Below are 113817 nucleotides of genomic sequence, written 5' to 3'. Positions count from 1 at the left end.
TAAAGTCTCCTGCACTGGCAACTGTGAGCCCTGGTATGAAAGCATTCACTCAGCCAAATCTTTGTTCTTGTAGTCAAATCTACACAAAGCTAGACTCCCACAATTATCCTTACTGACAGGACTTGTTGACTGAAAGGAGCCCTGAGCAAGAGGCACTGAGAAGAGATGGTAAGTCTGTTCTTACTGATAAACATGCCTAGGTGACCTGAATTCTTTAGCAGCAGACTCAGGAAGGTGTAATCTACTGGCCTTTGCTCTAATCTAACAAGCTATTAATATTTACCCTTTACCTTGGTTTCAATTAACATAAGATCATAGCCCAGGAAATTAGCTGTTTATGCCTTTACCCCTTGAGATACAAGGAAAAGGCTTGAACCACTAAATCAGCCCCAGAGAAAGAAATTCCTTCTCACCTAGGTGCTGGCAGACACCCCGCTGGGGCTGGAAGCAGAATCTTCAAAGAAATTCCCTTTAACTCAGCTAGCCAGATGCTGATACAAATCAAGTACCTTTGCCTTCCTCCCAAACCTGGGTTACTATAGTTACCAACACCAGGGAAGGAAGCAGAAGTGCCCAGAAAGTGCAACAGCACTCTTGCATTTTCTACAATTATTAATCACAAACTTCCAGCTTAACTAGTTAAAGTTAAGAAATGTAGTTAGCACATGAAAACATCTAGAATTTTGTATTGATTCTGAATTAATCCTCTCAGTATCTGCCGGGGAGCTTCACAGCCATGCTTCTTCTGAGACATGAGGTGCCTCCTTAACCTGTGTTCGTAATTCTGTAAAATGCATGCTTGTTAACTGTCTGTGTGGGTCTATAAACTGGAAATCATGTGGGATGGGTAGAACAGTGAGGAACATCCGAAGAGAAACAGTGAACAACAGCGAGGGGGAACATGGAAGGGAAACATCCAAAGAACCTTGGAGAGAGCAGAGAAAGGATAGATGAGACATAATAAAACAACATATGTGAGCTAGTTTATGTTATTCACCCTCAGGTATCTTTTGTCAGTTTTGCCTGCTATAGCGATCCTTCTCAACCCTGAGAGGTTAACCCCAACATCAGCCTTGATAGTTTGGGTGAGCCAAAAGATACATGTCTCACTCGAAGGCAGAGTCACAGGACAAAAATGACTGTACACAGCACTGTGAAATAAAGAATTTTTATTATTTTCTTCATAACCAGTTCCACAGACAGGCACACAGACAGACAGACAGACAGACACGTGCACACACACACACACACACACACACACACACACACACACAATCTAATCCCAACTCAAGCGCTTAGCTTCAGACTTCAGTAGGCTCACACACTGTATACCTGAGTGGAGACCGCGCTGTGAAAAGTGGTACCCAGAGACACGGGTAGAGAATATATGCCATGATGAATTTGAGCTCGAAGATAAAACATTGGAAGGTTATGTCATGGCACCATATCCTTGCCCTTAGGACAGTTTGCCTGTCTTATTTCCTCCCTCACCAGTACTGGGAATGGTGCCTAAGATCTAAGATGCATGCAGAGCTGTTTGTGAAATGCATGAACGAATGAATGAATGAATCACGAGCTGTTGCAAAATTTGAAGCCAAGAAGTAGACTGAACAGATCTATAGAGAAAGATTGTTCTCCGAGTGAGAGAAATGGCGTATGTGGTATCTTCGGCAGGGGCAGAGGGAAGGCAGAGGCAGTGAACCTACTTAGGTGAACACTGCAGTGTCTCTTGGTGTTTCATGACTTTCCTGGGAAGAAGAAGAAAAGAGTGTCCATTCCCAAAGAAGACCAAAGAAAAGATTCCTATGTCTAACCTGGCCAAACAAGTGAATTTGTTAAAGTTGCTGTCAGGAGCATGGGGGACTTGTGTGCAGTGGGACTACGGAACATTGTGCTGCTGCTTCCTTCTGCTGCTGTGGCAACGCACTGAGAGCAGCTTGGAGAGGGACGATTTATTAGGCTTCCGCTTTGAAGTGTCCGTCTGTCACTGAGCCAAGGCAGGAACCCACAGCAGAGACTGTGGAGGAACTTACAGTAGAGAATGTGGAGGAACCTGAAGTAGAGACTGTGGAGGAACGTTGCTTGCTGGCTCCCTCCCGGGCTCATGCTCAGCTGGCTTTCTTATCCATCCCAGCATCTCCTGCCTAGGCATGGGACCACCCACAGTCGGCATGCTCCCCTGATACGCATCAGTCAGTACATTCATAAAATAGGCAGACTTGATTGTAAGATGTGGGGAAGTGGTAAGAAGAAAGTGGACAGTGTTCTGTGAACAGGAACAGGAAAGTCAGAGAGTGAAGTTCAGGAGGAAGAGCAGGACATCTTGTAGAAGGTGAGTGGCGGGGCTGTGTCCCGCCACCCGGCTAGCTTTACCCAAAATAATTACATGGAAACTGTATTCTTTTAAAACACTGCCTGGCCCATTAGATTCAGCCTCTTATTGGCTAATTCTCACATCTTCCTTTAACCCATATTTAGTAATCTGTGTAGCACCACGAGGTGTGGCTTACCAAGAGAGATCTTAACCTGCGTCCATCTCAGAGAGGAGAAGCATGGAGACTCATTATGGCGACTGCCTGAAGCTTCTCCCCAACTCTCCCAGAATTCTGTTCTGTCTATTCCGCCTACCTAATTTTCTGTTCTCTTAAAGGGCCAAGGCAGTTTTCTTTATTAATTAACCAATAAAAGTAACATAGACAGATAACTCTCCTCCATCATTTCCCCTTTTTCTGTTTAAACAAAAAAGAAAGGCTTCAACTTTAACATAGCAAAATTACATATAACAAAACAGTTATCAAGCAAGTATTACAGTTATAATATTTAAATCTATTTTATCTTTTATCATAACTAAGGAAAGCTATAACTATCTATTTATTCTTCAACTCCATCAAAGACTCCAGAAGGATATAATATTACCTAAGTAAACAAGTCATTTGTAACTTTCAAACTCTAGAAATGACAGAGACAACTTGCTGCCTAGACAGTCACCCAAAGTTCCTCTGTACCGTTGGGGCATCCATCTTTGCCCTACAGGCCCATACTGTCCAGCAGACATTTCCATGATGCAGGAAATTCCAAAGACAGTTCAGTCACTTTCTGCTGTGTCCTGCAGAACATCTCGCAGACTCTTTAATGAATCAGGAACCCCAAAAGGCCATCTCACCTTTAGGCAAGTTCAGCAGTCCTCTTTCTGTGGGTTCCTTGTGTCCAGTTTATGCAACAGTCCAGGCAAGAGCAGTTTCTTGCCCAAATGGCTAACAAACTCCATAAGTAGCCTCTTCGATGCCCATCTTCCTCTCGAAGTAGATTGGTGCTGCCAGGAGCAGACGTGTCTCATTGTCATGAAAAACCCTAAGTTATTAAAACATTAAATGCCATATTCTGCAGTCTTTGAAAGATATGAAGAATGCCTATCTATGCACATCTAGAAAATCTAACTAACATGACTACAAGTTTGACTATTGAAAGATATGAAGAATGCCTATTTAACTAAAGTATATCTCTATATATCTAGAAAATCTAACTAACATGACTACAAGCTTGACTATTATCGATGATTATCCATTAACAACCTATATTTCCTAATTATACATTACAGTTTTTAAAATGAACTACACAATCAAAATAGCTTAATCAAGAGCAGAAATACATATACATATAACAAATTGACCTTAAAATCCATACCATTGCAAATTATTCATCTCTATATCATATCCCCCTTTAAATGTAAAAGAACATTTATAAACAATATTTGGGAAAATGGGCGCAGTTTTTTCTCTCCAAACTGCTTCCTGCTGAGTGGGGGCGTTGTTATTTAGGTCTTTCATGGTATAACCTGTCTGCTAGGTTCATCTCAGTCAGCAGTTGAGCGAAGTAATTTTTTGAGGGTGTTCACAGCAACCTTTCAGGAGGGCGTGGTCTATCATACCATATTGGGATAGAAGCAATCCACAGAGTCTCGTCCTCTGTGAAAACAAAAGAAGAAACTCTTTTCCAAAGCATCATGTTTTTAGATCCAAATCCTGAAGTCATACCATTAAGATGTCCATTCTGGTCTAGCCTGGCAGCCCATATAATGAAATGTCTCTCTGTACTTAGCTCATTTACAGTCAAAAATTTCAAAGAAAACACAATAAAATACATAATCCAGACTCTCTGTGAATTTTCCATTTTTACGTGGCTTATTTTTACTCTATCACTTTACTTCTTTTAATCTATAACTATCTGTACTCTGTCTCTCTAAAGACTTTACCCTTTTTTAAGGCATTAACTTTATTCTCTATATTTTTTTCTTCTCTCTCTCAAGCATACATACGTTTATCCAACATTGTGACTCATTTAAAAGTCTTTTATGTCTGAATCTGTCCTATTGTGAATCTAATTTTTTTACTGTCAAGAAACATGTTTGATTTGAGCCTTTACATTGCTAAGTGCTTAAGACTCTGAGCTGTGACATTCCTAGGTCAAAAACAGGTACTGTGGGCTTGCCCCGCCCAGTCCAACATGGCAGAGCAGCTTGTGACTCTGAATCGGTTGCACCTCTGAGCTGCAGAGCCGCTGGGCTGTTCTAGATGTTGGCTCCACCTCTCTCCAATTTCAAAATGGAGGATGTACCATTTTCTACTAGCTCTGGGGCCTCCAGGTAGGAGCCACACTCAGCACTTTAATTCTGAGACTGAGCATGCAGCACAGAAACCCTTTTTATACAAGTTACAGCCAAATCTGAGACACAGAGCACTGCACAGTCTGAAAACATCTCTCTCTGTATGGCGGCAGAAATCTGCCATGTTCTCCCGCTCGCCTAAGCCTGATTCCACCATCTGCTCAGGTGCAGGCAGGGAGCAGGGAGCCATTGGCCCGGTCTCAGAGCACTCTCCTTCCGATCCCAAGTGGGAACACAAATATCCAGGCCCATAAAAGCCACTGAAATGCTTTAAAGCCAGAGTTCGCGCTGGCGGCACAGCACCAGGAAGCTGCGTTTTAAAATGACTCAGCGTTTTCTCTGCCGCTATTGCCGAAACAGGAAATATCTCTATGGCACATTCAGGCAAACAGCAAAAAGCTGTGTTAAACTCTCTCTCTCCTTTATTTAAAGCCCTCTCAGGTTTTTAAGTGGATTTAGTCACCACGTTGGAGCACCAATCTGTTGAAGGTGAGCAGCGGGGCTGTGTCCCGCCACCCGGCTAGCTTTACCCAAAATAATTACACAGAAACTGTATTCTTTTAAAACACTGCCTGGCCCATTAGATTCAGCCTCTTATTGGCTAATTCTCACATCTTCCTTTAACCCATATTTAGTAATCTGTGTAGCACCACGAGGTGTGGCTTACCAAGAGAGATCTTAACCTGCGTCCATCTCAGAGAGGAGAAGCATGGAGACTCACTATGGCGACTGCCTGAAGCTTCTCCCCGACTCTCCCAGAATTCTGTTCTGTCTATTCCGCCTACCTAATTTTCTGTTCTCTTAAAGGGCCAAGGCAGTTTTCTTTATTAATTAACCAATAAAAGTAACATAGACAGATAACTCTCCTCCATCAACATCTGAAGGGACTCCAGCCACCCTGAACCTGGGAAGCAAGGCTCTGACAGGCCTTGCCTGTTCCCCATCCCCTCTGCCGTGATGGAAACCATTAGACTGCATTCCTAAAGCTAGCCACCAAGGACTATTATTTGGCCACTTCCTCCTCCTGAGGTTGGTTACCAAAATCCATCTATCAAAATATTGAAGCATAGCAATCAAACCCTCCCTTTGGCTCACCTAATTAACATGCCCAACTGAAATTAAACACCTCATCCTAACACAGGGTTCCCTTTTATGTTTGTAAACTGCCATTTGCCTATGGGTCATGTCTGTCTCCTCTCTATCAGGAGAGTCATTTGTCCTCCAGGACAAATACCCCTCCCCTCTCCCTCACTTCCTTCCCCTTCTCGCTCATCCTTTATCTCCTGTCTTTGACTCTTATTTCCTGCCCTTTGTATCTCTTGGGAAAATAAATCTTTCTTTTTTGTTTTTTTTTTTTTTTTTTTTTTTTTTTTTTTTTTTTTTTTTTTTTTTTTTTGCACTGAGAGCTTGGTCTTGGGATGTCTTGTGCCAATACCTGTCCCTTCAGTATATGAGTCAGTCAGAGGAAGCAGAGCACTGTGGGAACAGATTAGAGAGATGCCTTAAGTTCAAGAGTGCAAGGCAGGCCCAATGTGAGAGGGCATAAGTTTATTTCAGAAGGGCCAGAATTTGTAGAGTCCCAAGCACTCTGGTGAGTTTGGGTGTTTAACTGTGTGTGTGCGCGCACAGGTACCTTTAGAGTCCAGAAGAGGGCATAGGGCATTGGGTCCCCTGGAGCTGTAGCAACAGGCAGTGCTCACAGTACAGGTGCTGGGAAGTGAATGAGTTTTCTGCAAGATTTGTTAACCTCTGAATAATCTCCCCACTCCCCGAGTTTGACTGTTCTTCCCACTCTTGGAGGGCTGTTTGCTCCTGGTCTTTGTAATTTGCAAAAGTGAGTTCATATCAGTGTGGCTTTGTTATTTTTATTACATCTCATTTGTCCTTCTGGGTACACACATGTAGTGGTCAGTGAAAAACTTTTGGTTCTCTCCTTCCAGTATGTGGGCCCTGGGGATCACACTCGGGTCCTCTGGCTTGACAGCAAGTGCCTTTACCTGCTTAACTATCTCTCCAGTCCCCATGAAGATTTATCTGTATGAATTTGTGTGTAGAGAGGTGTTAAGTTACTTCTCCCAAGGAGACCTGAACATGAAACATCTATTCACCCCAAAGAGGGCACCAACAGCATACTAAAGATACACCCAGATCTAGCTTGGTTCACGGGTGAGGTTTTGCATGAGTAGGGACGAGGAGTTATCAACAGGAATACAGATGACTCAAGGGTGGTGCAGCACCACAAAGCCCATCTCAGGAGTAGGGACGACTCATGAAAGTTGTAACCCTGGAGCTCACTGCACAGCTTTCAGGGAATCGGGGCAGTAAGAGAGTCTTCTCCGTAGTAGCCACTGTGGTGCCCGTGCCACGTATGTGTACCACAGTTTATATATATATAAGCTCGGGGAACGGCCTTGTAAATCTTGTAAGTTTCAAGAGCTCACAGAACTTATGTCTTTCTTTCTGTGCTTTAATGGAGCCATTTAAATTCAAAGGAAGCAGTTATATGACCATAGATGGAGCCAGAACCATCTCCAGTTGGCTTGGGCTTGCTTCTTCCAAAGAAACATCCCTCACAGAGGTACCAGAGTACAAGATGGGAGAGAGCGAGTGTTGTTGGTAGCTTTGGCAAAAGAGAAGAGAATGAGACGAAGGACTGGTGGAAAAGCCAAGTGTGATGGCTCAGCATGTCTGTAATCCCAGCACTTTAGGCTTTTAAGGCCACGTTGGGCTATATAGTGAGTTCCAGTAGCAGATCAGCCTTGGCTTCTGATTAAAACTCTATCTTAAAAAGAAGAAAGGAAAAGTGATGGGGCCACGTTGGAAATAGGTCAGGGAGGGCTTGGGCGTGGGAGGTCCAGACCCTCCCTCCCACTTGTATGGAGGTATTGAGGCAGGGATGTCCTCTAAGAGATGGCTAGTCCAGCTTTTGCAGAGTCTAGAACCTCCTGCTCAAGAAAACAAATCTTTTAACAGTAGCGCTGGCTACTAAAGGGCCCGCTCAGAAGGAAATCGGCTACTTTTCAGCGGCCCCACCCTCCGTAGATTCCCGCTTAGCACCTTCAGACTTTGGTTTGTTCTGAACAGGCATGCGCCTGCTCGTTGGTACCTGTGTGGGCGGGGCTTCTCAAGAATATCTGAGAGAGTCAGTTACGGTTTCTCAGACTTAGTACCTCCCAGTCTGCATAGCGCCATTCCTCCTGTGGGTTCATCAGGGTGGGCACTGTGTCCTTAAATCAGCCGAATCAGTTTGTCCCTCTGGACTTAAATTCCCCAGCCAGTGTCTATAACTGCAAGATAGACCCTCACTGGATAATTTCTGCGAAGCCTCCCTGGAAAACCCAAGATAAGGCATGCTGAGGAGCCTAGAGCCCTAGGAAACCAAGACCAGAAGGGAGAATTGGAGAAGTAACTGAGGGGAGGGACAAGAAGTTGCCGAGAGACAGCTCTGCAGCTAAGAGTGCTTACGGCTCTTGCTGAAGACTGGAGTTCAGTTCCAAAGTCAGGTCGCTCGCAATTGCCCGTAACTCCAGCTCCAGAGGATCCAAGGCCATATTCTTATCTGCACTAGCATCCAGAGACTAAAGGGGCATCGGGAGGTCGAGGCCAGTCAGGACTATAGAGGGCTTTCTAGGTCAGTCTTAGCCACACATGGACCACATATTGAGACTCTACAAAGGAAAAGAGAGCCACAAGAACAGCTCCCAGTTTACAGGTGAGGAATGTGGGTGTGTATGTGTGGGTGTCCGTGTGTAGACATGCACATGAAGGCTTAGACGACACCCTTGGATGTTGTTCTAGTTGCTGTTTCATTGTTGTGAAGAGACACCATAATCAAATATTTAACTGGGGCCTTGCTTACTATTTTAGAAGGCATTTGCCTCTGAGTGTCATGGTGGGAAGCAGACAAGAACAGCAATGGCTGAGAGCTTTACATCCTGTTCCATGGGCAGAAAGCAGGGGTGGAAAATTAAAGAAGGAGAGAGACAGACAAACAGACATAGGTCTGGTGTGAGCTTTTGAAATTTCTTAAGTCCCCAGTGGACACACCTCCTCCAACAAGGCCACACACCCTAGCCCGTCCAAACGTTTTCACTGAGAACTAAACATTCAAGTTGGGCGGTGGTGGTGCACACCTTTAATCCCAGCACTGAGGAGGCAGAGGCAGGTGGCTCTCTGTGAGTTCGAGGCCAGCCTGGTCTACAAGAGCTAGTTCCAGGACAGGCTCCAAAGCTACAGAGAAACCCTGTATTGAAAACAGAGAAACAAAAGCAAACAAACAAAAAATTCAAATGCATGGGACTATTGGAGCCATTCTTTTTAAAAAATTGTTTTTATTGAGCTATGTATTTTTCTTCACTGCCCTCCCCTTTCACCCTCTCCCATGGAGCCATCCTAATTTACACCACAACACATGTCATCCCCAGGGATGCCATCACCTCCTTTGGGACTGGGTCTCACACTGGTCTCATCAGTCGGGCTAGGCTGGCTGGTAATTTTATATAATGAAGTAAATCATCTTCATTTGCTGCTTCAGGGAAAGACACATGTCCTTCAGTGCTCATCCTGAGATTATTGTCTTTACCATGAACTGGGTTCAAGAAATATACCTGAATCTGGCAGTGGTCCCTCATGCCTATAACTTAAGTATTCAGGAAACTGAAACAGGAGAATTGCTATGAGTCTGAAGCCAAGCTTAACTCCATAGTAATTTCTAGGGTAGCCTGCACTACAATTTGAGACTGTTTCAAAACAGACAGACCCTGGAAAGTTATTAACTAAAACTATATGCAAAATGTAAGCTTTTGAAGCTCAGTTGTGATGGGAAGAGGAGGGGTATGCTTTTGTTTGCCGATAATAACTCAGAAAAATTATTTTGTGTGTGTTTGTGTGTGAGAGTCAGAGTATACTATGTTTATGGGTCAGATCAGAGTCGGATCCCCTGGAGCCACCCGACATGGTTGCTTGAACTGAACACAGTCCCTCTTGAAGAGCAAGAAGCACTCTTAATTATTGACCCCCCTACTCAGTCCTGCTGGTAACAGTTTCATAGTGGCTGCTTTCTGCTTGGCTCTGTGCTGTAAGCTGTCTTTAGATGGCAGAGAACTAGACATATTTTAGGAGAGCCTTTAGAAGTTTTATTTTAAAGCTTCAGAAATGATTGGCTAAGCAAATATGAAACGATGAGGAGGAAGCCAGGGGTGGCTTCATTTGTATAGTGCTCACGGTCTGCCCAGAAGGGACACCACAGAGGGGTGCTGATGTGAGCCTGGGGTTCAGGATGCACAGGTTCCAGGAGGAAGTCACATTGGACTAGCCTGGGAATTAAGTAGCATGCATGCCTGTCATCTTAGCTCTTGGGTGGCTAAGACAGGAGGATAGTAAGGCCAGGGTAGCCTGGGGTACATAATAAGGCCCTGTTGTAAAAATGAAAGCTGGGCTTGGTGGGTGGCATATGTCTCTAATTCCAGCCCTGCAGACGCAGGCAAGGCAGACTTCTGTGAGCTCCAGGTTATCCAAGGCTACATCGTGATAGCCTGTCTCAAAATAAGAGAAGTGGGAGGCTAGAGAGATGGATCAGCGGTTAAGAACACTCGATGCTCTTACAGACAACTCTGGTTCCCAGCATCTACACTCTAGTTCCAGGGATCCAGTGCCCACTTCTAGCCTCTACAGGCACCAGAAGTAATACATTTACATATATGCAGACAAAACACTCATACACATAAATTAAATACATGTCTTTATTTAAAAGGAAAAAAAGGAAAAGAGAGCTGGGATGTAGAGTGTTTGCCTAGCAGTCACAAAGCCCTGGGTTCAGTCCCCAACAACGCATTGAACTGGGCATGGTGGTGAACATCTGTAACACTAGCACTCAGGAGGTGGAGGCAGAACGATCAAGAGTTCAAGCCCCGAGGCTGAAGATACAGCTCCATGACAGAGGACTTTCTAGAACAGGCAAACACCCTGATTGGAGAGAGGGGTCCTTATGTCTGTAATCTCAGCATTCGGGAAATTTGGGGCCAACCTGAGTTACAATAGTGAGTTCCCATACAGTCTGAGCTACCTAAAAAGACATTATCTCAAAAGAAGGGGAGAAAGGGGGAAATGTAAAGAAGAAAGGTGTTCAAGGCCAGAAAAAGCGAAGTACAAATAGTAACAAGGAACTTGGTAGGATCTGAAGGTGCAGAGAGGACTGTAGGGGGCAGTAGCGGAGGAAGCATACAGAATGTATAGGGTGTGGAGAATCGCCTGTTTTCTACTCTGCCTGGGAAGGACAGGAGAGGTTGATGGAGATGATGCAACCATGGGGAAAGTCACAGAGGGCCTTGAACGCAGAAGAGCAGTTGAATTTCCATTTCTTATGCATGCTTCTTATTTTTTCAACTGTGTAGACAGAGACTGCTCATTCATTTGCGGGCCACCTGGATGTGAATAAGCACACAGAAGCTATATTAATTACAACACTGTTTGACCAATACTTTATGCATATTTCTAGCTAACGCTTATATCTTAAATTAACCCATTTCTATTAATCTGTGAGTAACCATGAGGTTGTGGCCTACTGGTAGGTTCTGGCTGGAAGCTTGCATCATGCTTCTTTGTCAGCTCCATAGTGTCTTTTTGACTCTGCCTACTTTCTCTCTAGAGCTCTGTTTGGGTTCCTGCCTGGCTTTACTCTATCAAGCCATTGGTCAAAATAGCTCCTTTAATAACCAATGGTAATAAAACATATTCATAGCAAACAAAGGGGAATCGCACATCACATGTGCACACACAAATGAGCTAGAGGTAGATGGTGGGTGTCTTCTTTGATTGCTATTCTAGTTTTACGTCTTTTGCTATGATAAACTGTCCCAACCAAAAACAATGTAGAGGAGGAAAGGGTTTATTTGGTTTGTAATTTTTAGGTTTCAGTCCGTCATTTCAGGGAAGTCAAGACAGGAACTGCAGTGCCCAGTCACATTAGCTCCACTGTCAGAGTAGAGAGAATCAAGTGCTCCGATGCCATCTTCGTGCCTAGGTTGCTCGTGTTTGGCTGACTTTCTCATATAGTCCAGGACTACCTGCCTAAGGAATGGTGCTACCCACATCAACTAACAGTGAAGACAACCCCCTGCAGACATTCCCACAGGCCAACTTCATCTAGACAGTTCCTCAGTTGAGGCTCTCCCCTTAAATGCTTTTAGATCATGGTATGTTGATAATTACAACTAACCAGCACAATCGATTTCTACCATTTAATTTTTTGAGACAGGATCATACTATGTAGCACAAATGACGTTGAACTCACAGAGGTCTGTCTGCCTCTGCCTCCCAAGTGCTAGGATTAAAGGTGTGCGCCACCATGCCTGACTGTTTTTGAGACAGGCTCTCTCACTGAACCTATAGTTCTCTGTTTTTTTTTTCTGGGCTAACTGGCCAGCAATCTCCAAAGATCCTTTATCCTTTTGTCTCTTCTCACTGGGCACTGAGTTTCTCTCTCTCCCTCTCCGTCTCCTTCTCCCTCTCCCTCTCCCTGCTTACCTAACCTATCTCTGTCCCTCTGCTGTACCTGGCTTTGCCCCTGGGTACTGGGTGTCCAAATGCTGGTCTACATGCTTCCATAGCAGCCACTTTACCAACAGGGTTGTCTCCCTGCTCCACATATCCCTCCTAAATCTGTGCCCTTCTCTCCCTATCTTCTACTCCAGTTCAAACTTCATTATCTTCTCCTTCAGTGCAGACCCAAAGTGACCTTCTTAACAACCATACCTAGTTTCCCAACAGTCTTAAAACCATTCCATGAATTTTGAGACAAACTTGTAGACTAGAGAGAATCCAATCTTCTATACCTTAAAGAAGAGAGAAGACAGGAGAAACGATTAGAAAAGAAAGAGGAAGATGTGTTAGGCTCACAGAGAGTCATGGTAAATATGCCTGTTCTCAAATCTTATAGCATCTGTTGCCAAGAAGCACCCAGTTCACAAGATGAAGAGCTCTTAAATACGATTGAGGCGACAAAAGGCCCCGATAAAAAGTGATGTTATTTCTGCCCTAACTGCCTGCCTCTGTGGCTGCCCTTGTTCTCACCCATCCCAAATCATGCTCTACAGGACATTTGTTTCGAGGCCAGAGAAGGCAACAGGAGCCATCCTTGTGTTTTGTTCCTGGGATGCTGTGGAGGATCTTAGCCCTACCTCTGTTGTATTTGGGTAAGTAACACAAATGTGAGACCTGGGGCAGTGGAAGAGGAAGGGGAAGGAATAACTGTTTGCTATGAGCTACAGCTAAGTTACAGGCCATATTGCTATTACAGAAGACCATATGACTCTGTATCTATGACCTCCCCCAGGAAACTATTTGTATTCACTGTGTATGGAGACGGCAAACACATCAGAGAAATGATTCACTAGAGTCTAGTTTGGGAACCCAGTGTCTTTATTGGGGTTGCTTACAGGAGACAGGTAATGTAGAGACAAGCTGTATCACTAAAAAGCACATCTGTCCCTATACTCTAAGCATGGTGGATACTCACAAAAGCTTCATTTCTGGATCTCTTTGCACAATTGTAGACATCTCCACTGAAGAGTCTCCTGTCTCCCAGAAATCCCTTATTGTCTATATAACTTTATAGAAGGACCTCATGATTCCTGAAAATGTAATGACGCTTCTAAGTCCTCCTTCTTTCTCCAGGAAGTAATTTTTTCATCTGGAGGAAGTAGCTACACAAAAGTAATTTTTCTTTAATTCCTACATCACTGTAACATAGTGGTACTGTTGAACCTATTTTTTTTTCAGTAACTCAGGAATGATGCGGGGTGGTGAGGTAATGAAATATAATTCATACTAACAAGGAAAATGACAAAGCCAAAAGCTGTGTTGGGTGGTACTGACTGAAAGAATTCTATTACAGTGGGCAGGGGTTGCTGCAGAGACTTACAGCTAGTCAAAGTGTGGAGAATGAGAGACGATGAACAATGAGCTGTGGTGGCGTACACCTTTAATCCCAGCACTTAGGGAAACAGGCAGGTAGATCTCTGTGAGTTTAAAGCCAGCCTGGTCTACACAAAGAGTTCCAGGATAGCCAGGATTATACAGAAAAACCCTGTCAGAGAGATACGTAAGGAAGGAAGAGAGAGAAAGAGAGAAAGACTGTGGCCCTGGAGCTGGATGGTTTAGCACTTAAGAATATGCTCTTGCAGGGGATGTGGGTTCAGTTCCCAGAACCCATGTCAGGTGGCTCACAACCACCCATGACTCCAGCTCCAGGACACTGGATACTTCTGGCGACTCTCAGTAATAAAACACATGTGCATATACCCACACAGAGATACATACATACACATAGTTAAAAATAATGTCTTGAAAAAAGTAAATTTTTATTAAAAGGGAGAGACTGAGTATTCTGCTGGAGAGGGAACTTCGATATCAACTTTCCAACCCTGGCCCCAAGGTTCAGTGAACATTGTGAAAGAAGGGACAGAAAGACTGCAATAGACAGAGGATGGAGAAGAGTGCTAAGAGATGCTGTCTTCTAGACAAGACTTGGCTGCTGCCTTCATGAACTCATAGTAGGTGTGGGTACCGGCACAAGACCAAAGACAGTCACAGATCTAAACAAGGAAGGTGGAGGAGCAACTGAGGCCACGTCTCTAACTGAGGAGCTAGTGACAGTTGATGGCTGCTGGAGGAGTCTCTTTTCTTTGTCAGGTGGCTACTGGTAGGCTGCCCAGGCTATACTGAATGACTCCACCCCATGTAAATATGGGCAGCGAAAACTGGACTCAGTGGTATAAAATAAATACACAGGCAGACTTGAACTTGGGAGAGAGGAGGTGTTGGGCATGTCCTGGAGGGGAACTGGAGCAGGGCTTGGTGTGGATATGATCAAGCTACATTGTATACTAGTATGAAATTTTATGGAATAAATAAAATAGTATTTTTAAAAGACAATTTAATGGAATTAGGTTTGAAGATATGGCTCAGTTAATAGGCATTTGCCTAACATGCTCGAAACCCAGGTTTTGTTCCCTGAATCACATAAAGCTGTGTGATGGTGCATATCATAATCTCAGTACCTGGGGAATGACTATAATCAGTTTGAGGCCAAGCTAGGCTAGAGATTTTGTTACTGGGAGCTTCTCTCCCATCCCCCAGTTCCTGAATAACCACTCAGAAGTTTAATATTAATTAGAAATTGTTTGGCCTATTAGCTCAGGCTTATTGTTAACTAGCTCTTACAACATAAATGAATCCATTTCTATTATTCTATATTTTACTATGAGGCTTGTGACTTGTTCCTTCACATCTGCTTTTCATACAGCTGTTGATATCGCCCAAACTCTGCCTTCTTTTTCACTTTATCTTTATTTGGATTTCCTAGCTATAAGGAAGCTTTTTTAGTAATCAATGGTAATAAAACATATTTACAACATACAAAGGGAGATCCCACATCATCTCCTCTTTCCTGTCCAATTAAAAAGGAAGGTTTTAATGTAGTAAAATTACATATAACAAAACAGGAATCAAGCAGGAATTACAGTTAAATATTTAGTCTATTTGTATTTGGCAAAATTAAAGAAAATACTCTATTATCTATCTTATCTTTGTGACTTTAAAGTTTTATATCTAATTTATCTTTTGTCATAACTAAGGAAAAATGTAGTTATAACTGTCTAGTCTTCAACTCCATCAAAGACTGCAGAAGGAAATAATATTACCTGAGTAACCAGGAAGTGTATTGTAAATAACTTACAAAACTCTAGAAATGACAGAGATATCTAGCCTGGACAGACAAGTCACCCAAAGTCTTATGTAGAAGGCATCATCCATCTTCAGCCTAGAGACCTAGAGTGTCTAGCAGATTTCTCAGTGAAGCAGGAAATTTGAAGGGTTGTCCTGCCTATTTTAGCAAAATTTGTCAGTCTGCAAATTTTTCTCCTGTGTTTTACAGAATGTCTGGCAGAGTCTTGCATGAAGCAGAAACCCTGAAGGGCTGTCTCATGTAAACGGAGACTGCTCTTTCATTCCCGGCTGCCCAGACCCAAATAATCACACAGAAACTATATGAATTACAACACTGTTTTGCCAATGGCTTAGGCATCTTTCTAACTAGCTCTTATATCTTAAATTAACCCATTTCTTTTAACCTATGTATTGCCACAAGGCTGTGGCTTACCATCAAGGTTCCAGCCTGGCATTTTTCTCCTTGAACAGCTTCATGGTATCTCCTTGACTCTGCCTTCTCTCTCTCTCTCTCTCTCTCTCTCTCTCTCTCTCTCTCTCTCTCTCTCTCTCTCTCTCCATATATATATATATATATATATATATATATATATATATAGTAGCCTGGCTATATTATGCCCTGTAATAGGTCAAAGCAGCTTTATTCATTAGCCAATAAAAGCAACACATATACAGAAGGACATCCCACATCATCCTCTCTTTTGTCTAAATAAAAAGAAAGGTTTTAACTTTAGCATAGTAAAATTACATATAACAAAACAGTTATCAAGCAAGAATTATAGTTACAACATTTCTTTGTGAGTCTAAGCCTTTAATCTAATTTATTTTTTATCACAACTAAGGAAAACTATGTAACTATCTGTCTTTAACTCTTTAAAGACCCCAGAAGGATATAATATTACCTAAGTAAACAGAAAGTACATTGTAAGCAATTTCCAAAACTCTAGAATTGACAGAGACATCTCTCTACCTGGACAGTCACCCAAAGTTCTTCTGTAACATTGAGGCACCCATCCTCAGCCTACAGGCCCATATTATCTGGCAGACTTTCCATGAATCAAGAAATTTGGATATCTATTCTGCCTTGTAATGGCAAAGTTCATCAGTTGCTTTCTTCTGTGTACTGCAGAATGTCTGGCAGTTTCTTCTGTGAAGCAGGAACACTGAAGGACCATCCTGTCTTTGGAAAGTTCAGGAGCCACTTTTCTGTGGGTTCTGCATGTGCAGTTCATACAGCATGCCATAAGCAGTCCAGGCAAGAGCAGTTTCTTGCCCAAATGGCTAGCCTTGTCACATTGAAGACATATTTTTAATGAGTTTCATCAATGTCCATCAACCTCTCTGAAGTAATTGCGCTGCCAGAAGCAGACATGGCTCACTGTTGAGAGAAGTCTGAGTTCTTAAAATCTTTTAAATTCCATATTCTGTTTGTCTTTGAAGTTTTGAAAATTATCTACCTGGCTGAAATATATCTCTTTGTATCTATAAAACCTAACTAAGATGACTACAAGTTTGACTACTATAAATGATTTTCTACTAATCTGTATTTCTTAATTATACATTACATTTTTAAATAAGCTGCACAACACAATACCTTAAACAAGAGCAGAAATACATATACACTGTGTAAAAAATCAACTTTAATTTGTATCAATAGACCAAGATCCACACCAAAGCATAGTATTCATGTCTATATCATGTCCCCCTTTAAATGAAAACAAATATTTATAAACAATAATTTTGGGAATTTGGGTGTTGTTTTCTCCAACCTACTTCCTCCTTTTTTCCAGGCAATATATTTTTAGGGTTCATGGAGACCTCTTGGGAGGTCTTATTCCATCAAACAACATTAGTCTGGAAGGAATCCACAGGTTCTCATCCTCTGAGAAAAAAACAAAAGCAGAACCACTTTTCTAAAGTAACATATCCTTAGACTCAAATTTTAAAGTCAAGATAACTTTAAAATATCTATGTTGGTTTGGCTTACTGGCCCCCAGAACAAAATGTCTCTCTGCAGTCAAAAAATTCAAAGAAAACACAATAATACACATAATCCAGACTATTTGTGCACTTTCAATTTTTACATGGCTTATTTTTTTACTCTATTACTTTTTAATATTTATTTTATTTTCTTCACTCCTGTAATCTATGACTGTCTATACTCTTTTCCTCTCTCTCCCAAGTCTACATATAGTTTTAAAACACACTATGATCTGTTCAGAAGTTTATTTTTGTCTGAATCTGTCTTTATTGTACATCTGTAATCATTTTCTGACCAGGAAATTTTTATTTAAATGCTAAGCGAGCATGGCTAGGACCAACTCTACAGCCCTGCTTGTTGGCTCTGCCCTACCCAACATGGTGGAAGTATATTCATCACCTCTGTGAATCATGCTCACTGCCCCAGCTCCAGGGACAACAGCGGGTCTAAGTCACCATTAAGAAACTAGTAGCATGCTGCTCACAAAACCCATTTAAGTGCAGAACCTCCCAAAAGAACCAGGGTTTGTGCTGCCAGCATGAATCAGGAGGCTATCTCTTAAAGAAGTCATGCTGTTTTTGTTGATAATGATGAATCAGGAAGCCTTCTCTTAAAGGAGCTGTGCCTCTGCTTGCTGCCAGCAAACAGAGCCTATCTGAGAAAATGTAGCCAGCAAAAGGCTGCTCTAGGCTCCCATTTTTGTGGGTCTAGAAGCCCTCTTTTTTTCTCAAACTTTTTTAGGTCTTACATGGATCCATGCCTCAGACGATGGGTGCCATTTTGTAAATGGAGACTGCTCTTTTGTTTTTGGCCACCCAGACCCAAATAATCACACAGAAACTATATTAATTACAACACTGTTTGGCCAATGGCTTAGGCATCTTTCTAACTAGCTCTTGTATCTTAAATTAACCAATTTCTTTTCATCTATGTATTGCCATGAGGCTGTGGCTTACTGGTAAGGTCTGGCCTGACATCTTTCTCCTTCAGTAGCTACATGGCATCTCCTCAACTCTGTCTACTCTCTTGCAGCCTGGCTATATTCTGCCCTGCCATAAGCTAAAGTAGCTTTATTCATTAGCCAATGAAAGCAGTGCATATATAGAAGGACATCCCATATCAGACTCACCTTATTTTGGCAAGTTCATCTGTCATTTTTCTATGGGTCCTGAATATCTAGTTTATATAACATATTGTCAAGCAGCCCAGCAAGAGTAGTTTCTTGCCCAAATGTCTAGCCTTGCCACACTGAAAGTGAACTACATAAACAGATGTCTCTCACTGTTAAGAAAAGTGTATGTCTTTATAACATTTTAAAAGCCATATTTTGCAGGTCTTTGAAGTGTTTAAAGATTACTTATCCATCTGAAATATATCTCTGCATATCCAGAAAACCTAGCATTGTGTTTGACTATTATAGATGACTATTAATTTGTATTTAAATTGTACGTTGCATTTTAAAATGAACTGCATAAACATAACACTGTCAACAAGAGTAGAAATATACATATAGTATAACAAAATTGACCATAAATTTGTATCAATAAACCAAAACCCTTTAGGCAAGAATAGAAACATATAAACAGTATAACAAAATTAACTTTAAATTTGTATCATTATACCAAAATCCATGTCAATGAAAAAATCTGAGATTAATAGTTGTCTTTTTATCCTATATTCCTATATTCACCTAAATATAACAAACATCCATAACCTATAAATAACTCAAGACCATTTATAAACCTCAAAACTCTTGGGAATTTGGACATCATTTTCTCTAAACTTCTTCCTGCTGTCTGTAGGTGAAATATCTTTAGGGTCCTTGATAAAATCTTGAGATGATGACCAAGTCCTGGGAGGACTAGTGGTGACCTTTGTTGATAGATATCACCTGTCAAGTTTCAGGAGGTCTCTCTTGATCAAAGCTGGTCCATATTAACCTGAAATGAATCCATAGCCTCCTATTTCCTATGGATACAAAACCAAAACTGCTTCTCCAAAGCAGTGCATCTTTTTTTATTAAAAATTTCCACCTCCTCCCTGCCTCCCATTTACCTCCCCCTCCCCCCCTCCACTCCCCCTCCCTTTCTGGTCCGAAGAGCAGTAAGGGTTCTCTGCCCTGTGGGAAGTTCAAGGTCCTCCCCCCTCCATCCAGGTCTAGGAAGGTGAGCATCCAAACAGGCTAGCCCCCCCCCCCAAGCCAGTATATTTAGTAGGATCAAAATTCAGTGCCATTGTCCTTGACTTCTCAGCAGCCCTCATTGTCCGCCATGTTCAGGGAGTCCGGTTTTATCCTGTGCTTTTGAAGTCCCAGTCCAGCTGGCCTTGATGAGCTCTGATTAGATCAGCCCCACCATCTCAGTGGTTGGGTGCACCCCTTGCGGTCCTGACTTCCTTGCTCATGTTCTCCCTCCTTCTGCTCCTCATTTGGACCTTGGGAGCTCAGTCCGGTGCTCCAATGTGTGTCTCTGTCTCTATCTCCATCCATCGCCAGATGAAGGTTCTATGGTGATATGCAAGATATTCAGCAGTATGGCTATAGGATCTGGCCATTTCCTGCTCCCTCTCCTCAGCTTCCCAAGGAAACCAGCTGGGGGCATCTCCCTGGACACCTGGGAACCCCTCTAGAGCAGTGCATATTTTAAGTTCTATTTTACAAATATATTTTTCGAGTTCAGTTTTAAAGCTAAGGCATTTATAAATATTTGGGTTTGTGTATTTTGTCAGTCTCTCTTTCAGTCCCATGTCTCTCAGCAGCTGTCTCTTGTCCATCAGCCAGCAAAAAAAAAATCAAAATCAACACAATTGTAGTGTAGCGGCGGTCGGAGGAGTTTGGAAATAACCAAAAATAGTCCTTTTAGAATAAATCAGTTTTAATAAAAGGAGAATAAGGGAACTTACAGAGCCAAGGGTCCAGCGAAGCAGAGTGTAACGCAGGGGAAAAAACAGGGCGTCCCTCCGGGACCCGGTCCTTTTTAAAGGTACCTTTCTCCCCTGGGGCAGCCACGCCCCTGAATGCAGGGATTGGGCCAGCTGCCCCAGCATCTCCCCCTTTTGTCTAAATAAGGCAGATTCAGAAACCAAATACAACTATATACAATGGGAATAGATCATATAAAATTACAAGAAGTAAACAATATTAGGCGAGGAACATATAACAAAAATTTTACTAATCATTCTACTTTGGGAAGTCTAAACAATGTAGAAGGTAGCTACAATTATCTAATCTTCAACCCCATCAAAGATCTGAGAAGGGAAGTAATATTACTAAAGCAACCAGGAAGCACAAACGAGAAACTTCCAAAATGTGCAACAGAAGACAGAGACAATTGACTACCTGGGCAACCACACGAAATCTTGATAGCAATGTTGAGGCAACCAACTTTGGCTGAGGCCTGATAAAACCTGACATACCATTATACAACGGCAAGGAACCTTTAGTAGAACTATCCTTATCCTGTCTTGGCAAGATAAGACAATTCCGTTTTATCCACTTATGGATATTTCGTAGCTTAGTCAGTAATGGAGGTATGGGCTTTTCTTTGCCCAAAGGCCAGTTCTGCCAAGAAGAAGACAAACTCCCAGTGGAGTGTCTTTGGTGCTCAACGTTCTCTCGGGAGTAGAGCATTGTTGCCAGGAGTGATTGTGTCTCATAATTACAAAACTCTAGGTTAGATTAAAGGCCATGTTCTACAGCTCTTCAAAGAGGTCGAAGATTATGCTATCTATACTAAATACAACCTCTATGTGTCTAAAAAACCTGATTATCCCAAATATAAATATGACAAACATATAATTCTCAACACTTATCTAACTGTATGACTAATAGAATAGACAACTGTGCAATAAATGAAGACAATGATTTCCAAATGTAAACAGGGTCATTACATAAATAATATCTGAGGTAGAAATGTACATTGCAATATAGTAAACAATGTCATTACATAAATAATATCAGAGGTAGAGATGTACATTGCAATATGGTATACAATGTCAATATAACAATTATTTCAAACAGAGGTAGTATCATACTCTCTTACAATGTTCAATATATCAATATACAAGAATCAACACTCATATAGTTTTCGAAAAACAATAACTCCCAAAATTCAATTATTCCTTTAGACCACCAGTTAATCCCTCCCCCCCTTTTTTTGAAATAAATATATACATATATATAGTTTATACCCCTGAGTTCATATAAAGCCTTCCTCAACCCCTCAACCCTATACCAGCCACCAATTAGTGTCCCTAAACCTGAGGGTAAACTTTGTTGGGAGGGGGGCGTCGTCATCTAAGATTGCTTCCAGCTGACATAGGGGCGACTTCTCTTCTCAGGGGGTCCTGTGAAAGCAAACGATGGTAAAATACCCAGGGTAACATTTCGTCTAGGAAAAATGTGTCTAGCCTCTGAATATTTTGAGGAAATCCGGCCAGAATGTTGTCAAAAATGTGCACTATTCAAAAGTGTTCTGTGCAGTTGGTACCAAAAAACAGGCCAAATATTAGTGCTACAAAAACATGACATCATAATAACCAGTTGGAGTTGATGTTGCGGGGCCCCGTCTTCATCCTGGAAACTGCAAAGATTACTGAAGAAAAATTTGTTGTTTGTTGCGAGAAAGATAAGCATTATCTACAAAGACACATACAGACATATACGTGCATATCTTCAATGAAAGGTGCATTAAAGACAAACATAGATATGAGGGAAGGCAAAGAAGGCAAATATATTGGTACCATTATTAACATTATTGTTATTATTATTCTGTCTCATAACCTGACTCCTGACCTGAGACAGAAACTCTGAGAAATCTTTTATAAACAAGCTTGGAATAGGAGAGGGACTGGGCCAGAGTCCAACTCCAAGAAACCAGCTCTAAATATTTATAAAGAAATGCATATTGACACACATACAAAAAATTGTTTTTCATAACCACGGAGCTTACCCAATGTTAATGCTGATCCTTGATGGGTTGCAATTGGTTTCCATCCATCAGTATTCAAGATATCCAGGGTCCCTCAGATCCTTTGAAGGTGAGCGTCTTCCTGTGGAGATAAGAAAAGAACCCTGCCCCCGAACTATAGGTCTCTTACCATCAGTATGTTCACTATCCTTGTGCATGAATTGTTATTTTTCTTTTCCAAGGGGCTTCTCCTCTTTAAACCGAACCTTTATTAACTTTGATGGTATCCACGATTTTTCTTCTCCTGTGGAGACAAGAGCAAAACCCCTTTCCCAACGCAGCACATCCCCTGGCTTCCATTGTGAGGTCAACACATCCTTGAAATAAACTGGTTGATTTAATTCAGCAGACTTTTCCATTATCCAATGTCTTTCTGCAGCCGTTTTCCCCTCCCCCCCCCCAGGGCGCCCGGTCGCCCGCCAAACTGTGCAGCTCTTGCAGAGATTCAGCGTTGATATTAAGCTAGCGGATTGTCCTGCCCGACCCTCCCTGTCGACGCCGTTTCTCCAGCCGCTGCGAGCTCTGCGCGCCCTGGTCCAGGACGCCATCTTTGGTTTCCTAAAAACACGTGAACCTAGGTGCACTGCGCCATCTATTGACAGACAAAGGTAATTAAAGGTAATTTTTCATTTCATTGAAATTAAGCATTCAGATTGAAAATGTCTGATAATATCACTATTAAAAGATTCTATAATTTGTTTAATTACACGATGACTGGGGACAACGGCTGGATGGGGCGCGTGTGCACTCCCGGGGCTCCCAACAGCCGGCGGCTGGATGGGGCTCTGGACCGGCATGCGATGATACCGCGGCATGCGATGATACCGCGGGGCAGGAACGAGCTTGCGTTCTCAGCCGAAGCAAACGCGGGCAAACAGCTCCTGGGCGGAGCAAAGTGGCAGGCCGGGCGCAGCAGAGGATGCTGCGGCGTTCAGCCATGGGTGGTCTCCGTATGGAATCGTGGAAATAAAAAAAAAAAAGGTGCGTGCCCCAGCTCAATCCGCTGAATTAGAATTGAGCCGGTTCAGCCCGCCTGCGAATTGCGAGTGGAAATCTGCCGACCGCAGCAGACTGTGGGGTAAGAGTGGTCCCCAGCGGCTACTGCCCCCGGGGTTCTGCCCCATGTGGAGGGCGCCAAGTGTAGTGTAGTGGCGGTTGGAGGAGTTTGGAAATAACCAAAAATAGTCCTTTTAGAATAAATCAGTTTTAATAAAAGGAGAATAAGGGAACTTACAGAGCCAAGGGTCCAGCAAAGCAGAGTGTAACGCGGGGGAAAAAACAGGGCGTCCCTCCGGGACCCGGTCCTTTTTAAAGGTACCTTTCTCCCCTGGGGCAGCCACGCTCCTGAATGCAGGGATTGGGCCAGCTGCCCCAACACACAATACTATACATGATCCAGACTTATTGTGCATTTTCATCTTTATGTGACATTTTTATATTTTTTACTGTCTCTTTAAAGACTTTGTTTTATTTTTTAAAAAATATTTGATTTTTTAAAATCAGTGTCTATCCTCCTCCCTCCCTCCCTTCCTCCCTCCCTCCCTCCCTCCCTCCCTCTCTTTCTCTCTCTCTCCTTCTCTTTCTCTCTCTCCCCACCCCCTTCTTTCTCTCTCCCTCTCTCTTCCCCAAGCCTATGTATAATTTTTAAACACACTGTGACCCATTTAGAGGGGGTTTTTGGTCTGAATCTGTCTTTATTGCAAATCTGTTGTCATTTGTGATCACTCTTTTAAACTGTTAAGCGGGTATGGCTAGAACCAGAGCAGCTGCTTTGGGTGTTGATTCCATTCTGCTTGGCTTTTCAACATGACAGAGTATCCAATGAGCATCATGCTTACCAGTCCCCCCACCCCAGTGCTGCCATCAGAGAGTGAGCAACCAGTCCATACACTTTTTTTTTTTATCTCTATGAGCAAAAGCTAAATCCTCCACACAGTGCAGGATGATTAGCCTCTCCCTACCGAGGCCTGTGTGAGACGACAGAAGCCCACCATGTCACTGTGCTTATGATGGCTGGTGGCCAGCTCCATCTTGCAGGCAGCTATTGGAAGATGATGCATCTCTGTGCTGCTGCTGGCATGAGACTGTCAGAAAAGGAAGCCCAGTGTGGCTCCATTTCTGTAATTTCAGAATCTTTTTTAAAGTTTTCTCAGGCCCTATGGAAATTTGAGAGGCCCACATTGGTACGTCATTTGGGAAGTTTCTGTCCCACCCACCAGTTCCTGAAAAACCATTCAGAGGCCAAATATTAATTAGAAATTGCTTCATATATTACCTCAGGCTTATTATTAACTAACTCTTACAATTTAAATGAACTCATTTCTATACCATATGGTATTGGCATAAAAACAGACAGGTGGATCAATGGAATAGAATCGAAGACCCAGAAGTGTTGACTGAGTTTTCTATCCTGCCCAGTTCCCACAGTTATTAAATCCCAAAGAAATCACACAGAGGTCTGCATTAGTTATAAACTGATTGGTCCATTAGCTCAGGCTTCTTATTAACTCTTATAACTTATATTAGCCCATTATTTTTGTCTATATTAGTCATGTGGCTTGGTACCTTATTCAGCGAGGCAGTCACTTCTTGCTTCTTCTGTGGCTGAGTCATGACTGCAGACTAGGACTTCCTTCTTCCAAGACTTCTCCTGTTCTCATTGACCCACCTCTACTTCCTGTCTTGTTGTCCTGCTTATACTTCTTGCCTGCTCAAGTAATATTATCTCCCTTCTCAGGACTTTGATAGTGTTAAAGATTAGATAGTCATAGTTACTGTACTCTTATGATCTAGCCAAGCCATTTCCTATACAAGACTTAGACTACATAGGGTAGAATGCTTATTAAAACATTTAGCATATGTTCCTTGCTTAATATTGCTTATGCTGGTTATAATTCTAATTATACTTGATATCTATTCCTGTGTATATAGTTTTGTATTGGGTTTGGAACTCTCTTATTTAAACAAAAAGGGAAGGTGCTGTGGGAGCTCCTTCAGCCAATAGTCTTTAAGATACCAGCCCACTTGGGCGTGGTCTCATACTATAAAAAGCAGCCGTAACTTTGCGCTCACTCTATTGCTTCCAGATCCCACTTCCAGCTGTTATACTCAATTCCTGTTTGCTCAGAGGACTGTTGTCTAGGACAGTGACCTATAAGTCTTCCCTTTAAATAAATAACCCTTTTATTATTCATAATTCTGAACTTGTGTGGGATTGTTTTGTGACTTACACCTTCACAGACCTATGGACCCTTGATTTTTGACAAAAAGACAAAATTATACATTGTAAAGAAGAAAGCATCTTTAACAAATGGTGCTGGTCTAACCAGATGTCTGCATGTAGAAGAATTCAAATATATCTATATCCATCACCTGCACAAAACTCAAGTCCAAGTGAATCAAAGATCTCATCAATCCAATCACATTGAACCTGCTAGTAGAAAACTTGGGAAATGGACTTGAACACATTGGCACAGGAGACAGCTTCCTGAACAGGAAGCCAATAGCACTGGCGCCAAGATCAAAAATTAATAAATGGGATCTCATGAAAATGAAGTTTCTTTAAGACAAAGGTCACTGTCAACAGGACAAAACAGCAGTCTACAGAATGGGAAAAGGTCTTCATCAATCTCACTTTTGACAAAGGGCTGATATCCAATACACACACAGACACACAGACACACAGACACACAGACACGCCAAGAAACTAGATATCAACAAAGCAAATAATTCAATTAAAAACAGGATACAGATCTAAACAGGGAATTCTCAACAGAAGAATCTCAAATGGCTAAGAAGCTCTTAAATGTTCAGTAGCCTTAGCCATTGGGAAACAGAAATCAAAGCTACTTTGAGATTCCGTTTTACACCTGTCAGAATGGCAAAGCTCAAAACACAAGTGACAACTCTTGCTGGAAAGGATATGGAGCAAGGGGAACAGTCCTTCACTGCTGGTGGGTATGCAAACTTGTACATCCACTATGGAAATCAATATGGCAGTTCCTTAGAAAATTGGGAATCAATCTACTTCAAGACCCAGCTATGTCACTCCTGGGCATATACCCAAAGGATGCTCCACCACACTGTAAAGACATTTGCTCGACTGTGTTTTTAGCAGCTTTATTTGTCATCGCTAGAAACTGGAAACAACCTAGAAGTGTCAACTGAAGAATAGATAAAGAAAATGTGGTCCATTTACACAATGGAGTACTGCTCAGCTGGTAAAAACAAGGACACCAGGACATTTGAAGGCAAATGGATGGAGTTATAATAGGTCATCTGAGTGAGGTAACCCAGGCAGAAAGACAAACATGGTATGTACTTGCTTGTAAATGGATATTAGCTGTAAAGTAGAGGATAACCATGCTACAATTCATAGACCCATGGAAGCTAAGAAACAAGGAGGCCTTGAGGAAGGATGTTTGAATCTCCCTGGGAAGAGAAAATAGAATAGATTTCAAGGGTATACTCAGGCTGGGTGGGGATGGGAAGAGGGGGGACCAGGTAGGGGAGGGTGGAAGGAGAGAATACTAGGAGAGACAACTGGAATCTGGGGGGACATCTCTGAGATGAGCTAGAAACCCGGTGCAGTGGAAACTCCCAGAAATCTAAGAGGAAGACCCTAGCAAAGTAGCAAAGACTCGTAGCAATGGGGAATATAAAGCCTGAACCGGCCATCTCCTGTAACCAGGCAAGACTTCCTGTGGAGGGACTGGGACATCAATCCAGCCACAAAACCTTTGACCTGTAATTAGTCCTGCATACAAAATGTGCTGGGGGTAAAGGTGGCACAGAAATTGTGGGAATGGCCATGCCATGGGAGATCCCACCTCTGACACTGCCTGGAGGGCCAGAACCCCGAGACCTAGGATAGAACCAAACATGACTGACAAAAATGTCAATATAATGATGCCTAATGATATTCTGTTTTGCTCAAAGATTGGTGCCTAGCCCAGTTGCTATCAGAGAGGCTTCACCCAGCAACTGGTGGAAACAGATTTATAGATGCACAGCCAAACATTAGGTGAAGTTCAGGGAATTCGGTGGAAGAGTAGGAGGAAGAATTGTGGAGCCAGAAGGGTCAAGGACACCATGCAAAAATCCACAGAATCACAGGAGCTCACAGAGACTGAACTTCCAACCAGGGGACCTATATGGGGCTGACTTAGGCCCTCTGCACATATGTTACAGTTGTGGGAATTCTAACAGTAAGAGTAGGGGCTGTCTCTGACTCTGTTGCCCCACCATAAATCACATGACTCAGGCTATCTGATGTGACCAATGCTGCATATTAATAAAGACTGATTTACCAAGAAGGACTTTTCAGAGATGGGAAAATGCCAAGTCTGTTCTGAGTGACATAACCCTCTCATTGACAGGCAGAACTCTGAAAACTTGAGGTGGGACTGGTTTCCATTTTAGATCTCTCCCCACAGGGTTGTTTCCTCCAGTTTTGTTTGATATGAAGACAACAGCAGTGGAAGACGGTCTATGCAGTACAGTCCCTTGTGTGTTTGAATTTTCCAAGGCATCTCCAAGAAATCCCATGACTTTGAGCTACAGGCTTAATGAGACCATCAGCTTTCATGTAGATACCAGTCAGCCCAGAGCCCCCGTGGGTGATCTCTCCACAGAGGATGTAGAAGACTGCATCCTGCTGACCCGTGATGTGATCAGAAGGGAAAACATGACCTACTTGCTCTATGATGGTCTGAGAGAGGACATGGGACTCTTCATGTCAGGTGATGCTCAGGCTTGAATGCTCAGGTTTAGGAAGTAGAAAATCCAGAAGGAGTGCTGATGAACTGGTGGCTGTTACTTCATCAGGCGCTGAGTGTTATACTACCTGAGGTGCTCTCTCTCTCTCTCTCTCTCTCTCTCTCTCTCTCTCTCTCTCTCTCTGTGTGTGTGTGTGTGTGTGTGTGTGAGAGAGAGAGAGAGAGAGAGAGAGAGAGAGAGAGAGAGAGCACAGCACAAAGAAGTCAGCTAAAAAATAGTTGGAGGGCTGGAGAGATGGCTCAGAGGTTAAGAGCATTGCCTGCTCTTCCAAAGGTCCTGAGTTCAATTCCCAGCAACCACATGGTGGCTCACAACCATCTGTAATGAGGTCTGGTGCCCTCTTCTGGCCTGCAGGCATACACACAGAATATTGTATACATAATAAATAAATATAAATAAATAAATAAATAAAAGTTGGGGACTGATAAGGAAGTCAACGGATAAAGGCACTTGCACAAGCTTGAAGACCTGCGTTCCATCCCTGTAGCTCACATGGTAGAAATGACTCTTGCAAAATGTCTTCTGGCCTCGACATGCATGCCTGGTCACACATAAATTAACTAGTGTAAAAATTACAAAACCTTAGGTGTTTGATTTCCAAAGTAATATAATGCTTTACATATAATATATCTCTAAACAGAAATTTCAAAGACAGAGCAGGCATAGTGGCCTGTGTGTGGGATCTCGGTGCTTGGGAAGGTCAGTTGGGGGCTGCAGAGTGAGTTTCAGGCTTACCCACACAACACCAGGCATGGTAGCACACATCTGTAATCTCATCATTCTCATGGCAGGATGGAAGGCAGAGGCAGCAGGATCCTGGGAAGCTGAGGGTCAGCTAGCCTGGCAAGGTGGAAGGCAAGGACTGACACCTGAGGTTTTTCTATAACCTCCACACATATACGTTGGCACACTTGTGTCTGTATTCACTTGTATGAGCATGTGCATATACACACACGTACTTAGAAAGATTATTTTAATTTTAAAAGAGGAGGGAAATGACCACAGATAAGTTTGGGGAGGGGCAGAGCTCATCGCGAGGGGTGGGTGGGAATGAGGCTCCTCAGCCTCATTCCCACCAGACAGTGGGAGGTCTAGTCTGAGGGTATGAGGAGCCACGGGCACTGTAGACCAAGAAACTCATCCATCATCAGTGTTTATCCAGACTTAAGGGTATGAGATGACCCAGAGGGTAAAGACGCTTCCCCCCAAGACTGACAACCTGAGCTCAACCCCTGGAACCCAAATGCTGGAAGAAAGGCCAACTCCCACAAATTGTCCTTGCTTCTCTGTGTTCATGCCATAGTGCACACACACACACACACACACACACTAGAGAAATGAATAAATCTATTTTTTAAGTTTTATTATATTCATGTGTATGTGTTTGGGGGGGTGAGGGATGTTTGCACTGTTAGTTGGTGGGTTTTTTTGTTGCCAATTTGATATAAGTTAGAGTCATTGGGAAATTTTAACACAAGCTAGAGTCAATTGAGAAAATGCCTATAGTCAATTCCAAAAGGCATTCTCTTGATTAATAATTGGTATGAGACGGCCAAACCCACTGTGGGTGATATCACCCCAAAACAAGTGGTCCTGGGTTGTATAAAATGCAGACTGAGCCAGTCAAGAAGCAGAGGTCCCCCCTCCATGGCTTCTGCTCCAGTTCCTTCCTCCAGGTTCCTACTCGGGTTCCCGTGGTGACTGCCCTCAATGTGGAGAGTGACATGGAAGTGTAAGATGAATAAACCTTTCCTTCCCAAGTTGGGGTTGGTCACGTCTTTGTCACAGCAATGGGAAACCAAGCAGCACAGTGTATGTGCATGTGTGCTTGCCACAAGGTGTGTGTAGAAGTGACAGCTTGTGAGAGTCTGTTCTTTCTTCCACAATGAATGAGTCCAAGGGATGAACTCAGGTTATTGGAGCTGGTGGCAACTGCCTTTATCTGCTCAGCCATATTTCCAGCCCCAAATAATGTAATTTTAATCCTTTTTAAAATCCAGACTTGGATTCAAGGGTTTCCCCCTTACTAACTCCTTCGTCTTGTTCATGTGATGGAGTTGGGTGGGCTTCCTGATAGAGAAGAGAAATTGGCAAAACGAAACAAAAAACACCACAGGATCAAGGCAGTACCAGGTTCTGTGAGGCTGTTGGGAGAAGTTTGAGGGTTCCAATTGGAAATACTGTACAGTGACCTGCCCCTGAAGTATGAATCTAAATGCACTTTTTTTTTTTTAAAAAAAATCTCCTCTAGACCCGACCCAAAACCCAGAGATTTACATCCCAGAAAGTGGTGTGGGTAGAGAGCCTGCAACTTTGATCTGTACCATCGAAGACACCTGCCAGGAGCTGTGGAAGGGGCCTGCCATGTCTTCCAACACAATTGTCTCCCTCGGCTCCTCTTCAGAACTGTCCAGTGCCCCAAAGCCTGAGGACCAGGGCACCACCCTCAGATGCCACTTAAGTCTATCCTTAGTCAACCTGACCAGCAGTAAAGAGGTCAAGCTAAAACTGATCTGTGAGTGCTGGTGGGCACTGCCAGGGTGGATAGGTGGGGAAACGGTCGGCCCCAGGGCAAGACATGGGTCCTGGAGGGGAGCAGTCATATCCCTCTGGGGCTGAGAGACCACGGGTAAGAGTGAAGTCAGAGTTTGGTATCAATGATGAGAAAAGATGAGTCTCAGCTGTCCACTCTCAGGCTTCTAGAATGTCTCTGAAGTTCTGGGAATCACAAATGAGAAGTTTGGAGGCTACCGAGATGATTTAAAGGCTGAGAGGGTTTATTCCTTGGATCAGCCACCTTCCTGCTGCTGTGATAACATGCCATGATCAAGGAAACTTATCCCAGAAAGAGTTTGTTTACTATGGTTCCCGAGGGACAGAGTCATGTGGCAGAGAGCATGGCAGCTGGCATGGTGTCTGGAACCCAATGCTGAGAGCTCACATGTTTTACCATGAGCAGGAAGCAGAACACAAACAGGAAATGACCCAAGATTTTTAACTCTCAAAGCCTGCCTCCAGTGACATACTTCCTCCAACAAGGCCACACCTCCTAAGCCCCCTCAGCACCACCAACTGGGGACCAAGTGTTCAAACACATTCTCATCCAAGCCACACTTTTTTTTTTGCACCACAGCAATGTTTATTTTTATTTTTATTTATTTATTTATTTATTTATTTATTTATTTATTTATTTATTTTTTGGTTTTTCGAGACAGGGTTTCTCTGCAGCTTTTTTAGAGCCTGTCCTGGAACTAGCTCTTGTAGACCAGGCTGGCCTCGAACTCACAGAGATCCGCCTGCCTCTGCCTCCCGAGTGCTGGGATTAAAGGCATGCGCCACCACCTCCCGGCTTGCAATGTTTTTTGAGAACGGGGGGGGGGGGGCTTGCAATGTTTTTTGAGAACGGGGAGGGGATCAGTCCTTCTTGGCCGCCGCCTTCCTCATGGCCGCCAGCACGTTGCTCAGCTCCTCCCGCTTCCTCTTGGCGCGTATGTGCATGCCCACCCGCTTCTTGATGAACTTGAGCAAGCGCTTGTCCTTGGACACCTTGAGCAGCTCCATGGCGCGCCCGCTCGTAGGGCGCGATGCCGCACACCTCCCGGATCATGTCCCGCACGAACTTGGTGTGCTTTGTGAGGCGCCCGCGCCGCCGGCTGTGCCTCGGCTGGCTTACGTTCTTCGTCACCTTGTGGCCCTTGTTGAGGCCCACGGCCATGGGGTAGCGCAGGGCCATGGCTGCTGCTCTCCGATAGCGGCCACGACAGGAAGGACGGCATCGCACGGAACCCCCAAGCCACACTTCTTTTGCACAGGAATTCAGTTCAGTTCTCCCCAGCACCCATGTTGGGCAGCCCAAACCACCTGTAACTCTAGCTCTAGGGAATCCTGCACCCTCTTCTGGCCTCTGTGGGCACTGCACTCACATGCACATGCACAGACACAGATATGCACGTAATTAAAAATAAATTTGGGCTTCGGAGGAAGTGAAGGAAAGCACATGGATGTCTCTCTAACTCCTGCCCCTTCTCCACAGCACCTGCTAGGCTGCTCAACTACTCATGTTTGCTGAAGAGGACACTAACATGCAGTTGTTCTTTCCATGGGATCCCTACACCCTCTGTGCAATGGTGGCTTGGAGGAACCCCTGTGAGTGTGAATGCCAGAGATACCATCCTGCATATGACCTCTACCACACTGGAACCCTGGGCCAACACCACCATCCACCTCATGTGGGAACCAGAAGTCATTAGGAGACTTCGCTGTGAGGGGAAGAACCCATATGGTGTCCACGCTTCCAGAATCTTCCTGATACCAGGTGAGAGGCAGAGGTCTAGTGACTGGACTGGAGGACCAGCACGAGGGCCAGGATAATACCAAACGGAGAACAGAAGGAAGAGAGTCATAGTTTGAAAGCCGCAGGACAACCTCGATCTCTTCCCTCTCATTTCAGATAGAAGCTCCCTTTCCAGTGTCTTCCTGAGAGGGCTAATCCAGGGCGTCGTGTATGGGGCCATAGCATCTTCTTTACTTTTCTTCTTCCTTGTCGTCCTGGTGTGAGTATCAGAGCTCAGATTCAACACCAAACCCACCCAGAGCCCACCACACGCACTTATTCTTTATTTGTAAAAACATATTTATTCTTTCATTTGTGTGTGTGTGTGCCATGCATGCTGTATGAGTGGAGGTCAGAGGACAGTGTCTAGGAGCTGGTCCTTGCGCTTCACCATGTGGGGCGGTCTGGGTTGCAGGCTCCTTTATCCAGAGCCATCTCACTAGACTTATGATGTTCATTTCCTCTTCGTATTTTCTCCCAGTTTGGTTGCTGTTGAAACAGACTCGTTAAGTTCCAGTCGTCTTTCTTTGTATTTAGGGCTATCCACTTCCCTTTAAGCATAAATTTAGTTGCATCTCACAGATGTGGAGATGAACTATGTTATTATCACTTAACTGAAACATTTCCAATTTCCAGTGTGATTTTTAGCCTAGTAGAAATGTCAATGCTTTCTAGCAAATTTCCCCACACTCTCTTTCAGTACTGAGAATTGAATATAAGTCTTGGAACATAATAGACAATTGTTCTACCATTGAATCATGCCCAGGTCCCTCATTGGGGGATTCTAGGTAGGCTGTACCACTGTGTCCCATCTCCAGCCCTCTTTACACTTTGATTTTAAGACAGAATCCCAATTCAGTGATCTTGGGCTTCCTTGCTTTCCCAGTAGTTGGTATTATAGGTCTGTACCACCAGGACCAATTGATCCTCTTTCTAGCTTAACTTAAATAGGATCATAAAGTTGACTATGCATAATAGCAATTTGTTTTCCTTGCAGCAAATTTTTGTTTATTTTGAATAAACATTCTATATGGGCTTAAAGGAAATGTGCATTTTATACCTGTAAATGAAGTCATGATACACACTTCCTTTAAGTCAACTTCGTTCATGGCAGGGCTGGGAAAATGGCTTAGTGAATAAAATGCTTGTCCCCAACCCTGACAATCTGACCCCCAGGCCCCCAGGGCTTAATGGTGGAAAGAGAGAATCAGCTCCTGCAAGTTGTCCTCTGACTGCCACACTCATGTTACACACACACACACACACACACACACACACACACGCACGCACACACACACGCACACGCACAGGCGCGCGCGCACACACACACACACAAGAAAAGGTAAATTCATTGTGTTGCCAAGGTCTACTCCAACTCAACCATCTGAAGTGAGTCCTAGCCAAAGCGTCTGGTCTTCAGAGCCTCCGGCTTATATCTGGTCTCTGGTAATGCTTTCAGAGCCATTCTCAGTTATTTTTGTAGAAGGATGTTTTTCAGACAGGAAATGAAAATTTGGATCTCACTCTCATAATTCACATAGAAGCCAAAAAGAAGGCTGTTCATCTGGAAAGAGATAGAGGCCGATGGACGTTTATAGAACTCTGGCTCCAGCTGATAGAGGGAGGGAGGTGTATGATAAGACAGTGCCACAGGTAGCTATGGTGACCCAACAGACCTTTGCTGTTGCCAGAGCAAGAGAATCTTGATATGTCCACTGAAGAGAGAGAGAGAGAGAGAGAGAGAGAGAGAGAGAGAGAGAGAGAGAGAGAGAGAGAGAGAGAGAGAGAGAGAGAGAGAGAGAGAGATCACTGGGTTGCAAGAGAAGCTGAAAGAGGGCACTTTGTCCTGGAGCCGATAGGGAACCTCAGAAAGACCATGACCAAGATAGAAACAGGGCAGTTTCTAGGGACTGGTATAGTAAGATTTCACTTGTATTTTATTAAATAAAGTTGCCTGAGAATCGGGAAAGTAAAATAGCCATGCTGGTCAGCCTTACAGACCAGCCAGCAATGATGTACACCTTTAATACTGGTAGCCATACTAGTTGCCATAGAAACAGGGAGGTGCATACCTTTAATCCCAATAGTACATGCCTTTAATCCCAGCCCTGGAGAGCATTGTGAGACTGGAGGAGACAGCTCCCCACAGTCTCATTCTGAGATTCCTGGAGGCGGGATCACCATTTTCAGACTGAGGTCGAGGTAAGAGCCAGTGACTGGCTGCTTTGCTTTTTGGATCTTCAGGTTGAACCCCAGTTTCACTCTCTGAGATTTTATTAATCGGTGCTTCAGACTGGACGGTGATAGCCTAGAGACCAGAAGGTGTGGAGAGGCTGGGGAGAGAGTCTGCACCAAAAGAGTAGGGTTTGATTTCCTTCAGATGAGTGGGCTGGTCACAGAACCAGCATGTGGAGACAACCTGGTGCTCTGGCAGCAGTCCAGGGCTGCTTTCGGGAATGGTGGTGATGATGGTAAGGAGTAGGGGTGTCCGGCACTGGAGCATCCTTTCGGGAGTGGTGGTGATGATGGTAAGGAGTAGGGGTGTCCGGCACTGGAGTATCCTTAGAGACTGAAAGCAGCACTCATCACAGCACTCGCTCATTTTCTCAGAATGAAGATGCTTAATTGGTGGGAGGAAAACCAAACCTGCAAGAACAAAGAGGCCCTGACTCTGAAACCAGTTTCAGAAGGAGCCACAACGACTGAAGTCTGAAGCCTGGGCTGGGGTAAGTGCTGGTCAGCCTGAACTGTGTGCTTGGCTGGCAGAAGGGATGTGAGCCAGGCCTTCCCAGGTGGCCTGGGCACAACCACTGGAGGGGGCACACACTCTTTGGGGCCAGCCATGGCAGTCCTATATGTGCCTGCCAGCATGGAGGGGCAGGGTTTAACTGCATGTGGGTCTGGATTTACTCAGATCCCTGCAGCGACCATGGCAAAGGCCCTGTGTAGCCTCCAGCCTAGCGTTGCCCCACTTTCAGACAAGCTGATGGTGCCCGTTCAGGACGGTGAATTCCAGTGTAAATGTTTTTAGGTCAGCATTTACATTTGCCATGCAAAAGTACCACAGAATGGGTGCCCTCAAGCCACAGGTTTTTTCCTTAATTCTGGAGGTTAAAGTCCAAGATGGAAGTGTCCAGATGGCTGGCCTCTCCTGGGGGCACTCTCCACATGGAGATGACAGTCTCCTTTCTGTGTCCTTACAGGATCATCTCTGATGGAATTTGTGTCATCATTTCCTCCTCCTCCCCCTCCTGCCCCCTCCTCCTCCTCCTCTGACATTTGGTCTGTTTGGTTTTTTTTTTTTTTTTTTTTTTTTTTTTTTTGTAACTCCAAGTTTGGAATGTAAGGCCTTGCTCATCCTGATACCAGGCAAGCGCTCCACTGCAGAGCCACACTCCAGTCCCTCACTGGGCTGATTCTAGAAAAGCACTCTACCACATTCCTATCTATATTCCCTGTCTTCTTCTTCTTCTTCTTCTTCTTCTTCTTCTTCTTCTTCTTCTTCTTCTTCTTCTTCTTCTTCTTCTTCTTCTTTTTCTTCTTCTTCTTTTTTGAAGACAGGGTCTCACTTCAGTGTGACCTTGAACTTTGAGATCTTCCTGCTTCAGCCTTCTAGTGCTGGTAGGATGACAGTTGTTCCCTACCATTTCACCCTAGTCTCTTGTCATATTCCATATTGGGTCTAATCCACCCACATGAATTCATCTTACTTGATTATCTCTGTAAAGTCTTGTCTAGAAATATGATTGTATTCTAAGGTGGTAAAGGCCTGGATTTTATAGAAATTAGGATGAAGGGACTGAGGCTGAGCTCAGTGGTTGCGTGCTTGCCTGGTCTCACATGCATGAACCCCTGGGCTGATCCCTAGTGCCACACAGCTGAGGTGAGGCTCACACCTCATCCATTTCAGCGCTCGAACGAACGACAAAGGAGGAAGGATCAGGAGTTCCAGCTACAGAGTGAGTTGTATGAGATCCTGTCTCAATCAAGCAAGCAATCAATAAATGGAAAAAAGTAATATATTTTTAAGATTCCAAATTTAATTAATTAACTTATTTTCCATCCCAACTGTAGTTTCCCCTCCCTACTCTCCTCCCATTCCCTCTTGCCTCCCTTCTAACCCCTCCCCCCCCCCCCCCCCCCATCCACTCCTCCTCTGTTTCTGTTCAGAAAGGGGAAGGCCTCCTACAGGTATATTAACAAAGCATGGCATATCAAATCTTGTCGAGTAAGATTAAGCACCTACTCTTGTATTTAGGCTGAGCAAGGCATCCCAGTAAAAGGAACAGGTTCCCCAAAGCCAACCAGGCAATAAGGAAAGACTCTGTTTCCATTGTTAGGAGTCCTACGAATTGACCAAGCTACACAGCTGCCACATGTATGTAGAGGGCTTAGATCAGTCCTATGCAGACTCCCTGGCTCTTGGTTCAGACTCTGTGAGCTCCTATGAGTCAGGTTGGATGTTTCTGTGACTCCTGTAATCCTTCCTCCCTCTTTTCAGCAGTATTCCCTGAGCTTGAACTAGTGTTTGGCTGTGGGCTTGTATCTGTTTCCATCAGTTACTGGATGAAGGCTCTCTGACGACAGTTGGGGTAGTCACCAATCTGCTCACAAGAGATGACAAGTTCAGGCTACGTATGTACGATTGCAAGGAGTCTTAGCTGAGGTCATCCTTATAGATTTCCATTGCAACAGGGTTCTACCTGAACCCAAAAAGCCCCTCCATTTCCAGTCGTCTTTCCAGTACCTTCTCTCTTTACCCCCACCAACCCGATCTCTCAAGTTCCCATCCCTACCTTCCCCAACTCCATCCAGGAGATCTCTTCTGTTAGCCCTGCCTAGGGAAATCCTCGGGCCCTCCTTGTTACCTCACCTGTGGATTGTAGCATGGTTATCCTTTCAAGAAGTAAGACGTTTCTATGAGCAACACCTTTACCTGAGGTCAAAGGAGCCAGTCCACCCCTGCACAAGTGGGACACTCAGAAAAGAAGCTAGACTTTCCACCACCAAGGAGAGGCAGCCTCCATTTGCTCTATAGTCCAGGGCCACGAAGAGAGCAAGAAGAGAGTCCATGTGGGAACTGCAGAAGGATCATGGCACATGCCAGACCCCTCTAGCCCCAACAGACCTGCAGAGGAGCAAAGCCATCTCCACCTAAGATTCCAGAGCCAGATACCTACAGTCCGGCTCTCACTGTGGCTGGGAAAACCCGCTCCTCTCCAGGCCTCCCCCTTCCTCTCCCTTATCTCACAGCCTTCCCTTTCCTCCCCTTCTCCTCCTTTCTCTTCCTCTTTCTCTTCCCTTCCTCTTCTCTCTCTTCCCTCTCCTCCTCTCCTCTTCCTTTCTTCCCTCCTCTTCTCCTAACCCCCAAGTAGTTGCATCCCAGGTGGGTGGTCTGGTCCTTGCTTATGGCTCAAGGGCAGGTATCAGAGGAGGGAGGGCCTTAGATGCACCAGAAAGTCGTGTGGGGTTCTGAGTACATAATCACAGAGACAGCAGGAAGGAATCAACCAGCTACCTTTGCTGTATGTGGTGAGACTTCCTAAAAAGAGAACAGTTGTGAATACAGCACCACATTGGTGGCTACACGTACCTGCTGTGGGTGGGTCCCTTAACCTTACTCTGTTTTTATATCTGTGTTTTCCATTCCCTTTGCCCCCACACACCCACATGCTTTATTATGTTCCCGATACTTCACATTACTTTGGTTGCTTTGTAGGTTCCATGCATTTTGGGTGCAAATGGAGCTCTTTTCTGCAGCCCCTCCTCTCTTTGAGATAAGGTTTCATATTAGACCAGGCTGGCTTTCAACTTCATCTGTAGCCAAGGATGACCTTAAACTTTTTATTTTCCTACCTTCGCCTGCCTTGTGCAGGGATTGCAAGCCTGGGTTATTGGTGCTGGAAAGGATGCCAGGGCTTCATGAGCACCAGGCACACACTCTACCGACTGAGCCACACTCCCAGCTCTCTTTCGCCATTTCTCACTCTTCCCTCCCTTCCTCCTCATTCTCTCATTTATCAAACATTTCCCCAGGGACCAAGGTGACACTCTGCCCTGAATGCTGTGGGGACACAAGGTCACGATTAATAAAAACACAGAGACAGATATTGGGGTTCAGTCTGGAGACCAGAAAAGCAAAGCAATCAAGCCACTAGAGAAGGCTTACCTCTACCAAGGTTGAGCGACCACAGACTAAGCAGACTAGGCAGACTAAGCAGTCCGAACCTCTTCTCCCATTTTATATTCCCTCTAGTGCTGAGATTAAAGGCGGTGATTTCCCCAGGCCTGGGATTAAAGGTGTGGGCCACCACCACTTGTATTTGTTTCTGCATTGATCTTGTATAGCCCACTGTGGCTCTGAACCCCAAAGATCCATCTAACTCTGCCTTCCAAATACTGGGACTAAAGGTGTGTATCACCATTGCCTGACCTCTAGTGGCTTAGTTTTGCCCTTCTGATCTTTAGGCAAGCTTTATTTATTAAAACATAAATAAACGTATCACTGTACGCAACAGTCTGGTGACTACTCAGACCAAGACGCAAATTTATCCCATAGGGGTAAAGCAAGGCCAAACACCGCATAGAGGAAGATACTTCTGTCCCCATCTAGGCTTGGTCACCTCAGGCTCTTCGGAACTGCCTTTATGGATCAAAGGATGACTAAGCCCCCAAGGGAACGTCATAGTTGAGGCAGCAGTTGGTGGGTCAATCCTGGAGAGGAGATAACAAAATGTACAAGGAGGAGAGAGAGAGCCAGGCAGACAGTTGTGTGTCATTGCCTATTCCTACAGATAAGGGAGCGGCTGAGACTGTGGTCTGAGACTCACTCAGTCCAGCAACCCTCAGGACGTGGTGGGGTCAGCATACCCACGGACAGAGCAGACACGGACACAGGCATGGTTAAGGAGTCTTTGGGAAGTGGGGAAGGAAGACACAGCCTGTGTCTCCTCACAGAGTTCCCCCAGGGTCCTTCTGCCGCCCACAGCAAAGCAGAACTATTTAAAGACTGCGGCTCTGTTTCTGCAATGCAGGCAATAAAGGGTGATGTCTTAGTCACTTTTCCATTGCTGTCATAAAACATCATGCTAACTTACAAAAGGAAGTTTGTTGGGGGGCTTACAGTTGCAGAGGTCAGAGCCCATGGCTGTCATGGTGGAGGGAGCGGGGCTTACAGTTGCAGAGGTCAGAGCCCATGGCTGTCATGGTGGAGGGAGCGGGGCTCACAGTTGCAGAGCCCACGGTGGGGAGCATGACAACAGGCAGGCGGGCAGGCATAGCACTGGAGCAGTAGGGAGCTCACATCTTATTCACAAGCACAGACAAAGTCGGTGTATGCACACTAACTGGGAATGTCCTAGGCTTTTGAAGCCTCAAAGTCCACCCCGTCCCGTGACATGACACACCTTCTCCAACATAGCCATATCTACTAATCCTTCCAAGTCTCACCAACTGCAGACCAAACGTTCAGATACATGAACCAGTGTGGGCCATTCTCATCCAAACCACCCAAAGGTGGTTTCTATAGTGGTATATTATTTGCAGTTTAGTAAATAAATCTTGCCAGATGCAAAAAAAACCAGATGCAAAGCTAAAGCCACTAAAGGTCAGGCAATGGTGACACACACCTTTAATCCCAGGATTTGGGAGACAGAGGCAGATGGATCTCTGTGAGTTCAGGGACACCCTGAGCTACACAAAATCAATGCAGAAACAAATCCAGGTGGTGGTAGCTTACATCTTTAATCCCAGTCCTAAGAAATTACCGCCTTTAATCCCAGCACTAGAGGGAATATAAAATGGGAGGAGAGAGATGTTTAGTCTGCTTAGTCTGCGGGCACCCAGCCTTGGTAGAGGTAAGATTTCTTTAGTGACTTGGCTGCTTTGCTTTTCTGGTGTTCGGGTTGAGCCCCAATATCTGACTCTAGATTTTTATTATTTGTGCTACAAGCTTTGCAGAGTCAAGAGGCAAAATCCAAGCACTATGACAGGGTGAGCTTCTCTAATCCAAAAATATGAAATCCAAAATGCACCAGAACCTGAAACATTTTATTTTGTCAAAGGATCTCATGTAGCCCAGGCTAGCCTTGAACTTGATATATAGCCAAGGGTGACCTTGCACCCATGATGCCCCTGCCTTCACTGCTCTAGTGCTGGGATTACAGGTGGGCAAAACCACACCAAAATGAATAAAATGTTATTAAAAATTAAAAACTTCAGAATTTAGAGTGATTTGAATTTCAGTTTTTCAGGTTAGGATGCTGAACTAAAATTAAACCCTTGCTTCCTAAATTGCCTGTGTCAAGCATTTTGTTGTAGCAATGAAAGCAGTATTTAATAAACAGCAAGCCTGAAACACTCGAAGAAATGGAAATGGTCCGCTGTATCACCTGGTGTGTGTGTACACGTGTGCATGTGTGCATGCGCTCATGCATGCACATGTGATATACCTCTCCTGTCCCATGCCATTCTGTCACACAGTAGTGGTTGCTGTCCTTTGCTGAGTTTCCAACTCATTCACCTGCCTACATTAATCCATTAAGGCTGGGGCTGCAGGTCAACAGTAAACTGCCTGCCTAGAATCCCCAATGAAGAGATGGGGGTGTGACCCAGTGAGAGCCCCTGCCTAGAATCCCCAGTGAGGGGCTTGGGTATGATTCAGAGGTAGAACATCTGCCTATAGTCCCCCATTGAGCGGGTTTGCTCAGGGGTAATTCTTTTGCCTGGCAAGCCGAAGGCCTTGGGTTCAATTTAGGGACTCAGCGAATTCTCCTACAACTTATGCTAGCTGTCCTGAGCCCAAGCAGTGTTACTCCCCCATCACAAACATGAAAAGAGAACATCTATTTCCCCATTGTATAGCTTAGATGACTTTGGCTCAGAGCTGTGGCTCTTACAATAAAAAAATAAATTATTATATTTAATTATTTTGTATGGGGAGGGAGGTTGGATTCCTGGGTCTGAGGAAGGAAGCTGAGATTGGACCTTGTCTAAGGGAGGAGGGCTGGGGTCTGGACATCTGGGTGTGAGGGAGGAGGCTGGACACTGGACTGCTAGGGTCTGATGGAGGAGGCTGGGGATGGGCGGGGGGGGGGGGGAGAGGGGGCAGACCAGGCTCTCATAATAGCCTGAGCGAGACTGGGCCTTAGTTTTGGTTCACTAAAATGGGACAGAGCTGTTTACAGACAGTCCTCAAGAAAACCACAACTTAGGAGCAACCAATCAGCAGGCGCCCCAGCCTTCTGCATGCTCAGCAGACCCCCAAAGCCCCTTTACTGGCTCAGCAGGAGCCCCCCAGTCTCCTGATTACTAAAGACAGTTTTCCCTACTCTGCTCCTGGAAGGTCCCTAACCATTAGGACCTCCCACCAATGAGCCCCAGGCTAATCTTTCCTCCACCAATCAGCCCCAGATTAATCCCTTCTCCCTGGAATTCCCCTAACTCTGCTTAAAAGGAGCTTGTGACCTTCTTGGGGGGCGGGGGTCACCATGTGTCATCCCAACGTTAGAATTAATAAAGTGTTCTTGTTATTGCATACGTGACTGCTGGTCTTTCCTTGGGGGCTTCTCTCGGACTCTAACAGTCTGGGGGAGGAAGACTGGGTCTAGACTCCTGTGACTAAGGGAGGAAGATCTGGGGTCTGCACACCTTGAGTCTGAGAGAGGAGGGACAGGACCTGGTTCTGGGGAGGAGGGTTTTTGGCTCCTGCAGCAGGAGGTAGCTGGATGAAGTGCATCTCTGGCCAGGATTCTGGAGACCTGGAGGACGCCTGTGGCCCGGGGGAGGGCGGGGGAAGGGCCGGGCCACAGTAACAAAGGCCTCTCCCTCCAACGAGCAATTCCCCCCCGGCCCCGCCTCCGCGGCCCCCCGCTTGCCCTTATTGGCCGGTCTCCCTGCCCGTCAGCGCCACCCCCCTCCCCAGGTCTGCAGCAGCTCAGGCCGCCTCGTCGCGCCCCCCCAGCCCCCTCCCCCCGCCCCCGCCGCCCCCCGGGCCGGTGCAGCCGCAGGCGGGGTCCCCCTTCCCCTCCCCCTCTCCCCCAGGCTCGCGCGCCCCGACCGCCCCCTCCCCTCCCCTTCCGCGCCGCCGCGATGCCCCCCCCCTGCGCCCGGGGCCCGGCTCCGGCTCCTCGCCGCCGCCGCCCTGGCCGGTCTGGCCGTCATCAGCCGAGGTACCGCAGCGCTGGGGGCGGGGGACTCGGCGGGGACGCCGGGGTCCCGGAAGGGGGTACAGGGCCGGGGCGGAGGCGGGCAGGGAGGTACCCTTCGGGGTTGGGGGTATGCGGAGGTCTGGAGTCGGGGACCCGGAGGCAGTCCTTGGCTGGGCAGGGGTCCTTGGGTGCATGGATACGCGGTGTTTCAGGGGTGCACATTCCCATCGTCAGCTGCTCCATCACTAGCAAGAGGGTCGCCGACACCTGCTGCCGGCCTGGAGCGGCAGAGATGTACGGCTTTAGGTCAGGGAGGGGCTCAGACATTGGGGTGACAGTTTCCGTCTGGGCAGTCTTCAAACTGAGTTGGGGTACCAGGCTGGAATGATGCCCCATGTGTGGAGGGGGTCTTGTCTTGCGTTTTGGAGAGGGTCCCCTGCGCAGTCTTTGCCTGGGGACAGGGCACTGCCTCTGCGTCTTTAGGCAGAGGTAGAGGAGGGAGTGTCTTCCAGGGTCAGCAAGCAATGAGGACAGAGTGTCCACAGACTGAAAACCCAGACCCAGGGAAATCAGAGAAGGGGCTGGAACTCACTATCGGGATTTTCCTCGCACTGAAAGTGTAGGCATTTGGGGTGCTGCAGTTTATTGGGAGATGATCTTGGGAAGCCAGGAAGTTGGGGTACTGGGCTAAGGATTCTGATCTAGCCTTGGATTGAATGAAATTTGGATGGAGAAATGGATAGGTGAAGGGCGACAGTGGGGGGAGAAGGTAGAACGGTGAGGGCTAATGTCAGTCACAAGGGTCTCAACTGGTCCAGTGGGCCTAAAGACCCTCCAACAGCAGCTGTGGGTCGTGCCTTGAGAATGGATGTCTGAACTGTTTTCCCTGACGGGCCTGTCAAAGAGAGTATGGTCAAGGAAAAGGCCCCCAAGGCACAGAAGGGAGAGGGATGGGGCGAAGACTGAGCTGTGGGTACCTAGGAGGCCAAGAAAGTGTTAACCAGGCGGTTCCACATCACTTCCTCGAGGTTCTGTCCAATCAAGCATCACAGAATCAGGGACATGCTATGCCATCAGGAACCCAACATTGTACCCCAGCAGCCCCCAGGGAAGCAGCTACTCTGGGTCTCCAATCAAGTAACCCACAGTCGCATAAACATCACAGTATCCCAGCCAAGCCACACCTGCAGACTACAGAGTCACATAAACAATCCTATCCACGCAGGACGCCCCCACACAGATCCATTTGGGGAGGGCATGGGATCTGGCAGGAATGGAATGGGCTGAAAGTCCACACCTGAGCACGTACTCGACTGAGCGCTGTCTTACTTGCTGACTACTGGCTGGGGGCCACTGTCACTTTAGGTTTCTGTTTCTGACCCCCTTTGTTTGTGGACTCCCTTTGACCGTCTCATCCCTGCTGGGTTCAGCAGTGTCACATCTGCCTCTCAGACTGATCTCCATTGACCCCTATGTTTGAGTCCCTCTCAGACTGCATCCCTTGCTCACGCCTGGGTCTGTTCCTGCCTCCCCTTCACTGCACCTCCTTGACCCCTGGCCTCCACCCAGCTCTCATCTTAAGGTGCAGTCCCATTTGCCTCTCAGAAATCATTATGTGCCTGTCTCCGGGGTCCTCCCCTGGGGGCGGGGGTGGTGGCTCTGGCAAAGCCATATGACCTTGATCACTGAAACCTGAGAGCGAGAGAAAGTGGGACCCAGTGGGTTGGACCGAGATCAATCTACCTGTTAGACAGGTGCCTCATTCATATCCTACTGCTACTTGGGGCCAGGGACACACCTTATTTTGTAAAGTATGAAAGATATTGCCTTTTTTTTAAACTCAAGTTTTTCATGAGGAGCATGGAAGAACAAAATTCCCGACCCCAGCTTTCTCACGTGTAGTCACAGATTTTTCTAGTCAGGGTCTCACTATGTAGTACAAGCTAGTCTTGAATTCAAGGTGATCCTCCTGTCTCAGCCTTCCAAGTGCTCAAATGCTGTGATTACAGGCATGGGCGTCTCCCTTCTCCTATAGTTCTGTTTGTTTGTTTGTTTGTTTTGTTTTGTTTTTAAGCAGGGTCTTAATATGTAGTCATGGTTGGTCTGGAATATGTAGACCAAGCTTTGAACTGAAGGCAATCCTCCTGCCTCTTCTTCATAGACTCTGGGATATGGATGTGGGCTAGTATGCCCAGGTCTCATGCACACCTGAGAGGAGCTGGTGGATCAAGAGCCAGGCAGCAGAGCAGCAAAGTCCCCCAGCTTTCTCTCTCTTTCACGACAAATTCATTCCACACAACTTTCTTCAGTCCAAAGCAAAGAAGGCCTGGTTTGTTCTTGGCAGTGTTTTCTTCTTAAAACAGAAATAAAGTCAGCCTATTTCTTTGGCTTACTTACACTTAGCTATGTATTATATTCCTGGCTATGTAACTATGAATGTACATTTAGTTCCCTACCCCCAAATGCTTTATGCCAACACTGTCCACACATTTACATATTCATTCACAAAATGAAGCTATACTGGCTGGGGATGTGGCTCAGTTGGTAGTGCTTGGCTAGCTTGCCCTGGGTTCGATCCCCAGATCTGCATAAGCTGAGCATGGTGGTTTGCACCTGTATTCCCTGCATTGGGAGGCAGAGGCAGGAAGATCAGAGGTTCAAGGTCAGTCTTTACTACTGAGCTAGCCTGGGCTATCTGAGACCCTGTCTCAACACTAACTCCATCAAAAAATCTCAGCAGAGTGAGCGAACTGGTGAGGAAAGGGGAATGTCCTTTGCTCGTGGGGCAGCTGGAGGGGAGAGGGCTGCAGCCCAGGGCCGCCCTGTGACAGTCCCACGGCTTTGCACCCTGTACCCTGACTCTTGACCCTTTGTTTACTTGTCATTGCTTTTTTATATAGTACATTTTTATGTTGCATTTACTCAATTTTTAGTGGGGGGTCAGAGGAAAACTTGTGGGAGTCAGTTCTCTACTTCCACTGTGTGGGTCCAGGGGCTTGTACCCAGGTTGTCAGAACTCAGAAGGTATTGTCCTGCCTTGTGGGTAGCGCAGGCTGGCCTCAGCGCAGGGTCACAGTTGTGTCCTGCCACACCTGAATGTTGAGTGCACTGCCATCTGACACCCGAGAAATGTGGTGTGGGCCGGAGTGCGGAGCAAGCCACACTAAGCACTCCTTCACAAGAGCTTACAGTGAGAAGACAGAGATCAAGAATCAGCTGGGGAAAAAAAAACTAGCGAACAATTAAATAGGTCACCTCAGAGCGTGAGGGAAGAGGCTAGAAGTGTCTTTGGGGACATGTTGTCCATTTTGGAGGAGGCTGATTCAGGAAGCCACTCCTAGGAAGCTGAGAAGGGGTTAAGGCCTGAAGGAAGAGAGAAACCCACCTTGGTTTTCCAGGTCCCAAGAAGAGCAGTGGGCGTAGAGGCCCTGAGCTGTCAACCCGCAGAAGAGGCTGCCTGTTGTGCAGCTCACGGGGTCACCTGAGATCAGCAGAGAGGTGGGCTTTCGGGTGCCGGTCAAGCCAGAGATTATCCCTGCTGCAGCCCTCCAGGGGCAGTCCTCATCCCAGCTTTGCCTGGGGTTCATCCAGGATCCCTAAAGACTCTTTCTTCTAATTTCTGAACATAGAGCCTGTTAGAAACCTCTTCCTCCCATGACCTCTGTTTATTTATTTTTTTCTGTGAGTCTAGACTGGAAATCTCGCAAGAGCAGTGGCCTGAGAGAACCCTGTCCTCCTCACAGGCTTCCTCCCTTCTATATCCCTCAGCCTCTTCCTCAGCTTGTTTATTATATATTTATATACACATATTACATATAAATGAATGAATGAATATTATTATATATAACACACAGTCTCACTATATTTTTGAAATTGGCCTGAAACTCACTTGAGTCCAGGCTGGCTTGGAACTCTGTAGTCAAGCTGACCTCAGATTTGGGAAAATCTTCCTGCATCGCTTTCCAAGTGCCAGGGTTACGGGCATGAGCTACCAAGTCTGATTTTCACGATGTCCCTCTAATCTACCCTATCTCCAGTAAGAGAGGGAGGCTAGTCATCATTTTCATTTGCCAGTGGGGAAACTGAGTCCCAGAAAGATGGAGAGACTTTTGTACCTGAGGCACAGAGGAGAGCCTTGATGCTGGGACTCTACCTTTTTTCCTAGGGGAAGCTGAGACAGGGTTGCTAGAACAAGATGTCTGACAGGAGTGGCAGATCTCAGAAGTGTCGGCTGACCATCCGCCCTCGCCCCAGTCAGGGAGGCTGACACCAGGCCAGCTGACCGGACCATCCTCCCCTCGCCCCAGTCAGGGAGGCTGACACCAGGCCAGCTAACTGAACAGTCTGCCCCTCACCCCAGTCAGGGAGGCTGACAGCAGGCCAGCAAGAGAAGTACGCAGTTCTTTAGAAGGATGCACTCTGGACACATTCTCAGCCCATGCTACACATCAGCTGCTGAGCTAAGCATGCCGTCTGCTTGTGTACTCTCAAGGCAGCGTTCAGAAGAAGTTGCACTGAATTCTTATTCTTTGTTTTCTCCAGATGGGGAAACCGAGCTCAACCCATGGGGATGTGTAGTTAAGACATGAAAGGGTAGACACTGGGCTTCCTAGCCTTTGAGGTCTGTTACATGGCTTTAGAACCCTATATTTCCTCTCCAGACCCCTCCCTGACCTAAGCAAGGCACATTTCTGGGTCAGACAGATAAACATCAAAGCATGTGGACTGACGAGACAGCTCAGTGGGAAAGAGCACTTGCTGCTCTTTCAGAAGACCTGGGTTTGGCTCCCAGCACTCGATGGCAGGTCACAGTTCCAGGAAATCCAACACCCTCTTCTGGTTCCTGTGGAGGTCTCTGCATGCACATGGTGCACATAGACTCACACAGGCACACACATGTACACAGAAAGTATAAATAAGTGGGTGTTTTTAATCACAGCATCCAGAAATTTCAGGTCAGGTGAGGGAGGTGCTATAGGCGGCCATACTGGCCGCCTAGAACAGGGCATGGGGGTCTCTTCCCTGAGCAGTCACAGAGCTGTTCCTGAATGGAGTTTTGAGGAATAAGAAAGAATTCAAGAGTCAGAGGCATCCATTCCTTTTTATTCAGACAACAACTATTTCCAAGAAGACTCCCGAGGGAGCTGGGGGACACTAGGGACATAGATCTGAGTCACAGTGAGGCTCTGCCCCCAGAACACGTCCAGTCTGTAGGAGAGATGTGGTGTCATGTGTGAATTTAGTGATAATGGAGAATGCCCAGACTCTGTGGGAAGGAAGAGCAGGCCTGACAGAATGTGGGAGTGCTCCTAGCTGGGTTTCCACATTAATAATTCAACATCTTCTGAGGCTTTCTGTGGGCCAGGCACTGCACTGTATCATGCTGTAGCCCCAGAGGAGTCCCACACATGGCCACAGTCGATAAACTCAGGCAATATGGAGAGGAATCAGGTTGTGGAGTTTTAAGATTGACTTTGGGGTCAGGTGTGTGTTCAAGCCTTTAATCCCAGTACTCAGGAGACAGAGGCAGGCAGATCTCTGTGAGTTCAAAACCATGCTGATCTACATAGTGAATTCCAGGACAGCCAGGACTATGTCTCAAAAAAACATCTCTCAAACAGAGAACCTGTTTCAAAACAGGAAAAAGAAAAGAAAAAGAGAAAAGAAAAGGGGAAGAAAAGAAAGATTTTAAAAAAGGTTGTCTTTGGATAAATGAATGCCTGCCTGCTAGGCTCTTTAAATGAAGCCCAGATTGCAGAGCACCTGATTCCAGGGTCAGGTTTTTTAAGTACATATTTAAAGGTCTGTGGTATCCATATTCATAGGCAAGGAGCTAAAGGCTCGTTGAGGGACAGGCTCATTTATCATGTCTCCTAGGACCGTCCACAAGACCACCTTGATTCAAGATTATGACCTGAGCACAGAGGCTGGAGTTCACCTGTGCCGCTAGAAGAAGGGATTTGAGGTTTAGTGGATGGAGGACTGGAGGGGGCACATCTGGGCTACACACAGCCTGGGGGCCGGGGGCAGAAGGGTGGTGCTGACTCTAGGACTTGACAGGAAGCCTGGGTCCCAGGGCCACTCAGGGCTTCAGAAGTGGCAGTGCCAGAACTGGGAAGAGTTCCATGGCAAGGGTGCCTCTGTGCAGGGGCCTCTGTCTGAGAACCCATGGCTGAGGGCTCCCCTGTGGCATAGGCCCCTGTTCGCACACTGAGCCTGTGTGAGTGGACATACCAGCTCTGAAGAGCACTGGGATACCAGCAGTCTCTGTAGGAGTCCTGTGTTGTCACTTCTGTAGGGTGGGGGTATCTAGGTACCCTACAAAGCCTCAGAAACTTCAGCCCCTTGATGGGATGAGGTTGAGGGCCCTGTCTAGGACACGACAAGAGTTTGGCATGCTGCAGGGTGTATCTGTGTTGGTCAGCTTATGAAGAGATCATGGTACCAAACATGGTTGTGCTCCTGAACTGGTTTGTCACATTCTCTCACTTCCTTTGGTCTGGATGTGTATTTTGATCTGTGACTTAGATTAGGGGTGCGTGTGTTTGTGCACACTCAAGTGCGTGTATGTGTGCATGTATGCGTGTATCAGAGGTGACAGACAGGGCAGCACCTGTCTGTTGGAGGGGATGTGACAGTGTAGTGGTTTGCCCCCTTGGACAAGTGGTAGCTTTGTGCAAGAAGGACCCAGAGCCTTCCTAAGTGGGTGCAGGGACTGTCTGCTCAGGCTGGCAGTGCTGCGCTCTACAACCTGAGAGGACCTTATAGCTACGCATGGTGTGCAAGGCTGTTGTCAGTGGAACCCTGAGGGGACAGCAGGGTAACTCGGTGCATCAGCGTGGTTTGGCCTTTGGCGTTCTGCGTGTGTCTGTCTGCTCCTGGTTCTGCAAGTGACCTTCTGCAAGTCATGTGTCTGGGCTGTGGGAGCACCTTTGACCTGGACCATAACCATGTGTATCACAAGGCTTAGCCTTGGCTTTGGGTTTTTCCTAGTCCCTGGTGGGTCCCGTATGTCTGTACACATCCCATTGAGCATATGTGACAAAGTTCCCTGCTTGGGCTTCTTTACAGAAAGACAATGGCTCTGGCCTGGATGACCCCAGGCTGAGAGGCTTCTGGGCTCAGACCCAAACCCCTGGGCCTAACCAGCCTGCTACATTGTTTCTGTCCTAGCCCCATCCTGAGGGGCTGTTGATTGAAAGGCCCCCAGGGAGTCATTGGGTTACCACGGGCAATTAATTCATTAGATTAATTAGCTCCTTTCCCCCGGCTGGGGGCAGGGCAGCCCTCTCAGGGCCCTCCTGCTCCAATCATCCAAGGTCATACAGCCGACCTCCTCTTAGTGCAGTCTGCTTTGCCCCCACTTACCCAGCCCCCACTCCCTGGCCCTGGTCCAGCTCTGCTGGCCCTAATTTACAGAGACTTGAATAGTGGTGTGACCGGGCCACACTGGTGCGTGCAGGCAGGCCTGTGTGTGCACTGTGGGCACTGGCATGCTAACTGTGTCTGGCAGCTGTGTGTGTATATGTGTGAAGGTCTGTGTTCAGCCACACGGGATATCTAAAGGTGTGGATACAAGGCCATGTTTAGGATCTGTGACCCTCTGCGTGTGTCTGCACATGTATGTCTGAATTAATGTGTGTTATATGCATCTTGCTCACATGTACATGTATATATTTGTTGCAAATATATTTGTTGTATGCATGAGTGTCAGTGTACTGTATGCTCAACAGTCTGTGTGTGTGACCGTGAACAACGTGTCTCTGTGTGTGCATGTTTGTATGCATGTGAGTCTTGAGTACTTGTATGTATGCATGATACCTGTGTCTGTGTGTACCTCCATACTTGTTTATTATATTTATACACTGTGTGACTTTACCTGAGGAGACTTGAATAAACATCTGTCCATGGGGCTGGAGAGATGGCTCAGTAGTGAAGGCAGTTGCTACTCCTGTGGAAGACCCAGCACCCACATCAAACAGCTTACAATTGCCTGTAACTCCAACTCCAGGGGATCTGATGCCCTCTCCAAGGGCACCCCTGTGTACATGCACACACCACCAAATAACCAAAGCAACAACAAAAGGAAATGTCTACTCACCCCAGACAGGGCACAAACGATACACCGAGGAAATAATTCTGAAATGCAAGTCTAGCTTGGTGGACCAATGAGTTCAAATGGGGTTTCTCACAGGAGTGTGGGACAGAGTGACTCACAGGCATGTGGGCAACATGCAGGCAGCTATGCCATCAAAGAGTTGCCCCCTCCACACCCGCAGCATAGTTAGCAAGGCTCCTCCTGTGGGGCTTGACCAGTTCTAGTGCCGCCTCCAGTGCTTTGAGAGCACCATTTCCTCAAGTCCAGTCCTGCAACGCCTCGTGTGGTGCTCCGCTGTCAAGACAGCGGTCTTGTCATGACCAGGGACAGCATTCCGTACCATGTAACTGGGAGTCTCTAAACACTTCGCTTTGCATGCGTATGTGCTCTGTAGCTGAGTGCTTAGATGTGTCTGCATGTCCGTGGCACTGTGTTTGATATGTGCATACATATGTCTGGGTGTGGAGATGTGTCTGTGTGCACATGCACCAATGCACATATATTTTTCTGCATGCCCATTTGCCTGTGTGTATGGATTGAGATTGGTCATCAGCTCTGTAAGTGAGCTGTTCCACAAGAGTTCCATTCTGTTTATGAGTCAGAGCAGACCCAGAGGATGGGACATGACATATTGGTCTAGTCTGAGTATGTCCCTGTGTGTGAGTTTCTGAAAACAATACATTCTGTAGCAGTGGATGCAGATGTCTGTGTAACAAAAACCATGTGTATGCGTTTGTGTCCATGAACAGAGTCTTTGTCACAGCTGGCCCCGCCCCAGCTGCCAAGGCTGAACAATCCCCTCCCTCTGCAGGGCTGCTGTCCCAGAGCCTGGAATTCAGCTCACCTGCAGACAACTACACAGTGTGTGAAGGTGACAACGCCACCCTCAGGTATATCCCAGTTGGGGCTCAGGCAGCCTGAGGCTTTACAAGGCTACTCCCCTCCACCCACCCTGCATGCACAAGCCCCGAGTGACATCAGCTGCATCTGGAGCCAGCCGTGCGGGATGTGGACACTAAGCCCAGCTCCACCTGTGGACCTTACTGTCCTCTTAAAGTGAAGAGATGGGAACTACTAGGATTCAGAACCCTGTAGACCATGAGCCAGGGAAGAATGAGGAGTATCAGTCTCTGGGGTCTTCTCCTCACTAGGGTCTCTCTCCCCACCTGGGTCATTGTCCCTTGCTCTCTCTCTCTCTCTCTCTCTCTCTCTCTCTCTCTCTCTCTCTCTCTCTCTCCCTCCCTCCCTCCCTCCATCCCTCCTTCCCTCCATCCCTGTCTCCTTTTTCAGGATTTCTGCCCCATCTTTCTGTCTCTCTATCTTTCACCACTTGTCTTTGTTTTTCTGTCTCAGGGTCTCTGTCCCCCACCTTTTTCCCACTTCTGAGTCAGTTCTCCCCTCCCTCCCTAACACACAGCAGTCCCTCACAGGTCCTACTTCTAGGCCTCTTCTCTCTCTGAGGGTTGGCTAACCCTGCTGTCCAGTGGGCACTGCCAGGTCTGCCTCCCAGGGTCCTGCAGGTGTGGTGGCAGTTGATGGGGAAGCCCTTGCCTTCTCTTCTTATTGTTGGCTTCCTCCCCAGCTGCTTCATTGATGAGCATGTGACCAGAGTGGCCTGGCTGAACCGCTCCAACATCCTGTATGCAGGAAATGACCGCTGGACCAGTGACCCCCGGGTGCGGCTGCTCATCAACACCCCTGAAGAGTTCTCAATCCTCATCACCCAGGTGGGGCTTGGTGATGAGGGCCTCTACACCTGCTCCTTCCAGACCCGCCACCAGCCCTACACCACTCAGGTCTACCTCATCGTCCATGGTGAGCCCTGTGTGAAGATGAAGACAAGTGGGGAGGGACAGGAAGGCAGGCCTGCAGAATGGTCAGGGCTAGGAGGAGCACTGTGTGCACTCATCCCAGTGCTGATCACTGCCCGGGGATACAAGTGAGTGGAGCATGAGCCACCTCACCCTGCACCACAGCGGCTCTCTAACAAGGTATGGGAGGGGTACTCAGCTACAGCTCAGAGCATTTGCTGGGCTGTGTGACCGAAACTGCCCATGAGTGGGCACTCTTCCGTAAACACGCCAGCCTGCCTGTCTCTTGCTGTTTGCACTCATTTCCCCGAGGAGAGGCTCAGGAGGTTCCTAGATATGAAGAAGGAGGGTTAGGGTGTGCACTCCTGGGTGTGAGGGAGGAGGGCTAAAGTCTGGAGTCCTGGAGAGAGGAGGAAAAGGAGGAGCTGAGGTCTGCACCCCAGAGTCTGAAGAAATGAGCGTGAGTCTGAGTTTGACTCTTGGGTATGAGGCAGGGTTGACATCTGGACCCTGGATCTGAGGGTGAAGGGCTGTAGTGTGGAGTCTACACCCATGGGTGAGTGGGGAGAGTTTGAGCCCACACCCCTGGGTCTAATGGGGAGGGATCTGTAATCCTGGGCCTGATCTTGGATCTAACAGTGGAGCTTAGGTCTGGGTGGCTAGGGGTGCAGGGTCACCCCAGGTCTCTCTCTGTCTCCAGTCCCTGCCCGCATTGTGAACATCTCCTCCCCTGTGGCTGTCAATGAAGGGGGCAATGTGAACCTTCTCTGCCTGGCTGTGGGAAGGCCAGAGCCCACTGTCACCTGGAGACAGCTCCGAGGTGAGGATCCTCCCCTTGCCGTGATCTGGGCCCCTCTGTTCTCCCACATCCCTAGCTGGAGTCCCAGACTCCTTCACTCTGAACCTCTGGAGACCTTCTGGTGACTTGATCCTCCCCCCTGGCCTCCATTTCTTACCAGGCTAGGCTCCAGGTCACCTGGCACTCCCCACCCCAGATTCCCTCCACCTGAGAGAGTCTCCTAACTCAGGCCCCAAGCTGGGATGCATCCAATGTCTGGCCATTCCACATCCCTGCAGCATTTCTAGCCTCTCCTCTTCTGGATGTTTGAACAGTCCCCAGATCTCAGCATCAGCAGCTCCCGGAATTTTCCAGAAATGCACGTTCTTAGACCCCCGCCATAGATCCAGAGTGATCAGGAGCTCCCCTCTCTACCCACAGCATGCTTTATGAGTTCTGAGATCCAGTTTCCCCCGAAGGTACCGCCAAGATGCCTGACATGTCAGGTCAGGACAACAGCATTTCATCCCCACTCCTAGAGAGCCCAGTCCCTTGCTCTTCCTGACTCTATGCAAACTCATAATCACCATCACTGGGTCCTTTGATGTCCTGAGGGCAGGAAACCCACTCTAGCCTCATGTCCCTTCATCCTGACCCTTGGTGACTTCTGAACCCTAGATCCTACTTGCCCTAAATTCTATCTAAACGGTCACTTGTGACCTCAAGTCTGAAAAACAAACCAACAAACAAAAAACAACAAAAAAAGATCCCAGGTATCTGGATTACCAATCTCAATCAGCAGGTCTGAATTTCCTGAATCCAAGAGAACTCTGGACCCTCCCTCAACTGTGTCTACCTTTTCTGGATCCTTGAAAACCAAAAGCCAATATCCTGGCTTTACTCCTTACTCCCAAGTGGGCCCCCTGAGCATGACACAAGATTCCAGATCCCTAGATCTGGACGAAATTCTAGGTCCCTTCTTACTAGGTTCTGAGATTCCCAGCCCCCCACCTCAGTCCCATCCTGCCCCCACAGGACCTTCCCGGCTGCTACTGACCTGGGCACTTCAGGCCCTGCTGTGCCCTGCTGATGTGTGTCCGTGTTGTGCCCGTGTTGTCCCGTGTTAAGTGTTTGTGTCCGGCCCCACACCCCGTTCCCGGCTTCCCCCACAGACGGCTTCACCTCAGAGGGCGAGATTCTGGAAATCTCCGACATCCAGCGGGGCCAGGCTGGGGAATACGAATGCATTACTCACAACGGGGTGAACTCGGCGCCTGACAGCCGCCGTGTGCTGGTCACAGTAAATTGTGAGCATCAAAGGGGAGAACTGGCCGACCCTGATGATGGGGAGGAGTATGCTGCATGAAGCTGGCAGCTGGGTGGGAATTCGGATCTGAAGGAGGAGGGTGCTGAAATGGGGCCCTGAAGTTCCCATGCAGCAAGGACGTGCTTCTGTCCCCTATTCCTCCAAAGATCCCCCTACTATCACCGACGTGACCAGCGCGCGAACCGCCCTGGGCCGGGCTGCCCTTCTACGTTGCGAAGCCATGGCCGTGCCGCCTGCAGATTTCCAGTGGTACAAGGATGACAGGCTGTGAGGACTGCACCGGGCAAGGCTAAGGGAAGAGGGGAGGGGAGGGAGGTCCTAAGTCTCAGATCACAGAGCTGGGATGGAGAAACTAGCAGTGCAAAGGTGCGGAGACCTGGGTCCTGAGAGTCTAGGGTCCACTTTCTAGGTTACTGGGTCTGTAGGCTCCTGGAAGAAAGACTTCAGGCACCAGTATAATGAATGCTAAGATTACTCCCTGCCCTTCCCCCATCCTACCCCACACAAGAAGGTCTGGGGTCGAGAGTTGATGCTAAATGTGTGGAAGAGAAATTTAAAGAGACCACCAGGGCTGAGTTTAAGAGGCACTGGGGATTAGGGACGCATGGTGGGAATGTACTAGAGTGGCCCTGGTGCTTGGAGAAGGGATCCGCGGGGAGGCCTGGGGTACATGGGTTACGTAGAGTTGAGTCTCTTGGGAGAAGAAAGGAGCTTGGATGTTTGTGGGGGAGTTGGGCACTGCACCCCAAGGGAGGCTGAAACCAACCCTGATCCGGATCCCTGGCAGGCTAAGCAGCGGCTCGGCGGAGGGTCTCAAAGTGCAGACGGAGCGCACCCGCTCCATGCTTCTCTTCGCCAACGTGAGCGCTAGGCACTATGGCAACTACACCTGTCGAGCAGCCAACCGACTTGGAGCGTCCAGCGCCTCCATGCGGCTCCTGCGTGCGTCTGTGCTGGGCGGCGGGGTGGGGCTGGGCACTGGTGGGGCCCAGATATCAGTGGGTGGGGTAAGGAGGAAGATATATAGGAATAGCCCCCAGAATTTAGGAAACCCCAACAGTGCCGCAGAACAAATTGATTATCAGAGGATAGGATACTTACCTGGCATCCACAAAGTTCTAGACACAAATCCCATTACTATTTAAAGCCAGGACAGTGGTGCACACCTGTGATCCCAGCACTCAGGAAGAGAAGGCAGGCAGTTACATAGTGAGTTCAAGGTCTGGGGACTCACAGGGTCTAGTAGAAAAACACTGAACAAACGGACTGATAGATGCATATCAAAGAAACAGATGCATGTGCAAAAATATAGACAGAATTGGGGTGGTAGGTTTGAGATAGGATTGCTGGAGAAAGGGGAGCCCTGTGCAAGAAGGAGGGTGGTCTGACACGGAGGACAGCCTTCAGTTGCTCTTAGAGATGCTCTGGAATAACTGCACTACATGCCAAGGCCACTGAAGACTGTTAAACAGTGATTGACACGTGACTGACAAGCACTTTTACTGCTTCAGGAATCCAGTTTCTGCATCTCAAGCCGTTTGGGGGCACAGCCTGCAGGCTGTTATTGGCTGGGTGCAGAAGTGTGAGCAAAGAAAAAAGCTGGGTCAAAAGAGACTCTGAGCCAGGGACTTGTATTGCAGGGTATTATGGCAGGTGTTCAGGAGGCTAAGGAAAGTTCAGGTCCAGCCTCACCAGCTTAGTGAGACCCTGTTGTGAAACAGAAAGTAAAGAGAGGCCTGGGCTACGGCTTAATATTTGCTTAGAATCCCCCAGTGAGCGGCTGGAGGTGTGGCTCAGTGGTAGAGCCCTGCCTAGAGTTCCCCAGTGAGGGGTTGGGGTGTGGCTCAGTGGCAGAACCCCTACCTAGAATCCCCCAGTGAGGGGCTGGTGGTAGCTCAGCGGTAGAGCATTTCTTAGCGTGCAAATCAGCACAATCCATCCCCAGCAAAACAAACAAGGTGATAAAAAACAAAAACAAACAAAAACCTCACAGTCAAACAAGCATAGGCTTCCTGAAGTTTCTGGTGGGCTTAGAAGGTAGAAATGCTGACAGAATTTTTAACAGGGAAAAACAAACCCCAAGGATCCAGACTAACCAGTAAAAAGGAAATGGGGGAAATCTGGGAGACACAGGGACCCCAAGCCCTAGACAGTTCTGAACACAGCAGCCCTTGGAGGCTGGAGGGAGAGAGGAGGCACCTAGGAGAGACCTGCAGGACCTCCCCATCTCAGCCTCCCTCTGTGACTGTTTCTTTCTTGCCAGGCCCAGGATCCCTGGAGAACTCAGCTCCAAGGCCCCCGGGGCCCTTGACCCTCCTCTCCGCCCTGGGCTGGCTGTGGTGGAGAATGTAGACATCACCCAGTACAGCGCACCTCCCCCCACAGGGGGCCTCAGGCCAGGAGCAAGAGAAAGGGGGTGAGCAAGCGCCCTGGGTCTCAAGTGGGACAGAAGAGCTCTCAGCCACAGAGGAAGAAAGAAGAGGAGGAGGAAGGTCTTTTAGAGAACCCATCACTGTGAGGGATAACGCAAAATTATGCATCTTTCTACAGCCATTCTCGCCACCTGTTCACGATTCCAATTGTGACCCACCACCCCCAGCCACTCCACACCCCTCTCTTAGCTCAGGCTGTCAACTGGCTCATGTGTGTGTGTACGTGTGTGTGTGTGTACGCACGTGTGCATGTATGTGAGTGAGTCTGCATGTCATGTATGTGTGTGTGTGAAGGTGTGCTGAGGGAGAGAACCAGGAGGCCTCCCTCTCTGGACCCGACTCTCCCATGGCCCCTGCCCATTCCTGCTGCCTCTCTTCCTCTGGCTGGAGGTAGGTAAGGGAGCTTCAAGGTGGAAGCTTTGGCAAGAAGCCTGCCAGCTTCCCACCTTCTCATATATGCACGAACACCTGCCCCTTTCCTCCCTACTCAAGGGGCGGGCGGGTAGGTGGCATCACTCAGCCTTTGTGAATAGGTGGGGATCTTTGTCATGGCTGTTTCTCCCTGCTCTATCACCTGCAGCTGCCTGCAGCCAGAGGCCCTATCACTGACTCAGTGGCTTGAAACCTCCCTTGCCCTGTTCTTACCCCACCCTGGACTTTCTGGCCCCCTTCCTGGGCCAATCGGTGCTTCCATTCAACTGACAGGCAGGCTGGTGGCACTTATCACCTGTCTGTCTCAGTGCTTTGTCCCACCCAGACCCCCAGACTCCCCTGGGCCACAGTGGCACTCTCCAGGTGCCCTGCAACTGACTCACAAGCATGGGCTCCCTGGCTGCCTGCTTCCTTGCCTCTCAACCCCTAGTACCTCCAAAGGCTGCTGTGACCACACACACACACACACACACACACACACACACACACACACACACGCAAGCACGCATGCACGCATGCGCGCGCACACACACACACACACACACACATACACACACACACACCAGCGATTGACCAGCAATAGCTCCTGGCTTCAGCTGCCCCAGAGTTTGTGACTAGCAGTAATTCCCTCAGAGTAGGCCACTATTATCCACAGAGGAAGCTTCCAGGCTCTGTGTGTGGGAACACCCTGCCCTGATACACCAGGCCTCACAGAGTTGAGAAGAGGAGACTCAGGCATCCTGAACCCAGGCAGAGGCACCATGCCACCAGCCCTAACTTCAATAACCACACACCCCAAACCATACCACTCAGAGCCTGGTGAAGACGAGGGCAGAGAGGGGCAAGGAGGCAAGGGGCAGTGACTGTACCTCAGACGGGGGCGTGGGCCCCATCCTACATTGTCTTCCATTCCCAGGGTCTGGGATGGGGTGGGGAGGGGGAGGGCAACTAGGGGAGGTGGGAGGGGGGCCCTGGGAGCCGTGTGTTCCAATTCATGGGGAGTGTTGAGACCACCACACCAATAAACGCCTTTTCCAAAGTCCCTGACTGTGGGAAATCAGTGTTCAATGAGGATTTGGGCAAGTGGGGTGGCAAAGGAGGTGTAGCCATTTGGTAGAAAATCAACAGCGCCATTCCTACCTCTGCCTGTTAGGAAGGTAAACGCCAACTGACTTAAGCTGCTCTGATCCCATTCATGTTTGGCTCAGAGGTGGGCACATGACCCAGTGATGCTAAGTAAGGAGAAGGTGCACTGTCTCCAGGAAAGGGAGGTTCTTCTGCTGGTCAAGGGGGCTCAGTCTCAGCCTGAGCATGCAGTGTGGCTTTATTATGTGGACACGGAGGTTTATGGGGGTAGCAATGAGGAAGAGGTAGAGCAGCTGGATTAAAACCTTCCTGAGCACACTCTCCCACACACAAGCAATAAAGCCCATGTTTGTATAAGCTAACTTGTATCAGGCTTTCTGTTGGCAGTGAAAAATAGGCAGAAAAATCTTGATTTTTCTCCCCTTTTGTATATATAGTATTAGGGATTGGAGCCCATATTCAATCCTCACTGGGATCTAGACAGAAGCTCTACCCCATGAATCACATTCCCACCTCCTCGCTGGGGGGTTCTAGGCAGCTACTCTGCTGTTGAGCCGTATCCCAAGTCCTTGGTATTTTGAGACGTGGTCTCCTATGAAACACTGACCTTGAGCATGTCATCTTCCCACTCTGCGTCGCCCTGCACTGGGCTGCATGACTGCACGCATTGCTACTTGCAGCCATAAGATCCTCACTGCTCAGTCTGGATTTCCCATGAGAATTCTTGTTGAGAAAGGAAGCATGTCTGGCCAAGGACAGCAGCGGCGGCGGCGGCCCTTCACAGGCGCTAGACCATTTCGTCAGTCCACACATGTTTATTGAGTGCCTGCTGGGTGCCGGGCACTGTTTCTGCTGGGATAATAGTGTGGTGTGTGCCTCACCGAGCTCTCAGTTCAGAGACATCTGTTGTTGTACACTATGGGACTACAAGGAAGCTGGGGACGATGGGACTTCACTCACACTCTAGGGGCAAAGAGCGGGAGGGGGGAAAGTATGGTCGGCAGAAGGCCTATGGAGAAGTCACAGGGGTGACAGAAGCCAAACCACAGACCTCAACTGCAGAGACCTGATAATGTCTAAACACCATGTGCAGTCATAGAAAACTTTAGAAAGAGTGGATAGAGAGAAGCCACGACAGTGTACAGCTGTTGTTTCAGGAAGTTGAAGACTGGGAAGTGTGAGGCCTGTCAGGTCTGTGTTAGGAGATCCTTGTTCAAAAACACAAAACAAACAAAAACAAAAACAAAACAAAACAAATAGAAAGGAAGGTATGTGAAGTGGCCCATGCCTGCAGTTCCAGCACTTGGGGGACTGGGACAGAAGAGGCAGGAGTTCAGGGCCAGCCTGGGCTACAGGAGACTCTGAGTCAAATAAAACAAAGCACAAACAAAATCAAGAGATGGGGGAGAAATTGGGGAATAAGATACATGCAAGATCTCCTGTGTTGAGTGAAGGGAGTCTCTGGAAGCTGAAGGGGTGTGGCCTGGACGAGGCAGGAGAAGGTAGCCACCTTTGCAGAAGCCGTGGCCAGGCTCCCCTTCTGCTTGGGTCTAAAGAGCAAGCCCTACGTGTTAAAGGTTCTGAGTTTGTGCCAACCACACAGGCCCATCCATAGGTGGCTCTCCTATCCCTAGAGCCACATTGATATTCTCAGATGCAGAGGTACAAGTTGAGTCTTCTGAGACAAGAGGGAGATAGGGTCCAATCCTCAGTCATAGTAGGCCCCAAGTTGCTGGGCCGAAATGCTTCATGGAGAGTGGGCCAGCAGCTTTGTCATACCTGGGTGACTGCCCGAACAGTCCATGGCCTGCCACCTGGACAGAAAGCTGAACTGGGGCTGATGACCTGGAAGAGAGGCAGGGTAGGAGGTGACTTTAGGGGGTACCCTGCATACAAAATGACATACCCACCTAACCTTCCAGCTAGAGCCTGAGCCTTTCAGAAAGTAGATGAGGGGCTGGAGAGATGGCTCAGTGGTTAAGGGCACGTGTTACTTTTGCAAAGGACGTGGGTTTAATTCCTATCATCATGTGGCAGCTCACAGGGGGATATGATGCCCTCTTCTGGCCTCTATGAGCATTGTCTTCTTGTGGTGCACAGACATACAAGCAGGCCAAACAATTACACACATAAAATAAAAATAAATAAATCTTAAGGAAACTAGCTGAGTTCCTTTTCCTTCGCCTCCTCATCCCCCTTCTTTTTTTCTTTCTTTCTTACTTATTTTGTGGGCTTTTTGTTTTGTTATTTTTTTCTTTTCTGTCTGAGACAGGGTCCTGCTATATCACCCAGGATGACCTTTAAATTTGCAATGATCCTCCTGCTCAACTTCTCAATTGCTATGATTACAGGTGTGGATCCTCTGTGTGCCAATAAAAAAGCTGCTCAGCTATCTGTGGGAGAGCTAAGGCACTCAACAGCTCAACTCTTACAGGAAAACAAGGATATTCCATCTACCTCAGAGTTTAAAAATAAAAGTCTGGGGCTGGAGAGATGGCTCAGAGGTTAAGAGCACTGCTTCCTCTTCCAAAGGTCCTGAGTTCAATTCCCAGCAACCACATGGTGGCTCACAACCATCTGTAATGAGGTCTGGTGCCCTCTTCTGGCATGCAGACATACACACAGACAGAATATTGTATACATAATAAATAAATATTTAAAAAAAATAGAAGTCTGGAGTCATTTTTATGAGAAAAAGAAGTCTCATCTCACTCTCCTTTGGAAGATAAATTGGAATTTATATTCTTTTAATATACATAAAAGCTGGGCAGGCAGTCTAATTACCAGTATTCAAAACAAAACAAAACATGAGAGGCTGGGGCTGTAGCTTAGTTGGTAGAGTGTTGCTTAGAATATATAGGTCCCAGGTCCCATCCTAGATCTACGTAAACAGGTGTGATGTCACTGAACATAAGCGGTAGAGGCAGGAGGATTCCTGGTCATATAGCTGTGATACAGAGCAAGGCCCTGTTGCCAATCAATCAAGCAATGCATAAATGGAATCAGTTTTATCAACCGTTGTGTGCTGACTAGTTTTATGTCAATTTGACACAGCCTATAGTCATTTGAGAGATGGGAACTTCAATTGAGAAAATGCCTCCCTAAACTAGGGCTGCAGGCAAGCCTATGGGGCAGATTCCTAATTAGTGATTAACTTGGGAAGGCCCAGTCCACTGAGGGTGGGGCCACCCCTGGGCTAGTGGTCCTGGGTTCTATAAGAAAGCAGGTTGAGCAAGCCAGTGAGCGGCATCTCCCTATGGCCTCCAGGTTCCTGCCTTGTTTGAGTTCCTGTCCTGACTGACTTCCTTTGAAAAGGAACTGTGGTGTGAAAGTGTGAGCCCAGTAAACCCTTTCCTGTCCAGGTTGCTTTGGTCATGGTGTTTCATCCCAGCAATAGTAACCCTGACTAGGGCACTTTGTAAGTCATGGATAAGAACTAGGAGAAAGACATTAGAAAATGGCATTAGAATACCCTCTTCTTTCAGGCAGCTACTTGACCCTCGTGGCAGAAGGAAACGATACCCACACTCACTTGTTGGGCCTTGACTGGGCAAGGGCTCTGCAGTGGGCTTTTGATGGGCAACGGCTGTGGTGTCTGAACTGGGGTCAAAGTCGGCATCTTTTTTTCTGGCAGGGTAAGCACAGGAGCCAAGGTCAGGGGGTGCGGCTTTTTCACAGAGGTCCTTCCTATAAGGGGATGTCAGAAAACACATGATTGATTGCTCTACCATGCCACCCTGGTCAGTAGGAAGGGAAGCTGGTCCCAGAGGCTGTTAGGGAGATGGGACTGTTATTTAATGCACTGATTGCCATGCCTAGGCCACGGCTCAGCTTTTGCCTAAGGAAGTTCCCAGTTGACTCCAGTTGTCCCAGGTCCTCCCCCCTCACCTGGAAAATGCCTCAGACAGCAGATACACAGGAGGAGAAGGCCAGCCAGCAGTGCCAAGCCCAACAGAGAGCCAAGGACAATGCCTGCAATGGCCCCTGGACTCAGGGCAGAATCTGGAAGACATACACCAAAGGGAGATAAAGAAGCAGCCCCCAAGGATGTACTTAAGTTTGTCTGAACCCCCAACTCATTCTTCTCAGGAAGACCCATGAAATCTGACTTCAATCCCTGGGACAGAACCAGCTCACTCAAGTTTTTCTCTGAAGTACATATACACACATCACGACATGTGTACATACATAAATAAACTAATAATCAAATGAATAAAATTTGAAATAGATGCTTTGTTTTTTTTTTTCAAGTCAACCAGGTAATGGGACATTGTTACAGGCGCTCCCACAACACTAACGGAAGAGGAGGGTCTGATGGAAAAACCTAAGCATGACTGGTTAGGTGCTAAGAGGAAGGTAGGAGAAGGTACCACAGTCCAACTTACCTTCTTGATAGACCCGGCTTTGGGATGGGGTCCCTGGCAGAGACCCCAAGATAGGCAGGATGCGAAAGGCCCAGGTCCCAGGGTTCCGCGGAGGAAGTGGAACTATGGCTGACCGCTCCTGAGGGCCCAGAATGAGTAGGGAAACCCATTCCCTACTCATGGTGAGTCTGTCCAGGTCAGAGCCATCTGTCCACGCCTGGATATGAAAGCCAGTGAGGAGGGAGCCTCGCTCCACATCCCAGGTGAGCACTGCAGCTTCGTGGGCTCTCTGCAGCCTCCATGAGGAAATGGAGGGCCCTAGGAAGAAAACATGCTAGATGCTGCGGTCTGGCAGGAGACAGTGAGGAGGGCTGGATCTGAAGGGGGCGGGGGGCTACAATCTGGACCCCTGGATCTGGGGAGAGGGAGGAGGCTGGTGTCTGGTATCTTAGATTGGCCGGAGCTCACCAGCAAGGGTGATCTGGTTGCCTCCAGCGCCCAGTGCACCGCTGCATAGCACAGAGTAGTTCCCCAGGTCCCAATCCAGGCTGAAGTTTCTGATGAGGAGCTTTCGGCCATCCTGGCTAAGCTGCAATCGACCCCCACCTCCTGGAGCCAGGGGCCGTCCTTCCCGGGCCCAGGATGCTCTTGAGGGTGGGGGACAGCCAGTGACCTCCAGTGCTACCAGCACATCCCCTGGCTGTGTCTCCTCAACTACCGGCTGGAGCAGCACTTCCTGGGGGGCTTCTGTTGGTGGAAGAAGCCCAGTTAAAAGAAACAAGACCTTGTGGGATGTGAACAACCAAGTTCTGCGCCCTTTGTTAAAGTAAAAGATGGCAAATGGCTCCTCCTGCTCTGTGACCAGATGAGGTCACATTCTGCTGTTCGCTTGTCCATTCATTCATTTTTGACAGGTTTTCTTTTACATTTAGTTACAGTATGTATGCCCGCCATTGAAAGTATGCAGGTATCAGAGGACAATTGTTGGGACTTGGATCTAGCCTTTCACCGCCAGGCTTGGTGGCAAGTGCCTTTCCCACTGCGCCATCTCACCCACCCATCCGTTCATTCTCCATTCTTTAGGACACGTTTGTTGAACACATGGTAATAGGACCCTAAGCTGGGAAACTCATTGTTAGCTATCTGCTACTTTTTTCTCTCTCTAGGTACCTGGGGAAGATGACAGCCCTTTTTCTGAGCCCAGGGGTTCGGGATGGAACACCCTGTTCCTACTGGCTTCCTGCCCTGAAGCACAGGGTAAAACTTTGTTTCTCCTATAGGTTCAAAAAAAATGAAGTTTGAGGTTTCAGGAGATGGCTTAGCAGATAAAGGCAATTGCCACCACGCCTGACGACCTGAGTTCTATCCCTGATACTTACATGATGAAAAGAGAGACCCAACTCCCAAAGAAAGTGAAGTTTGGTTTACGTAAAATAAGTAAAGTTCTCGCTGGCCCTTTCCTTAAACCCAAAAGGACCTAAGAAAAAGTCACCCACTTCCTTTAAAGAGGCTCAGCTCCTCTCACCCGGGATGATTGTGCAGGTGCGGGTCGCCACCAGGTGGCGGGCCAGACAGGTGACTGCAACGCCGCTGAGTTCCGGGCGGGCGGGTACAGCTACCAGGAGCTCAGATGGCACCGGCCCAGCGCGGACGCCTTCGGGGAGACCCTGGAACTGCAAAGAGGCGGCAGGAACCCCTCCCGGCCAGGAGCAGCGAAAGCGGAGGCTTCGGTCCGCGGGACCCCCTTCCACTGAGCATTGTGGGGCCTCGGGGGGCAGATCTGCCACGGAGAAAAGACCATCCAGCCTCTGTGCGGCATGCCCCACTCCTTCTCCAGGTTTCTCTCCTCCTCTTTTCCTAGATAGCTCCACCCTCCTGCGGACCCTTTATGACCCACCTCCCTCAGCCTTTGTAGGTAACTTCAGCCCTCCCTGATCCTACTTACCAGCCTAAGTGGCTAGTCCCTTCTCTTTCAAATCTAACTCCGTCTTAACTTCGCAGCTCACTCGATTGAAAATCCTTCTTTCCCAGGACCTCCCACCCTCTCCTCCTGCAGGCTCTTCCCCTTCTCCTTGGCATTCTCATCCCTTCGATCGGCAATCTGCAAACCCATGGACCCCGCCCTAAGCACAGGTGTCTTTATGCACTTTGCTTGTCCCACCCATTAGCAATTGGTGGGTGTTCTACTTTCAGATGTCCTTCCTCCTACATTCCACGCCCACCTAAACTGTCCCTCCTCCTCCTGGCTGGACTCTCCCTTTGTCCCGCCCCACCATTACGTTTCTGCTCCGCCCTGATGATGTCACTCTTCCGCTGGTGATCCCACCTCACTCACAAATGCCCTGTACCTTTCTGGATAGCTTTACTTTTTATCTGGTGGCCACACTTACTTGAGGTTTTCTCAGAAACTGCTTGCTAGCGCCCCACCTTCCTGGAAGCCACGCCCTTCAGTAGCTATTTCCCCATTCCTCTCTGCTAGCTCGGCCTCTTCTCTAGCAGTCACGCCCACCTGTAACTGTCCCAGCTCCTTCTTCTTAGGTCTTCCTTCCCTGAAGAAGGGCACAGTCCCCTGACCATTGCTGTCTCCTCACTCCCCTGTTACCTACACCTCCACGTGCTTCCGCTTTCCCTGCTGGATGAACCCTTAGCTCTTACCCGCCACAGTGAGGTTGAGCACCGAACGCCTGCGGCGGCCAGTGCGGGGATTCGCAGCGATGCAGGCGTAAGCGCCGGCGTGGCCTGGCCCCACCGACGGCAGCAGGAGGCGAGGACCCGCAGGCACTGCGGCTTCTGTGGGGTCCGCCAGACTCCATGCAATGTCCGCAGACGGACGCGAGGGGGCTGAGCAGTGCAAGGTGACATTGCTGCCCGCAGTAACGTAGAGCTCAGGAACGGCGTCGCGGTTCGAGGAGACCCTGATGACCGGAGCATCCGGGCCGTCTTAGGTGGAGGTGGGAGAGCGAGACAAGGTGGGGAGGATAGGACTGTAAAGGAGCCACAGACACTGGGCCCACCTCTGCCCGGGGACTCAAGACTCGAATCCTCACTGGAGACATCCCCCTACTCACAGAAGACACTGACGTCAGCTGCAGCCTCAGTGTGGCCAAAGGGGCTGCGAACACGACAGGTGTACTGGGCGTGGTCGCTGCGTAGGGGATGTGAGATGAGCAGCTGGTCCCTTTCTGTGCGGATGTGAGGTGGCTCTGCGCCTTCAGGGTCTGGGGTCTCCAGGACACGTCCATCTCTGCTCCAGCTTAGCTCCCCACTGGCTGGAGTCCACCCTAGGCAGCGCAGACTCAGCTCGGCTGCGCCCTCCTCTGTCTCTGGAGCCCTGGGCTGTACCGACAACTGGGGTAAGGGCTCTGGAGATCCAGAACAGGCTCTGGTGAGTCGGAGAGTCCATACACCAGAACTGCCCCCCTGTGCCCCAAGTCTGCCTCGTCAGCCCTTCCTTGTTCCCTAGAAATCTGAACTCTCAGTCTTTCTCCCACAGATCCAGAGATCCAGAGCCCAGGCCTCCTCCCTCCTCCCTAGATATGTAGGTCTCAGACTTAGGTGTCCAAACCCCAATCCTATTCCCTTAGTCCCAGGAGTCCAGACTGCAGCCCTCCTTCAGACTCAGAGGTCCAGACCCCAATCTTATTCCCCCAGTCCTGGGGATTCACACTCTAGGCCTGCTCCCTTAGACCCAGGGGTCCAGACCTCAGATGAGGTGGGGGTCTGGTCCCTGTCTTCGCTCCTATCCCCACTCCCAGGCTCTTTCCTCTGGGAAGGAAGCATATTCACAACGGCACAGATTTGCCCAGATGTCTGTGAGGCGAGCAGACTACAGCTTGTGTTCTGCACACAGAGTCAACTTACCATACACACCCACTGTGAACTCCCGAATCTGTTGGGAGACGCCTCCCCTGATGACCTCAACTGTGTACACCCCTGCATCATCCAGTCGTGCAGAGGTGAGCTCCAGACTCCCTCTAATCTGATCAAATCTCAAGCGGGCTTGATGCATGGGATCCAAACTGATCAGTGGAGCCTGTGACCCCAGGCCCCCAGCTGCTAATACCTTGGAGCCCCGGCGCCAGACCACCAGGGGAGCAGGGGGCCTGGGGCTGGGGACTGGAGTCAGGGGGAGCTTGATGGTGGTCCCCACTAGCACAGCCAGGGGTTCCCCCATCTGCTTGGGGAAGCTTGCAGCCTGGTGACTCTCCGAAGAATTTTTGGATTCAGGGTTCTGGATGGAAAGTTCAAGATTGTGCTGATCCAGGGGTAGCTTTGAACCCGGGGCCTTGCTGGGTACTTTGGTGTCTGGGACTTGAACAGAGAAGAAAGGCCCAGGGTCTTTAGCAGAATCATGAGAATGGAAACCATCAAAACCCACTTGTGAAGTAGGGATTTTAGAGAAGGTGACATCAGGGTTCAGATATTGTCCCCCAGCAGACACAGTTGTCCAGAGTGACCCGGGAGCATGACTTGAATTCAGCCCTTGAGGAAACCAGTCGGAGTCAGGGATTCTACCAGAGGCTTCTGAACCTGGAGGCTGATCTGGAAAGTGGCTGTTGGGGGGCTGGCTGGAGACTTTTGAAACAAAGCCCTGAGAAGAGCCCACTGAGTCTGAGGAGGAGGCAGAGGGTCGCCCAGGACGAGAAGCTGGCTGGAGGGCAAGGAGCCCTGCTCTGAAGGCTGCAGAGAGGAGGGAGGGGCAGCATTGAAAGAGACTGCCAGGGAGCAGGCTGCTGGGGAGGAGGGTGGCTGAGGACTTACCCAGGAGAAGGGAGAACATCAGAGCCGACGAGAGGCCCATGATGATGGTCGCACTCTGGACAGGACACTACACTGAGATCCACAGCTTGCATCGTCCCACGTCTGACAAGTCCAGCAGGAATGGTGGCTTAGCTTCCTGGGTGGGGAAGGACAGACTTGTGGGAGGGGCCAGGGTCCCCTGGCATGATATAGTGGCTAAGTAACCCACTCCACCCTTCTTGTCTTCATCAGAGGATGTATGGAGAGGCCTAGGCTGATCCTCCACTCCTCACCCCCAGGGGAAGGTGGACTCCCAGCAGGAACTGTGGGGACTGTGCAGGAAGGCTTCCTTCAGGAGAGGCTGAGAAATCAGAGCCCCTCCTGTGAACTCCCTGCCTGGCTCAGGTTTCTTGCTTCCTAGCCCTGATTGCCACTGTGTTTTACCTGCAGCTTCTTCTCTGACCCTGGCCCCTTCTCCAGATCCTTCTGTGACTTCCTCATGTCCTCAGAACCAAGTCTCCAGCTGATGTCTCTATTGAGGCCATCTCCTCTGAGACCTAGAACTCAGTTTCCATTGGCCACCACCTGCTAAACTCAGCATCTCCCCTCTGACCAATACTTTCGGGATGGCTCCATCATCTATGCAAAGCCTGGGGAGCCTTCCCACTCTCTTCCTCCCTGGCACTGTCAGCAATCTCTGACGTTACCTAGATCTCTCTCCCAATTTTCTCCTCTTGGTATCTCCTGCTCAGACCTTATCTTCTTCACCTGCACCTCCTACCTACTTTCTGCAAACTTCTACTCTGGCTAAGGCCCCACCCTGGCCAGCTGAACCTTCTCTCCATGTTACATCCCTGCCTCCTCTGCAGACACCCTTACAGGATCCACCAGCTTCCCTGCCCTCCATCCTTACCCCCTGAACACTGTGCTTTTCTGATGCCATCTCACCTCCCAGCATCCCAGGTAGCCTGTCCTCTACCTGGAATGTTCTTTCCCTCTCCAGTCCAGCCGCTTCATAACTGGTCCTTCAGGTCTCACCTCATTAATAACCACAGTAACAACGACAACTTAAGCTCAGTCAGGAACTATGCTAAATTCTATCTGTGCATTATCACCAGGCTGATTTCTTCTAAATGTCCTCTGAGCAGGATGCTTGGTCTTCACTTGAGGCCAAGAGATGATGATGCAGAGAGGCCAAATTTCCTGTGGGCGGTTGCACAGCCAGGAGAAGAGGCTGGACTTGGGTCAAGGCTGGCCAGACTGTTTAGTCCTTCAGAAAACTTTCCTTATCACCCCTTGCAATTCTTCAGGCCTCTGCTCAGCTCTGAACCCCCAAGACCTAGTATAGTGCTCACAGTGCTGGTGGGAGGCATGGTCTGAATGTACCAAGCACACTGTGTGTATCATATACAGCTCTTAAGTGCTAAGTCAGAAAACTGTTTGGAAAAAGTAATGTTTTGTTGGGCATGGTGGCACACGTCTTTAATCCCAGCACTTGGGAGGCAGAGGCAGGCGGATCTCTGAGTTCAAAGTCATCCTGGTCTACATAGGGAGTTCTAGGACAGCCAGGACAGTAGAGAGACCCTGCCTCAAAAAACACCCAAATAATTAATTATAATAACATTTTAATTTATTCTTTGAGAATTTAATGTATTTTGATCATATCTTTTCCTGTCCCATAACTCCTTCCAGATCTTTCCCAGCCTCCCTATACCCCCATCTTCATATTCTTTTTCTCTCATAAAATAAAGTAAAATGAAATAAAGCACGGAGTCCATTTGCGTGGGCTGTGCTCGACCACGAGGTCTGCCTGGGATGTGGTTGATCTACTACCCAGTGTTGGACACTGAAGAAAACGAATTCCCTCTCCACGGAGTTGCCCATTTTGAATAGCTTCTTGACTAGGGCTGAGACTCTAAATGCATTTCCTGTTGTCCATGCTGGGATTTTGTCTGGCTCGAGCCTGGACAGGCTCTGTGCAGGGTGTTCACGATCGCTTGTGAGTTTGTAGTGCATCAGTCCTGCTGCGTCTGGAAGATGCTGTGTCCGTGGAGTCAACCACACTTCTGACTCTCCCAGTCTTTGCACCCCCTCTTCTGATAGATCCCTGAGCACTAAGAGGAGGGGTGGGATATACATATCCCATTTAGATAAATGGATAATGAAAACACATTTACACACTGGATGATTGGAAGACAATCCAGCAGCTTAGAAAAATGAAATTATGAAATTCGTAGGCAAATGAATGTAGCTAGAAACAGTCATCCTGGGTGAGGTAACCCAGAAAGACAAACAGTGCATGCTTTCTGTCATATGTGGATGTGAGCTTTAGCTGTGTGCTTCTTACTTGACCTTTTAAATTCCATGGGGAGCTGCCACTCCACCCAGCACTCAAGAGTCTGAGACAAGAGGACATCCTGCTCAAAGTTCAAAATTCAGAGCCTGCCTGTGCTACAGTGAGTTCGAGGTCAGGATGAACAATTTTAGTGAAACACTCAGGACTGGGGTGTGGCTGGGTGGTATAGTGCTGGTCTAGCATGACTTGTTCGAAGGGCTGTGTGTATGGCTCAGTGGCAGAGCTCCTACCTAGATCCCTCCACTGAAGGACAAAAGTGTGGCTCAGTGGTAGAGTCCCTGCCTAGACTCCCCCAGTGAGGGGCTGGGGTGTGGCTCAGTGGTGGAGCCACTTCTTAGTCTCTCCCAGTAAAGGGCTGGGGCATGGCTGTATGAGACTCTGAGTTCAATACCTAGAACTAAACCCAAACAGATAAACACAATGAAGCTAGCCTGGTAGCACACACTGGAAATTCCAACACTTAGGAGGCAGAGGACAAACCTGGGCTACATAGCAAGTTTCAAGTCAGCCTGGAATAATACCAAGGCCCCATCTCACCACCAACAATAAAACAAATAAAGGAGGGAAAAAGAAAAAGGAAAGAGAAAGAAAGTAGGGTCTTTACTGCATCCTTAGATCTAGTAAATTCCATGATAGCTATACCAAAAGGATTTAGAGGAAGCTCCCAGACCACTTTCTGTCCTCAGACTTGTTGCAGTGCCCTTTGCTGTGTGGGAAACAACCTTTGGAACACAGCTGCTATTGCTGTGTGACCTCTGGAGCAGCCCCTTGGGAAGGAACCATAGCTCTTGGCCCACAGCTTGGCTGAGGCCCTAGGCAACTGCTAGTTTGGGTCACAAACCCCAGCCTGCCAAGCATTTCACTGCATGCCTTTAACCTCAGCATCAGAGAAAACTGAGGTAGGAGGAACTTGAGTTTGAAGCAAGCCTTGCTTGTATAGGCAGACCCTGACTCCACAAAAGGGGTTGGGTGGGAATGGAGAGATGAATCAGAGGTTAAGAGCACTGGCTGCTCTTTCAGAGAACCAGGGTCAATTCCCAGTACCCACATGGTGGCTCACAACCATCTGAAACTCCAGTTCCAGGGAATCCAATGTTCTCTTCTAGCCCGTGGTAACCGCATGCATGTAAGTGGCACATGAACACACATACAACTGCATGCATGTAAGTGGCACAAACACACATACAACCACATGTATGTAAGTGGCAAACACACACATAACCACATGTATGTAAGTAGCACACAGACACGCACATACAAACACATGCATGTAAGTGGCACACACACAACTGCATGCATGTAAGTGGCACACACATACAACCACATGTATGTAAGTGGCACACAGACACACACATAACCACATGCATGTAAGTGGCACACAGACACACACATAACCACATGCATGTAAGTGGTACACAGACACATGTACACACATAAGATTTAAAAATAAGGAATCACACTTTCCTTGAGACAGGGTCTCTCTATAGCCCTGGGTGTCCTGGAACTCAATATGCAGACCAGGCTGTGATATGGGATTCCCCTCTGTATGCTGTGAACACCATTGGTTGATAAAAAAAAACTGGCTTTGCCTAATAGGGTAGAGTAGAGCTAGGTAGGGAAAACTAAACTGAATGCTGGGAGAAAGAACGTGGAGTCAGAGAAAGGCCGTGTAGCCCCGCCGGAGACAGACACCTGAACTTTACCTGGTAAATCACAGTCTTGTGGTGATACACAGATTAATAGAAATGGGTTAAATTAAGATGTAAGAGTTAGCTAATAGAAGATAGAGCTAATAGGCCAAGCAGTGATTTAATTAGTACAGTTTCTGTGTGGTTATTTCAGTTCTGGGCAGCTGGGAACAAATAAGAGGGCCTCCTACAACAAGGCTGGCCTCAAAATCACAGAGATTCATCTGACTCTGACTCCTGAGTGCTGGGTTAAAGGTACACACCACTATGTCTAATAATAAATCTGTTTTAAAAGAGCATTTGGCTAAGTTAATGTTTCAGAGAAGCCTTTGTGCGGTGAGCAGCAGCTAAGGAAAAGACTCCTAACTGTCTAAAGTGCTTAGATTAAGTGACTTTTTTCTGACATAATATTTTTTATTGATTATTTTGGAATTTCACATAATACACCCTGATCACACTTGCTTCCCAGTCTTCCCAGGTCCACCCCCAACTTGTATCTTCCCCCCAAAAAAAGAAGAGAAAGAAGAAAGAAAAACACACCAAGTCCAACTTATGTTGCCATATATTCATTGGAACATGGTCAAACTCCCAGTCACCAGTCCCTTAATGAAAATGGAGTCCTTCCCCACCCCACCAGATGCCATCAACTGTGAAAAGATATACTTTAGCATCCCCATCACAGTTTTAAGGGCTCTCTCCAATGGCTTTCTGTATAGACTATTTCTTTGGGGGTGTCACATAAGCCTTCATTGTCTCTCATCTCAACTGTGAGTCTGCAGTCATTAATGCCACTGCAAAAGAAGTGTTTGCCCTTCACAGTTAGTTGTAGTTACTTCCACATGGTTTCTGGCAACAGCATGAACCACAGACATCAACATGGCTCTTGGCAAGAGCACAGACCTGTTGTGGAACATTATTTTAACTGGGGAAATATGTTACATTTGTTCATGTTTAATTTTTTAATTATAGAAAGGTGTGTTGCTGTTTCACCTTGCCTGCCTAAGGCACCTGATTGCTCTAATAAAAAGCTGAATATCCAATAGCTAGGCAGGAGAGGGACAGGCAGGGCTGGTGGGCAGAGAGAATAAGGGAGGAGAAATCTAAGGCTCAAGAATGAAGAAAGAAGAGGAGAAAGAGGGACATACCCAGGGCCAGAAGTCAGGCAGCCACCAGCCAGCCAGACACACAGGCAGCAGAAAAATAAGATAAACAGAAAAAAAGGTTTAAAAAAAGCCCAAGGCAAAATACAGATGAAGATATTTAAGTTAAAGAAAAAAAAAGCTAGCCAGAAATGAGCATAAGCAATAAGACAAAACAAGGGGATCAAGGGGATTCGAATTGGAAAGGAAGAAGTTAAACTTTCATTATTTGCAGATGATATGATAGTGTACATAAGCGACCCGAAAAACTCCACCAAAGAACTCCTACAGCTGATAAACTCCTTTAGTATTGTGGCAGGTTACAAGATCAACTCCAAAAAATCAGTCGCCCTCCTATATACAAAGGATAAGGAAGCAGAGAAAGAAATCAGAGAAGCTTCACCTTTCACGATAGCCACAAATAGCATAAAATATCTTGGGGTAACTCTAACCAAGGAAGTGAAAGACCTATTTGACAAGAACTTTAAGTCTTTGAAGAAAGAAATTGAAGAGGATACCAGAAAATAGAAGGATCTCCCTTGCTCTTGGACTGGGAGGATCAACATAGTAAAAATGGCAATACTACCAAAGGCAATCTATAGATTTAATGCAATCCCCTTAAAGATTCCATCAAAATTCTTCACAGATCTTGAGAGGACAATAATCAACTTTATATGGAAGAACAAGAAACCCAGGATAGCCAAAACAATCTTATACAATAAAGGAACTTCTGGAGGCATTACCATCCCTGACTTCAAACTCTATTACAGAGCTACAGTATTGAAAACAGCTTGGTATTGGCATAAAAATAGAGAAGTCGACCAATGGAATCGAATAGAAGACCCAGATCTTAACCCACAAACCTATGAAAACCTGATTTTTGATAAAGGAGCTAAAAGCACACAATGGAAGAAAGAAAGCATCTTCAACAAATGGTGCTGGCATAACTGGATGTCAACCTGTAGAAGAATGAAAGTAGATCCGTGTATATCACCATGCACAAAACTCAAGTCCAAATGGATTAAAGACCTCAATATCAATCTGAACACACTGAACCTGTTAGAGGAGAAAGTGGGAAGTACTCTACAACATTTGGGCACAGGAGACCGCTTCCTACGTATAGCCCCAGCAGCACAGACATTAAGGGCAACATTGAATAAATGGGACCTCCTGAAGCTGAGCAGCTTCTGTAAAGCAAAGGACACTGTCACTAAGACAAAAAGGCAGCCTACTGACTGGGAAAAGATCTTCACCAACCCCACAACAGACAAAGGTCTGATCTCCAAAATATATAAGGAACTCAAGAGACTAGACTTTAAAATGCTAGTGAACCCAATTAAAAAATGGGGCACTGAACTGAACAGAGAATTCTCAACAGAAGAAGTTCGAATGGCCAAAAGACACTTAAGGGCATGCTCAACCTCCTTAGCAATCAGGGAAATGCAAATCAAAACAACGTTAAGATACCATCTTACACCTGTCAGAATGGCTAAAATCAAAAACACCAATGATAGCCTTTGCTGGAGAGGATGTGGAGTAAGGGGTACACTCATCCATTGCTGGTGGGAATGCAAACTTTTGCAACCTCTTTGGAAAGCAGTGTGGAGGTTTCTCAAGAAATTTGGGATCCACCTACCCCAGGACCCAGCAATCCCACTCTTGGGAATTTACCCAAGAGATGCCCAATCATATTACAAAAGCATCTGTTCAGCTATGTTTATAGCAGCATTATTTGTAATAGCCAGAACCTGGAAACAACCTAGATGCCCTTCAGTGGAAGAATGGTTGAAGAAAGTGTGGAATATATACATGCTAGAATACTACTCAGCGGTAAAAAACAATGACATCTTGAATTTTGCATGCAAATGGAGGGAAATAGAAAATACCATCCTGAGTGAGGTAACCTAGGCCCAAAAAGATGAACATGGGATGTACTCACTCATAATTGGGTTCTAGCCATAAATAAAGGACATCGAGCCTATAATTCGTAAAAATCCTAGAGAAGCTATATAAGAAGGTGAACCCAAAGGAAAACATATAGTTATCCTCCTGGATACTGGAAGTAGACAAGATTGCCGGACAAAAAATGGGAACATAGGGGTGGGGTGGGATGGGGGGAGGGGGGATGGGGCGAGAAAAGTGTGAAGTGGAGGATGGGAAGAGCTTGGGGGAATAGGATGGTTGGGATATAGGAAGGGTGGATATGGGAACAAGGAATTATATATCTTACTTAAGGGAGCCATTCTAGGGTTGGCAGAGGCTTGACTCTAGAGGGGTTCCCAGGTGTCCAGGAAGACGCCCCCAGCTAGGTCCTTGGGCAGCTGAGGAGAGGGTGCCAGAAATGGCCAGATCCTATTGCCATACTCATGAATATCTTACATATCACCATAGAACCTTCACCTGGCATTGGATGGAGAAAATGACAGAGCCCCACATAGGAGCACCGGACTGAGCTCCCAAGGTCCCGATGAGGAGCAAAAGGAGGGAGATCATGAGCAAGGAAGTCAGGACCGTGAGGAGTGCGTTTACCCATTGAGACGGTGGGACAGATCTAATGGGAGACCACCAAGTCCAGTTGGAATGGAACTGATGGAACAGGGGACCAAACCGGGCTCTCTGAATGTGGCTGACGGTGGAGGAGGACTGAGAAACCAAGGACAACGGCAATGAATGTGAACTCTACAGCATGGACGGGCTCACTGTGAGCCTTAACCTTCACCTGGCGATGGATGGAGATAGAGACAGAGCCCCACATTGGAGCACCGGACTGAGCTCCCAAAGTTCTGATGAGGAGCGGATGGAGAGAGATCATGAGAAAGTCAGAACCATGAGGGACGCGTTCACCCACTGAGTTGGCAGGACAGAACTAATGGGAGACCACCAAGTCCACTTGGAATGGGACTGATGGAACATGCGACCAAATCGGACTCTCTGAGGGTGGCTGATGGTGGAGGCTGATGGAGGAGCCAAGGACAATGGCGATGGGCTTGGTCTCTATGACATGGACGGGCTCGATGTGAGCCTTGTCAGTTCGGTTGCTCACCTTCCTGGACCTGGGGGGAGTTGGGAGGACCTTGGTCTCAACATAGTGTAGAGAACCCTGATGGCTGTTTGGCCTCAAGAGGGAGGGAGTGGGGGTGTGGGTGGAGGGGAGGAGAGGGAAGGGGGAGGAGGAGGGGAGGTGATGGCAATTTTTAATAAAAAATAAATAAACTGAAAAAAAAAGAAAGAAATGAGCGTAAGCTAAGGCCGAACATTTATAACTATTAATAAGTTTCTATGTCATGATTTGGGAGCTGGTTGGTGGCCCAGAAGAAAGCATGGTACACAGGTATCTTACATCAACATGGCCTTTGGACATCAACATGGTCCAACTGACCATGGTCATCCATAGGGCCTTCAGCAGCAACAGGGAACACACACCTTAACATGGTCCCCAGTGGCAGACTTCCAAACAGCCACCCCACTGCAGCATGGACCATGGATACCAACATGACCTTTGGCAGCAGCATGGCCACAGACATCAACATGGTTCCAGGCAGCGGCACAGGCCACAACAACATGGCATCCAGTGGTAACATGAATCACGGACATCAACATGGCCTCCAGCGGCACACAGACCATGAAGGTCTTTCAAGAAGGTCCAATCCAGAAAATGACCTGTTCTCCATCTCTGACATCCTGTCCTTGCTCAGAGTCAGTGTGCGTTTGGGGCAGAGAGTGCTACATACCATCCTGCAGGTCCTATTTGGCAATGACATGCTTCCTGATCAGCAGCACGCTCCCATACTTGTCTCTAGTTCCACCTCTTTTCTGCACACATTCGGCCATATTTCCCACCTCTCCATCACACATTTGTTTGCTGACGTGACATTGCCCAAACCGCTTTACATGCAAATACTTAGTGCAACAAGTCATTGGTGTGGTTCAAGGTTTTTAGTTTCATCATAAATACTGAGAATCACCTCAGATATCCTGTTGTTGCCCAGGGTCAGGTTGATCTTGGGGGTCTGCAGGGCATCTGGGGACAGGATCCTTAAGAGCTTCAGGCTACCACAGACCTCCCTGCCCTTGGTGCCAGCTGCCCTGTGGCTCACTGGTATGACCTGTGCTTGTAACCTGTGGGTGATGCCGCAGCCCTGCCATCTCCTCTCCCCAGCAGGGTGAGCAGAATAGGCTGCAGCAGCACTGTCTCCATGCTGTGGACCAGCCCACGGGCCTGTGACCAGCCTTATTCAGTAAGGACATGCTTCTGTACCGGTTCCAGGCTCCTGCACACAGTGGCTCCATGGTGGCAGTCAGACTGCTGGCCAAGGACTGGCCCTGTTCAGTAATAACATTCTTTGTCCACAGCATCCAATGCCCGTACCATTCTTACACCCTTCACAGCTGTGTCCACCGCGTGCACAGCTCTGCTCCTCATCTTCCCTTTCAATTTGTGAGAACACTTTTTAAAAGCGTCTCCCCATAAGACCTGCCTGTTTTCAGCTGTCTCAGAGATGCTGTGGGCTCAGCAGACTACCCCTCTCCCCTCAGAGCCTCCGTGGGTCTCTCAGAGGCTGCCACCATCTTGATGAAATTAAGTGACTTTTGAGTGCTCAGCCCTAAATGGGCCATCAATACCATTCCCTCTGCCACCCGAATACCACAGAAGGGGCAGAAAGAATGTAACAGTTGGAGGAAGGCGAAAGGGCCCTAACACCAGTAACTGAGGTTAGCTGCACAAGAATTAGCCAAGATAGATGCGCATTACAGAGGGCAGGACTGGTTGGAACCAGAGGGTTACAAACATTATTTAAAAATAAGACGATGTGAGGATAGGATAGGGACATACTGGAGGAGACAGGGTCTCACTGTGTGGTTCTGGCTGTTCTGGAACTTGGTATATAGACCGAGATGGCCTTGAACTCACAGAGATCTGCCTGCTTCTGCCTCTGCCTCCCCAGGGCTGGAATTAAATGTCTGCATCATCATGCCTGGCAAGATACATTGTATATATCTATGAAACCTTCAAAAATAAACCAAGATATTCTAGGGCTGGAGGGAAGGCTCGGGCTAAGTGGTCCTCTTCCTGCTCTTGCCAGCACCCGTCAGTGGTTCACAGCCACCTGTGACCCTAACTCCAGCGGATCCTTTGCCTCTGGCTTCCAGAGGTGCCTTTAATCATGCACATATACCCTACTGTCACACGCACACACACTCACACACACACACATATACACACAAATAAAATAAAAAATCTCCTCTTAAACAAAAAGCTTTGGGGAGGGCTCAAACAGCTCGATTATAGTGCAGAGGACCACAGCACATGTCCAAACTACAGACTCGTGAGCAACCCAAGCCTAATGCTGTTGGAAGCCATGAAGTCATACCACAAAAAGCAACCTGAATTCACAGCTATTATTATTCTAATCCCACCTGATGAGCTGCAGCCTTGACTCAAAGATCACCTGCCTCAGGATCCTGGAGCTAGAATCAGCCAGAGGTGGGGTCTGAACTCTAAAACCCAGAGACAGAACCCATCCTCCTCACAGTGACACCACGCGGTGCCATGTGCTCTGGTCTGCCGGGGACAGCTTGGTAAGGACTAGTGTGAGCATCTAGAGTCTCTGTATCCGACCGCAGGGCCCTGGCTGCGTCATCTCACCTGAGAATTTGTCTGTTGTTGGCACTGTGAGGCCCACACTGGCCTCACACTCACAGCACTCCTCCTGCCTCAGCCTGGCGCTGGGGTTCTAGTCAACAGCCACCATCTCTGACTTGGCTTGAGTCTTCTGCTGCTGGAGTGGAATGCAGGTGTCTTGATGCTAGACAAGGGCTCTGCCACTGACCCACAGACCCAGGCCACAGGCTTTCAATGTCTTCCTGGCCTGTGTGTCCCTCAGCAGACAACAGACTCTAGCCTCCTTCCCTTTTGGGTGCCAAGTCTCAGTAGGGACCTGTCTCGCCAGATGTTGGACTACCCAAACCCTCTGCAGCTATGAGCCCTTGTCTCCCCGATAGTCTTCCAGCACTCATCTGAACACCATCTTCAAGAAGGTTCTCTGATCCCACCAGTCAGGCTAGGTATCCGAGGGAAGACCCCGAAGGTCAGCGTGCATCTCTGCCCACCCTCAGCAGCCTGTACTACCAGCCTCCATTCCGTCACAGTGAAGTCAGTGGCAGGCTGTGACTCAAAGGCTCACTCCTCAGCCTCACCCTGCACAGGGCTGTGTTGCTGGATGACTGGATCAAGGGATGGACACGCACAGAATGAGGAAACTGAGGCCGTGTCCTGGAAAGGCACAGTTTTATTGCAGAGCACAGGGAGGGTCTCAGATCCGCCCCACCTCCTTCAACTTGGCCACCAGGTCCTCTGTGGTCTCCACCTTGACTCCTGCCAAGCGTTGAGGGGGCTCCTCCACACTGATCACAGAGACCTTGGAGGTCAGGTCTACACCCAGGTCTCCAGGCTTGATCACTTCAATCTTCTTCTTCTTGGCTTTCTGCACACAGGAATTGGTGGCTCACAGGGCTACCAAGCCCGTCCTGACCCTACCTCCTCTCGGTGAGTGGTGCACACACAGAGGCATATCTGTCGCCAGGATCCCTCAGGACCTCCCTGCTGGCCAGGGCTATACTTTCTCACAGTTATACTGGAAGTAGTCTATTTCTACAGGCTGGGACGCCCTGGGATGCTCCATTACAGAAGAAGATCTCCCTTAGTGACCCATCCTAAGCTTCTCATGGAGCGCAGGGAGAACAGTTGAGCTGACCTACTAAAGCCTCCACATTGGCTGGCTTGACCCACTGAATCCTCCTAATAGACAAGGTGACACACTCAACCTTCCGTATTGGCCAAGGTGACTCACCAAACACCATCCTGGTCAAGCAGACCAAAAGAACTTATCCTGCTTGCTGTGAGGATTTGGGATCAATTTCCTTTTTACCAAGAGACCTTAGCTTCCACCAAGATACCCTATACAATGACTGCCAACTGGCAGAGATAACCATGAGCCTTCCCTCATGAGCTAAGGTGACAGGATGAAGCCTTGCAATTTGTCCAGGATTGTCTAGTGAACTCCCACTGGCTAGGATGACAGGAAGAAACTCCGCTGGGGTCTGCAGGGACCTTCTACCAGCTGTGACCCTGACAGGCTCTCCTGTTGCTACACTAGCCCGTTAACTTTACCACCGGCAGAGAAGAGCCTGGGAACTGTTAGCCAAGATGGCCAGGTGACCCTCTCCTTCGGATGCTATATCCCTTGTGCCATCCAATCGCTGAGGAGGCACCAGTCCTTCCCATGATAGGCCCCAGTGGCTTGCCCCAACCACTCACCATGATGTTGGGCAGGGTGGCATAGCGAGGCTCATTGAGCCTCAGGTCGGCAGTCACCACAGATGGCAGCTTCAGGCGTAGGGTCTCCAGACCCCCATCGATTTCCCGCTCCACTTTTATCTTGTCTCCCTCCAGTGTCACCTGAGAGGCGAATGTGCCCTGGAGGGGGCAGTGTCAGAGAAAAGTCAATTCAAAACAGGCGCTGAGCATAAGCAAAGAGGGGTGAAACGAGCAGGTGAGCCCCGAAGACAAGAGTCCTTGTGACATGTAAAATCAGGGGTGACAGACAGCAAGCAAACACTGGTGCGGGCTCATCTTCATGTTTTCATTCAAACGTGGCAATGGGGCCAGAGAGGTGAGTCGGTGGTTAAAAGCACTTGTTGCTCTTGCAGAGGTCCTGAGTCTGCTTCCCAGCATCCATGTGGGTGGCTCACATCTGCCTGTGACTACAGCTCCAGGGGTCTGATGCCCTCTTCTGGCCTCTGTAGGCACCTGCACACATGGCGCCCCTCCCCCACAACAAAATTAACAATAAAATAAATCTAGGAGCTAGAGAGAAGGCTAAGTTAAGAACACTTAGTGTCCTTCCAGAGGATCCAAGTTCAATCCCCAGGACCCACATGGTGAGTGGTTCACGTCCATCTGTGACTCCAGCTGTAGAGGATCTAATGCCACCTCTGGTTTCTGAGGGCACCCACACACATTCACACAAATACACACATATATGTAAATAAGAATAATAAAAAGTCTTTAAGAGATAGAGGGAGCAAGGGTAGAACACACTAGACACATCACTTCCTTGACTCTGTTTTACCTCATCTCAGCTACGGTCACCTCTGCTATTTTAACACTACATTCATCATTTTATTATGTGTGTGCACATGTGCACGTGTACACACCTACAGACATACACGCACCAGACACTGCCTACAGTGGCCAGAAGCGGGTGTTGGATCCCCTGGAACTGGAGTCACAGGCAGTAAGCTTCCTGACATGGGTACCGGGAACCATGCTATTAACTTTTGAGCCATTGCTCCTGTCCTGCTAAAGATTTCAACTCTGCTATCAGAATCAGGAACTTGGAGGTGGGGGATGTAACTCAGTTGGTACAATGCTTGCCTGTTATGCACAAAGCCTTGTGTTCCATCCAAAGCACTATGTAAACTGGGGCAGGCCCATCACCACCGTGCTCAAGAGGTGGAGGAAAGAAAATGAGCAGCTCCTTCAGGGATGGAAGTCAGGTGGTCAGACTTGGCACCGAGAGCCTTTACCTGTTGAGTCCTCTCGCCGTGTCCTCATTAGTTTAAATTTAAACCTGATATTTGAGGTGCATTATGACTCTGGAAATGAATTCATGGGTAAACCCTGAGTCAAAATGTGCCAGATGGTGAACTTCGTGCGGTTGTGCACCTGTGTGGGTATACAGGTGCATGTGGAGCCCAGGGGACAACAGTTGATGTCCTCCTCAGCCACGCTCCATCTTATCACTCTTAAAATTTACATCTATGTATTTATTTAAAATTTTTAGTATGTGTGTGTTTATGTATGTATGTATGTATGTATGTATGTATGTATGTATGTGTAAGTTGGGGGAGTTGGAGTTTTCGTACCATGGGTCTAGGGGATCAAACTCAGGCTGGGTGGTGGGCACCTTTATCCATTGAGTCCTCACGCCAGCCCTCCACCTTATTTTTTGAGACAAGGTCTCTCACCGTAAATCATATGCTTTAGGTGCACAGTTTACTGTAGGTCCCTGATTTCTCAGTAAAGTTGTTACGAAAAATCCTGATAGTCTAATAACTGGTAAAATGTCTCTTCAGAACATTGCTTCATCCAGTGAGGGCAAGAAAGATCCCATGAGTAGAGATTTGAAGCAGAGCATTGAGAGAACCAGAAAGCCAGTGGAGGAAGACAGCACAGCAGGAGGCAAAGACAGAAGGTGCAAAGGTCCCAGGGAGGGGTTGGGCTTAGAGGATGAGGTCAGGTGCTCCTTACCCCAGCCTCACCTGCGGCCAGTCCAGAAGTCCAGCTGTCATCTGACCTGTCTGGTTACAGTCGTCATCAATGGCCTGGTAGACAGAGAGAGGGAGGACTTCATGATGATGCCTGGCTTGTTCCAGCCAGTTTGACTTCCTATCAGTAAGAGTGCTCAGCAGGCTAGGCGGGAAATACTTCGGCTTTGCAAGCTGTGCAAGCAGATGGCTTAGCACCCTGGCTACAGGAAGTATGTAAATAAACAAGATGGCTGTACCAATAAAACTTTATTGGCAAAGCAGATGTTTCCTGGAGCCATAGATTGTTGATTCCTATTCTAGAACGACTTCTTCCCTGGGACTAAGGGAATAAGCAGTCACTTGTGCAGGGACATGGAGCCACTGGGCATCCCTTTCGACCTCTGTGCGGTCATTCATTCACCTAACTTCCACAAGGCAGCCAGGATCTGTGCCTGCCACAGCAGAAACCAGAAGGAACAAGAGCAAAGGCAGTAAAAATATTCTATCCACCCTCCCCTTTATACTTCACTGATTGGTGGGGGGAGGGGCACAGGACTCAAGATGGATCATGAAACCCTGATGTTCCTGGAGCTGCTAAATGCCAGCTGCCAACACCTAGTTCCAGGGAGCCCTGGATCCCAACTCCACCAGGCCCTGTCTTTTTGGTTTGTTCCCCGATTTAGCACTTGGCCTCAGTTTATAGATTCTGCTGTGGTTCCCTAGCTTTTGGTAATGTCTTCCATTATCTGACTTTTCCATGCTGGCAGGATTCCCATGACCTGCACTTATACCCTCTTCCCAAGGCTAGCCCTGGAGCCCCTTCTCCCATCCCTAGGACCCCAGCTGCCTCTTTGGCTTCCTGTATCCTCTGCCTCTATGCCTCATTGATCTCCCACCTTCTCAGCACCCATTCATAACCCCATCATCCTCCTCCTCCCCACTGCCTGTGGCTGTTCCCACATCCCCTTCTTCTGCCCTCCTCCCGTGACACCATGAAGTGTATCCATTTTAAAAAAGATTTCTTTATTTTATGTATGAGTGCTTTATCTGTATGTATGACTTTATGCCATAAGAGGACATCAGATCCCACTATACATGGTTGTGAGCCACCATGTGGTTGCTGGGAGCTGCACTCAGTGTTCTTAACTGCTGAGTCCCCTCTCTAGCCTGGAAGTTTATCTTTGTGAGAAGGGTGGTGGCAGCTCCCACAGGACAGGCAGTGTCCCTGAGTCTCCAGAGGGGACAGGTGAAATAGGGGCAAGACTGCCTCAGCAAGCCCCAGTGCAGCCTTGGGCCACCTTCTCCAAACTCCAACCACTCATCCTGGTCCCAGAGGAGATCCTGTCTCTCCTGCTTACAGGCTGGCTGTGGCTCCCTAGTGCTCTACAACAAACACACTCAAGTCTGTTTCAAGGTCAGGCCAGTCTCCTGAATTCCTACCCACATCCCCCTGATGTCTTAGCCTTCACATACCCAAGGGTCTGACCCTACACTAAGCACATTCTTCGGTTGTTCACACTCCTGTCCCAAACACAGACACAGCTATCAAGCCAGACTCAGCATGTTCCTACACTGTCCCTGGCTTGTGCCAGGCCTCTGTCTCACCCATGGGAGCCGAAACCACAGCTTGTTGAACTCCGAACTTGACCAAAAGCATCTTTCTGACACTCACAGTAGCCTGTGCTGCTTGGCCTAGGGTGTGTCAGCTGCCAGCCTGAGTCTGCTGCAATGGTCTCACACCTACCCCAAGCAGCGCGAGGACAGGTGGGCAACTGAAGGAGTGGCACACCAACCTGCTTGCCCAGGAACAAAAGGTCCACCTTCTCCTTCTCAGCCAGCTTGGCGAGGACCCGGGCCACCTGTAAAGGGCCTAAGCTTTCTGCCTGTGCCCCTGGCACCTCCACATGGATGCCTCTGTCTGCACCCATGGCCAGAGCAGTGCGGATGGTCTCCTGAAGAGGGCAGAGCAGTTAACTAGACATCATTCATCATGCTCATGACCAAAATTCCCCAGACCCAGTCTCTTCTCAGACCAGTTTAGGCCCTATCCCTCCTCCCTCAGACCCAGGATCCAGTCCCCAGCCTCCTCCCTCAGACCTGAGTCTAGGCCCTAACCCTCTTCCTTCAGATCCAGGGTTCAGGCCCCAGCTCTCTTCCCTCAGAAATAGGAATTGAGGTCCCAGCCTCCTTGCTCCCGCCCTGGGTCCCTGGGGTACCTGGCATTGGGCGGGGCCACAGCTGACAGCAATGACCTCCTTTACCAGCTTCTTCTCTTTGAGCCGCACAGCCTCCTCCACTGCGATCTCACAGAAAGGGTTCATGGAATGCTTCACGCCATCGGTGACCACTCCTGACTTGTCAGGCTTTACCCGGATCTGTGTGGCAGACAGGGAAGGCACAGTTTCAGAGAGGGGCTTAAGGCCAGGGCCTTAGTGCTGACCCTTGCACAGCAAGATGGAGACCGCAGAGGACCACAAAGGACCACGGCCTTGTCTAGGTCATGGGTTCTGGACCCTGTAGAACTCACAGGTGATGCCAGACCACCTTCTCGTCTCACTCAGATTTTACTAAGCAGCAGAGTCATTTGACATGGTTGTCTGGACTCTGTCTCTACCCTTGGCATATGCATGTGTGTGTTTGTGTGTGTGTATATACACACATGTGTGTATTTATGGAAGAAAATTTTGTATGCTTTAGCCCCAGTGAATAACACCTACCAGGAAATCCAGACACAAGGGTGGCTGAGGCAAGAGGTTCAGGAGCTTGAGGGCAGGCTGTGCAGTGAGATCAGCTCAAAACAAACAGCCAAATTTAGTTCCATAGACCCGAACTCAGGATGTGGGCAGAGCACCCTCTTAAGAGGCCCAGCGGAGAACTGGTTTATTAAAGTCTGCATACTTTTTAAAGACTTGCTGTTCTTCCAGGGGACTGGAGCACCACATCTGCCTATAGCCCCAGCTCTAGGGGGTCTGACGCCCTCTTCTGGCCTCTTTATGTACTGTATTCACATGTGCACATACAACACACACATATATAATTAAAAATAACATTTTAAATGTTATTGTTGTGTATTTGTCTGTGCCTTCACGTGTGTTATGGGTTGCATGCAGAGATCAAAGGACAACTTCACTTCCTTCAGCTCTAGTGCCAGGCTTGCAGGTGTGTGTCATTAGCTGTACCTGACACTGTTACCCACCACAAATGAAAAGTCCCTGGCTCTGAGCCACTGTCCTTATCCTCACGCAGTGATCTAGCCTCAGAGGCCAGCTCTCACCATGCCCATGCACAGAGGAGGGAGCGGGCTTTGAGCTGCGATGCCTAGTTGAAGGTGTCACAGTCTGGCAGCCCCTGAGGTACCACCTGATGATTTCCAGGACTTTCTGAAGCTGTTGAGGGATGGCAACAGGGGCCTGAGGAAGTTGTTAGGCAAGAGCTCCATGGGATAGTGGCCCTCAGGCTAAGATCTGAAAGAGGACTGAGGTTGACCCAGTGAAGTGTGAGGAACAGTATTCCAGGGAAGTTTGCAGCAGGTGACCCTGATGCAGAAAGGAGTTGGGAGAGTAGATAGAGTTAAGAGAAGCCAGTGTAGCCAGTGCAGCCAGTGCAGCCCAGGGTGGTTTCATGGTAGAGAGACCAGTGGCCTTCCAAAGGCATGCAAGGCAGAGGTTCTACCTCTGAGCCACACTGGAGGGATTCTAGGTGGGATTCTCCCACTGAGTCATATCCTAACCACTCACTGGGAGACTTTAATGGGAATTCTACACTGAGGCAGGACCCCAGCTCCGCATTGGTAGATTTTAGACAGGCATTCCACCAGTTAGCTCTTTTTATGTTGACACAGGGTCTTACAAATTTACCCATACTGGCCTTAAACTTGCTCTGTAGCTCAGGCTAGCCCTAGAGTTGTGATCCTCATGAATTCTGGGTTAACGGCCCTAGTTTTGAATTGATACATCACTACCTGTTGTAGGAGGCTGCTTGTTCATCCCGGCTACCCAGAACCAAAATACCACACAGAAACTGTATTAATTAAATCAGTGCTTGGCCCATTAGCTCTAGCTTCTTATTGGCTTACATCTTAGTTCAACACATTTCTAGTAATCTGTATATTGCCATGTGGCTGCGGCTTACCAGGTAAAGTTCCAGAGTCTGTCTCTGGCAGGGCTACATGGCTTCTCTCTGACTCCATGTTCTTTCTCACAGCATTCAGTTTAGTTTTCCCCACCTAGCTCTACTCTACCCTATCAGGCCAAGCCAGTTTCTTTATTAACCAATGGTATTCACAGCATACAGAGGGGAATCCCACATCAACTACCTGTGAAGCAAATCCTGGCCAACAAACTGGTGAAAGCTGCCTGCCTTACAAGGTCACAACGAAGGTCCCAAAGCACCTCCCTATGCACTTAGACATGCCAGCAAGGAAAATAAAATCAAAAACCTTTGCCTTAAAAAATAAAGTTCAAGATAGGGCTGGGGATATAGTCTAGTTTGCAGAGTGCTTGCTTGGCATGCAAACAGTCCTGGGCTCCACCCCCAGGACCAGATAAATCACGGATGGTGTTATGGGCCTGTTACTCCAGAATTTCAGACAGAAGAAATGGAAGAATCTGAAGTGCAAGCTTATCTTTGGCTACAAAACTTGAGACCAACTTGGGCTACATGAGACCCTATATTTTTTTTTAAAAAAAATGTAATGTATGAGTTTCCTCTTTTAAGATAGGGAGGAAACCCCTTCCGCAGGAAAAGCTTGTGCTGGTTAAATTGGGGAAGGCCCAGGGTTGATCTCACTGTGGACCCCTTGGATGCAAAAAGGGGTCAAGGAAATCTGCCAGCTTGCTTGTTCAGTGAGCCCCCTTTAAAGGCACCCGACATGTTTCCAGCTACTGGAAGGGACTGAGCCAGCAAACGACGGCTGGCTTGACACATCTATAGAACTGAGGGTCAGCCTAGCATGCCAGTAAGCACCCTGTCACTGAGTGGCATCTCCAGTCCTCTCACTCAGCAGTCTAAGCTTTGGTCCATGTAGCCCTGCTCCAAGGGTCTAATTCATGTCAGCAGGCAGCCCTGCTCCAAGGGTCTAGTTCACACTAGCAGCCTGAATTCTTGAAGCTTGTCCTAACAGTCAGGGAACCTGGTCACTGTCATTGCCACGTTGGAGTAACTGAGGCACAAGAAACCAAGTGCTGACCCAAGATCACCCAGGGAGGAAGTGGGAACGAAGGGGGGGGGGGGGTCTAACTTAAGACTGTCTTAGTAGCAAGAGGCTCTATGGAGTTGGCAATTGTGTCTACTACATCCAAGAGGGCTTTTTTTTTTTTAAGAAAATTCCTGAAAAGAAGTTGTGTGTGCAGATTTTAACTGATGAGAATATTGGAAAGATTGGATGCTGACGGTCCAGAGGCTAATAACCTTATCGTGGGCTAGTTCTAGCTTAGTCTTGGCCCTCCAGGGCATCTGAACTAACATGTTGGGATTAATAGATAAAAACCTTTAGAATCTATTAACTTAGCAGACCACTAGCTCCCACCAATCCAAAGGCTAAGAATGCCACCATGTAGCATTTGGGCCTATAGAAAAGCCTCCCCCATCTCAATGAACCTGCCTCTCTGGCATAGCCACCAGTGTATTTTAAACTTGCCTTGATCTATGACTTTCTTTGTTCTGAAAAACTATGAAAACTTCCACACTGGAAGATGTAATTTGGTAACCTTAATCTGTGTTCCTGGGCTATGATCACGCAAAATGCCTCTAAAACAAACTATTTCTTATTCCCTTTAAGAAACACAACCCAAAGATTGCCCTGTTCTAGGTAAACACTGGCTCACTGAACTACATCACCAGCAATGTGCTCCCCCCATTAATTTTGAGATAGGGTATTGCTCAGAATGCCTTGGATTCACTGTAGCTTGGGCTGACCTTGAACTTTTAGTGTTCAAGAGGAGGCTTCCTGGGTAGATAAGATTAGAAGGAAAGGGGTTTCTATGAGCAGAATGTAAGGGTGCACACATATAATCCCAGGATTTGGGAGACAGACGCAGGAGAATTAGGAGTTCAAGGCCAGGTTAGGACACTTGAAAACAAAAACAAAAACAAATGGAGATAAAGGAAACAGAGGTCCAGTGAGCTGCTCAGTGTGCACAGGTGCCTGCTGCCAAGCCTGACAACCTGCTTTTGATTCCCAGGCTCCACATGGTGAAAGGAGAGAACCTCTGACCGAGGCCCATGGCACATACATGTAAGCTTGCTTGTGCATGTACACATATGCACATTTTTTTTTAAACAGGGAGTTTTAAAATGCAGCTTCTGGCAGCCTTTCCGGGGCCCTTGACACAGTGCACAGGCTTCCGTTTGGGTCTGTGCCAGACTTTTCTTAATGGAGCTTGATCGGAAAGGGCACTGGTGGGCACAGGACAAGCAGAGCAGCAAGGCCTGATGGGAGGTCACACGGGTGGCACCAAATGTCTCTCGGAGGTTACAGCAGGGCCTGAGGCTGGGAGGTGAAAATGTGTAAGTAGTAAAGGGAAGGTGTGGGGAGTCTCACCGAAGGGGTGGGGCGGCCTCAAATTACCCAGCCTCTCCTGTGTAACTCAAAGAGAGTTAACCCTTATGGAAAATGTGCCCCTGACCATAACCAAACATCACAGAGTTGCCAAATACCTATTAATACCACCTTTTCCATCTCTGCAGGCATGACTATATTTTAAGAAGGTTGCTAAAGAGGCTCCCATCAATCATTCTCGGTTCAAACAGTTAATAGCACTCACTGCATAAGGCACCGTTTCAAGGACTATTTCCCCAACTCAGCAATCCATGGTTGCGGCCCTTCTGGTAGGATACGCTGAAGAGGCACATGTACGAGGAGGATGTTTCAGATTAGCCTGGGCCACCTTTTTGGGCCACTGAGATCGTTCAGTAGATAAGGGTACCTGCTGCCAAGCCTGACAACCTGAATTTGATCTCGGAAACCCACAGTCGAGGCGGAGAACCCATGCCCTCAAGTTGGCTTCTGGCCTCCACAGCAGGACCGTGACGTGTGCAGGACCCGCCCACCCACAAATAAACAAATGCAATAAAAAGTAATTGACCCCCATAAAGTAGGTAGTACCATAAGTGCCATTGCCAAGAGGGGGAGAACAGGGCTCAGCGTGGCTCATTAACTTTCTCAGAGTCACAGAGACAAGAGTGGGCCAGACAGGCAGCTTTGGAGTCCAGGCCATTCTCTCTGGATCCAGAGAGAGGACTCAGTGGTGAAGAACACTGGCTGTACTTGCAGAGGATTGGGAATCAGTTCCCAGCACTCACATGGTGGCTCACAACCATCTCTAAGTTCAGTTCTCCAGGCCTCCAAGAGCAGTGCATGCAAATACTGCACACAAGATCTTTACAAACATTCTTACACATAAAACAAAAATAATTTTAAAGGCCATTTTATCAGTGGGATGAACCTTTCTGATAGCATGCCTGCAGCCTGAGACTGTTACTACTGCGAACACATCAGACACTCATTCCCCAGCAGATTTCAAATTCCAGGATGGCAATAAGAAGTGACATTGCTTACATGGTAGGAGTCCGGAGTGGCAGGGCCCCTGAGCACTGTAACTTTTGCCAAGGGATCACAGCAGGCCTAAGAAAAGGTGATCTTTGCGAAAACACTATGAGGAACTGGGTGACGGTGGAAAGAGGTGAGACAGACCTGGTCCAGCTGGCCAGGAGCTGCCAATCTGGAAGTGGGGGTGCAGGTGGCACACTGGGGGAAACAGAGGACCACCATATACTATGGAAAGGGATTACAGAACAGGACCAGGGTTCTGTGGAGAAAGAAGTTTGGGTCAAAGTTGACACAATCAACTTGTCACAATTGTCAAGACAGGAAGAAGACACTGGAAAGTAGAGCAGGAAGGACAGAGGCAAAGGAATCGGTTTACATGGGGCACAGGCTGGAGGCATGGAAGCAGAAATGGCAAGGAAGAGCCCCAGGAGGGACATAGATGGCGGCACCAAATAACAAAGGGTCCCCAAAGCCAGTCCAAGGAAAGTGCTGGGGGGTCACAGAACCCTGAGAAGGACAAGATAGGGCCAGTCCTGCATGTAAGAACCCCCAAGGCTATGAGAAAGGGCTGAAGTGGAGAGCCCAGGATCCAGGGGCAGGCTGGAGCTAGGGTTCAGGTGAAACAGGGGCTAATGGGCTCAGACTTGGAGCCTGGGGCTGGAAAGGAAACAGTGGTGTTTTAGGAGTGGGATTGGGAACTGACAGTCCAAAGGAGGTTGGGGGTTAGGAGAAAGAATGGTGCCCAAGTCTGGCCCAAGTGATTAGGTAGCAAGCAAGGTCTGACTCCCTGACTGCCTTTAAGGGAGTGAGCCAGCAGATGTTGGCTATGAAGTAGGAAGCCCAGCATAGAGTGGAAGGGAGGTGCCACTGACCTGGAGGAGAGGAATGTGGCAGACACTATGCTGGGTTCACTTTTAGCTCGCAGTTCTCATTGGACATACCATAAATGACCATGACCCATGTACTGTGCTAGCAGGTGCTGGGATCAGAGCTGATTCAAGATGGTGAGGATGCTGGGTGAGGTGCTACAGGCCAAGCATCAAAGCCAGCTGCGAGGCTGGGGATGGGGAATCTAAGGCCAGCCTGGGCTAGGAAATACCTCGGAATAAAACATAGAGACCCAGGCATGGTAGTACACAGCTGTAATCCCAGCACTCAGGATGTGGAGGCAGGAGATCAGGGGTCCAAGGTCATCCTCAACATCATTGTGAGTTCCAGGCTAACCCAGACTAAATAAGACTATCTCTAGGGGCTGGGAAGATAGCTCAGCAGTTCAGAACACTTGGTGTGTTTCTAAAGGACCCAGGTTTAGTTCCCAACACCCCATCAGGCAGTTCACAATCACCACTAACTCTGGGCTCAGGAGCTCCGATGCCCTATTCTGGCTTTTAATGGCCCCTATACTTATGTGTGCATATCCACACACATAGACATAATTAAAAAATAAACTTAGGGACTGGAGAGATGGCTCAGTGGTTAAGAGCACTGCTCTTCCAGAGGACCCGGGCTATCCACATGGTATCTCACAACTGTCTGCAAACCCCAGCTCCAGGGTATTCAACATCCTCACACATGCATGCATGCAGGCAGGCAAAACACCAATGCACATAAAAAAGAAATCATTTTTAAAAATTAAATAAAAAGGCCCTGTTAATAAAAATAATAACTATTATTTTAAATATAAAATAGAGAAGAGATTGGAGCTATAGATCAATGATACAGCACTTGCCTGGCCTAGCATTTGGAAGGTTTTGATTTGATTCCCCCAACACGCACACAGACAAAACAAACAAACAAATAATAAATGGTGGTTGAGTCGGGTTTCAGGAACCCATGTGTGTATCATTAAGTCTTGAAGTACCATCTCTGTCATGGGCTGCTAGAAGTATCCTTAAGCCAACCTGTTTTCTCTATAGCAAAAAAAAAAAAAAAAAAAAAAAGAAAGAAAGAAAGAAAAAAAGAGCCCCTCTTGCCTGGACTTCTGACTCTGGCTGCTTCCCCAGCTATGGGATTAAGAGGACAGAAGATGTACAAATGGATTAGACTCTGTGCAGAACCTGTTTGTGTGTCCACTTCAGTGTCTGCTGTTAGAGTCATGGCGATTTCATGCCTGGGTCTGTCTTCTGTAGCATTCCTCAGTGGGGTGTGGGGACGGTGGTATCACTGTCACGGTGTAGCCAGTTTCCACCTGTCTGTACCACGGTGTAGCCAGTTTCCACCTGTCTGTACCACGGTGTAGCCAGTTTCCACCTGTCTGAGGTGCACAGTCCTAAGCTAGGGAAGCCAGGAAATGTGAAGGACACAGAAGGGACCCCCAGGATGATGGGGATAGACACACATGAACTGTCACCATCTTTTTCCGGTAAGGTTAGGCCAAGCATTGAGAGAGACTGGCCTGGGAACCCAGTCTGATTCAATGCTGCCTCTGCCAGCTTCTTTTTGGGGAGAAGCCAGGACTTCAGGGGTCCAGCCCTCAAACCGCTTCTCCAACAAACACATGTCTCCTTCCCTTTCTAGCAAGAGAGTTTCCTGGAGCAACACGTGGATATGTAGATGAGGCAGTTTCTGAGTCCCAAGGAAGCAGATGGCTCCCCATGTGGGGTACTTGCAGAGCAGGTAATGCAGCCAGAAAGTGACTGAACCGCAGGCCCCACACACAAGTGTCTATTCTGCTTCTCCCTTGCTAAGGAACTTTGAGCCTCAGTTTCCCCGTGTGTTAAATAGGAACTATGACTCCTCTAGCCCACAGTTATCAAGGGACTGAGAAAGAGGGAAGCAGTGTCGTGACCCCAGAGGGATCTGATTGTCAGAAACTCACAGCCCTTGGTCTTTGCTCCAGGTATGACTGGTCAAAGGGCACTAGAAATTGAGAAGGATCTCTCATGCGGGGTACGCTCCTGATCCTGGAAGCTCACAGCTGCGGTCTCAAGGTACTGGGACAGAGTCGGGGTGGGGAAAGTCACCTTCACAGCGAAGTCGATGACCCTCTTGACAGCCACGAGCGCGCGCAGCTCCGCCATCTTCCAGCAGCAGTCACTGGCCGGGTCGGGTTGCTGCTTATGCAGACCTTCGGCCAATCCGCCCCCGGGTCTGTTTCTGCGCCTGCGTGCGGCGCCACCAACCAATCAATTGCTGCACAGCCCAGAGGAAGCCAATGGAAAGCGGCACTCAGAGAGAGGCGGAATCCAGGGCGGACGGATTGGAAGAGGGGGCGTGGCGCCGAAGTAGGGGAAAGGGCACGCCTGGGAGTGAAATTGCCTGGGAGCTTGCTTGTCCTCTCCCCTCCCCCTCGTGCTTCTGTACTCCCCAGCTTTGCAGTTCACATCCCTCTTTTTTCACCATTCCAGGTCGCCGTGTCTGTGTTCCCACGCGCACCCTGTGCCTTTTTCTCCCCTCACTTGCTCGCCTCCGCGTTCTCCCTGTAGATTTCCTCCACATCTATGCGTCTACACTTTCCTTCCTTGTGACTCCCCCGTGTCCTCGTTCCCTGTCCCCACGTCCCCTACGACTCCCCCGTGTTGGCTAATCCTCATACTCTCTCCCTGCGTCCAAATCTCCTGCGACCCCACCCCCTCACCCCGAGTCCACTCCATGTGTCCATGTCTCCGCTTCCACCGGCCCACATTCCTCCTGACCTCCTTTACTCTCTACAAGCCGCCCCCCCACCCCCCGTAATCGTTTTCCCGTCGTCTTCAAGCCTAACTAGTTCCGCAGGAAAGCACGCAGGACCGGCGCTAAAAAGCCATTCCTTTATTCTGCCCCAGTCAGGCCGCATTCACAGGCACACTGGGAACCCGCTGATGGCTTCGGTGCTCTGCATGATCATGTCCGCCAGCAGAAAGCAGAAGCCTGGCAGGAGGGGAGTGCAGAGCCGGGGGAGAAAGGTGGGCCCTGGGGCGGATGACCTGGCCTGCCTGGGGACTAGGGATGGGGGCTCCAAGGGCATCTCCACCGGGTGTGCTGGAGTCTGGAGTGCAGGTGTTGGGGAGTCCCTGGAAGTCATTGTGGGCTTTCCTGGGAGAACAGGAGACTGGGAAGTGTCTGGGGCGGGGAATCCTCTAGAGGGGTAGTTTCCACCCCTTCCTCCCTTGTGCTGGTTACCCGCAAGAAACGAGAAGGGTAAAGCCAGCCATCCGAAAAAGTAGGACCAGGAGAAGAAGACTTCTGGCTTCCAGGCATTCTTTGCAGTGTATCCAGTCAGTGCAACCATCAGCAGCAGTCCTGAGCCACGCCCACTCGTCAGGTGAGGGGACCAGGTGGTGGCTGCACCCAAGCCTGCCCCTATCGCTTAGGCCACGCCCTTCAGAACAGCCTCTGGCTACCCTTTGGCCTTTGTGGATTCCCCCTCCCTCTCCTCCTCTCCCCTCCCCTCCCTTCCTCCCCTTCCTTTCCCTTTCCATTTCTATTATTTTTATTAAAAGTAGATTCTCCCCTTAAGCAATACACCTGACCAGTTTTCTCTCTCCGTGCCTCCCAGCTTCTCTATTGTCTCCTCCCTTCCCCAGATCCACTTCTTCCCTTCTGTTTCCTTTTCAGAAAAGAGCCGACCTCCAAGAAACCACAGCCAAACAGGACAAAACAAGATACAAAAGGACAAGGCAAAAGCCTTCTTCTCAGGCTGGACCAGGCAACCCAGTGGGAAGAAGAAGAGAGTCCCAAGAACAGGCAAAAGAATCAGAGATACAGCTGCCCCTACTGTTAAGAGGCTGTCTCTCCAGTACTGGACTCCACCACTTCCTCCTCCAGCCACGCCCCTCCACTTCTAACCCTGTCAGTCAACCCCTCTTGGCTCAGCTCTTTCAGGATTGCCATCACCACCACCCACTCTCCACATGGGGGTGGCTGATGTCTCACCGCTGAGAAAAAGTAAGACAATGGCGTTCTGGCTACGCAGTGACTCGCCCTCTTGACACCGAATCCTCATCCCCATCCCCAAAGATACGATACTGAAGGTTGCTGCCAACACCATGCATGCTGCAGTCACTGCCAGAGTGTCTAGAGAGACAGGGTAGCATCAGTGGGGCACCCGGTCGCCATGAAAGAGCAGGCTTGAACTCTCCTAGTCACAGCGACCGTATCATACACACACACACACACACACACACACCGTGTGTGTCTAGAGCTCAGCCATCTCCCGGTGTGTATATGGGGACCAAGAGGGAAGCAAGACAGGTCTGGGGAGGAAAAGCCTTGGTGGTGGAGGACAGCTGGACCTGAGCCTGGGGTGGGAGGGAACATCTGGAGCTGGGGACAGGGATGGGCTTTGGAATGTGGTCTGATATAGGGGCAGGTCTCACTCTGGCAGGGAATGTTGGAGCAGATCCCATGGGTACATTCCTGCCACAGACCACTGTGGCCCCCCTGCTGTCGTATCCAGTAGTTGGTAGCAGTGGACAGTACAGTGAGGATGCTGGTCAAGAGATTCAGCAAATTGCCTCCAGTCTGAAGGCTCCTCTTCACCCCCATGCCAAGGGGGCAGCTGCCAAGGACATCAAGGTAGGACTGGCTCACACCCTTGGTTCGGGGGAGGCGCCTCCACTTCACAAGGCCTCCCTCCCCAAGTACCCCTGCCTGGTGACCCTCAAGATCCCCAACACTAGTCATGCGGTGGTTCAAAGCACCAAGGGGGCCGAGGCAAGCGATGGAAACTTCAAGGCAGTCCTGGGCCATAAAGAGTTCTGGGCCAGCTGGGCTCCAGTGTGAGACCCTATCTCAGTTCAAACAAACAGGAGCTAAAATGTAGCTCAGTGGTCGAGTGCTTGCTCAGCACGCACAAGGTCCTAGGTGCCGTCTCCTAGTACAGTATAAACCAAGAGTCGTGGGGCACACCTGTCATCCCAGCACTTGGGGGAAGGGAGCAGGAGGACCAGAAGTTCAAGGTCACTCTTCACTACATAGTGAACTTAAAACCAGCCTGGGCTACATGAGACTGTCTCAAACAAATCACCCCATGCTCCTATCCCCTTCCCGGACCACCTTCCCTAAGAACTTATGGCTCCCTCTAAGAAACTTAGTTCTCTACCACCTAGCAGACTTTAGGACATCCTCACTGGAAGCCACCCCCTTCCCCACCCCACCTGCATCTTCACTTCAGGCCGCCCAGCTCAGTGATTATCTTCCAGGGACTTCCTACCTCAGTCGAATGCCTCTATATAGGCCTCTATTGGCCCAGTGCACTCTCCACCCTTACACATATACACCCCAGAAAATGACTCACCACCTGGTCCCCTGGGACAGACAGCCCACAGGGCGTGGGGATGGGTCTCTATGAGGCAGCAGAGATTCCAGAACCCTCTTCTAGTAGCGATTTAAAGGGATACCCTCTCCTAGAGCATATTCATTTTCTGGTCTCTATTCTGGAATATTTTGTTTTTGTTTGTTTCATTCTGGGACAGGGTCTTACCCTGTAGTCCTGGCTGTCCTGAAACTCACTCTGTAGATCATTCTCACCTCATACTCACAGAGATCTGCCTGCCTCTGCCTCCTAAGTTCTGGGATCAAAGACAGGTACCACTATACCCAGCAGGACTGTGGTTTTTAGACAGAGTCTTTTAACTCTGTAGCCCAGAGTACCTTCAAACCTGCTGAGCAACCCAGGTCTGACCTTGAACTTCTGATTCTTCTGTCTCTACCTCCTCAGTGCTTGGGTTATAGTCTTGAACTAGCATTCCTAGCTTTTGTTCTGCTCTGTTTTGAGGCTGACTCTTATTGTGTAGTTCTTAACTGTCCTAGAACTTACCACATTGGCCAGGCCAACCTCAGACTTGCAGCAGTCCTCCAGCCTCAGGCTCCCAAGGGCAGGGAGTGCACCACCAAGCCCAACCTCCAGCAGCTTTCTCTTTTTTAAAAAAGATTTTTTTTTTAATTTTTAAAAGTGAATTGTTTTAAATTATGTGTATGCATGTGTCTGTGTGTGGTTCTGTGTGTGTGAGTGCAGGTGCCCAGTGGAGGCAGAGGCACTGGATCCCTTGAAACTGAAGTTCCTTGGCTTTGAGCCACCATGCTGTGGGTGTTGGGAACTGAACTCAACTTCTGAGCCTAGTTTCCGAGGCTCTCTTAACAGACAGCTCAGAAAGCAGGCCTGGGAACTAGGCTTGGTTGCTCCTGCCTGTAATCCTAGAAGGAAGCTGGAGGATTACTTTCAATTTTGAGGCTAGCTTGATCTACATATGAGTTTCAGACCAGCTAAGCTCCTGTCTCAAAAAGAAAAGGAAGAGGCGAGGCATAGAGGAAGGAAGAAAGGAAAGAGGAAGAAAGGAAGGATAAAAAGAAGGAAGGAGCTCCAAAGCTACAGCTATTGCTTGGCTGATGAAGTTGTTATAAAGCTGCTCTTCCTTTAACTACCATGATACCCCATAAGCTCTCCTGGTCTGTGCCCTCTCTGACCGTCTTCTCCACTCCTCTGGTAAATGCTGATCTCCTCCGGGTGCCGTCATAACCCTCTCTCTAGGAGAGCCCTCCTCTCCTTAAGGACAGTGACCCTGAAGATCTGAGAGAGCAACCAAAGTGTCACCTCCAGCCCTAGGTTCCTCATCTGATCCCCAGATAGCCTCACCTGCTCCCAGCTTTCCTCTGTGGCCACTCAACCACATTGCCAAGAAGATCACTGGCATGGACTCAAACTTGTTGCAGCTCTGCTGTCTCTCTCATTTTGTCAGGCCAGCTCCCCTTGCCTCCATTATGCCTTTGATCCCAAGCTCTGTCCCTTCCTACCGGCTTTCCAACGTTCCAGTCTCACTCGCCAGTCACTGGAGGGAGGCCTGTCTCTCTCACACACTTGGGACAGCTTCTCCTCTGTTCACAGTTATTGCACAATTTGCCACCATTCTCAGGAGAAAACTAGCTTTGGCAATAGAGGCCCTGGCTCCCATCTGCCTCTCTGTCATAATTTCCCACTGCCACCGCATTCTACAGTCTAGACACAAATCACCCCCTTTCATATCCTTTCCATGTCTCCAACTTTGGGCACCTCTGCCTGGATAGCATAATCCCTGCGCTCATGAATATTTGTAATCCTAATTCTTCAGAGTCTGTAGCAGGAGAATTGCTGTGAATTCAAGGACTGCCTGGGCAGTTAGTGAGACATAGTCTTCAAAGGTACAAGGGAGTTGGGCATGTAGCTTGGTGGTCGAAGGCTTGCCTTAGCTTGAAGGAGGCTCTGTGGTTCATCTTCTATGTTAAACCTAAAGAATAGTTGCTAAATATCATCTCTGGTTTAAAAAAAATAAAAGATATGCCTGGGTTTAGATTCTTCCCCACATCCTCAGGCTGTGGCTGTTGTCTGGCCCACGTCAAATGCTAGTGGTTACAGCCTTTTGTGATGCATATCAGTGGTCCCAGAGTGGCCTCACAGAGAGAAAATGAAATACCTAGTAAAAATGGGGGCCACTTGGGGAAGAAAAGAGAAAGATAGAAATTGGGAGAAAGGAAAGCAATTGAAGATGGGAGAGAGACACAGGGAATTTATGTCCACACAGGGCAGAATCCACTTCTGGTGTACAGGTCTGATGGCTCTCCCTCTCCCTCTCCCTCTCCCTCTCCCTCTCCCTCTCCCTCTCTCTCTCTCTGTCTTACCCACCATAAGGCTCAGGTATGGTTGACTTAGGTGCTGGGGAAAGAACTTGGACCTCATTCATGCTCAGCAAATCTCTACCACTGAGCCACAGTCCCTGCGCGTGTTTTAGTTTTTGCCTTGAGGCAGGATCTCAGAAAGTCACCCAGGCCAGCCTTGAACTCACTGTGTAGCCCAAACCGGCTTTGAAGTTGTGACACTCCTTGCTCCAACCTCCATAGCAACTGGGATGATAGGCCTGGCTTGGCTTATTTCTTGACTGAATTGATCTTGGAACAATTAGATCTCCGTATGTTTTTATTGAATGTGTGAAGAAACCAATGAAGGGTAAGGCAAGGTGGGAGGGACAGAGCCAGAATCCTGTATTTTCTCTGTCGCTCCTGTGAGGACCAGGCTCCAAGCATCCTGCTGACCCTGCTGTCTTGCCTTCTGTTCATAAGGTTTCGTACCCAGCCCGGGGGGTTGTGCAGTGAGCACCCAGGCTCAGGCCGCCTGGTATGGAGACAGAGATGGCAGGAGAGATTAAGTACTTGAGTGCCCTGCACTGCCCCTCCCCACAGCCCAGCAGGGTCCTCCCCGGGGAGGTGGGCTGAGTAGTTACCTGCACAGAGGAAGAGGATAGAGGAGACCCAGCCCAGATAAAAGGACCACGAGAAGAATGTCTGGACCTGCGGAAATGGAGTCTGGCTCCATCTATTACTGGTGTACACTGCCATGGCCACTATTATGGAGAGAGCTGAAGACAAGAACAAGAGAGAGCTGGCTTGGCCACTGCAGGACTCAACAGCCCTGGCATCCCAGTGCAGCCCAGATTCCATTCCTACCTGCAGCAAAAGCCATGACAGTTGACACCAAAGGGCCACGGCCTGGGAGGGATAGGGCTGGAGTGTAAGACAAAATCAGGAAGCCCACGGACACCAGGCTCCACAGGGCAGCCAGGATACAGAAGCTCTGTGTCACATGGATATAACCTAATACAGGATGAGACTTGTGGGTGTCTGTTCCCCACTGGCCATTCCCACCACCAGGCACCCCACTGCACTTTACCTGCTACCTGGATCTCATGTGTCTTTGGCCAGAGGCCGCTGTGGGAAGAGAAGTTGGGGCCTGTGGCCACTATCCAGAAGTCAGTGCTCAGAGCAATCAGAGAAGAAGTCAGGCCCAGGAAGACAGCAAACAGAGCCAGGGACCGGCAGGGCTCCATGGACACAGCTCTGGGTTTCTACTTCTTATGGGGTAAAGACACAGATAACCCAGACTATTGGGTCCTAGAGAAAGGAGAGGGTCATGCACCCAGACCCCAGGTCCTCTGAGCTGAAGAAGCAGCCAGCAAGCAGTCAGTCACTTTGGCTGTAGCTTCAGGCCTGGCATCTGACTCTTCTCACACCCTCCCTTCCTGCGTGGTTTCCCCTCCCCTCTTCTCCTCCTGCCTGGTGAGGGTGGGCCTGTTGATGTCTTCACTCACTGGCTGCTCTGGGGGTGTCCACCTTCTGTGGTCTAGGTAGTGGTTTAGACTGTTGTCACGGGTCTGTGCCTCCGCAGTTGGAGACAACAGAGAGGGTTTCCTGGAAGACCTTAGGGAGGGCTTTGGGGGCGCAGAGGTGGGAAGTAGACTAGTCATACTAGGGTGTGAATTAACTCAAAGGGGAGATGTGGCTGAGGGGGCAGTTATTTCACATTTTCCTGTGGTTTTTACACTTTGCTCCTAGACTCTAGTGCTAGAGTTTCCAGTAGTAGAAGAGTAGTGGGGTCCAAATACCAGTTCCAAGGGAGGGAGGAGTTGGTAAGAAGAGAGATTCCATGGTCCTAGTTAAAGCCTCTGTCCAGGACAGACAGGATTCCATAGAACTTAAGGACAGGAAAGCCTTCCCACATCCTCATCTCACAATATAGTGAGAATTCACCCCACCTGGGTGGGCCCTCCAGCATAGGTGTCTTAACACCAAGATGAGGCTGTCTGGGGAGTTGCAATTCAGGGCTATTCTGCCTCTGTCTTCCAGTGGTCAACACCTTCTCCCCAGGGAAACACAGAATGTGTCTGTCATCCCTTACTTTGGTGACGTAGGACTGTCTTCCCAGCACTCAAGAGATCTGAGGCAGGAGGATCACAAGATTAAGGCCAGCCTTGGCTACCTGAGACTCTGTCCTTCCAAAAACATAAACTAAAATAGAGAGGGAGACAGAACCTCCCGTTCTTTCCCTGGATGGTCCTAGTGGAGAGGGCATCCAGGGAGGGAAGCAGAGGGAAGGTGCTGCCTGGAGCGGGTGGGGGAGCAGGGAAGCTATATTTTCTGAGATCAGTTTGTTCATCCTATTATCCCACACATCCATTTCTAGACATTAAGCCATGGCTGTCTCCAAGGTAGGGACCCATTTATCTTGTTCCCATCCCTGCAGAACTGAGGAAGAGAGGACACCACGTCAGAATACCGCTGTTCCCCAACCACCACCCTAGCCGGTTTCTCCAAACCAGCACGGTGAGGACTCACACTTTGATAGTTTCACATCAGTTTTATTAGATCACAAAATGCCTCTCTAAAGGAGTTTCATTTTTCTACCACCCTTCGGACCAGGTAGGGGTTCATGTCTTCTCAACTCCTTCCCACCTGACCCATACAGGACAGAGGGATCAGGGACTCCCCTATCTAGAATCCAGGACTGAGCCCCCTCATTCCCTCAGGAGCCAAGACTTCCTCCAGCTCCTAGGTCCTCCCCTTCCTCTTCAGTGCCTTCATTGTAACTTCCATCTGCAAGGTTTACCCCGGGTCTCAGCGTGGGGTGGATAGACGCCGGCACTCATGCATCCGGTACGCACACATGTAGAAAATTCCTGTGTGGACAGAATCCATTGATACCCAAACCCTTTGGGTTTGCCTTTCTGTTTCAAGAGACTCTTCATTTCCTCCCTCCCTTAGACCTAGAGTCTGCCATCAGATGTGTGTAGGGTGTCTCGTCACCTCACCCTCTGAGGTCACTTGCCTTGCCCCAGACTTACACCTTCCCATCACTCTGCCTCAGTACCTGCAAAGAAGGTCATGAGCAGGGCCACCCAGCCCAGGATGTAAGACCATGAAAAGCGCCAGTCCCCAAAGCGGCGGCCGAGGAAGCTGACAGTGACTCCAGTGTAAATGGCCAAGGCCAACAGGACGAAAAGAGCTGGGGAGAGAGCATGGGGTGGCATGAATAAGATGGTTGGATAAGAGAATAGGAGATAAGGAAGAGGGGAGGTTGATGATGGTGGCAACAGTGGAAGGTGATGTGGGGGATGGGATTGGGTGAGGACAGGGCAGGGAAGCACAATAAAGCATTGAACAGTTCCTTGCTTCTGTGTTCTGGGAGGAGAAACAAACCCTTGCATTGTCCTGAGTTACAGAGTGTCTTAATTACTCTAAAGACCTCCTTGGATCACACTAGAGTTTGTGTGAACTAACAGGTGGCTCGGGGTGCCTATCACAAATACCTGCCAGGGATTGGGGCTGTGGTGGTTTGAATAAGAAAGCCTCCCAGAGGCTCATGTTTTTAAATGTTTGGTCACCACGAAGTGGCACTAGTTGAAAGGATTAGAAGGATAGGAAGGTGTGGCCTTGTTGGAGGAAATGTATCACTGGGGGTGGCCTTTGAGGTTTCAGAAGTCCATGCCGAGCCCAGACAATCGCTCTCTCTCTTGACCAGTGGATCAGCATGTAGCTCTCAGATATTCTCCAGCACTGTGAGTTCTCCCTTCTATAAGATAATATACTAAATCTCTGGAACTGTAAGCAAGCCCCAGTTAAATGTCTCCCTTTGTAACAGCTGCTGTGGTCTTGGTGTCACTTCTCAGCGGTGACTAAAACAGAAGGGTGTGAGGGTCCTGAGCCCGAGAGCGCTGCCTCTGGGACAGCGGAAGCTGGAGGCTAAACGAGGTCCATCTGTGGTGGCTGGTCTTCAGTGTCAGCTCTGCTGGATCTAGGACCCCCTAGAGCACACATACACGTGCATTGTGTGAGTGTGTGTTTCCAGAGAAGACGTTATTTACTTACTACGTGATTTATGTGTGTGTGCTGTGGCACTCGAGAGAAGGTCAGAGGACACTCTGTAGGAGTCTGTTCTCTCTCTCCAGTGTGTAGGTTCTGGGGACATAAGCACCAGGCTCAAAAGCAAGTTTCTTTAGCTACTGAGTCATCTCACCAGCCCCCCAAAGCATTTTAATTAAGGTAGAATATAACACCCTAAATGTGCACAACAGTATCTCATGGATTAGGGCCCTAGACAGAATAAAAAATAAGAAAGTGAGCCTAGTACTGCTGTTCTCTCTCAGTTTCCTGATTGTGGGTGCAAATGGCCAGCTGTCCCATGCTTCTGCCATCGTGACTTTTGTACCATGGTGGTCTGTGCCCTCCAGCTGTGAGCCGAATACACCTTCCTCCCTCCTGAAGTTGTTTCTTGTTGAATATTTGGTCACAGCAATGAGAAATCCCATTAATGCACCCGTGTGATGAAATTCTGGCAGGATTCACTGTATATGTCTCTTCACCAGCTGGTCCTGGGCTGAATGTGTATCAAGACTGTCACTGTAAGTGTGAATATTTTTCAAGTTCTATGGGGTGGTTAGTATTAGAATCCCTGCCTAGAGTCCCCCTAGTGAAGGGCTAAGCCGTGATTCAGTGGTAGAGTTGCCATGCCTGTCATGCCCCAGTGGGGGGCTGGGTATGGCTCAGTGGTAGAACCTCTGCCTCGAATCCTCCAGTGAGAGGCTAAGAGTGGTAGAATGTCTCCCTAGTGTATGTAAGTTCCAGAGATTTTATTCTCATTACTAGGACAAAAGAAAGAAAGGAAAGAAGGGAGGGGAGGAGGTGATTGCCTCTAATTACAAAGTGGAGTTAAAAGCAAAGGAGAAAGGGAGGTCGGTGGAGTTGGGTTTGGGGTGAGAGAGGGAGGGAATGGAGTGAGGGTGGTGAGAAGTGCGTGTTGGTGTGAGGTTGAGGATCTGGGAAATTTGGGTGGGGAAGGAAGGATAGGCTCACTCACTGGAGGCAAAAAACATGATGCCAGCGGAGAAGGGCCTGGAAAGGCGGGTGAAGGCAGACTGCTGTGCAAAGGCTAGGACGCCCATGATGATGCCCGAGGTGGCACACAGGGCAGACAGGATCATGAAAGCCCTGGTGGCATTCCAATATGCTGTGGAGACACATCACAGTCACTCCGGACCACTGTTTCCTTTCATGTATCTGACTTGGCTCTTCCCTCCTTTGACCTAGCAGACTCATCCTCCAAAGCCTCAGCTCTCATGACCTCTTCTGGGAACTGATCACGGCCACCATCCCAACTCTCTGCTTTTCATTCTAACCGTCTCTTCTATTTCACCCCCTCCAGCTTGACTTCTCCCTGAAGACAGGGACTGGCTTGGTTCTTGATGTGAGCATCCCAGCATGGGTGTGGCTTACACGTAATCCTTGTGAAGTGTTTATTGAGTGAATGTTTCCCCATACGCTTTTGACAATAATCACTATCTCACTGATCCTTTCCTTTTTGTCCATTATACTTTGCTGCAACTGAAAAGTCCTGATCTTTTAACTGTATCTGCGGTGTCTGAAAAGACCAGGGCTGGCTCCTTCTCTCTCAGTTGCATACCCAGCTCCTGACACCTGTCTGGCAAATTTTGAGACTGGGTCTCTTATAGCCCAATCGTCTTGTCCTTGAAGTTAATGTAGCTAAGGTTGACCTTGAATTCCTGACTCTGCTGTCTCTACATTCCAAGTGCTGGAATTACACTTGAGATACCATGCTTTCTTCTGTCCTAATGTGGCTCCGCCTGGGTCTCCTGAGTTCTAGAACTACAGGTGTGCACCACCATCTCTGCTTCTGTCCGATCCTTACAGATAACTGAACAGTCCCCGAGCATTCCTGGGAGATGGAAGGAGGCTGACCTATGAAAAGTGTTTGGGCTAGGTTTAGCTTATTTTTGTTGTTTTCAGGAATAACACTCAATAATTATTAATTAAAATACTGTAAAAAATCTTGAGTGTAGCATGATGTATTTTGATGTATTTAGCTTATCATATACTATGTTGTATGATACATTAAACAAAACATTAAATATTACTAATTTCCCATGCTATATAGAGTATATTGTGTAGATTACAGCATATTATTCATTAGTATTATATATTTATACCCAATATATACTATGTAATATATTTCTCCATGTCATGCTTCTTTCGTCATATGTGTGTGTATGTGTGTGTGTGTGTGTTTGTGTGTGTATGTGTGTGTTGAGTACATGCCTGTGGCTGTTTATGTGGAAACACGTATGTATGTGCACATTGAGACCCAAGGTCGACCTTGGGTGTTGTTCCTCAGGAACTGTCTACCATGTCTTTTGAAAAAAGTCTCTCCCTGGCTCACCAAGTAGCTAAGCTGGCTGGCCGGGGAATGTCAGGGATCTGCATCTCTCTCTAGTGTTTTAGGGTTAGAACTGATGTTCCTTTGTTTGTTTGTTTGGGTGTTTGCCTCAGCCTCCTGGTTCCAAAATTATAGATTTCTAGCCAGCGGGCCAGTCAGCCTACTTGCTTGTCTGTTTGCCTGTCTGCTTATATACCTCTGGTTATTTGAATGAGAATAGATTCCATAGGCTTATATATTTGAATATTTGGTCCCCAGTTGATGGAACTGTTTGGGAAGAATTAGGAGGTGAGGCCTTGTTGGAGGAGGTATGTAACTGGGGATGGACTTTGAGGTTTCTAAAGTCCATGCCAGGTCTAGTCTTTCTCTTTCCCTTTCTCCCCTTCTCTCCACCTCCTGTTTGTGGATTAAGAGGTATCACTCAACTGCAGCACCACCCCTGCCTGCCTACCTGCTGCCATGCTTCCCATCATGATGGTCATGGACTCTAACACACTGAAACTGTAAGCCCAATAAACTCTTTCTTCTATAAGTTTCCTTGGTCATTGTGTTTCGTCATGGCTATAGAAGAGTAACTTAGAGACTTCCTACTTACCCATCTATCCATCCAGCCATCCATCCTATCTATCATCTAGCTTGTCCTATCACTCTGTCCATCTATCCATTCTATCCATGATCTCTACATTATTTATACACTTAACCATCCTGCTCATATTTCTCTTATCTATCCATACATCCACTCTATCATCCTTCCTATCATCTCTCTCTCTCTCTCTCTCTCTCTCTCTCTCTCTCTCTCTCTCTCCATCCTTCATTCGCCCATCTAACCATCATCTTTCTATTATATATATATCCGTCAATCAATATCAGTCAGCCAGTCAATCACCTATTCATCTATTCATGTATCCATCCATCCATAAGCACATGACCTGCTACACAGTAGATAGATAGCAAAAGGTCTTTCATCTGGCATGCAGTCCATCAATAGTCTTTGTGGTCCCTGTCCCTACCACTGTTTATTGGCTCATAGCACTTGTTTGTTTGTTTGTTTGTTGTATTTTGAGACAGGATCAAAGTATGCAGCCTAAAACTCACAATCATCCTGTTGTCACATCCCAAATGCTGAGATTACAGGCACGTTACCACACCCAGCTCATCACAGATATTTATAAAATATTGTTCTGGCAACCCCAGCCTCTTTGCTGCATCTGACACCATTTTGTGTGGGAAAATGCCACTCCGTTAACTACAAAACCTTACACCCTGTCCCTGCAACTAGAAAACAATCCATACATCCCAAGTTTGTTCCACCCCCTGTTGAGCATCTTAGTCCAGTGCCTCTGCCTCTCTGAGCCATCATGCTTTCTCTTAGAATGCCAGGGTGATGGCCGTAGGGCTGGGCTCTGGGCAAGGGCTAGACCTCAGTACCACTCAAACCCTGGCCTCAAGGCTCACCAATGCTCTCCGTCTGTAGGAAGCACTTGCTGCCCAGGCAGTAACGCCACAGGCCCTGGTGTGCGAAGGACCCCGACAGCCGGTACTGCATCCAGTGGTCCGTTGCTGTGGCTACCACCAACAGGATGGTCCCCACCCAGGCACAGAAGAGGCCGCCACCCATGAAGCTGTACATGGCGATCTGTGGAGAGGGGAGAGCTGGTTTGTGAGTGGGTATCCTGGGCCTGAGAGAGGACGGTTGGGGTCTGGACCCCCCTGGGTTTGAGAAGAAGGCTGGAGAATGGGCCTAAAGGCCTAAAGGAGAAGAGGGGGAATGGAGACTCCTGGGTCTGAGGGGGGAAAGCAAGTGTCTGGACCCCTGGCTCTGAGGAAAAAGGGCTGAGAATCTGGATTCTTCATTCCTGACAGGAAGATGTCTAAGATCCTCAATTCAAAGCTCTTGGAGAGAAGGGCCTGGGAACCTAGGCTTCTCAGGTAAGGGACTACAGGTCTCACGCTGGTGCCTACCTGAATGGCGGAGACTGTTCTGAGCCCTCCTTCTGCCGAAGCCCCTCGGTAGAGACTGAGCTGAGCCAGGTTGCTGGCATCTCTGCCTCATGGCTCCCCTAAATCCCTTAAGCCTCCCCACACAATGGCTGCATAGCCCAGCAGCTTCCAGCAGGCAGAAACACAGTGGCAGCAGAGACCTCAATGGAATTTGCTGAAACAGGGGACAAGGGGGCCCCATCAGCCTCTGTCTGTGATCCTACCCATCTCCCTTAGTCCCCACGACGGGTAGCCTGAGCTTCACAGGAAGCATGGCCCACACAAAAGAGACAGGGCAGCCATCCTTTTATTGTTCAACCTGGGCTTCCCAGGCAGGGGACAGGGAACAGCAATCATGGGTGGATACAGGTGTCTGGACATGTCAGGTGAAGGGGTTCCTTGTGGGGTAGGACCAGGGGCTTGTCAGAGCTTGACTGGGACATGGCAGATGTCGGGACTGGAGCTGGGGCTGGGGATGGCGCTTGGTGTGACATGAAGGTGAGTGTGAGGTGTGAGATGAGGGAAATGAAATGAGGACCAGGAAGAGGAGAATGAGGTCAGTCTTGTGGTCCACAGCAATCTCAGCACTCAGCCGACTGAGAGAGGAGGATCGGTGAGACAGGTTTTAAAACAAAGAAAAATGAGTTGGGGATGATGATAGACCTTATGGCCGAGAACTTTCATCCCAGATACTTGGAAGCCTGAGACAGGAGGGTCGCAAGTTCAAGGCCAGCTTGGACACTTGGCGAGACCCTATCTCAAGATAAAAATAAAGGATGGTTGCAGTTTAGTTCAGTGTTTGGCTGGCATTCTGGAGACTAGTACTGAAAAAAAACCCAGCAAATAAACAAATTAGGAATGAACGTGGATTAGAAACGAAGGCCAAGAGAAGAGTGTTGAGGGTGGTGAAATGGGGTTGACTGTGGAATGGAGAGGAAGGGACTGGGGTGATGATTTGGCCTGGAAATGGGGTTGGAGCAGCCTTGGGGGCATTAAGAATAAGCCGGGATAGTAGCTGGGCTTGGGATACTGTGAGTCTGGGCAGGGGAGTTTTCTTATTTGGAATGGAAGTTGGGTTTAGGCTTTACAAAGTGATCTATAGGAGACCTCCGGAGGCTGTGGTTTGGGGACTGGGAAGGCTGTAGAGATGATATTTCTTAGGAGTACCTCTGAAGGATTAGTAACTCTGTGAGCTCTTGGAAGGAACCCTTGGGTGGCCAAGTACCAGATGCTCTTTGGGGTCCTAGTAGTCTGTCTCCCAGTCTTCAGACAAAGGCGCTGGAGGTGGGGATGGTTCCAGGGCTCCAGCTTCCTTCTGCCCATCCTGGGATAGTGGTGTCATTGGCTGGGTCTTGGGGCCAGCCCTAGAGCCTCCTGCCATGCTCCTCTCCAACTCTTTGTCTCTCCCAGGACACCATCGGGACTGGCCCCGGCTCCTACCCCTGTCCCTGCCCCTGGAAGGCCTGCGCTGAACCTCCCAGCCCCCAGAGGCCTGGTCCCATTTCCTGGCAGGCCTCCTGGCTGTGTCTGGTGAGATGTGATATGGCTGCGCAGAGGCAGAGCAGGAGCAAGGGGGTAGGGACTGTTGGAACTTGTAGGTCCCCAGCAGGGCAGTGTGTAGGAGGTAAGACAGAGTGTCCAGGCGGATGGGGACAGTCACAGCGGCCAGTTGCTCAGGGAGTCCCAGGTGGGCTGGGTCTAGGGTGCTCAGAAGCGAGGGTGGTAGGGCTGGGGTAGCTGACACAGACCGTGCCTCAGTTCCCGCTAACGGCAGAGAAAGGCTGTCCCTAGGAAGATAGATAATAAGGCCGGTCAGTCCATCATCAGCTGTCTGCACTGCTGCCGGGGACACAGCTCATGTGAGTCCCTCCACCCGCTTATTTCCTTTTCTTTTAAATTCCAGCACCCAGCACCCCAGTTCCAATTTCCAGCTGCTAAGTGTCTAAGGCTTAACTTTGTAGTTAATTATTTTACTTATTTATTTTGAGACAAGGTCTCATGTGGCCAGGTTAGTCTCATACTCTGCTCTGTAGCTGAACTTCTGTTCCTTTCCCCTCAGCAGTCAGCCACCAAAGTCCTCCAGAGAGTTCCTAGGTCATAATGTCTATTTGGTTTTTAGATGGTATTTTCTGTTCAAGGCATTCCTGGCTCTAATATACTCTGCTCCCCCTTGTTCCTGAGGCTGTTCCCCCAAAAGGTTTTATCTCACTCACCCACTGCACGAAGCCTCATCTTTTAGCTCTTCCATCTTCTCAACTGCGTCAGAAGTCTTTTCTAGATCTTTCTGAGGCTTAACCGGAAAGGGAGGGGCAAAGGAAGAAACCAGTCAAGGCCTATAAAAGGGTGGCGCTCTGGGGCGGGGCTAGCAGGATTCAAGGAGCTGCAATTGGGCAGCCCAGAATATCCCCCCCCCCCCACCTAGACAGAAGCCAGCTGTAACTCATTTATATCTGGGGGACCGGGCCAGTACCCAGCTCTACAACCCCAACTCTCGTGGTTTGAACATAGCTATGGTTCTAGACCATAGGCGGCCTCCCTCAGACTCAGCGGACCAGGCTCCAGCCCTCTTCCCTCAGATCGTCAGCATCCTCACTTAGAAGCAGGGGCGGAGACCCCGTTTCCTCCCACAGACCCAGGGATCTAGGCCTAGACACAAGCGTCTCCTCTATATTTCTGCAGTTGCCTCAGGCTGTTCTTTGTTGTGACTTTCAGATTGAGGACTCTGGGTCATGGTAAATTTAGGCATCCTGGGGGCGGGGTGGCAGATCTACTACATGTTAACTCTAGCTTGCTCTGTGACCTTAAGTTTGCCTGGTCTCTTTGCTTCAACTTCCACATTTTAAAATGAAGCTAACGTGATTGATTCTGGCAAGACTCTTGTGACGTCTCTTGATGGTGCATGTGCAAAGCCGCAAACACTGTCCTAGCTGCTATGTGGGTCTAAGGGTCACTCAGAGATTCACCATTCTGAACATTAGTACAGTTTAAACAACGAAGAGGCTAGATAGAGGCTTTTATTCAGACATTGGTGCCAGGGATTCAGTCCAGCCATATCAGTCAGGGGTTTATAAAGTCAAGGAACATAAAGTTACATTCTGTTTACAGGTAAGCGGAAGGTTATCTGGAGCAAAGCGAGCTTTTGTTTACAGAAGCAGAAGCAGCAGTTAACCTTGTGACCTAGTTTCACGAATTAACAACTGTTTTGTTAAAGTTGTATAAGACTAGGCAGTTTTAAAGCAATCCTTAACAGCCCTTAACGCTTGGAGTTCAGTTGCGCTTTACAGTCCTTGAGCATGGAGGTTTTAAACTTTAAATATAAAAACGAGCCATCAAGATGACGGTAGCCATCATACTGTCGTTAGAGACTTATTTTTAACCATGTGTGTGCGTGTGTGCATGTGTATGTATGGAAGCAGTACGTGCGGAGGCCAAAGGAGGGGTCGGCTTTCCCGAAGCTGGTTGTCAGCTGGGAAAACTGAACTCAGGCCCACTGTAAAGCAGCAAGCATGTTTAACCACTACTGAGTCATCTCTCAGTCACTTAGCTGAGACTTGATTATCTGCTCGTCGTCACTGCAGTTTGTTAAGAAGCCGTTGCCCTTCTGTTCATTGATTCAAGGAATATTTATTGAAAGTTGGCAATGGTGGTGGAGGCAAGAGGTACGGCTCCAGATCATCCTCAAGCACATAGAGGATTCCATGACAGCCGGTACTACACAAGACTCTGCTTCAAATCAAAACAAAACTCGACCAACCAGAGTCTCAGTGCCCTGAGGCACTGAGGGTATTTGGAATAGTTGCTTAGGGAAGGGTTTCATAGGAATGTTTCAGAAGACCTGGAGGTTGACTGGTCTGGTAGACAAAACAGAGTAGGACTCTAGTCACAGCAAGAACAGGAATGATGAAGAAAGGGGCTGGATTTTTTTCTTTTTTGGATTTAATTAAATCATTTAATTTTTTTGCACGGCTTCGTGTAGCAAAAAGTGGTCCCATGCTCACTACGTAGCTGAAGATGACCTTGGATTTCTCTCCTCCTGCCTCCACCTCCCAAGTGTTGGAATTACAGACTTATGCCCCCACATCTCTTTTATGTATTGCTGAGGTTGAACCCAAGGCTTTGTGTGCTCAGAGCCAGGGGTGAACCCACTAGCTATATCCGCAGCCTAAAATTTTGACCTTTGATTTCCTTTTTTTTTTTTTTTAGATTTTTTTGTAATGCTAGAAACAAAACATAAGACATCTTTTTTAAAAGAATTATGTTATGAGCATGGGTGTTGTGTTTCTTCCTGCGGCTTGTGTTTACCACAGAGTCGGAGGGAGGAACCCAGGACTCAACCACGTGCGTGGAAAGGTTGTTTATTAGGGAAGGGGGTGTTCCACAGTGGGGTGAAGGGACAGGAGGGGGGCAGGAAAAGAGGAAGAAGAAAAGGGGGAAGGGAGAGAGAGAGAGAGAGAGAGAGAGAGAGAGAGAGAGAGAGAGAGAGAGAGAGAGAGAAAGAGAGAGAGACAGGGGGAAGCAGAGAAGTGGGGAGAGAGGCAGAGGCGAAGCTGCCTCTCCAAGAGGAAGATGGAAAAGAGAGCAAGCTCAGGCTGGAAGCTGAAGATCAGCCTGCCTCAGCAGATGGGGGAGTGAGTGGGCGTGGGCTTGGCTTGTCTCTTACAGGGACCAGGGACCAAAACCATAACAATGGATGTTTTGCCTATGTATATGTCTGTATCATATGCATGCAGTACTCAGCTGAGACAGTCAGAAGATGGCATCAGTTCCTTCTGGAACTGGAGTTACAGATGGTTATGGGACACCATGTGGGTGCTGGGACTTGAACCCTGGTCCTCTGCAAGAACGGCAAGTGCTCTTAATTATGGAATCATTTCTCTAGTTCCAGACAAACCTCACAAGTTCAGCAAGTGCCCTTCCAGCATTCCTCCATTCTTCCGCTGTCACCCCAGCCCTCTCCTTTCCTCTTCCCTCCCTCACCTATCTCTTTTCAGAGTCTCCTGTAGCTTCGTCTGTCCTCAGAAAGACCTTGAACGCTCGATCCTCTGCCTCTAGCTTCCCAGCACAGGCATTACAGTAAATCGTTCTTTCTTTTTTCCTCCCTCCTCTCCCCCTTCCTCCTTCCTTCCTCCCCGCTTTCCTCCCTTTATTTTTAAAGCACTATGGGATGAAATCCAGGGCCTCCGGCATGCCAAAGCAAGCCCTCTACTACTGAGCTGTGTCCCTCAGCCTTACTTCCTTGTAAGAATGGGAGGGCTTGGGTTGCTGGGATACACCAGTAAGCCTAGCCCTGGTGAGGCAGGCAAAGACAGGAGTGCTGGGATAAACCGAGGCAAGTTCCAAATCTGCATGGGCTTCAGAGGTAATAATTATTCTAATAATAAATAAACACTTTGAATGATTTTAAGCTCATGTGTGACATGATTTGACTTATACTTTGAGAAGAGAACTTGTCTGTGGTTGGAGAGTGGGTTTTGATGTATAGTGAACTCGGAAGCTGAAGGCCAAGTTTAGGGGTGTTTGAGAAGCAGGACAGCCTGTTGGACTCCTGGAGTAGGTACCCCCAAATCAAAGAGGACACAAGCTTTTTGTTTGTTTGTCTTCCCAGGGTTAAGGGCTGAATCCAGGACCTGACCAAGTTACAGAGTCACTCTCCCAGAGAGCAGATCTCCAGCCCCTCTTTTGTTCCTTGTTCTGCTCCTCAACTAGTGTGTGGCCTGAGCAAGCTACAGAGGCATTCTGAGCCCTTTCGTTTGCCCATTTCCGGAGTGATGGGATTTCTCTTACCTTATTACTTGGTGGCTGTATACCTGGCCTTTTAGGGACAGCTTCCTTCCCTTGGCTCTGGCTCTGGCTTTGAGTAGATAGCACCTCCTTGTACCCAGGAAGTATGTTGCGCCCAGTTCCTAATCTGGGTGAGTAAGCTCTGGGGTTTGCTGTAAACTTCAGGGACTTCTTGGTCTGTCCCTGCAAGAAGAGACAATGCAATTGCTCAGGAGACTGGTTGAGAAAATTCATCTAAAAGTCACTGTGAGGGTCACAGTGGTTTAGAAATCAGCTGAGAAAGAAGCCCTGGGGACTTGTTGGTCATGGGTGTGACCTCCAGCCTGCAAGCTGAAGTGAAGTCTCACCTCTCACTGCTCTGCAGAGCTGTGGCCCCTCAACCAAGTTACATTGCTTCCTGCTTTTACGTTCTTACCTTGTTAGGAAGCAGCAGTGTAGGGAGGTCTCAGCACGTTGCTTGCTGTTTGTTCTGGACATGGCTGTCTACATTTCTTATCTTTGTGCTTGGATGACGTAATACTCTTATGTGTGGATGTAAAAGAACAGCCTTGGGTGCCATTCTTCAAGCAACATACACTTTTTTTGAGATAGGTTTTTCACTGACCAAGTGGGCATGCTGCCGTCAGCCCTTAGGGATCCCCCGGTGCCAGTCTCCCGGCACTGTGACTGCGACATGCCCCGCTTGAAAACTCTTCTAAATGCCATTTATTTATTTGTTCATATGTGTATGGGTTTGTGAATGTGTGCATATGCGAGAGAGAGAGAGAGAGAGAGAGAGAGGGAGAGAGAGAGAGAGAGAGAGAGAGAGAGGGAGAGAGGGAGAGAGAGAGAGCATGTGCATTTGTAATAGAAAGTGAACATCAGAGGCCAGCTTGTGGGACTTATTTCTCCATCCACCATGTGGGTCCTGGGGATTGAACTCAGGTCACCGGGCTTGGCAGGATGCATCTTTACCCACTAACCATTTTGAAGGACTTTTGTTTGTCCATTAACCTGAGTTCTGGAGCTCAAACTCAGGATACCAACAGAGCTATCTCTCCAGTGTGGTATCTGTGGTTTTTTTTGTTGTTGTTGTTGTTTTTTGTTTATTTGTTTTTGTTTTTCGAGACAGGGTTTCTCTGTAGCTTTGAAGCCTATCCTGGAACTAGCTCTTGTAGACCAGGCTGGTCTCGAACTCACAGAGATCCGCCTGCCTCTGCCTCCCGAGTGCTGGGATTAAAGGCGTGCGCCACCACTGCCCGGCTGGTATCTGTGTTTTGAAGCATACATTTACACACACACACACACACACACACACACACACACACACGCACACATGCACGCACACACACATGCACGCACACACACATGCACACATACATGCACACACACATGCATACACACACGCACACTTTTG

At 48.3% G+C, this 113817-nt stretch overlaps 8 protein-coding genes and 1 pseudogene across 9 annotated transcripts; 2 read left to right on the top strand and 7 right to left on the bottom strand.

Moving 5' to 3' along the window:
- Positions 1-24345: 24345 nt before the first annotated feature.
- Positions 24346-35160, top strand: LOC119802921 (sialic acid-binding Ig-like lectin 12). Its single transcript, XM_042054043.1, has 8 exons — positions 24346-24440; positions 27758-28044; positions 28103-28111; positions 28308-28316; positions 30366-30629; positions 32148-32429; positions 32565-32667; positions 35058-35160. The coding sequence occupies exons 1-8, from the start codon at positions 24346-24348 to the stop codon at positions 35158-35160; spliced, it is 1152 nt and encodes a 383-aa protein (XP_041909977.1).
- Positions 31529-31888, bottom strand: LOC119803003 (annotated as a pseudogene).
- Positions 35161-35289: 129 nt separating the features above from the next.
- Iglon5 (IgLON family member 5) lies at positions 35290-57866 on the top strand. Its single transcript, XM_042054042.1, has 9 exons — positions 35290-35452; positions 42194-42616; positions 51505-51583; positions 52276-52508; positions 53205-53324; positions 54455-54589; positions 54756-54876; positions 55397-55551; positions 56873-57866. Exons 1-9 carry the CDS (start codon positions 35290-35292, stop codon positions 56959-56961), a joined length of 1518 nt encoding a protein of 505 aa, XP_041909976.1. The 3' UTR covers positions 56962-57866.
- Positions 57867-59354: 1488 nt separating this feature from the next.
- Positions 59355-78826, bottom strand: Vsig10l (V-set and immunoglobulin domain containing 10 like). 2 transcript variants are annotated; one of them, XM_038313707.1, is made up of 11 exons: positions 78494-78826; positions 67685-67820; positions 66785-67603; positions 65992-66285; positions 65579-65863; positions 64449-64703; positions 63392-63670; positions 62945-63241; positions 62448-62561; positions 62086-62246; positions 59355-60404 (listed from the first exon to the last, which is right to left on the bottom strand). In XM_038313707.1, exons 2-11 carry the CDS (start codon positions 67722-67724, stop codon positions 60333-60335), a joined length of 2616 nt encoding a protein of 871 aa, XP_038169635.1. In that variant the 5' UTR covers positions 67725-67820; positions 78494-78826; the 3' UTR covers positions 59355-60332. The 2 variants fall into 2 exon arrangements, with proteins under 2 accessions (XP_038169635.1, XP_038169636.1); XM_038313708.1 differs by having other exon boundaries at positions 62092-62246.
- Positions 78827-79118: 292 nt separating this feature from the next.
- On the bottom strand, positions 79119-92792 carry Etfb (electron transfer flavoprotein subunit beta). Its single transcript, XM_038313909.1, has 6 exons — positions 92671-92792; positions 84375-84533; positions 83952-84110; positions 82171-82233; positions 80165-80323; positions 79119-79331 (listed from the first exon to the last, which is right to left on the bottom strand). Exons 1-6 carry the CDS (start codon positions 92725-92727, stop codon positions 79161-79163), a joined length of 768 nt encoding a protein of 255 aa, XP_038169837.1. The 5' UTR covers positions 92728-92792; the 3' UTR covers positions 79119-79160.
- A 645-nt stretch (positions 92793-93437) lies between these two features.
- Positions 93438-95173, bottom strand: Cldnd2 (claudin domain containing 2). The gene is made up of 4 exons (XM_038314126.2): positions 95005-95173; positions 94562-94702; positions 93809-93928; positions 93438-93556 (listed from the first exon to the last, which is right to left on the bottom strand). Exons 1-4 carry the CDS (start codon positions 95171-95173, stop codon positions 93483-93485), a joined length of 504 nt encoding a protein of 167 aa, XP_038170054.1. The 3' UTR covers positions 93438-93482.
- Positions 95174-98558: 3385 nt separating this feature from the next.
- Positions 98559-99684, bottom strand: Nkg7 (natural killer cell granule protein 7). The gene is made up of 4 exons (XM_038314166.1): positions 99327-99684; positions 99104-99250; positions 98881-99015; positions 98559-98771 (listed from the first exon to the last, which is right to left on the bottom strand). Exons 1-4 carry the CDS (start codon positions 99481-99483, stop codon positions 98713-98715), a joined length of 498 nt encoding a protein of 165 aa, XP_038170094.1. The 5' UTR covers positions 99484-99684; the 3' UTR covers positions 98559-98712.
- A 1363-nt stretch (positions 99685-101047) lies between these two features.
- On the bottom strand, positions 101048-106290 carry Lim2 (lens intrinsic membrane protein 2). Its single transcript, XM_038314321.1, has 4 exons — positions 106116-106290; positions 103287-103436; positions 101301-101435; positions 101048-101109 (listed from the first exon to the last, which is right to left on the bottom strand). The coding sequence occupies exons 1-4, from the start codon at positions 106288-106290 to the stop codon at positions 101048-101050; spliced, it is 522 nt and encodes a 173-aa protein (XP_038170249.1).
- Positions 106291-107883: 1593 nt separating this feature from the next.
- C12H19orf84 (chromosome 12 C19orf84 homolog) lies at positions 107884-112518 on the bottom strand. Its single transcript, XM_038313403.1, has 3 exons — positions 112425-112518; positions 108854-108930; positions 107884-108427 (listed from the first exon to the last, which is right to left on the bottom strand). The coding sequence occupies exons 2-3, from the start codon at positions 108886-108888 to the stop codon at positions 107884-107886; spliced, it is 579 nt and encodes a 192-aa protein (XP_038169331.1). The 5' UTR covers positions 108889-108930; positions 112425-112518.
- Between the last annotated feature and the right edge of the window lie 1299 nt (positions 112519-113817).

Source organism: Arvicola amphibius, chromosome 12, assembly GCF_903992535.2.
Source record: "Arvicola amphibius chromosome 12, mArvAmp1.2, whole genome shotgun sequence".
In the NCBI taxonomy this organism is placed as follows: Eukaryota; Metazoa; Chordata; class Mammalia; order Rodentia; family Cricetidae; genus Arvicola; species Arvicola amphibius.
Note: the sequence above shows the minus strand (reverse complement) of the source record. Positions and strands in the feature narration are given on the sequence as shown.

What these genes read in the sequence shown, in the direction of transcription:
- LOC119802921 (XM_042054043.1), top strand. Translation starts at nt 24,346, where the DNA reads ATGGCTGGTGGCCAGCTCCATCTTGCAGGCAGCTATTGGAAGATGATG. An exon ending in CAGAATCTTCCTGATACCAG is followed by an intron (nt 32,430 to 32,564) that starts GTGAGAGGCAGA and finishes CTCTCATTTCAG; the next exon opens with ATAGAAGCTCCCTTTCCAGT. An exon ending in TTCTTCCTTGTCGTCCTGGT is followed by an intron (nt 32,668 to 35,057) that starts GTGAGTATCAGA and finishes TCATTTTCTCAG; the next exon opens with AATGAAGATGCTTAATTGGT.
- Iglon5 (XM_042054042.1), top strand. Translation starts at nt 35,290, where the DNA reads ATGGCAGTCCTATATGTGCCTGCCAGCATGGAGGGGCAGGGTTTAACT. An exon ending in CACCTGGAGACAGCTCCGAG is followed by an intron (nt 53,325 to 54,454) that starts GTGAGGATCCTC and finishes CTTCCCCCACAG; the next exon opens with ACGGCTTCACCTCAGAGGGC. An exon ending in TGTGCTGGTCACAGTAAATT is followed by an intron (nt 54,590 to 54,755) that starts GTGAGCATCAAA and finishes ATTCCTCCAAAG; the next exon opens with ATCCCCCTACTATCACCGAC.
- Vsig10l (XM_038313707.1), bottom strand. Translation starts at nt 67,724, where the DNA reads ATGGGCCTCTCGTCGGCTCTGATGTTCTCCCTTCTCCTGG. An exon ending in AAGCCGGGTCTATCAAGAAG is followed by an intron (nt 62,562 to 62,944) that starts GTAAGTTGGACT and finishes TATGTCTTCCAG; the next exon opens with ATTCTGCCCTGAGTCCAGGG. An exon ending in TCAAGGCCCAACAAGTGAGT is followed by an intron (nt 60,405 to 62,085) that starts GTGGGTATCGTT and finishes CCTCTCTTCCAG; the next exon opens with GTCATCAGCCCCAGTTCAGC.
- Etfb (XM_038313909.1), bottom strand. Translation starts at nt 92,727, where the DNA reads ATGGCGGAGCTGCGCGCGCTCGTGGCTGTCAAGAGGGTCATCGACTTC. An exon ending in TTTTGTTCCTGGGCAAGCAG is followed by an intron (nt 82,234 to 83,951) that starts GTTGGTGTGCCA and finishes TCTGTCTACCAG; the next exon opens with GCCATTGATGACGACTGTAA. An exon ending in CCACCCTGCCCAACATCATG is followed by an intron (nt 79,332 to 80,164) that starts GTGAGTGGTTGG and finishes TCCTGTGTGCAG; the next exon opens with AAAGCCAAGAAGAAGAAGAT.
- Cldnd2 (XM_038314126.2), bottom strand. Translation starts at nt 95,173, where the DNA reads ATGGGGGTGAAGAGGAGCCTTCAGACTGGAGGCAATTTGCTGAATCTC. An exon ending in CTCCAACATTCCCTGCCAGA is followed by an intron (nt 94,703 to 95,004) that starts GTGAGACCTGCC and finishes CTGTCTCTCTAG; the next exon opens with ACACTCTGGCAGTGACTGCA. An exon ending in ACCCTTCTCGTTTCTTGCGG is followed by an intron (nt 93,557 to 93,808) that starts GTAACCAGCACA and finishes CCCTCCTGCCAG; the next exon opens with GCTTCTGCTTTCTGCTGGCG.
- Nkg7 (XM_038314166.1), bottom strand. Translation starts at nt 99,483, where the DNA reads ATGGAGCCCTGCCGGTCCCTGGCTCTGTTTGCTGTCTTCCTGGGCCTG. An exon ending in ACATGAGATCCAGGTAGCAG is followed by an intron (nt 99,251 to 99,326) that starts GTAAAGTGCAGT and finishes ATCCTGTATTAG; the next exon opens with GTTATATCCATGTGACACAG. An exon ending in TGTCATGGCTTTTGCTGCAG is followed by an intron (nt 99,016 to 99,103) that starts GTAGGAATGGAA and finishes TCTTGTCTTCAG; the next exon opens with CTCTCTCCATAATAGTGGCC.
- Lim2 (XM_038314321.1), bottom strand. Translation starts at nt 106,290, where the DNA reads ATGTACAGCTTCATGGGTGGCGGCCTCTTCTGTGCCTGGGTGGGGACC. An exon ending in CCTACAGACGGAGAGCATTG is followed by an intron (nt 103,437 to 106,115) that starts GTGAGCCTTGAG and finishes GTGTCTCCACAG; the next exon opens with CATATTGGAATGCCACCAGG. An exon ending in GCTCATGACCTTCTTTGCAG is followed by an intron (nt 101,110 to 101,300) that starts GTACTGAGGCAG and finishes CTGTCCACACAG; the next exon opens with GAATTTTCTACATGTGTGCG.
- C12H19orf84 (XM_038313403.1), bottom strand. Translation starts at nt 108,888, where the DNA reads ATGGAAGAGCTAAAAGATGAGGCTTCGTGCAGTGG. An exon ending in GATGAGGCTTCGTGCAGTGG is followed by an intron (nt 108,428 to 108,853) that starts GTGAGTGAGATA and finishes CTATCTTCCTAG; the next exon opens with GGACAGCCTTTCTCTGCCGT.